The sequence below is a fragment of the Schistocerca serialis genome, chromosome 4 (assembly GCF_023864345.2).
Source record: "Schistocerca serialis cubense isolate TAMUIC-IGC-003099 chromosome 4, iqSchSeri2.2, whole genome shotgun sequence".
Taxonomy (NCBI): domain Eukaryota; kingdom Metazoa; phylum Arthropoda; class Insecta; order Orthoptera; family Acrididae; genus Schistocerca; species Schistocerca serialis.
In genome coordinates, this window is record NC_064641.1 from 526,694,392 (window position 1) to 526,838,570 (window position 144,179).

Here is a 144,179-nt window from a genome sequence, read left to right on the forward strand (position 1 = left end):
CACGGTGTCTCCACACTCGAATCCGACCATCGTGGTGCTGCAGACAGAAGCGTGCCTCGTCAGTAAAGACAACGTCATTCCATTCTGCCGTCCACATCCGTCTGTCATCACACCATTGGCGACGGAGACGTCTGCGGTTCTGCGTCAATGGTAGACGAAGAAATGGACGTCTTGAGGACAGACCACTCTGCTGTAAACGGCGTCGAATGGTAAGCGCAGACACTGGATGATGCGTTACAGACTAATGTGCTGTGCTATGGTTCGGGATGTCACTGAGCGATCCGTCACTGCCATGCGCACAATTTGCCTATCAGCACGTGCAGTGGTGCACCGAGGTGAATGCGATCGACCACGTCGGTCCGTCGTACCCTCCTGCATCCAACGGTCACATATCCGCATTACAGTTGTTTGGTTTCGTCCAACACGACTAGCGATTTCTCTGTATGATAATCCACAATCTCGGTAAGCCACTATCCTTCCTCTGTCGAACTCGGATACTTGATCAAACGATGTTCGCTGTTGTCTACGAGGCATAATTGATCGTCTTGTGAAACAACCACAAGGTAAATACACGTGCCGAACGTACACTCGTCGAAATCGCCAAGCCCTAAATGGCGCTATGAGGTGGCGCCACAGGCACGCGTGATGTGCGTCTGTGCTGAAATTCTAATCAGTTGCATATCTCATCGCTGCAAACCCATGGTGTAAATTTCACTTGATTCGGATGCTTCCTTCAGGGTGTTGCATTTACGGTGGCCAGCAGTGTATATGAAGGTAAAGAAAATTTTTTATTTTTTTATTTCAAATGTGCTAAATAACAATGCCTCTTGGTCACAGGTTCAGTCAACAAAGCATCTGGCTTCTGTTCATGTATTAGACTGTGATTCGGGTTTCTATGTGCAATTGTAGTATTTCAGTTTTATTTAATTAATTCAGTGTAAATGGTATTTAAAATACCTTGTCTTATTGAGGAAGAACCGTGCCAGATGTGTACGCTTAATCACACTTCCACACACAGAACAGTTACATTTGTGTTTTGTTGTTTCGTAGGTTTTATAGTTGCTGGGGACTTAATTAATTAATTGTGTTAAGGGAAGTTTTCTTTCATTCTTTGTTGTTATTCTATGCAGTCAGATTACGGAGTAATGCTAGTCAGGGCCCACCGGTTACGAGACTGCGTAACCGGACAGACAGCGAAAAAAAATTTAAATTATTTGCATTCTTTTTAATTAAGCCCCCATGCACGTGGCGACCGCTGCTTCGGATCGTCCTTTGGAAATCTTCTGATAGTAAAATGGCAGACAGTAGTATTGTTGTAGTAATTTGTAGTTTAGTAATTGTAGTCTATATTGCATGTGTAGATTTGGTAACTGAACATTTGTAGTTGTCATGTAATTCTTTTAATGGCATTTAGGCAGAATTTAATTTTTGAGGTCTTGTATACAGGTCTGACAATTTTGTGCAATTGTGAAGGTTTTAATTGTTCGTTAGACGTGTTTGTTGGGAAACGTTTCGTGTGAATGGTATTGTTGGAGATGAAGTGTCATTATGTGTAATTTTCGTATAGTGACGAGTTTTGTATGTTTTGTAAATGATTACGCGATCGATGAAAAAGGCAAAAATGATGGATAGTGAGAATGACGAAATTGTTATCATGGCGAACTCGCCAACACATGAGAATAGTATGATGAATAATGAAGTAAAAAACAATTTAATAAGTCGGGAAAGTAGTCCGGAACCAGTTCAAAATTTTTCACAATCAAAAAATTTTCAGAATTCCAGATTAACGACAGAAGATTCTGGAATAGTATCGAACACAGATAGCTTTACGGCTATGTCGAAGGAAGTTAGTTTTACGGGAAATGTTAGGGGCGAAAAGAATTTCGAAGCAGTTAATATGGAGCAGTTAATGAGTGCAATATTAAATTTGGGATCACAAATAGGAACAATTAAAACTGATATGGGAACAATGGAAACACGGTTAGACTCACGGGGATCACAGTTAGGATCTGAATTAAAAACAGCGATGGAAACTTTGGCAACACGGTTAGACTCACAAATAGGAACAACTAAAGCGGAGATGGAAACAATGGAAACACAGTTAGACTCACGAATAGGGACATGTTTTAAAAACATGAAAGATGAATTAAAGAAAGAAATTAGAGAAGAAGTACAACCGATTTTAAATGCTCACAATAATAGATTAATTTCAATAGGAATCAGACAAAAGGAACAGGATAGAGAACAGGAAGAAAGAGATCGCGTGATAGTACAAAAATTTTCAGAGTTAAATTTACAATGTGCACACGATAAGGAAGAAATACTTGAAAGAATCGAGGAATCCATACCAAATGACAGAGTAAATAACCTAACACAACAGTATGAACAGTTAACTACTACTGAAACCCAAGTCGCGACACTTACGGAAGACGTAAATAAACAGAAAGAACAAATAGGTAACTTATCGGAAAGAGTTGAGGAGATTGCAGATAAATTGACAAGTCTTAGTTTAAATGGGGACAGAGATTCAGATAATACAGCTCCATTGCCATTTGCAGAAACAGAAGAGTACCAGAACATAAATAAGCATGTTGAAAATCAGGGAAAATTTAATGAACGCGTTAAAAGGGAATTTGAGGCATTACGAAAGCAAGTAAATCAAATTGAAGGCGAAATCGTAGGAAAAGACAGCAGAATAAATTTAGAATCACAGATAGCAGAGGCGTTTGAAGAAAATAATTTGTTTCATTTACGAGATGCAACAAGAGAGCGCCAGGCGCGCGAACTTGACAATAATCGACATTGGGACTGGGACAGACGCGGTAGGTCTTTGTCGCCACGAGGAGAAAACTTTGACTATAAACACTTCTTAACTGTTCGGAAATTTAAGATCTTTCGCAATTCTAAGAATGACATACATCCATGTTCATGGTTAGATCAATTTATGTACGCACTTCCACCAAATTGGCCACTAAGTCACAAACTGGAATTTATGTGTGGATATTTAGAAAACGAACCGGCGACGCGCATGCACGCACTTATTAGAGATTGTAATAATCTAAATGATTTTTATCATGCATTTCCATCGGCATATTGGTCCGAAGACACGCAAGACAGAGTCAAACATAGTCTTATTATGCAGCGTAATTTTAAACAGTCTGAGTTCTGCATGCCGGCACAATACTTTGAAGATGTGATTCGAAGGAATGAATTTCTTTCCAACCCTTATAGCCCGACTGAATTAATTCGGATTTGTTTAATTAAGCTGCCACAATTGCTTTAGCCAGAAGATGTAAAAGTCCTCAGGGGATTCACTACACAAAGTTAATATGTGCCGTAGCGTGCACAGGGCCCCGAGCTCTAGTGGCACTATTTCCCTTTTAGTTTCCTGCACCGCTGCCTACTGTTTTACTATTCGTTGTATCTATCAAAACAATTCTTCAACTATCAATCTATCTAGAGAGTCGGTAAAGAATAACCAGATATGACTATTTTACTTTATCTTCTGCAGCATTCATTTGTAGTTTAAACGAAATTTTACCTGTTTATCTTCATGACAATATTACTTCTTATGTTGACGATATTCTTATTGCTAATCGTTCTTGGAGTGAGCACAACAAAATTTTGGATTCTTATTACGCATTTTTGCAAGGGTTGGCATTACAGTGAACTTGGAAAAATCTGAATTTGGTCGTTCTCAGGTGAAATTTCTTGGTCATATTATTTCTACAGAAGGTATTTTTCCTGATCCAGAGAAACTAGACGCTGTTCGTAATTATGTTGTTCCTACTACAAAATGTGATGTTCGTAGTTTCCTTTGTGTCTCTAATTTTCTTAGACGCTTTGTTAGATTGGACAATTTGGCCACACCTCGTTTTTGCGAACTATCTGGAAAGTTCTCTTTAAACGAAAATCGGTTGACAACTCTTTTTGGTTAGTTTGCATTCCTGATGAGTGGGTTAATAAATTGATTTGGTACACACATTTCAGTTATGCACACTTTGGTCCCAGAAAATGCTTTTATAAATTACAAGAAAATTGCTACTTCAGTAATATGGAAAAACGTATTCGATCTGTTCTTGCAAATGCAAATCATGTCAAAAGACTAAGCCACCAACTATTTCTCACAGAGCACCGTTGTTTCCTATCATTCCAGCGAAATTAAAGGAGATGGCTGCAGTCGATTTGTTCAGTCCAGTGGTCCGTTCTACTAATGGTTTTGCGTACATTTTAGTAGCAGTGGAATTGACATCAAAATATGTGTGTTTTACACCTTTACGCAAAGCAACAGCTCGTTCAGTATCTAATGCTTTCATCAAACATTTTCTTAAAGTAGTGGGTCATGTTGATAAAGTTATATCAGATAATGGATCACAGTATCGCTGTAAAATTTGACTTCGTACTCTACGGCGTCGTAAGATTAAACCAATTTTCTTATCACTTTTTCACCCTCAGTCTAACGCTTCAGAGAGATAGATGAAGGAAATCAACAAATTGTGTTGTCTTTTCTGTCATCAGAATCACAGAACGTGGGATCAGCATCTTCATATTTTTCAAAACATTCTGAATGAACTCCCTAATGATTCAAATTCTTTACCGCCTATATTGATATTAAAAAATAAAGCACCGACAAATCGCATTTCTGAAATCGTTCCTTTTCCACCTACACGGAAACTGCGGCATTCTGAAGTTGTGAACCTGGATCTACAAAATATTGCATCTGCGGCTGCTAGAAGAGAGAAATCAGCTAAGCGTCCTGCTCGTTTAAAAATCTTCTCAATTGGTCAAAAGGTGTTAATTAAGTCTCACCGTTTGTCTCACAAAGGAAAAGGCTTGTGTCGCAAATTTTTTCTGTTTTATAACGGTCCATATAGGGTTCGCAAAATTATTCATGATAACACTGTCGAAGTAGAAACTCTTAAATCTCGGCGCTCTAAGGGAATACATCATAAATCGAACGTTAAAATTTTTGTGGAATGACATACTTTAGAGAAACTAACAGTTACACGTAAACACACGGAGAGTACAAGGATACCGCGCCGTGTTCCGCGGCGGCACATACTCAAAGCAACAGTCAAGTCTGCGCGCCGCACAAGGCAGTCGTCGACCGCAAACAATTACTTCCTACGTCACGCGTACCTACAGCTGATCGAGCGCTCAGTGCGAATGCACTGACAGCCGTAAACAAATACACAGTTTAATTTCTCTGATTAAATTCAGTATAAAGCTATAGTGACTTGATAAATTATGTTATTAACGTTCAGTATTTTTCAGGATACGGTTGTATGAAATATTTAAGAACTTCAGGTAAATTCTGTGTGCGTCCGACGTTAAGAGGACTTGCTATCGAGAAAATTTCAGGAAGAATGTAATTTCGAAGGAGAAACTAATAAACTAAAAAGATAACTATTAATTGAGTTTATTTTTCGGGTAACATATTTCCCCTTAGGTACGTACTTTAGACGTAATTTGCTGCTCGCGATTACGTGATTTATACTTTGGGTTAACTGATTTTGACAATGATTGATTAATGAACAGGGTTGTTAATTATGTATATTATGCATCGCTTGGCTGCACTGCTTTTTCACTGATGTCATATTTTTCTATTATGTGCCTGCTGTGCTTATTTATTTAAATTATAATTGTCACCTGATTAATAGTGCTGATGTGGTTATGTATGTAGGTTACACTTTGTGATTTATCTGCTTGTGCATTCATGTCTACTTATTAAGATTACATATGAACATTTATTTGCTTATGCTGATGTGATACTAATGACCTGTTTATTATGTAAGATACATATTTGCTGCTTTGTGTATGGATTGCATATTTATACATTTCTGTTTGTTGTCATAACTACTCTTTATTTTGGTATATAGAAATGCTGATATACTGTGTACAAACCTAAAGTTTAGGTTACACTATGGTATTAATTATAGATTGTTTGCTTGGCAGAGCCTCGTTGTAGGGATTGTGCTACATCCACTTGTTGACATTCTGTTCTCTACTGGTACATTTACTCGCTATTGCATGTTTTGCTTACGCTCAGTGCTTTATATTTTAAGATAAGAAAATGAACTGCCATGAGCTGGAGGTTTTATGGAAGCTGTATAAATTTATGCTAATAGAAAGGAAGCTAACGACATGAAATACCAACACTAGGTTTAGACCATTGACAGTTATTACACTGCATTCTTCGTGAGCAACTGAAATAGTAAGTGACACTTGACACAAGAAATATTCCACATGTTTTCTTCTGTTTTGCCATTATTCTTGAAGTGGTGTACACACTGTGAAATATTACGATTTATTCATTCAAAGTCTTATATGATCTTTGATACTACGTACTCGCACCTAGTTACTGAAAGTTATTCAAACTGAAGGCTGTTAGAGGTCATGTATGCATTTCTTTTATTTAATGATGGACAAGACAACCAAAATGTATTTTATAATTCATAATGATTAGAAGATTTGGGTCAGATGGATTACACAGAGGTTGTCTGTGGACATTGTGTCTTCGGATTGTATGGGATGATGAATTGAAATTTGCACTAGGATTTTATCTGTACTTGTTCGAGGAGACTGACTAGAGGAAAGAGTTGTTATGGAAGTGAAATGATATTGGCGATAAGGTTAATATGTATCGACGTATTGAAGAGGTATTATTGAGGTACTGAGATTGTGTCAAGTTGATGATTATTGGAGTTTTGGTGGGCAAGAGGTAAGGTAAATGATATTGATGATATGGTTTATATGTATCGACATAAGAGGTATTATTGAAGTATGAAGATTATGTGATGATAATGATTATTGGAGTTTTGGTGGATAAGAGGTAAAGTAAGTGAGAAGCATATTTTTTTGTTGGTCTATATGGAACAAGGAGGATGAAGATGGCAGACTGGAACACTCAAGTGGAAGGAAGATTGTCTACACACACCCTTTGTTAAATCAATAAGCAGTATATTTTTTTTTTTTTTTTTGGAGAAAGGAAGCATTTGCATATCTTGGCACACTGACAGTTGTTCAGCAACCGTACATTTTGATTTGGATTGGCAAACATTGGTCTTGACATGATGACTACGAAGTTGACTAACTATTATTGTCTGTTATACATTGCTGCCACTACTACTTGACACACAAGTTGAACATAAAATTTTGGATAGAATTGCATTTACACAGTTAATACTATTCAATTACACAGTAGTACTTAATGTGGATGAAGGATGAGTGAGTGTGTTTTGTGTGTTTTCCTTACCTAATCCCAAATAATTGGTACCGACCTATCTCCTAAATATTATTTTACTTGTTTGTTGTGGCTTGCACTGACACCCATAAATATTATAGGTTTACTGATATTTGTGTATTTGTAATATTTAATATGACAATTATCTGATATCATTTGTGTGTTTATTATAATTTGTATGTTTAGTGTAAGATCATTGATGGAACTGCTTCTACTGAAATGTCACTTGTTGGTCCCTGCACCTGTTCAGCATTGCTGGGTGCCACTGATGGAACTGCTTCTACTGAAATGATGTCGTATACTCCTAGCTCACTCATTTGTTACATAGTTTAATTCTTAATTTCTTTGCGTGTTTTTGGTACTTGCATTGTTTAATTCATAAATTTCGGGCGTATTATAGTATTTGAGAGTTGTAGCATCGCGTTTTAGTACCTGAATAGTGTAAATTCGCGTAGTCTCCTTCCGCCGCCGAGCAGTGTCAGCAGTGCTCAAGTAGCAGCATTACTGCATTTACTAGGCAATCTTGTATTTTAATAACTGTTTAAATTTTGTCGATTTGTTTGCGCTCTCTGTAGATTAGTTCAGACGTTCTTTGCAAAACAGTTTTTAGCATGGATAGGGACTGCAGCTGCTGTGTTCGGAACCAGGCTGAGTTGGCATCCCTTCGCTCCCAGCTTCAGGCAGTGTTGGCTTCGGTCACACAGCTTGAGACTGTTTCCAATGGGCATCACTGAGGGGGTCCGGATGGGGGTTTGTCGGGGATGGCCAGCTCGTCCCACGCATCCCCCGATCGGACTACGACTGTGGTTGCCCAGGATACTGCCCACATTGAGGCTGATCCCTCACCTGTGGTAGAGTGGGAGGTCGTCTCAAGGTGTGGCAGGTGGCGAAAGACATTCCGGAGGGCTGAACGGAAGGCCTCTCCAGTTTGTCTGACGAACCGGTTTCAGGCTCTGTCTCAGGCTGATACTGATCTTCGGCCTGACATGGCTGCTTGTCCTGTTCCAGAGGTTGCCCCTCAGTCTGCAAGATCCGGGCGGTCGCAGAGGGTGGGCTTACTGGTAGTTGGGAGCTCCAACGTCGGGCGCGTAATGGGGCCCCTTAGGGAAATGGCAGCAAGAGAGGGGAAGAAAACCAATGTGCACTCCGTGTGCATACCGGGGGGAGTCATTCCAGATGTGGAAAGGGTCCTTCCGGATGCCATGAAGGGTACAGGGTGCACCCATCTGCAGGTGGTCGCCCATGTCGGCACCAATGATGTGTGTCGCTATGGATCCGAGGAAATCCTCTCTGGCTTCCGGCGCCTATCTGATTTGGTGAAGACTGCCAGTCTCGCTAGCGCGATGAAAGCAGAGCTCACCATCTGCAGCATTGTCGACAGGACTGATTGCGGACCTTTGGTACAGAACCGAGTGGAGGGTCTGAATCAGAGGCTGAGACGGTTCTGCGACCGTGTGGGCTGCAGATTCCTCGACTTGCGCCATAGGGTGGTGGGGTTTCGGGTTCTGCTGGATAGGTCAGGAGTCCACTACACGCAACTAGCGGCTACACGGGTAGCAGGGGTTGTGCGGCGTGGGCTGGGCGTTTTTTTTAGGTTAGATGGCCTTGGGCAAGTACAGAAAGGGCAACAGCCTCAACGGGTGCGGGGCAAAGTCAGGACATGCGGGGACCTAGCAGCAATCGATATTGTAATTGTCTACTGTCGAAGCTGCGTTGGTAAAGTACAAGAACATCAAGCGCTGATAGAAAGCACCGAAGCTGAAATCGTTATAGGTACAGAAAGCTGGCTTAAGCCAGAGATAAATTCTGCCGAAATTTTTACAAAGGTACAGACGGTGTTTAGAAAGGATAGATTGCATGCAACTAGTGGTGGAGTGTTCGTCGCTGTTAGTAGTAGTTTATCATGTAGTGAAGTAGAAGTGGATAGTTCCTGTGAATTATTATGGGTGGAGGTTACACTCAACAACCGAGCTAGGTTAATAATTGGCTACTTTTACCGACCTCCCGACTCAGCAGCATTAGTGGCAGACCAACCGAAAGAAAATTTGGAATACATTTCACATAAATTTTCTCAGCATGTTATAGTCTTAGGTGGAGATTTCAATTTACCAGATATAGACTGGGACACTCAGATGTTTAGGACGGGTGGTAGGGACAGAGCATCGAGTGACATTATACTGAGTGCACTATCCGAAAACTACCTCGAGCAATTAAACAGAGAACCGACTCGTGGAGATAAGATCTTGGACCTACTGATAACAAACAGACCCGAACTTTTCGACTGTTTAAGTGCAGAACAGGGAATCAGTGATCATAAGGACGTTGCAGCATCCCTGAATATGGAAGTTAATAGGAATATAAAAAAAGGGAGGAAGGTTTATCTGTTTAGCAAGAGTAATAGAAGGCAGATTTCAGACTACCTAACAGATCAAAACGAAAATTTCTGTTCCGACACTGACAATGTTGAGTGTTTATGGAAAAAGTTCAAGGTCATCGTAAAATGCGTATTAGACAGGTACGTGCCGAGTATAACTGTGAGGGACGGGAAAAACCGACCGTGGTACAACAACAAAGTTAGGAAACTACTGCGAAAGCAAAGACAGCTTCACTACAAGTTTAAACGCAGCCAAAACCTCTCAGACAAACAGAAGCTGAACGATGTCAAAGTTAGCGTAAGGAGGGCTATGCGTGAAGCGTTCAGTGAATTCGAAAGTAAAATTCTATGTACCGACTTGACAGAAAATCCTAGGAAGTTCTGGTCTTACGTTAAATCAGTAAGTGGCTCGAAAAAGCATATCCAGACACTCCGGCAACTGGAATCACTCAATAGAGGAAAGTCCACTGGACCTGACGGGATACCAATTCGATTCTACACAGAGTACGCGAAAGAACTTTCCCCCTTTCTAACAGCCGTGTACCGCAAGTCTCTAGAGGAACGGAGGGTTCCAAATGATTGGAAAAGAGCACAGGTAGTCCCAGTCTTCAAGAAGGGTCGTCGAGCAGATGCGCAAAACTATAGACCTATATCTCTGACGTCGATCTGTTGTAGAATTTTAGAACATGTTTTTTGCTCGAGTATCATGTCGTTTTTGGAAACCCAGAATCTACTATGTAGGAATCAACATGGATTCCGGAAACAGCGATCGTGTGAGACCCAACTCGCTTTATTTGTTCATGAGACCCAGAAAATATTAGATACAGGCTCCCAGGTAGATGCTATTTATCTTGACTTCCGGAAGGCGTTCGATACAGTTCCGCACTGTCGCCTGATGAACAAAGTAAGAGCCTACGGAATATCAGACCAGCTGTGTGGCTGGATTGAAGAGTTTTTAGCAAACAGAACACAGCATGTTGTTATCAATGGATAGACGTCTACAGACGTTAAAGTAACCTCTGGTGTGCCACAGGGGAGTGTTATGGGACCACTGCTTTTCACAATATATATAAATGACCTAGTAGATAGTGTCGGAAGTTCCATGCGGCTTTTCGCGGATGATGCTGTAGTGTACAGAGAAGTTGCAGCATTAGAAAATTGTAGCGAAATGCAGGAAGATCTGCAGCGGATAGGCACTTGGTACAGGGAGTGGCAACTGTCCCTTAACATAGACAAATGTAATGTATTGTGAATACATAGAAAGAAGGATCCTTTATTGTATGATTATATGATAGCGGAACAAACACTGGTAGCAGTTACTTCTGTAAAATATCTGGGAGTATGCGTGCGGAACGATTTGAAGTGGAATGATCATATAAAATTAATTGTTGGTAAGGCGGGTACCAGGTTGAGATTCATTGGGAGAGTGCTTAGAAAATATAGTCCATCAACAAAGGAGGTGGCTTACAAAACACTCGTTCGACCTATACTTGAGTATTGCTCATCAGTGTGGGATCCGTACCAGATCGGTTTGACGGAGGAGATAGGGAAGATCCAAAGAAGAGCGGCGCGTTTCGTCACAGGGTTATCTGGTAACCGTGATAGCGTTACGGAGATGTTTAATAAACTCAAGTGGCAGACTCTGCAAGAGAGGCGCTCTGCATCGCGGTGTAGATTGGTCGCCAGGTTTCGAGAGGGTGCGTTTCTGGATGAGGTATCGAATATATTGCTTCCCCCTACTTATACCTCCCGAGGAGATCACGAATGTAAAATTAGAGAGATTAGAGCGCGCATGGAGGCTTTCAGACAGTCGTTCTTCCCGCGAACCATACGCGACTGGAACAGGAAAGGGAGATAATGACAGTGGCACGTAAAGTGTCCTCCGCCACACACCGTTGGGTGGCTTGCGGAGTATAAATGTAGATGTAGATGTAGATGTTGGTGTCTGCACCTGTTCCACAATGCTGGGTGCCACTGATGGACTGATTCTACTGAAATGATGTCACTTGTTGGTGTCTGTACCTGCTCAACATTACTGGATGCCATTGATGGACTGCTTCTACTGAGATAATGTCACTTGTTGGTGTCTGCACCTGTTCAACATTGCTAGATGCCACTGATGGAACTGCTTCTAATGACATAATGTCACTTGTTGCTGTCTGCACCTGCTCTACATTGCTGGGTGCCACTGATGGAACTGCTTCTACTGACATAATGTCACTTTGTTGGTGTCTGCACCTGTTCAACATTGCTGGGTGCCACTGATGGAACTGCTTCTACTGAAATGATGTCACTTGTTGGTGTCTGCACCTGTTCAACATTGCTGGGTGCCACTGATGAAACTGCTTCTACTGACATAGTGTCACTTGTTGGTGTCTGTACCTGTTCAACATTGCTGGGTGCCACTAATGGAACTGCTTCTACTGAAATAATGTCACTTGTTGGTGTCTGCACCTGTTCAACATTACTGGGTGCCACTAATGGACTGGTTCTACTGAGATAATGTCACTTGTTGGTGTCTGCGCCTGCTCGCCATTTTTGGGTGCCACTGTTGAAGCTGTTTAAATACTGCTGATGAAATGTTTTCAGACTACTATTTGCACCTGTTGATCATTGCTGGTTGCTACTGTTGGAACTGTCAACTTCTCTGAGGAGTCCTACTTGTTTATTGAACTATTGAAAGGGTTTTATGTGAATATTTGTAAGAACAGATTTTTTGTGTGTTTACTGTTTATGAGAAGTCATGAGACTCTTAGCTGCACCTATTCGTCATTGCTGACGCTATTGATTGAATTGTTTAACCACATGATACTTGTGTAAACAATTATGTAAAATCATATGTATGCAAGCATTTGTATTCCTTACTGTATTTTATATATTAAGTTATTGAAGGGTCAGTGCAAAGCCTAAATTTATTTAGTTATGTGATATTTACTTATTAATATTATCTTTTATTTTTGTCTGTATCTTTTTGGACGAATTTGGTGGTATTTTCACCACCAATGCTGGCAAAAATACCATCAAATTCTAGCCCGTGGAGGAGGGGCATATGAAAGGTGGCCACACTGAGTCACAGCGCCAGAGACTGCGCCAAAGAGTATTGTTCAGAAGTGGTGGTGGTTAGTGCTTTGCTGAGAGGATGTTGATAGCTGTATTATTTGAAGCCATGTCGTGTGCATTTGTTTTGATGGGCTAGACACCAGATGTTGTCGGATTGGGGATGTAATGATCAGAGTGTACTTTTCGTCAATATACATGAAGGTAAAGAAAATCTTTTATTTTTTTATTTCAAATGTGCTAAATAACAATGCCTCTTGGTCACAGGTTCAGTCAACAAAGCATCTGGCTTCTGTTCATGTATTAGACTGTAATTCGGGTTTTTATGAGCAATTGTAGTATTTCAGTTTTATTTAATTAATTCAGTGTAAATGGTATTTAAAATACCTTGTCTTATTGAGGAAGAACCGTGCCAGATGTGTACGTTGAATCACACTTCCACACACAGAACAGTTACATTTGTGTTTTGTTGTTTCGTAGGTTTTATAGTTGCTGGGGACTTAATTAATTAATTGTGTTAAGGGAAGTTTTCTTTCATTTTTTGTTGTTATTCTATGCAGTCAGATTGCGGAGTAATACTAGTCAGGGCGAACCGGTTACGAGACTTCGTAACCGGACAGACACTGACTAAATTTAAAAAATATTTGCATTGTATTTAATTAAGCCCCCATGCAACATGTCCCTGCGATTTGCTTAATATTGTTAACAGATACTCGTATATGACACGTTAAGTACCCACCGCAGGCAGTGAAAAAGTAAAATCAAAGGTATGCAATGATCCAAGTTAAGTAAATCCCAGGTATACTATGAGCCAAGTTTGTAGAAATACGAGAATACAATTTTCCATTGGAACGAAAGTTTTGAAATACTCCTGAACAAAATAGTTCTTTCTGGTTTGAACACAAAACAGTACCTGAGACAGAGTGCCTATTAACTGTAAATGAGCAAAGAGTTCTAAACTGAGGTAAATCAATAAATACTTTCGGTGGCCGAAGGTCGATGATACGAAAGAATTAACATAAATATGATGGAAGGAACAATGCCTCTCCAACGATAGCAAACACTTTTATAAAATGTTCCTAACCAGTACGTACACGAAACACTTCGCTAGAGAAAGTTTTAAATCCCGACAGAAAATTCCAAAAATAAACAGTTGTGAACTCCGACTGCTTTAAAGGTAAAGCTTTCGAGGGACAGCCCACTGTTGAGGTTGCAGTGTCGGAAATAGTGAGGCCCGGCGTGTCACAAATGAAGACAAAGTCATAAATTCATACAAATCGACTCGCAGAAACACTAACACGAAGCCTTACGCCGACTTTGCGGCGGCTCCAAAGCGAATTCCTCATTGAAGAATTGCATAAGCATTTGGCGTGTGGCCTATGAATCTCACTCGGAGTGACCTGTCTACTCAGGGTCCACGTACCTGCTTAAGCATAGCTCTCGGCACCGGGGAGCAATCGGTCCTTCGTCCCCTCACTTGGGTGGCGTAGAAAAGAGGTCCGTGTGGACAGTATCTCAGCTGGCGCTTCAGTTGCTGTCTGGTGACCATGTGTTGCGTGGCAGCCATGAGCTGCCCGCACAACTTGGACGTACTGTGGGTTGCAGCACAAGTAGGCGTGAGCCCACGATACTGCAATAAGTACCAAGACAAATGTATCTAGATCAGAAAGTGACTGACATGGAAATAAAAGCGCAAATATAACCAAATTTTCATATATAAAACAGTTATTTGTATTCCACTATATATGTATCTATTTTGATACAATTGTTTCCAGTTTTTGATGTGAGGAGGATTAAATATTCTGAAATATTTCTTTTTGTGGCTACGATTCTTAGTCGTATAATTTTTTTAATGGACATAATAATCGCCTTTGACTCTTAAGATATTTGTTCATAAGAATCAATATTGCAATTTCAGCAGCGTGCAGTGTTGTGAAAATTATACCCCTGTACAAGTCAAATCTTCAAGGAATATCCATACGTATTCAATTGAATACCCAGAATAAAAACGTTATTTTGACGTCAGATATTTTTAAAAATCTTAACAATTGTTAAAACGAGTTTTTTACCGTACTCCACTTGATAAAGGTCACATGTTCGAAATAGAATTAGTCGATTTTGTGAATAACTTCGTTTATCGTCACTGGCGACCAGAATGGCCTGTAAAAATAACACCACGAAGTCACACTTTGTCATCACTATTTCCATCATCAGTTCTCCGACTGACACTCTGATGGTGTCAGTCATACTTTAAATGGGCACAAACGTACTTTTCCGAACACTATCGAGATAGCTGCGTGTTCTGAAGTTTATGGAAACGACTGAGCCTATTTTGTAACATTCCGTAGCCAAACATTATATGCTTGACTAATAATGTTCTTCTGACTTCGGAGATAATTGTATGAAGACGTTTCTGCTGATTTTGAAACTGTGTAGAGCTACCACAGTTGCCCTAAACTTAATTAGTGTAGGATTAGTGCGACTATTGCCTTGTGAAACGCCTATCAATGCACAAATAACATCAATTGTAGCTGACGCAACTTTACAATAATTTGGCAAATGAGAGTTTACCAGTTACTTAGTTTGCAACGGAAAATATTCACCGATTCCGGACGACAGGTAACTTACATTATTTCCTCCTCAATTCTATGATCCCAGTCTCTGAAAGGGTTACCTCACGCTTATGATTCATATCTCTGAAAGGATAACACTGCATGGTTACCACCCTTAACTTGTGACAGCATAGAAGACTGCTGCAGTAGTGGATGAGATTTCTAAGATTACATCGACATCTGTATTCTGTTCTAATTTGAGTACAAGTGTCTCTCGGCAGCTCGGCTCAAACCGTGAAGCAATTGTCGTCTTTGGCACACCCAGAAAAACCTTCGCTAGTTCTATCATTGTCTGATTCTGCCAGCTAACAGCAGAAGACCTTGCAAGTTCTGACCAATGGTAACTTTATGAAGATATGTAACAATTGCCCAGTATTGGGGATTTCGTCAAGGTTAATCAATCAAGTGTGACGTGGAGAAGAAAGCCAAAAATCTCTTCCACTACAGTACAGACTCTCAATCATGGCCAGTCAAAAATCCTGTATGTATGCATGCATAGGAACTCACCCCTTCTAACAAAACAATTATTATGAGAAAATATGAAAATCTTCCTTCGCCGATAACATTGTAATTCTGTCAGAGACAGCAAAGGACTTGGAAGAGCAGTTGAATGGAATGGATAGCGTCTTGAAAGGAGGATATAAGATGAAAATCAACAAAAGCAAAACGAGGATAATGGAATGTAGTCGAATTAAGCCGGGTGATGCCGAGGGAATTAGATTAGGAAATGAGACACTTAAAGTAGTAAAGGTGTTTTGCTATTTGGGGAACAAAATAGCTTATGATGGTCAAAGTAGAGAGGATATAAAATGTAGACTGGCAATGGGAAGGAAAGCGTTTCTGAAGAAGAGAAATTTGTTAACATCGAGTATAGATTTAAGTGTCGGGAAGTCATTTCTGAAAGTATTTGTATGGAGTGTAGCCATGTATGGAAGTGAAGCATGGACAATAAATAGTTTGGACAAGAGGAGAATAGAAGCTTTTGAAATGTGGTGCTACAGAAGAATGCTGAAGATTAGATGGGTAGATCACATAACTAATGAGGAAGTATTGAATAGGATTGGGGAGAAGAGAAGTTTGTGGCACAGCTTGACCAGAAGAAGGGATCCGTTGGTAGGACATGTTATGAGACATCAAGGGATCACTGATTTAGTATTGGACGGCAGCGTGGAGGCTAAAAATCGTAGAGGGAGACCAAGAGATGAATACACTAAGCAGATTCAGAAGGATGTAGGTTGCAGCAGGTACTGGGAGATGAAGAAGCTTGCACAGGATAGAGTAGCATGGACAGCTGCATCAAACCAGTCTCAGGACTGAAGACCACAACAACAACAACATGATAATCTGTTCATGGAATCTGAACAAACATTCCAGCAAGGCACAACAGTGCTTTTTGGCTGGTCCCACATTACGAAGTCTCATGTTTTCTCCTGGCCTTCAGATACCATCCCACGTTACCCAGACTCATGCTCGGCAGACACTGCTGGCTTTTTCTCCTAGTCTTTACCTACATAAACAATGGCTTCTAGCGCCAAAAAGCCTGCTAGAACACCCTCAAGGCAGAGGAAATAAATAGACACCCTTGCAGTAGCAATAGGAGAAGCTCAAAATAATTAGTAATGCAGTAAATCAGTAGTGCACTAATGCTGTATTTGGCAGTCATGAATACTGTTTGTAGTTTTCATGCAGCACAAACAATTTGACTTAACTGACTATTGGGATCCGCACATTCATTTATAAAACGCAATGTGTGAAGGTTTGAGTGTAAACTTCTATGTAACAGAGGCGGAGCATTTATCAAGTATTGCTAGATTTAAATAAGCGAGGAACACTAGGCTGAATGTAATGTGCCATGAGAACTTAAGGGATGCGCAGTAGCCCGACAGCTTAAAACAGGGAAGAGTAGAAGTGAGTAGGAGGAAAAATGCATGTATTTCTGTGCAAATTTAAGCGGTACTTAAGAAACAAGCCGAATCAGTGTAGAATGATAGCGCCAAAAACGCCATACTGCAGGAAGCTAAACAAGGCACTTGAAGCATTTTTTGGTTTTCATTACCGAAAATATAGCGTAGGATGTACAAGGAATTCTGAAAGACCTTGAATATGTCAGTAGACACTGTAGCATCATTATCCGAAATTGATCTGGTTACCAAAACACGGGGAAAGAGAGTGATACCAATATAGTCTTCATCTGTTTTGAAAGTGATCGTCTAGGCTGTAATTATTGCAACTACAGGAAACATCAATGATAAACACGTAAACAGTTTAGGCACACTTAAGAAACTTAAACAAGCTATTGACTACAGAAACAAGGAAGGCAGAGAGAGGGTTCACCCTACTCCTGCATTAAACAGAGTACGGGGTCATGTGGCCTCTGAACAATGCTCCCAGTGTGGGTAAACCTTTTTCTGACTGACTACATGAGAAGTCAATTGCGCAAGGCTTTATTAAGTTTGGAATCACAAGTTCAAATGGCTCTAAGCATTATGGGACTTAACATCTGAGGTCGTCAGTCCCTTAGACTTAAAACTACTTAAACCTAACTAACCTAAGGACATCACACGCAACCATTCCCGAGGCAGGATTCGAACCTGCGACGGTAGCAGCAGCGCGGTTCCGTACTGAAGCGCCTGGAACCGCTCGGCCACAACGGCCGTCGGATCACAAGTGTCATTGCACGAAGGAGCTTACGTGGTGAGGTAAAACTAAATCCAACACGCTGGGGGTTAAGCGGAATGTTTGTGGGTGATATTCATTGACTCGATTTGCAAATCCGAGATTCCGACTGGAGGAAAGTAGTATGAAGCAACTCTTGATTTACAGTTCCTGGCTGCACAACACTCCAATGTTGTCTACAAGAATGCATAGTGGAGCTACAAGCGAGTTGCCGAGTCGTTGTATTTGCCACACTCGTTGAGACTCCAAGGATCAACACTTGTACCTAAATTGTACAACAACGTTCACCCATCCAACTCCTACACACACACACACACACACACACACACACACACACACACACACACACTCACACTCACACACACACACACACACACACACACACACACATATATATATATATATATATATATATATATATATATATATACAGGGTGAGTCACCTAACATTACCGCTGGATATATTTCGAAAACCACATGAAATACTGACGAACCGATTCGACAGACCCAACGTGAGGAGAGGGGCTAGTGTAATTGGTTAATACAAACCATACAAAAATGCACGGAAGTATGTTTTTTAACACAAACCCACTTTTTTTTTTTAATGGAACCGCGTTAGTTTTGCTAGCACATCTGAACATATAAACAAATACGTAATCAGTGCCGTTTGTTGCATTGTAAGATGTTAATTACATCCGGAGATATTGTAACCTAAAGTTGACGCTTGAGTACCACTCCTCCGCTGTTCGATCGTGTGTATCGGAGAGCACCGAATTTCGTAGGGATCCAAAGGGAACGGTGATGGTCCTTAGGTACAGAAGAGACTGGAGCAGCACATTACGTCCACATGCTAACATCTTTTTATTGGTCTTTTTCACTGACGCACATGTACATTACCATGAGGGGTGAGGTACACGTACACACGTGGTTTCCGTATTCAATTACGGAGTGGAATGGAGTGTGTCCCGACATGTCTGGCCAATTGATGTTAAATGTGGTGGCCATCATTTGCTGCACACAATTGCAATCTCTGGCGTAATGAATGTCGTACACGCCGCAGTACATCTGGTGTAATGTCGCCGCAGGCTGCCACAATACGTTGTTTCATATCCTCTGGGGTTGTAGGCACATCACGGTACACATTCTCCTTTAACGTACCCCACAGAAAGAAGTCCAGAGGTGTAAGATCAGGAGAAAGGGCTGGCCAATTTATGCGTCCTCCACGTCCTATGAAACGCCCGTCGAACAACCTGTCAAGGGTCAGCCTAGTGTTAATTGCGGAATGTGCAGGTGCACCATCATGCTGATACCACATACGTCGACGCGTTTCCAGTGGGACATTTTCGAGCAACGTTGGCAGATAATTCTGTAGAAACGCGATTTATGTTGCAGCTGCTTAGGCCCCTGCAATGAAGTGAGGACCAATGAGGTGGTCGCCAATGATTCCGCACCATACATTTACAGTCCATGGTCGCTGTCGCGCTACCTGTCTGAGCCAGCGAGGATTGTCCACGGACCAGCAATGCATGTTCCGTAGATTCACTGCCCCGTGGTTTGTGAAACCCGCTTCATCGGTAAACAGGTAGAACAGCAACGCATTCTCTGTTAATGCCCATTGACAGAATTGCACTCGATGGTTAAAGTCATCACCATGTAATTGCTGATGTAGCGACACATGAAACGGGTGAAAGCGGTGACGATGCAGTATGCGCATGACACTACTTTGACTCAGTCCACCGGCTCTCGCAATGTCCGTGTAATCACGTGTAACCCACACGGCAACAGCAGCTAACACACCAACGGCACACGCTTCTCCTGTGGCGGGCTTGTTACGGACCCGTTTGCGTTCTACGACCATACCTGTTGCATACAGTAGGCGGTAGATGTTTTGCAATGTGCGTCACGCTGGATGCTCTCTGTCCGGGTACCGTTCTGCATACATCCTGCAGGCTTCAGCTGCATTTCGTCGACACTCGCCATAGATGAGTATCATCTCCAACTTTTCAGAGTTCGAATACACCATGGTCACAGTCTCTACAACACTACACTACCACAGACGTCTGGTAACACGATGCACTACAGTTGGTCTGCGTGCGGAGACGAATGCAGAGTAACAATAGCAGCAAGCGCTACATGCGGACACTGCGACAGCTAGACCAAACCACAACAGTGCGCTACAGCCACACTCGTAAATACGGTCGTCATCGTAAACATGTCCCTGCAGATGCTGCTCGCCGACCGTGGCCCGTGTTTGTTACAACACGCAACTGAACGTCGGAGGTTTCAAGCGTCAACTTTAGGTTACAATATCTCCGGACGTAATTAACATTTTACAATGCAACAAACGGAACTGATTACGTATTTGTTTATATGTTCAGATGTGCTAACAAAACTAACATGGTTCCATTTAAAAAAACGTAGGTTTGTGTTAAAAAATATACTTACGTGCATTTTTGTATGGTTTGTATTTAACAATTACACTAGCCCCTCTCCTCACGTTCGGTCTGTCGAATCGGTTCGTCAGTATTTGATGTGGTTTACGAAATATATCCAGCGGTAATGTTAGGTGACTCACCCTATATATATATATATATATATATATATATATATATATATATATATATATATATATATATATATATTACTTCAGAAGAAATTAAAAATTTAAGCTTGATGTCATAACGTAAGAGAAGTTAATAACTTTTAGATACGAAGGTTTCCTTTGTTTTCAATTTTGCTGTCAAGACACCAGGGGCTTTTGTACACCTTAACAGGTAACAAAATGTGACTTTTCATGCTTTCCCGACGGATCTGTCGCAAATACGGTTCTCGGGTTTGCCGCCGGATCGTATTGTGTACCTCTCACAATATTTCATCGATGTAACTGCTCGACATCATAATGTGTTGGTAGCTGCTGCTGTCACTGCGGCAAGGCGCGAGTGATGTGAAGACTTCTCCCACTCAAATGGTTCAAATGGCTCTGAGCACTATGGGACTTAACATGGGAGGTCATCACCCCCCTAGAACTTAGAACTAATTAAACCTAACTAACGTAAGGACATCACACACATCCATGCCCGAGGCAGGATTCGAACCTGCGACCATGTCGGTCACGCGGTTCCAGACTGAAGCGCCTTCAACCGCACGGCCACACCGGCCGGCTCTCCCACTCAAGCAGTACAGAGCAACATCGTACTGGACTTGTATTCACTTGATGGAGAGACAGTAGAGATGGTAAGGAGATTCAAGAAGTAGTGGTAAGTGGATCGAGGTAACTAATAGAATATATTTACTAGATTAAAATAGAGATGCGACTTGGTAGGCGAGTGGTCAGTGCGTTTGTCTCGTGGATGACAGTTAAATTCTGGATGCTACTAGGTATTTCTTCTAGACAGTGGTACTGGAACGAAATACACGCAGACACCTAATGCTCGTTACTGATCTACTTGGATGTGAATTTCTGACTGCAACACCTAGACAGCTACCTGTAACACCGGATGGGAGAGTAGTGTACTGGACTCATGCCGTTGTACGTCGCATCGAAATAACAGCATCACTAGAGGACGGCACCGCGGCCCATCATCATCACGTGGTCCTCTTGTTCACTTCGAGGGTCTAATTAGTTTACACGGAAATAAAACAAAACCGATAATTAAGCTTAAAAATTGTGTGAAATTTATGGTTTTTATGAGGAAACTATTTTCTAAATATTTCTATATATTAATATTTTATATACTAATAGTTACGTCGATATGGGGCAAATTCAAGTTGAAGACTAGGTAACGCATTTTTTACCACAAGTGTTGCAGACAAAATAGCACACTGTCGCTACTTGGTTCAAATGGCTCTGAGCACTATGTGACTTAACTTCTGAGGTCATCAGTCGCCTAGAACTTAGAACTAATTAAACCCAACTAACCTAAGGACATCACACACATCCATGCCCGAGGCAGGATTCGAACCTGCGACCGTAGCGGCCGCTCGGTTCCAGACTGTAGCGCCTAGAACCGGACAGCCACTCCGGCCGGCCACTGTCGCTACTGTTCCAAAACAGCTCACAGTCTGCTGCAGAGCGAAAGATTCCACAGGCTGTTCCTAAGCCATTTCTCCGCAATTCAGTTTCTTCCATAAGTGTTATTTCCAGATAGTGTACTGGAGACTTTCTGCGTGGTTTGGAATGTAGGAAATGAGACGCAGGCTAGAGTAAGGTTGTGAGGGCGGATACTGAGTAGTGCTTAGGTACTTCTCTCCGTAAACACAATTTTGGTCTGCTAGAAAGTTACATTATCACTTTTGTTTACTACTATATGGAAGAATAAGTTAATTGAAGTTACATAATATATCAAATGAAGATTAAGTGTGGAAAAGTACAATACACGAATGCAATGGGTGGGAGATAGTGCAAAACCTTCGGCAGAAATTATGAATCAAACCTGTTCAATGAACAGATGATAGCACAGGGAGTTGTCTCAGAGTAATCGAAGCAAGAGTTAAAAGTGAAGAAGAATAGCGGAGAAGGGAAGAATGATTTGTTTAACATAAAAACTGATATAGATTTACGAGTATATACTCAAAATATATTGATTACAGTGAAGTGCCCAGTTAGGAACAGGAAAGGAATTCGAAAGTAAATTTTGGAGACGATAAAAGAATTCCAGGTGGTAAACTATTTTTCGATAAATTATTTACGTGGATTTTAGGCATAGTGGGTATATGTATGTGAATATAGCGATATAGCATGAGAACAACGGGAGGATGTCAAATGAACTGGAACTCTAGTATCTTAGAAGAGAAGTTTGAGAAACGTATTCTTTCCATAGTCTTCTTAATTTCCTAACAGCACTCACATACATCCAGTTGGGCGTATATGTACACAATATTTAACATCAGATGGCATGTAAAATTTATGAATTTGGTATTGTAAATGGTGTGAAACACAACGCAAATGGAACCTGAAAGTAACACTTCGAAGTAACACATATGTTAAATGTTGCCAATATTCACCTAGTGAATCATATTGTATGTGGAGGTCTTTTTACGCCAGGAATATCAAAAGTGCAACTGAATATCTCCAATTAGTTTCAAATTACATAAAAGGTGCTTAAAAAGTGTCACATATTTCTACAGGAGGTAGTACCTATTCGTTCCTGTAATGTGGCATGGCCGGGAGGGTGTCCAATGGTTACCACAGTGGACTAGCTTTCAGGAGATAATGCGTCAAATCCACGCCAGGCCATCCAGATTTGGGCTCTTCGTGATACCCTTAAAACGCAACAGGCAAATGGCAGGATGGCTCCTATGAAAGTGCTTGAGCTTCGTCTCTAATCACCTCGAAGCCGACGAGAAGTTACCACAATCTAACTAACTTATAGTGGTATGTCGGGGAACCGGTACTAGTTGATATATGGGATAAGCTCATTCCCATCTTTGGGTAAGCTAGCGGCGGTGCTTAGACCTAGAGCTTCCTTTGCACCCCGCGAGAGGACGCCTCTTCGCATGTGCCGTCTTTAAAGAAGATGCGAAAGGGCGGTACTGGGGAATGGCATATGAGCAGTATATTGTACAGAGAGACTGAAAGCAGCCGCAAGGACAACTTGGGAGGGCGGCATCTTTTCAGTGTGGAAGTAGTTTCGTCATTCGCGGCCGCATGTAAAGTCGTCGATTCCTTCGTGGCATTTCCATTGCCGGTTTGGAGCATTTCCGCGTGGAGCTAAGCCACGTAGGTACTTCAATGAGGTATACCTAATGCGGGACCATCGTCGCAATTACTATCCAGTTAAGGGGAAGCCGATGGTCAACTGACGTCCGTTTTACTGTTTAATTGGCCCAAAGACGAGTGAACATAATACTGCTGTGCACTAATCTTAATAGTGCTCGTGGGAATTTCACTGCCCCATAATGTATGTGTTCCTTTACTTAAATCCCAATGGGAATGGTTGCACAAACCTGTGTATGTTGTGGCGTTTTAGATTTATCTCTAACTATTGCACCGCGTGGCTGAAAACTTGCTGTACATGGCTTTTGTGTTAATCTACCTGAGCTGAGACTCACAAGGGGACGAGCAGATCTGTTAATCAACAGTTTTTATGAGTCTTAGCTATATTCTAGAGGGATCTGTACTGTCTTTTCATACAATAGCCCGTGGTTTTCACGAAGATGGATGTTGTATACCTGAAATGTTAGTCATCTCTTCACAAAGCGATTGTAGCGTAGGGATTAAGGTACCCGGCTACCATGCTGGCGGTATGTGTTCATATCTTGACTGTGTACTTTTTTTTCAATTTCATCGTACTGATGTTATGCAAAATATTCTCAAGTATTCATTTTCGCTGTATCAATTTCATTAATCAATCATTACTGCAAACTGCTTCAAATGTGTATTTCGTTTGATACAGCAGTAGCACCATGCACATGCGATGGAAGCTGTCGCTTACCAGGCATACCACTTTTTCAGAAGCAATACTAGAAAACACAGTTTGTTTGGATTCAAAAAGTCTGGCCTTTATTCGATCAACTACGATTCGAACCACGCGTATTGGACCATTCCTGTGAAGCCAGGTGCACTAAATTGATGCGGAATTACGAAATGAATTTTTGCGGAATCTTCATCCGAAGCAGTTTCTGTATTAGTCTCCAGCTCGTCAGGAGCATTTTGCACTTCTTTCGTGAATATTTTAGCCTGTGATCAAAAATAAACACCACGGGGTTTTGAAAAGTGGGTTACATTTGACTGGGAAAATTTTCACTTTGGAGGTGCATAATTCTGTTTCTTCTTCAAAGATTTGATCGTAAAGTCTGATCAGCCTGCCCTCCCGACGAATCAATAATGTAAAGAAATTTTTCTTTCGCCGTACAGAAGAAAGACAGATTTTAGAATCTCTTTGTACACCACTTTCATGGATTTCTCTGATTTTGTGCAGTTCACAATTACATCTTTTAACTGACGAGTCAAATCGTCCACTCTTGTTTGAACAATGCGACCAATTTCTCGGATGTTTCCTGAATACATGTCTAAATGTAAGGGAACATTTTTCTTGGTGTAATCATAGTATAGTGCGCTGTGAAGGACTGACTAGTCTTGTTCCAACCGTTTTCCTGCATGGGGTCGGTTGCCATTCCTTTTTCAACAAGGGATCTAGATAGTTACTGGCAAGCGGATTGATAAGTATAAATTACGTAAACGAGGTTAAAATTAGGAATCACTACCTTCGTCTGTACCTGAAATCCTTCAGCAGCTGTTAATACTTCGTCCATCGTCGTGAACCCTTTGTAGCTCTACAAATATTTAAAATTTTAACCGTGAACTACAAACGAAAAACGCACTTGAAGGAAGGTGCTGTAATGATTGATTCGTTAATGAAATTACTACGAAGAAAATGACCATTTTGGGAATAATTTTGTATGATCTTACTGTTTAATTATATTCTGTACAATGAAATTGATGAAATAAAAAGTAGACAGGCGGGATATGCACCCTTACCGCCAGTGTGTAAGCCGTAACCATACCCACTGCTCTAAGATTACATGGATGAAACGTCGCTAATGTTACAGGTATACAAGGTACACAAAGAGCTTCAACGTCGTTTTTCTCGGAAAATGAGGTCTGTAGCATGAAAACCCTCTCATGGCTAGTTCCTCTACAGCATACCTAAGAATTAACCAAATCTGTGATTAACAGATCTGACTCCCCCCTTCTCAGTTTAAATGAGTGCACAGTGGACTATGTTCGGCAACATCGATTTTCGTGAATGCATTTGTGCTGTAAAAGTGTGGTAGCTTCTATTAAATTTTATGTAATTGTTTGTTTTCTGATATGGTGGTAATACTGTTCTTTTGTTTCGGAATTTTGAAACTTAATTGTCCTACAGCACCTTTAAATCTGCTAGGAAGGACTGTTCGGACGTAAGCCAGCTTCTGAACAGGATATTAGGATGAGGACTTTGTGTCCGTCGTCTGTTTCTGGTTGGCGGTATTGGTATAAATTACGGGTTGTGATTCTGTGTGTGTTACTACAGTTCTGTCTGTAGTGTTTGTTGTGTTCTTTTGCATCTGTAAACAATTTTGTTAACAGCGATTTCTCTTGCTGTTATTGGCGCTTTAAAAGGGTTTTGATATTTAATAATTGGGGCTTTTAAATAAATTTTGATGTTAAGTTGATGTTTAATTAGTGCCGCTCAAATATTTGTTTAGATATTACACTAGGAAACTCTGGCACATTCAAACATTTTCATATTTATATTTGTATTGTAGACAGTTTCATAATCATTACCAGCGCATAACGGAAGAATTAAAAGCTTCAGGTTAGCAGCTTGTGCCTTATTTAAACTGTTTTCAATAAACTCAGCGAACGTTTTCTGCCGAGAGTAGGTCAACCGGCTTACCAATCCTTCATCCCCGCATCCTTGAACTATTTCAGTATTGTTCGTGTACCTTCCTGGAACACATCCAGAGAGTGACATTAGTGTTTCTCTGAAAACGATGTTTCTCCACATTCTCTTCTTAGAGATTTTGCTCGTTTGTGAAGGTCATTTTGTGTTATCCTAGTGATATACATGAGACAAGTGGAAAACAATGTGATGTTCTAATAAACCTTGCTTAAGCGGAAAGTCCCTTGTTAAAAGCGCTGACATTAGTCCCATACAACGAGATGTGTAGGATGGGAATCGTGCATTACTTTTTATAGCAGTCCCGTTGAAACGGTTCCGCTGGAGTTGATATTTTAATCAGACTCCTAAATCAGAGGGAATCGTAATTACATTTATTTATGAGACGTGATTTTCGTACACAAACTTTTATACACCCTGAAAAAATGTAATGAGTGTGTGCGCTGGTTATTTTCATATGGTTGTGTGCAACGCAATTCATAAGACATTGTTCAGTAATTTTGCCAACGCATCGGAAAATATCGTTTTGCCCCCTCTTATTCATATCGCAGAGGTAACAGTGGATAAATGGAAACTTGTGAGCGATGTGCTTGAAGTATGTAAGTGAACAGGAAATTGGTTACTACGACGGTCATCAGTGCTTCGATTCTATTCGTGAGTTTATAAGAAATGCCTCAGCATACGGAATAACACAGCTGTTGAACACAAATTTATACGAGACCATCCCTCCACATTCAAGAATAACTAACGCTCGTAAATTGTTTCATGGACGAAAATTTAATTATTTTCGAAATTGACTTGATCACAGTAAAATAAACAGTTGGGTATCCAGTATCGTCTGTTAAGGAACCATCTTCAGATCATGGTTCCTAAAAACGGGTATCATAAAGGTCATTTTGACACTATTTATATCAGGATCTATGATCTACAAATTGTTGTCCAAGAACCAAAAGCAGTTATTTAACTGCTTCCCTATTCTGCGACTGCAACAATTTCGTAGTGAACTAATACGGATCGTGTATCTGACTGTCGGGTCGGTGTGTTACGTAATTTTGGAACTGATAAATCTTAAAACCAACAACTATCAGGCTTCCTTACCTTCTAGACTACTGTAACTGGAAGGATGTGCCCATTTTTTGATGACAAACTGGTCCATAATAGTCTACCGACAGTTCCACTGCGCTTTTTTAAATATGTGGTTATTTTCCATTAAGCGGGCGTACTCCGTGGCTTTTTGGCTTCTTGGTAAAAGTGCAGGATAGGTAATTCAAAGCTTTTGGGCTCGATCCTCAGCCATTCCTTTGATATTTATCTGTTTCTTATAACTTCTTGCACGTCTAGCTATGTTTGTCGATGTGAAATATGCGCTGTGCTTGGACATCAACGTTCAGATGTAGGTGTCCCTGTAACTGGATGGGTAAGTCAGTTCAGAGATCCGAGAAAGGCAACGGCGTACCATCTACAGCAGAACTTTCCATAGTAAAGAACTGTGGTGTTCAAAACAATCTTCGGATTGATGACAGCTTTGCTTACCAGGATAAACACTATATGCAATACAGAAACATTAAAATAAGTAACGCAAGAAATGAAGTACAGCATGAACTACCGAAGTCACCGCATGCACTACTAAAAGAAAATTCATCCTTACTCACGCTGTGTAGCATTCTTCCATAAAGGCCACTTTCCCTACCACTAGTGCTGCTCACGCTTCAGGTTGCAGGTCGACTACATCTAATTTTCAAAATTCTTTGGAGAAAATTGTAATTTATGAAGGGCGCTTCAAGAGAGAAGTAACAGGCAAGATCTGTAGAGTGCTCTGATTATAATTTTTCTTCCCGTAACTTGGTAATCTAGCAACATTTGTGGGTACTACAATACTACAATATTTAAGTAATAGTCACTCTATCTTTATACTGTGGTACTAGTCAGAGAAGAGGGTACCCATATCCTTCAATAGTCAGAGATTCGCCACATGTACAGATGAACCTATCTACGGGAAGATTTGAATCAGCAGCGCCGAACAGAATTGTCTTTTATATCGCCGCCAAAGTATTTATGCAGTAACGGAGCAAACGTTCCGAGCACCTACTATATACTGAAGAAAACAAAAGAAACAGCGATCAAGGCAGTGTTACCTCGAGGGACTGCGATGTTTTTGGGCACTGCGCTGAAGAGACGCACAACCTATAGCTAACGATTCAACTCAGATGGGAAACACGCGTAAATACCTGTATCTGCAAATTCATTGGCGATGAAATGAATTGTAGTGTTGCACCTACCTACTGACAAACAGACGGTTAATTCAGCAGTCACTGAAATATTTGAACAGAGTCACACGAATGTGGACGGAAGAATCTTCATCTACTCAGGGAAGTACTGTGAAACGCATAGCAAATAACGATGACAAGAAATTAAAGACACGGTTTTAAGCCTATGTATAAAGAGTTGTTTCATTTTAAGCCAGTGAAAACACATTTATAAATTAGGAAATTTTGCCTCAGTTGCGAATACTTTGGACATCGGCTGCATTAGGCTTAGAAATAACACCAACTGTTGAGACATGAAACTTTGTGGCGGACGAGGACTCGAGTCCGGACTTCCCACTTTTCATGAGCAGTTTCCTTAACCATCTCGACAATCCATACACGCTTCCAGGACCGATGTAAACCTTCGTATGTCATAGTGTCTACGCCCACAGTGCTCTCAGCTTACCTGGATTCCCCCATCAGGGTTAATGAGACTAACGCGGGTAACGTTAGTATAATCGCCGTCGTTTTGCCCGTCTGCCTGTTCCTTCAGACACGCTGCGTTCATACATTTTAGTACCAACGATTTCTAGAAGTCGATGGCTGTGTGGAGGACTCGAAAATTTCCAGTATCATTAATGACAAATGAATTGCACAATGATAGAGAGAAAGGTGAAAGAGAAATTTCTAAATAATAAATGGCTCCCATCCTACTGTGAAAGGATTCGGGACCATCGAAGATGTACTAAAACTTTTATCTTAAAGAAAGACGACTGGTCTTAACGAGACGTTCTTTTAAAAATGTGAACGCTCCAGTGCTAAGGATATGACCTTTGTCTCTACGGGGCAAAAAGTAGAGTATCTGTGTTAGTTAACGTAAGATACCACACTATACCGGTACACTTACCACCACCCACAAACAACTACTGCGGCTATTCATACGTTGTCTCTGAGTAGCGTTTGCTCAATTTATTTCCCTCCATAAGGTTCACATGATAGAGTCTTCGAGAGAGTTGTTCAGCTCACGTTCTTATCCCTTTCTCCTCCACAAGAATCTTTATGTCCAACATGCTGGCACATTGCAAGCACAGGCTCCTAAAGCGACTATTTGCGTCACACAGAGGGCGGTGCCCGTAGGAATGCTGCCAAAGTGAGTGCTACGCAGAGTAAAGTCGACGCTCCACAATCAGATGGCCGGAACATCGAATGAGCGTCCCGGACTGTGTGTGCCATATCACAAGCTTGCAGTATCTGTCCTACAGACATCAGAACAGGAATGAAACACCCTTTCTCTTAGGGGAAAGACGGAACATGTTTGTCATTGCGGAAGTTCAACTGTCTTACGGATAGTGAAGACAAAGCTTCAGCAGACAGTTATTCAGAGTAGAAATTGATTACACCAAGAGCTAGAGTTCGACATAACGTTTCACGATAGACCTAAAACAAGTAGATCTTACACTCTCGAGAAATGAGAAACCATATTATCGGAACGATTCGTTCACGGTTGCAAACCTCAGTGCCAAGACGAATCATACTGATGGCTATAAAGAGGCGTACTCCTTCTCTATGGTACGTCGACTCCCACGTTCGCCGCTAGTGAATACAGAAATTGAGAAAGAGGTGCGAATTTTAAAACAAATTGCTGCAGGAGAGATGGGTTTACATCCGAACATCGTAGGACGTATGTATAAGATACAGTAACACACAAAAGTACAAATGACAATCAAAATATAGTGATATGAAATATAGTGGAACAACAGCTGATAAAACCGAGCGAATATATACAAAAACTTTCTTTATAGTGGCGTTTAAAAAACAGAGAGGAATAATTTTTGTCTACGACACGATGTAACAACCATAAACAATAGATTTATGAGTTAAAGTGTAAACACAATTACGTTTGATGATGCTGAAAAGTTTAAGGAGGAGAACTTTCGTGAAGTGTTATAAAGAACGTACACTGCATGACAAAAATAAATGAAACACTCAAAAGGAGAAGAGGAAACGAAGTGAAATTCTACGGACGGAGTGCGTTTGTGATGTTATTTCAGTGATTAAATAATCTCCCCATATTGACACAGAACTTTGCGGTAGGAGTCCACTTATCAATGTCACATGACAAAAAGGTTTCATAAAGCTATTATATCCTCTCTTGAGGCTAGATGGTCTACACTTCTCGCAAGTCATGTATTCCGTCACTGGGACGTTGTTGATGTCAGAGATGGTTTCCCTAACGTTTTATTCGGGGCAGAGATCTTGCTGGCCACGAGAGTTCCTCAAAATTACGCAGACATTTCGTAGAGACATGTGATACATGTGGACGACCATAGTTGTGCGCAAACATCGCACCACGATACTGTTGCTTGAGAGGTGACGCATTAGGACGTCAAATGCCCGTGACGTACAGTTGTGCCGCCATCAGAATTCTCTCACTGTGATCCGATGTGATACCGGATGGCTCGGCACAGTACGACGCTAGAAGTAACAATGATGTGTGCCTCCAAAACGATATTGGATGGGGCCACTTCCCAGGTCTCCGCTATACGAACAGGTCAGTGCAGAATAACGTGATTCGTTGGTCAACACAGTGCTAGGTCATTCATTAACACTCCATGATTCACACTCCAGTTGCAGCCGTTTGCGTTGTGCGTTAACGAATCCCTAAGAATTATTCCGTAATTTTCGAATCGGGTTGCTGCTATTCTGCTACCGGTGGTATGCGGTGACAGATGTTGATCTCGCATGCCAAGCGCATATGTGAAGGGGTTAAGTTGTGCTTGGTATACAGTTCGGCGGTCATTCCGTGCTGTGAGTAGATATAGTCGAACGCAACGGTGACAACTAGTGTACCTGCGCTCACGTTCCCATACGATCCAACGTTGGGTCCCTGTCACATCGGAAAATACAAAATTCTTGATACTGTACGACTCGACCAGTCCTCTTAATGCTGAGCCACAATCAGACCGCTTCCAAAATGTGCTGCGTGCTGAAAACGCTGTCTCCTCACAAGCGTACACGGAATTTCCTTGTCCTTGACAATGATCACCTAGCGCCTGCATTGTTCAGGTACTTATATGCCTTACTAGGCCTGGTAACAGCACTTAACACGAACAACAACTAATGAAATCTGATGGCCAGTATTGTTTGCTTTTATGAAGTTAATTTGACATCCTTGCATGTCCTGAGAGTGTTTCACTTTTTTTGTCAGACAGCGTATATACGCCATTAACGAGACATCGTTAAGGTTATACTCACGATTCGAAAAACATGACCTTACAAAAATCGCTAAACTTCTTTTTTTAATGGCCAACAAGAGACACAGTCTGGACACATTGGAGGAGACCGAAATTTGTTCATCAAACTGTAAGAAACAGGATTAATTATTGAATGGTTGAAAGGAATCCAACGAGGACGCCTATGTAGACAATGATCCCGTGCTGTGAAAAGCTGCCCAACAAGAAGCACACACTTGTTGCTATATTTCGGTGCCTGTGTTATATTGAATATGACGCAAAGTTCCTTAGGACGTAGGTGCTTGTCCAAAGGAACTTCGGATCGTAATCAGAATTGCACACGCAGTGCAATATCGTATTTATCTGCCGATACCGGGCAAGTGACTTTCAAGTACAACGTCTGAGCTGTACAGTAATATGCATAATGGATGTACGAGAACGAGTCGTAAACACATGGTTGACGACATGTAGAAGTTTGGTTCTGGTCGTGAGTCGTGGACGGATAGCTAAACGGTTCACCGGCACGGTAGCTCAGCGTGATGGGCCAGAGGGCTGGCAGCTCTCTGTAATAAAAAACTAAGTGAAACACTAAACGATGAACGTGACGTTAGCCGCGACCAAATGTAACGAACGAAAACGCACAAAATGATCAATTTAACAAAAAAAATAGTATGGCGACCGCTCATGATAAGTGGTAAATCCGGATTCGAGTCCCGGTCCGGCACAAATTTACATTGTGGTCATTCAATTTTACAGTTGATAGTAGTCCTTATTCGCAATTGCTAATTCATTTGACATACTTGTTGATCCAGTGCGTTCCTGTCTCTTCTGAAGCCTATGAGATTTAACTAAGTACAATGTAAACAAACCAACAGTGGAAGAAGAACCATCATGAAGTCTAACTGGACAATTCTGGGTCAATATTTGCAAATTTCTACAGGTTTCGTTTTAAACAGAAAGAAAAATAGTGTGCTTGGAAGCAAAGCTATGTAATTTTTGATGGAATGTTAGTGTTCTTCATTTTACCAGAACTATTTAACACAAATTTCTCTATCGTTTTGAGACCATCACTATAATATGCCGATAGTGGATAGATTTTTAATTAACTTTTATTTTTCGATTCTACAAAGTGAACTGTTGCAGAATATCTTTCATTAATGATAAGACAAAGCATTCCTGTGCACTGACTGCGCACAGAGTATTATTGTCTATTTAATTTATAATAATAAGTGTTTTTTAATGTTACAACTTTATAGTATCAAGGCCTTAATCTTTATTTTTAGTTCTGAAGATGGCTTCCTGAGACATTCGAAATTGGTATTCTGAAAAAAATGCTGTGTTTGTGTAGGAAAATGAAAAGTAAAACATTTTATTTGTTGCATGGTTCAGTATGTCGGCCTTAATACCTGCTATTCTATTACGTATTAAGTTTGATATTATTGTATTGGAATGTCTTCCAGTCAAAATTAGCTTCCTGCATGTATCTTCTGTAGATATTCCTTCTATTAATTATATATGTAGGGAAGCGTATTTCTAGCAGAACAACAGGAATGAAAACACGTAGTATTTAAATACATATGGTGTTTATAGTACCTTACCACTGGTAGACAAGACATGACCTGAATTCTTAAGAAACGACCAAACATGAAAGAAACAGCCGCCATTATAACTCATCTAATCGGTAAAATGACTGGTATAAAACACTAACTGAAGTAATTGAAAGAAGAAATGACTAAGAGAAGGAAACAAAAACTTCAAAAATAGATACTTGTAACTCGTAATGTTTTCGCGTTCGCTTGTACAAATTGTAACCATTCAATTCGTAGCTGGGTGTCAGTATGTTCTGTAGATAACGCGTGCGCAGCTCCTAGTGTAGTGGCTAGCGTTGCTGCCTCTGGATCACGGGGTCCCGGGTGCGATTAACGGCAGGGTTAGGCATTTTCTCTGCACGGGGACTAGGTGTTTGTGGTGTCCTAATCATTTCGTCACGATCATCACCGTCGTCATTATCATCATTCGTGCCAGTGGCTAGATTGGGCTGTGTAAAGATTTTGAATTTGTACAGGTGCTGATGACCGCGCAGTTGAGCGCCCTATAAAGCAAACATCATCATCATCATCTGTATTTATGAGTCACAGATCATGCACTTTGATGACCGCGCTGTGCACTATTACGTGTGACACGTGACTTTTGTGAGGTTACACGAGGACGACATACCCTAAGTTGTTACAGATGCAAATGCCCTAAACTAGCAGGGCTGAATGAAGTAAAATTTTAAAATACAGCTTGGTGGTTTGATGTCATTTATCACTCTCAAGTATTTTTCCTGCCAATGTTCCGTTCGTATCAGACTACACAATAACCAATGAATTGGCCCTAAGATTGTCGTTATTCCCGTATTACACAAATATGTAAACTGCTTCAGAATACTTCTTGCGAAGAATAACTGGCACGATTTATCCGTAGTCAAATCGATAAATACTGCAGAATTAAAAGAAATTATAATATAGATACGTAGCTGTCTCGGAGAAGTTGTGAATTTTTGGTTTTCCACTCAGTTTGTAATAGTCTCATTAAACAAATCTGAGCTCGGCATCTGAAGATTACTGCTTGGCGAGAATTCGAAATGCTGTGTAAAGAAGAAACATCAGTTATGTATGCAAACCAAAAAAGTTGTAAACCAATTGTAATGAACGTTGATTGTACTCCTGCTGCTATGCTGTTTTAGTTGATATTTATTGCAGATACTACAGTCTGATACAAGTTTCATTATTAGTAAATGTACCTGATGTAAACTAGTGTTTTGTGAGCTCTTTCGATATGGAATCGAAACTCGACATAACCTGCTTTCCCGTAGCTAAGCAACCGACACTTTCACGTTCCAACACGGCTCTCGCTCTGCCGTACATTGCGTCAGAATCCAGAATAAAAGGCCATGAACAAAATATAAGTTCCGAGTGAAGAACTTTCGTTTAATAGTTTTTTTGAAGTAATGTTGGGACTCTTGAATCCCGGTCTTATAAGCGCCCAGCTGTTGCTTCCGAAGGTAGAATTTCGTTCGGTGAAATATTTTTGTTCGGAGAAATCAGACTGACATTTTTTTAATGGAGGATTTTCTAATAGGTACGTGCTTTATTATGAACACTTATTTCGTTATTTAAACTCTAATTAAATACTGGTTTTTGTTAATCAACACCTTGGCGGAATACAAGACAAAAATGGTTAAAGGCTAGCGAAAACAAAAGCGGAGTTTTGATTCTACGACATTCCGTCTTATTTTTAATTCCGGCTTTGAGTATGGTTTAGCATCTAGCGAATCAGCCTTAAAATACTGATACTACCCACATATCCTGCTATGAATGCATTTTTAAGCGACGGTTGCAAGATAACTTTATTTATACTGTGAAAACAAAATTGAAACTCTTAGTAAAACATCTGTGAGTAAAACATATATACACACATAATCATAGAATAATTATTTCTATAACGTTGCTAATAAGTTATTGTCGTTGTTGTTATGGTCTTCAGTCCTGAGACTGGTTTGATGCAGCTCTTCATGCTACTCTCGCCTGTGCAAGATTCTTCATCTCCCAGTACGTACTGCATCCTACATCCTTCTGAATCTGCTTAGTTTATTCATCTCTTGGTCTCCCTCTACGATTTTTACCCTCCACGGTGCCCTCCAATACTAAATTGGTGATGCCTCGATGTCTCAGAACATGTCCTACCAACCGATCCCTTCTTCTAGTCAAATTGCGCCACAAGCTCCTCTTCTCCGCAATTCTATTCAATACCCGCTCATTAGTTATGCGATCTACCCATCTAATCTTCAGCATTCTTCTGTAGCACCACATTTCGAAAGCTTCTATTCTCTTCTTGGCTAAACTATTTATTGTCCACGTTTCACTTCCATATATGGCTACGCTCCATAGAAATACTTTCAGAAACGACTTCCTGACATTTAAATCTATACTCGATGTTTCTTCTTCAGAAACACTTTCCTTGCCATTGCCAGTCTACATTTTATATCCTCTCTACTTCGACCATCATCAATTATTTTGTTCCCCAAATAGCAAAACTCCTTTACTACTTTAAGTGTCTCATTTCCTAACCTAATACCCTCAGCATCACCCGACGTAATTCGGCTACATTCCGTTTTCCTCGTTTTGCTTTTGAATATGTTCATCTTGTATCCTCCTTTCAAGACACTGTCCATTCCGTTCAACTGCTCTTCCAAGTCATTTCCTGTCTCTGACAGAATTACAATGTCATCGCCGAAGCTCAAAGTTTTTATTTCTTCTCCATGGATTTTAATACCTACTCCTAACTTTCCTTTTGTTTCCTTTATTGCTTGTTCAATATACAGATTGAATAACATCGGGGATAGGCTACAACCCTGTCTCACTCCCTTCCCAATTACTGCTTCCCTTTCATACCCATCGAAATATACTTACTCGTTATAAAAATGTAATTTAAAATACATTAAAAATATAAAAGTTTCTCTCTATAAAATAGTTAAAATATTGCATATTCATAAGCGTTTCCTTGCAAATTTAATTTAGTTACGTGACATTTTACTAGTATGCAGTTCATGTTTGTGGGAAAGATCTCTGAGGAATGTCAAAACTTTGTGTTTGGAAGCTGTTGCCGTCTTATTACTTGCTGCAGAGAATTATGAGGAATCACATACTGAGAATGATGAAGAGATTACAATTACGGTGAGGAGGTAGATGAAGAAAGACATAAAGGTCAAGAACAAGAAGCAGAAGAGGAAGAAGAAGACTCATAAAACTTTACTAATATTTATTTTTTGTAATAAATTCACTAAGATAGGATCATTTTGTAATAATAATTACCGTTAAAATTAAAAAAGTTCACCGAAAACTAGATTTTCCACTTCATTAACTTTTTCCTGGTTCTTTTCGGCATATTGCATTCTCTATTTTGAATTTGCAAATTTTGAAATAAAAATAGTTATCAGAAGGGTCAGGAACACCATTATAAATGTTTTTGGCCATATTACAACAGATTATGCAGTTTTGGACAGGTTTTTTGTATTCTGGGTCATTGTGTGCTTCACCAATTTAACAGCGATTCGCATCAGATCTCTTTCAGTCGTTGACTACAGACATCAGAAGAATGGCCCAGCAAAGATCAGGACCGAAGGTTAGTGAGACGTGGCATCTATGGGTAGTTACTGAAACTGAATATCGTTTTGAGAGAGTCTGTATTGCAATTCTGTCAGCTTATGTGAGTGGAGTGTTGGCTGTGGTCCGACCATACTCTTAGGATGTACAAAACCAAATTATGGTGCCCGTCAGAATGAGGAACGATCCCAAATGATCAAGCAAAAACAACGTCATTCAACGGAAAACGTCTTATTACATGGATATTAATAGGGGTGATCGAATCAAGCTTGAAATAAATGGGTAGCTTACACTCTCAATGAGAGGAAGGATTTTCTAGTGACGAATGGATATGACTGGACATTATAGCAAATAGATTTACTGTCTTTGAACATGAAAATTATCCACTAACGTCTCAGACAAGACTATCTCATTACTCTTCAGCCAATCGCTTCGAGGTGGTCAGCTAGAGCCAGGAGACATCCCCATGACGTGATTCTTGACTAATGAAATGCTGTGCATATCGGCATAGCACGAGGAAGTGGGCTCTCCCAAAGACATTCAGAATAACCCATTAAGACTGAGCCATTCTCAAAGATGAAACTGGACGTTACTCCAAGGCGTCCTAAGGAACTTTCGCACGTCTTGAGAGACGCCACACCTACCTAGAGATCTGTTATTTGGATGAAAGGGCTTCTGCGAAGAATTATATACTTCTTATGACGGAAGAACGTGTGTCCCTCAACCCTCCTGCAGCGTGAGTTAGGGAAACACCCAGGCCAGCCGCGCTGTCTTTGGACGATTGCTTCTCCAGAGTATAACAGTTTTATAGAGACAAAGTCCTTTCAAGAGGACACTTGTCTCATGCATCCAACTTATGAGCTTCCAGCTCTAGAAAACTTCGAACAACTACATAAGAAAAGCAGAAGAAAAAAAGACTGAAGAGAATCAGTCACCAGCAACGATAAACAAAATCTGCAATTAAAGAGCAGTATAATGAACAGCTACCTGATCATGGAATTTCCCTATCATCCACCGAAATTTGTTAGTGAACATTTTCAGAGAAAAATTTCCAAGAAGAATCTTGACCAGATTTGGTAGTGAGAGCCCTGAAACTTGGACTACAATTTTTGGGTACACATATCATGGGCAAAGAGAAATTACTGAGGCTTATTGAGTTTTTTTGTAGTAACTGAAGTCGTATTGTTTTTTGTTCGATTTACATGGTAGGAGAAGCACTTGACTACGTCAGGGTTTACATTATAGCATCATTTCCAGTTGCCACATCAAATTCAAATATTAAAAATTTATTGGTCATTCCTTGAATTTATACATGGTTGTTATTTCACATGTTAAAAGAAAAGTTTTACTCAGCTAGCTGAAATGTTTATTTTGTAAATGTGTTTCTTCTAGGTAAAGTGTTTCTCACGGCCTGGTACCTTAGCAGTCCCAGCTCCTTTCTTACTGTCTTATGTCTGTTAGCGGCTATAGCTGCATAGTACCAAAACGTATAATCATATATATTTCTGCAGGGGACATTTAAAGAGTTGTTGAGGCCATGTCACATCGAGTTTCTGCACTACGCAGGGCAAATGGAAGTCCGACACGACATGAGAATTGGTCACCTCAGTGTGTAGCTTACTTCAGATGTTTTTAACTGAATGTCTATTACCATGTTTTCTGTATTATATAAAACATATATGGAATACACAGCAGGACGTTAAAAATTCCGATATTGCTATGCAGTAATTGAGTAAAAGATATTTTTTTGACGATTCTCCTACCGCGCCACAATAGGTGTAGCCATCTGTGGATCAGTTTCGGAACTGGTCAAGGCAGTAAAGTAAAAACTTCCATAAAATTGTATCGTAATGGCTGCGTTCCCTTTCGACAACATTCAATTAACCAACTGCCAGAACTTTTCAGCATCTTACTTTACCGTTACAGGTTAGGTACTTGTGTTACGGACGGTGGCTACATGGCCTTACTGCGACGGCGGGCAGACGCGCAGCACTAGCGCTAATGAGAGGTCGCAGCGAGCAAAGCGCAGGGGCCAGCGGTGCGTGATAGCCGGGGCGGGCGTGCGCACCTGTGTGGCGCCGACACGCCGCGCCCCTCTGTGTGTGCGACGCCTGGACGCCTCTGCTGTGCCAAGCTAAGCGGCAGCTGCCGGCACGCGCAGCCGACTGCGTGACGCGTGCAGCTCGGTTCAAGCCCGTGTATGTCTACCTACTCTCTCGCTAGAGTGCCCTGATCGTGTCCCTGAATAATCATTTCATATTTGTTTTATAGCGAAAGGCAGTAACACAGGGTTCAATTTTGGCTTCATTCCAATTCCTTATGCAGGATATCTCTTCTGAGGGTCGTCAGGGGAATTTTCCCTGCTGTTTCGGCCGGCCGCGGTGGCCGAGCGGTTCTAGGCGCTTTAGTCCGGAACTACGCGGCTGCTACGGTCGCAATTTCGAATCCTGCCTCGGGCATGGATGTGTGTGATGGCCTTAGGTTAGTTAGGTTTAAGTAGTTCTAAGTTCTAGGGGACTGATGACATCAGATGTTAAGTCCCACAGTGCTTAGAGACATTTGAACCCTGCTGTTTCAGCAAATATCTGTAGTCTGGATTTTTGAGTTGTATAGCTGGAGCCAGCCGAAAGACTGATTATGCCTTTCAGCGTTCAGTCTAGAGCATAATCCCCCTTGTAAAATTACTCCATTATCCCCCATTCAGTGCTAACATTGCTGCCTCTTCTGATGTTGAGCCTATTACTTCAAAATCATTCTTAACCGAATCCAGGTACCCTGTCCTTAGTCTACTCCGACTCGTAGCCTTTACTGCTGAACCCATGAGTCTCTTGGGTAACCTTGCTTATCTCATGCGTGTAACAAGACCCCACCATCTAAGGCTGTTCACCCTGGCTGCTACATCTATAGAGTTCATTCCCAGTTTTTCTTTGATTTTCTCATTGTGGACACCCTCCTGCCATTATTCCCATCTACTAGTACCTGCAATCATCCTAGCTACTTTCACATCCGCAACCTCAACCTTATTGATAAGGTAAGCTGAATCCACCAAGCTTTCGCTCCCATACAACAAAGTTCGTCGAAAGATTGAACGGTGCACAGATAACTTAGTCTTGGTACTGACTTCCTTCTTGCAGAAGAGAGTAGATCGTTCACATTACAAACAAAATTATTTTGAAATCGGTATTTCATGTCCCCATTCGATCTAGCGACCCAAGAATAGTGTAGTCCTATATTCGACTAAGAGATGTGTATTAACAAGGACAGTAAAAAGAAAAAATATCCTTTGTTCCAGCTGTGACAGCACTGCCCTGGTCCGCCCTCATTGCTACTGTCAAGTATCGAGCGCTGCTGAATCGCTGCTCGTTTGCTGTTTGTTCTTCTTGCTTTGCTGTCCATGTTAATGGATATCGATGAAACGGATATCGAACCAGACTAATTTTGGGCTACGCTATCGAATGGTCACGTAAAATCCCGATTTTAAAATATTTTTGTTTGTTTTGAGAAACTAACTGGCGCTTTCTGTTGTGGCTGGGTGCGCATGAGAGTTACAGCGAGCAGTAATTGTCTGGACTGAATCCAGCTACGCAGTGCAAAAACTAAATTGCAAATAGCTGCCGAAACATCAGAGAAAATGCGCCGGACGACTCTTACGAGAGACACCCACTGCATGTGAATAGATTTATACTTAACATTCATCAAGCAACATTGGTACATTTGGAGATGATACTAATGTTATGATTATCGTTGGAGTAAAGGTAACGGAAGAAGTTGTTGATGACATTTCTGAGATAGCGAAGTTCCTCATGAAAATCTGCTCTACCTAATTTTCAGAAAAACTTTCTAGTCAGTTCTTTACAACAAGTAGACTTTCTCCCGACAGCTAATGAAGCATAGGAACCGGAGTTAGTAAACCGTGTTAACTTTTCCTAATTTTTTATAGAACATATGGAGGAAAATTTGAACTGCGAGGAACCATTTGCTCAGATGTTGAGACAATTAAACGAATTTTGCTCTTCATGTAATTGATAATCTTGGAAACTAACGAATTAACTTCCTATCCAATTTTGTATATTTACACTCCAAGTCTTGTGGAATAAGTCTCTCGGCTTAGCTAGGAAGAGAGCAGTAGGAACAATACGCGTTGTTCACCTCCAGTCATGCTGTATGTACTTCGTCAAGGAATTGTATATTTTAACTGTACAAAATTTATATTCACTAGTTATGTACCTCATAAATAATTCACAAGCGTTTGAGAAGAGCAGTAGTATCCATACTTACAACACTGGAAGAAAAGTGACACTTGTTACTAATAGGATTACTAACGACACTGAGGCCCATTTTATTTGCATTTGTTGCGAAGGTGACACCATCATCCTTATAGATGACTTCATCATCATTATGAATTGATATCCACGACTTCCCCCCTCCCCCTTTTTATCTCCAGCGAACCATAAGGCAGCATTAAAAATTCAAGACGTCGGAAATAGTCCAGTTGCGTTACATGAAAATTAGAAACCATGTCCTCGTCCTCCCAATCTCCAACGAATCATAGTGTAATGCTCCTAATCGTCAGCTGATCATATTGTGAATAACCATTGATGGTGGAAATAGCACGACTGTGTTACTGAAAAATTCAAAACTCCCCCCTCCTTATCTCCAGAGGAATGAAAAAGTTCAAGATGATGCAAACAGACCGATTGTGTACTCTTCCAAACCAGAGTGTAGTACACGATAATGTCACCAGGTATATAATAAAAATTAAGTAGCCTCTATTTCACAATCTCATTATTTCTTTAAAATTCAAAGATATTCCTTATTTTCAGCATAAAGGTGATGACAAGGTACATCATTAAAGTGCAGACGACTTCTACCATTCACACTTCGCCCTTTCTTCTTTTTCCAACCAATTACAATGAGGTATTAAAATAATGCACCAGATGTACAGTATAAAATTATGAAACCTCAACTTGAAAGTCTCATTATTTCCTTGAATATCAAATATATGCATTATTTTCAATTTAAATAGGTGTCTAATTATATTTTGCACGTAAAGAACAATTGTTTCCTTGATACACCCTCGCCTCTTTCTAACCAACATTAAAATAGCACCAGAACAGCAGAAAAAAGATTACATAACTCTCTGTTTAAAGTCAAAGATATAGCCATTGTTTCCGTGAAAGTCATATACCTCTGGCTAATGTTACAGTGAAGCCAAGGGAAAAGTTATACACATTCATACCTCTAGCGTAATATGAAAACGACTCCATGGTCAAAGACACGCATTATATAGGCAAAAATACTGTCTGTTTATGTCAAATTATTCTGTACACCTTGTGTTTTCTCTATGAACTACTGTGCTAATGAAGCACTCCTATGTACAAAGTGATCATTTTCTTTCTCTGTTACCTCTGACTTAAAATTAAAGTGAAACAAACAAATTTTGAAGGTTATTAATGTAAAGTTGCGTAATTCGATAACTTGTAGGTGTTCCTTCCGAAATGTCCGAAAAAAGACACATGTAATGTTATAGGTACGCCTCGCCTGCTATACGGCTATTATAATGCATATGCATACCATCGTTCGTCCCCTTGGGGGAATACAGTGGGTTTTCTAGCAGTGTCAGAAATGCACGGGTTCACACCAGTGGCAAGCAGCACTTGGAGTTTTCGGTCGGACGGGACGAGTGTTTGGGTGGTCGACGAAGGTAAGGAAACTGTTATAGAGAAGCGGAGCAACCGGGGCTGAGTCCCGGTCCGGCACAACTATTCAGTCTTAGTCCCTGCAAAACCGCAATGCCCCGTGCAGCTGGGAGTCATGACTTCTCACTTATCCTTTCCGTTTCTTCCACTTTCTGTATTTCATAAAAATGAGGCAGAGGCCACGTCATCCCGAGTGCTGTCTTTTCTGTCGGGCATGTCAAACAGAACAGAAAACACATACATTACTAATGTCTGATACATTTACCAGATACCCTTTGCGGAGGATGTTGTAAAACAACACATTTGCGTACTGAGGTGTTACACATCCCTACTGCAGTAAACAATCTGACCAATTACGATGGTAACCCCTTGATTACGAAACTATGTGAACAAAAGAGAACAGATGGCAATGACAAAGTTACATTAAATCCAAGATGTGTTTCTATTAAATAACCAACGAACATGGAAACGTATAGTCCCTTCACGAAGATGGTTCCATTAATGCATCAGGTGAAGAGATGCAACATAAATTTCCGATTTACAGATTCGTTATATTTTCTGTCGTGTTCCCTTGAAAAGTCTGCATCTTATCTGAAACAAGATGAACTGCAGGTAAAATGGCATATTTTGACGACTAACTTGACTTTAATTTAATTAACCAATAGGGAATTTTCCGATATGTCTGTGTAAGCAGTAAATCTGTTCTTCTGAAAGATCTCCTACCCTCATTCGAAAAGTTTAAAAGTCCGTTAACAGGCGGAACCGTAACAAAGACAGAGTATCGCATTCAAGAGCAAAACGCTCGGAAAATAATCCGATTTATATTTAAAAACTGATGTGCTGCTCCTTGCCGATGTGTTTCAAAACAATCGTAGTCTTTGCCGTAAGACGTATGAACAGAACCCTGCGCACTGTATTAGCGTGTCTGGTTTGGTGTGTCACTCTGTGGTGATGATAATCGAAGAGGAGTTGTACCTAATAAACGATGTCGAACAACTCCGTATTTTGAACGACGCATCAGAGGAGGAAGTGCTCATTGTTCTGCAGACTTGCGCTTCCCTAAAAATTTTCGTGTCCGATTATTATGAAAACATCAGTGACTCTTACATAATTTATCTGGATGCGTATTCCTTGTATGGCTGGACGATGTAGCAACGTCTTCCCGTACCCAGTTTAGAATGCCTTCACAGTATATCGAAAATTATGGTGGGTTTTAGGTACCAGACGATGCTAACACGGGTACAAAATAGAAGACGACCTTGAATACCCTTTAAATATTAACGATTTGCATACGTATTAACCATTAAGTCCTGAAAAATTGATTCCACCATCAGACAGTAAAAACCGAAGAAATTGTTGTCCTTCACTACAGATATATGAAACTCTATTTGAAAAATACATCGCTATCAAAAAAAATTCATCAAAACTTATCATTTAGGCAATCTCCGAGGATGAAGGCACACACAGAGATTAATGCACAAAACAGCATGAATGCACTGAAAGAGTGTGAAAAATAAATTCTTCAAATTCATAAACAGCGCTGGATTCGGTGAAACCAAGCAAACTGTGGGGAACGTGGAGGCATTAGTCTTGCGGCTTCATGGGGAGACAGGTTTAGGCTGATTGCATTAACCTCTAGACCTAATTTCCCAAAGAGAGTAATTTTTAACGAAAATCTTGTCACCACTGAGCTTTGTAGGCTACATATCGCCTTAGACGAACCAGTCGCAGTTGTATTGTCGATGTCAGGTATCCAAAAGGCTCCCATTTTCGAGATTGTGCCCAGGCTCATAGTACGCAGAGCATAAGGGTGTAAAACGGAAGACGTGCGGCAAGAAATTATTTTGGATATTTGAACAAATCTTGATTGATTAGTACACCAGAACATAAATCCATTTTTAAAACTGTTCTAGACTATTATCACTATTTTTAACTTGCTTTGTATATGGTTCACGAATAATTTATTGTTCTATATGAAGTACTATTTTACTTTGTCTTAAGCGCATGAGGAAGACTATAACAAGAACAAAGACAACGATGATGTCCACAAAGGTGACCTTTTTCTACTGATGCTTCTACTTTTCGATCTGGTTGAACACGGTTACAGAGTACAGACACTGTAACATTGAGAAAGAAATCATGCATGAGTAATCAGTTATATTGAAAATATTAAATTTTATATTAGATAAAAACATAGGAACATGCATGAGTTATTAGGAAGTTAATAATAAAGCGCACGAAATAAATGGCTGGAAGTACGTCATTAGTTGCGTTAGAAACTGTCTCCTTTGTTTCTTGGTGATGACTATCTTCGGACACCTACATTACATTTCAAAACTCTTTGGTTTTTATTCCTAGTAAGGACATGTAACGTTTTAGAGACTGGACATAAACTTTGTGTCAAGCGTAACAGTATAACTGCTGAGTGTAGCTCATGAAACTGTACTGTCTTTCGAGGTGATGTCATTTCATGACGTAGTGCATACCACTTTCGTATAATTCAACCCGCAAGAGACCAGTGAGTGGTATAGGTAAAAACTTCATTGACATTACAGTTTTTAAGTCTATATTAAGTTAATGAAAGGAAAATGAATGTGTTGTTTAGTTAGTAAACATTATGTGTTCGACGTGAACCGCTGTCAGCAGCTGCAGAATATTACCTGGTAGCCGCTGATGTCTCTGCACACTAGTTCTCCAATCCTTGTCATAGGTGGTCTATTTACTGTTACTGAATCGGCCATAGTGCGGCTTTGACCGTCACTGCAGGGGCATTTTTCATACATGCGCTTTCGCCTGTATTGTCACACTTACGATACGGTATGTAACTAGTAAAGCAATTCATAAAACTAAATTACCATGGTAAATTTAGTATCTTATCGCGTAATGTCAATGTTTTGCAAAATATGTACGCCACGTTTGTTAAGATAGTCATGCCAACTTTAATTTTCGTTGTACAACGGTTTGAAAATAGACATAGGTTTCCGAAACGACTCACAATCAAGAAATAAAAAAGATTCTTCTTAATGTAACTTATGACGGAAGTACAACGTATATTTCAATTATTAAGCAACTTACGGATCTATTTTTTACCTGTAGCATTCTGAAAGTTCGTAAGTAAAATGTATCTTCCAGACTTACATTTACTGTTGTACAGGAGCTAAAAGCATGATGATGATGACGGTGGTGGTGGTGACATTTACGACAGCTCAGCTTCAAACGCAGGCCTTATAGCGACTTTTTTTTCAGCTTTTGCCGCATGTCTCCCTGGTGAGTCAGCAGCATTTTCTTACCTCAAGTGGTGAGCCAGAGATTGCACAGTAACCATTGCATAGAGTCCTATTTCCCACAAACACAAAGCCTGAGGAAAAAGACAAATGTAAGACGTAAGCCAGCAGGGAGGCTTGTTTTTTCTGTGAAAGAAGAGATAGATCAGCTGAAACTCGCAAAGGCTTATCGAACTCAAATTTTCCTCCTGACTGCAAGGTTCTGTAGAACTATAGGAGACATACTACTTTGAAAAGCAATCGTGGCGTGAACCAAATCAATATTTATTTCTGTTGTCGTGAGAGGATTACCATGTAACGATTCAGTGCAGTACGTCATGCCTCAGCCATGGCAAGAGGGTACTGACATCTTTGCAAGTGGTAAGAGTATGTGTCTGAAGTTAACTGGAGAACACTTCATTTGGCTCCCTTGACGCTTCGTAGTCCTGACTCTATTACTTAAATTTTTCTGCGCTTGGACTGTTTCTGAATCTTGTCTTGAACTCTAGTACTCCTGTCTGCCACTGTAAAATTTCAGGCAAAAACCAACGCTATGCTGTGCTTCTTCTTTAATAGTTATTACTCCACAGCTATATGAATCACTGCCCACTGCCTTAGAAGCTGCCAGTCCGTGTGGCCGAGCGGTTCCAGGCGCTACTGTCTGGAACCGCGTGACCGCTACGGTCGCAGGTTCGAATCCTGCCTCGGGCATGGATGTGTGTGATGTCATTAGGTTAGTTAGGTTTAAGTAGTTCTGAGTTCTAGGGGAGTAACGACACCAGCAGTTAAGTCCCATAGTCCTCAGAGCCATTTTTTTGCTTTCGAAGCTATCAAGAATATCGATCGCTCCCACCTATTTGTCTAGATTATTCCAGTGAACGAAATCGGTATTTGCTGGTGATACAGTGATTTCTTACCCAATATCAGTCAGTGTATGTCATTATATCTCAGTACTGGCCCACCAATTTTGTTTAATGCAGGCCTAATGATTTGTGTGTGCTTAGTGCCCTGATTTGAATGTATGATTTGTGAGAGGAGTTGCTTCGCTAAGGCAACTGCTAGTCTTTGATATTTTGAATATGCCGTGCCGTGTAATTACTTTTAAGAGGTCAGGTTTTAAACAGCGAATTATGTAGACTTCCTGTTCCCGAGTGTCTTATATTATGAATTATTAAATAATTTCGTTTGACTGTCACTTGCGAATTATCAGTTATCCACAATTTTTATGTAGGATCAAATCTGATATACAGGGTGTCCCAGCTATCTTGTCCACCCAAAATATCTCTGGAACAATAACAGCTATTGGAAAACGACTTTCACTGGTATCAATGTAGGGCTGGGGCCCATGAATGTACATATTTGGAAACATTCTAAAACGAAACCGTATGTGTTTTTTAACACAAACTTATGTTTTTCTAAATGGACCTCCTATATTTTTTCTTGAGCAATCCATAGCATGACAAATCACATACACAATGGCGTTGATTGCATCGCAATATTCCCATTACATCACGAGATATTGAGACGCGAAGTTGACGCTTCAAACACCCGACATGCGCTTCTAGCGCACGTCCTAAGGCTCAGGCGTGAACCCCATGCTGCCGTAATCGCGATGTGATTGACATGTGTAGTCACACCTCCATACTTATCAAGAGGGACACTTACTTGTCAATCACATCGCGATTACGGGCAGTATGGGGTTCACGCCTGAGCCTCAGGACGTGCGCTAGCAGCGCATGTCGGGTGTTTCAAGAGTCAACTTCGCGTCTCAATATCTCGGGATGTAATGGGAATATTGCGATGCAATCAACACCATTGTGTATGCCCTTTGTAATGCTATGGATTGCTGAAGAAAAAATATAGGAGGTCCATTTAAAAGAAACATAAGTTTGTGTTAAAAAACACATATTCTTTCGTTTTAGAATGTTTCCAAATATGTACATTCATGGGTCCCAGCCCTATATTGATACCGGTGAAAGTCGTTTTCCAGTAGCTGTTATTGTTCCAGAGATGTTTTTGGTGGACAAGATAGCTGGGACACCCTGTAGTATACACTATCACGTGCTCTATCTATTGGGTTAAAAAAATTAAAATATTTTTAAAAAATTTTGCTGGTTTAACGTATTCTCCTTCGGCAAGGTAAGTCTCACTCTCCAGTTGGAATAAGTCACCCACTTTGATTGCTCTTTCCAATACAGAGTCAGGAGCTTCAGCTTGATTTTTTGAACAAGCCAGTTTCATGCACATATTTAAACATCTTACGCTTAAGACTACTCTTCCATCCAACGAAACAGAGAAATGCCCGATTGACAAGTGCAGTGCTCAATCAAAACAAAAAAAGGTCTCTATTTATACCATTTCTCATAGCTGTAGGTGTCAAGAGCTTATGCATCGTAAATTGTAGAAGTGAGGATGTCACTTCTACGGATATCGCTCCGTCTGCCGCCTCTAAGAGCCGTAATGGCGGAGAAAAGCTTGAAGAAGGTCTGAAAAAAGCGAAGAAACCGGTTGCTAACGAATAAAAATCTGAAAAAGCGATAGAGACTGTTTTCATTAGATTAATAACATTTTATGCCGATCGCTGCTTCTCTCCAATTAGAGAATACTTTCTAAAATTTTAAGTTGTCTGTATTATTGTATATCAGGAGAAAACGCTCATGGCTGAAGTAAAGTGCTGAGCAGGAAAGGCGTTAACTCGAGCCCTAGTCACAGCAATGTGACCACCTATCAAACATCTGAATACAGCCTTTTGCAGAACGGACGAGTCACTGAGGGTCTGGAAGGTATCGTCGAATATGTAAAGCCACACTGACTCCAGTGCCGCGGGCAGCTGCATTAAGTTTCTCGGCTTAGGATCCATGATGTTGATAGCCCGACTAAGATGGCCCAGCAGATTCTGGTATGGGCTTAAATCTGAGAAGTTTGGTGGCAAGCGGAGTATAGTAAAATCATGCTGGTGCTCTTCGAACCAGGCACGTATGCTGTTAACTGTGTAACGCATTGCATAGTACTGCTGGTAGATGTCACTGTGACGAGGAAAAAACAGACAGCATGTACCGATGCACATGTGCGCTAAGGATAGATGCATACTTGTGGTGATCTATGGTGCCTTCAAGAAAATGAGATCACCTAGGCTATGCCATGACAATACATTCAGACACCATTCTTCGGCCAGAACTCTGCTGACAATTATTGTAGTACCATACAAGCCAACGACACCTGTCCGGTAGAGCATAAAACTTGAAGCATTGTCATTCTTTCGATCTCCAGTTTCCCTTTTGGGATGAAATTCCAGCTTCTACCATCAATGATCGCCAGTCAACATGAGTGCATGATCCAGGCGCCTACCGTGAAGGCCCATACGCAGCAACATTCACAAAACGGTCGTTGAGGAGACACTGGTGGTAGCTCCTTGGTTCATCTGGGCTGTCAGCTGCTTAACTGTTGCAAGTCTGTTTGCCCGCAAACATTTCCGCAGCCGTGGGTTCACCACTGTCTTACTGAAGACGTGGTGCACCACAGTTAGCGCAGGTACTGTTTTGGATAGCGCAGTCTTGCTAAGCACCATAAAATTAAACTGAGGTGGCACACGAACAGATTACAAACCTGGCTGTTTCGAAAATGCTTCCACCCTTCGCCCGAAAGACAAGGATCATTCCCTTTCTGATATCAAATAAATCGCTTCTTTTTCCGTATTACGGCAACGACTGCGCTGTACTCTGTGGCCACTCAAAACGATTTATGAGCTATCCACCGCTATGCTGCCACCTTCAGTCTGTGAGTGGTAATTGCAAGATTTTAGACAACGCCATTTTGTTATGCAGGGTATAACTTAACTACGGTGACATGCGAACAGCTCAGAAACAGCCATTTCGGAAATGCATCCACCCACAAACTGAAAGTCAGTGCTCATGCCCTTTTGGACGCGAGATAAATAGCTCCGTTTCCTCATTACAACAACGACTACACTGCTTTTTGTGTCCCTCACCCTCCCCCCCACCACTACACTATGTTTACAGTAAATTCCAGTTCTATTGCTGACTCCTGCTGTCAGTGTGTTGCCATTACATACTGACGTTTGAGATATGCGGTGATCACATAAATGTAACTGGCCCGTGTATTTGATAGTCCCTCTTGGGGCTAAAAGACTCCGTATTAATGGTGGTACAAAATGATTTGACCAATCAACATTTTATGGAGGAAAAAAATAATACACCTCCTACACTATAAAAATGTAATTCCCCCTATTGACAGATTAATACTACGTTTTATTATGTTTGATCTTAGGTTTCTTTGATGTATAACAGTGAGCATACGAGGAAGGCTGCCTCGTTTACCGATTAGAACTACTGCACCAAGGCTCTCCAAAAATTTTCATATACTACCATCTTTCCTCTCTATAAATAACAACTATTTAAATTCAGGATGTATAGCATGTCAACGATGTCACATTTTCTTACGCTTTAGCACAATAAACTCTAATAAAAATGATGAGTTTTGGAGAAGTATTTATCGCGGTGCGTCTTTTACATTGTATATTTTCGTAATACGCTAATATAGCTGCGAAAAGCGTGAAATGCGATAAGTTAGCTCGATAAACATTTATATTGCACCTCCCCAGTTTGTTTCTGTGAAGGGAAATGATGGGGAACGTTTCACACACAAGAAAGTTTGACCACTGATTGCAAACGAAAATTTGAGCACTGCTCCAGGATGAAGTAGCACTTAAAACTGCAGTATTCATCATACACAGGAAGATTTATTCTATAACTGTAAAACAACTGGTGAGAACCACATATTGGTACTAGTGATTTAAATTACTAGTCAACGTATATTTGCATGCAATAGTTCAGTCTTTGTAACTTTGTTGTTGTTGTTGTTGTTGTTGTTGTCTTCAGTCCTGAGACTGGTTTGATGCAGCTCTCCATGCTACTCTATCCTGTGCAAGCTTCTTCATCTCCCAATACTTACTGCAGCCTACATCCTTGTGAATCTGCTTAGTGTATTCATCTCTTGGTCTCCCTCTACTATTTTTACCCTCCACACTGACCCTCCACGCTGCCCTCCAATGCTAAATTTGTCATCCCTTGATGCCTCAGAACATGTCCTACCAACCAGTCCCTTCTTCTTGTCAAGTTGTGGAACAAACTCCTCTTCTCCCCAATTATATTCAATACCCCCTCGTTAGTTATGTGATCTACCCATCTAATCTTGAGCATTCTTCTGTAGCACCACATTTCGAAAGCTTCTATTCTCTTCTTGTCCAAATTATTTATCGTCCATGTTTCACTTCCATACATAGCTACACTCCATATAAATATTTTCAGAAACGACTTCCTGACACTTAAATCTATACTCGATGTTAGCAAATTTGTCTTCTTCAGAAACGCTTTTCTTGCCATTGCCAATCTACATTTTAGGTCCTCTCTACTTCGACCATCATCAGTTACTTTGCTCCCCAAATAGCAAACCTCCTTTACGACTATAAGTGTCTCATTTCCTAATCTAATTCCCTCGGCATCACCCGACTTAATTCGACTAAATTCCATTATCTTCGTTTTGCTTTTGATGATGTTCATCTTATATCCTCCTTTCAAGACACTGTCCATTTCGTGTAACTGCTCTTCCAAGTCCTTTGCTGTCTCTGACAGAATTACAATATCATCGGTGAACCTCAATGTTTTTATTTCTTCTCCAAGGATTTTAATACCTACTCCGGATTTTTCTTTTGTTTCCTTTACTGCTTGCTCCATATACAGATTGAATAACATCAGGGAGAGGCTACAACCCTGTCTCACTCCTTTCCCAACCACTGCTTCCCTTTCATGCCCCTCGACTCGTATAAATGCCATCTGGTTTCTGTACAAATTGTAAATAGCAATTCGCTCCCTGTATTTTACCCCTGCCACCCCCCAGAATTTGAAAGAGAGTATTCCAGTCAACATTGTCAGAAGCTTTCTCTATGTCTACAAATGCTAGAAACATAGGTTTGCCTTTCCTTAATCTTTCTTCTAAGATAAGTCGTAAGGTCAGTATTGCCTCACGTGTTCGAACATTTCTACGGTACCAAACTGATCTTCCCCGAGGCCGGCTTCTACCAGTTGTTCCATTCGTCTGTAATGAATTCGCGTTAGTATTTTGCAGCTGTGACTTATTAAACTGATAGTTCGGCAATTTTCACATCTGTCAACATCTGCTTTCTTTGGGATCGGAATTATTATATTCTTCTTGAAATCATAGGGTATTTCGCCTGTGTCATTCATCTTGCTTACCAGATGGTAGAGGTTTGTCATGAGTGGCTCTCCCAAGGCTGTCAGTAGTTCTAATGGAATGTTGTCTACTCCCGGGGCCTTGTTTCGACTCAGGTCTTTCAGTGCTCTGTCAAACTCTTCACGTAGTATCATATCTCCCATTTTATCTTCATCTACATCCTCTTCAATTTCCATAATATTGTCCTCAAGTACATCGCCCTTGTATAGACCCTCTATATACTCCTTGCACCGTTCTGCTTTCCCTTCTTTGCTTAGACCTGGGTTTCCATCAGAGCTCTTGATATTCATACAAGTGGTTCTCATTTCTCCAATGGTCTCTTTAATTTTCCTGTAGGCAGTATCTATCTTACCCCTAGTGAGATAAGCCTCTACATCCTTACATTTGTCCTCTAACCATCCCTGTTTAGCCATTTTGCACTTCCTATCGATCTCATTTTTGAGACGTTTGTATTCCTTTTTGCCTGCTTCATTTACTGCATTTTTATGTTTTCTCCTCTCATCAACTAAATTCAATATTTCTTCTGTTACCCAAGGGTTTCTACTAGCCCTCGTCTTTTTACCTACTTGATCCTCTGCTGCCTTCACTACTTCATCCCTCAGAGCTACCCATTCTTCTTCTACTGTATTTCTTTCCGCCATTCCTGTCAATTGTTCCCTTATGCTCTCCCTGAAACTCTGTACAACCTCTGGTTTAGTCAGTTTATCCAGGTTCCATCTCCTCAAAATCCCACCTTTTTGCAGTTTCTTCAGTTTTAATATACAGTTCATAACCAATAGATTGTGATCAGAGTCCACATCTGCCCCTGGAAATGTCTTACAATTTAAAACCTGGTTCCTAAATCTCTGTCTTACCATTATATAATATATCTAATTCCTTCTAGTATCTCCAGGATTCTTCCATGTATACAACCTTCATTCATGATTCTTGAACCAAGTGTTAGCTATGATTAAGTTATGTTCTGTGCAAAATTCTACCCAACAGCTTCCTCTTTCATTTCTTACCCCCAATCCATATTCAGCTACTATGTTTCTTTCTCTTCCTTTTCCTACTCTCGAATTCCAGTCACTCATGACTATTACATTTTCGTCTCCCATCACTACCTGAATAATTTCATTTATCTCATCATACAGTTCATCAATTTCTTCATCATCTCCAGAGCTAGTTGGCATATAAACTTGGACTACTGTAGTAGGCGTGGGCTATGTGTGTATCTTGGCCACAATAATTCGTTCACTATGCTGTTTGTAGTAGCTTACCCACACTCCTATTTTTTTTATTCATTATTAAACCTACTCCTGCATTACCCCTATTTGATTTTGTATTTATAACCCTGTATTCGCCTGACCAAAAGTCTTGTTCCTCTTGCCACCGAACTTCACTAACTCCCACTATATCTAACTTGAACCTATTCGTTTCCCTTTTTAAATTTTCTAACCTACCTGCCCGATTAAGGAATCTGACATTCCACGCTCCGATTCGTAGAACGCCAGTTTTCTTTCTCCTGATAATGATGTCCTCTTGAGTTGTCCCCGCCCGGAGATCCAAATGGGGGACTATTTTACCTCCGGAATATTTTACCCAAGAGGACGCCATCATCATTTAACCATAACTTACATCACTGAAACAAAAGGTTGTCTGTATTACTTACCAAACTACGAGATAATTTCATCTATAGCCGTACATTACACGCATGGCTCACTTATTCGGTCTGCTGATCTCGAAGGTTAAAGTGCATTTGTCAAAAACAATACTTTGAGCCGTAACAAATTTTAGAGGTAAATAATATGGCTTGTATTATTTATTAGAATATGAAAATATGTGGAGTTTTAATCTTCAGCAGTACATAAGACAAGTGGAGAGCTTATTGGTACTTCTGAACTAACTTATAGGTTAAGATACTCACTGTAGTGACTGAATGCCTAATGCTTTCACAGGTGGAAACTACTTGAATCTTCATGAAAAAGCGTTAAAGCCTGAAAGCAGGGTCGCTATGCTTCCAGATCCTCTTTCTTATTTTGTGGCGGTTGTTTCCGTTGAATCGACATAAATGCATCTACAAGTCAGTCCCTGCAGGACATTGTTAAACAGGTATGGGATGTGGCCGAAAGAAGCAATGTACCCAACAGACTTACACTATCAAAATTACCAAAATTACTCTTTTTGTTGCAGTTAATGTGTTGTATGTATCCAGTAGGAAACTTTTTTCTGTTTCTGGAATCCTGATGCTGAGTTCAGTATTGGAAATCGATTCCAAGTACCTATGCAGGGGCACCACGTCCAGTAATCAACTTCACCCCAAGAACAGACAATGAGTCATCTTCTTGTCTGTAGCCTATGCTCAACGTCATGCACGCCACAGAATGTCATCGATGCCACCAAGGAAGTATGCGAGGTTGCTACATCCTGGTCACGCCACATTTAATTATAATTGTAATGCTTATAGATCCATTTTTTGGAACATTTTGTATAACTTGTAAGCTATAGTTTGTGATTCTGACAAGATTAAATAAAAAAAGTAGGAAACTAGAAATGGAATGTATCTAAGTCGAAAAACGTTAACTGGTGTATTTCACGAACATAGTTCCAACGACGGAAAACTGGGTAGCTGAAACCATAGAAACCATCGTTTCTCACCTATATGCAGGTATTAAAACCAATGTTATGTTCTTCCACCAGCCACGTTCCCGTTGTCGGACAGTCATGACAAAGCGTATTTTAATCTGCTAATTTGATCAGTAGTACCAATAAACATGCGTTTTGCACTGTTGCAGAGTAAATGTATTATCTGTTAATAAGATTACATCCGAGAAATAAAGCAAGAACATCAACCTCGGAAAGACACACTGCGACCTTCTAAAGAAAATAGCTCAGTACAATGTAAGATTCGTTTGAAAAACAAAATTCTAGAAATAGTAAACATAATCACATATTTTGGCTGTAAATTATCCTTTCTGGAAGAAACGGACCTAGATGAAAAGTCACCGGGTAGACATAAACAATGAGAGTCACTAATAAAGTAAGGAGGCCATTCAAAATCCTACAGCACAACTACAAAATGCCTTTACAAGCCATGAGCATAGCCTGTGCTTTGGCAGCACGGCCTGTGCAACGTAGGTAAGAGATGCGGAAAGACTAATAGCCTCTGAAATTAAATTCATGAGACAAACAGCTGGTTACACCAGATGGGATCGCGGAAGTAATGAAGATATGTTTAAGGAACTTAAAATATAATCCATCGCCCATTATACTCAAAATTACCCTAAAAAATGGAGAAAATTTTAACAACAACGAGCGCAAATGAGATCCGAAAATCTGTGCTACACTACCACCCCACCGGTGTATGGTCACTAGGTCGACCATTGAAAAGACCGCATGAATACTTCTTGACATGAACTGGTCAAGAGGTCTAATATTTGGAAGGTAGGCCATCATGATAGCTGAAATCATTACATATTTTTATGATTAATTCTGACCATGCTTGATTCTTTATGGTGTAGTACTAATATCGATATCTTGTTGTCGACAAGTGCACTTTAACTTTTGATTAAGTGCATTAATGGCCATAAGAGGACCATGTTTGTTTTGTACGGTTACAGAACAAATTTTAGCGTATTTTGATAAACAATATAGACAATTGGTTTAAGCTGTGATACGAAAATCGAGTTATTGTTGATCTGCGCACTTTAGCGTGCCTGTGCATTAGAGCAATACCGTCAGCAAGTGACAAACATCTGTTTTGTACTGCCATAGAAGAAATTTTTAATATTTTATAGGTTATACAGACAATTTAGAGTGTAGTTTTGTTTTGGTACACACGTGGAATCCTCGTTCACTATTAGAGATCAAACATTTTTTTCATAGAAGCAAACCAATTAGCCGCAATGTTAATGTGTTTACTAAGCTAACGTATCATACACGGTGATTTTTGTAATTACATTTCCATACAACGAAAGTATGTAGTTTAACTTACATACTGCAATTAATACCTCTCCAAAGCAAGTCATTCTTACTATAATTTATTGTCCTAAAGTTTTAGAAAATGTGATGACTTTGGATAAACGTGCCACAGATCTTCGTTTTATTTGGTAGGTCATTATGTAAAGGTAAGGTAATAGCACGGAAACGCTGCAAGGGAGCTTTACTGCGATAGTTATGAACTGTAAATGTTGCAGCCTTCTTCGAAAGTTCGTTTTTATCCACCAGTGGAACATAATATCACAGGTAACAAATATCTGCATTTTTCTAGTCCAGAATAATTTATTCTAGTGTAGAATATGAAGAGTTATCTTCCTACGCTTCTCCTTCCTCTTCTTCCTCAAATGATGCTGAGTCTGGTGATGAATGTACGTTTTTGTACAAAATTCACTTGTCATAGGCAAGACATGTTCAGGTCTGGCGAAAGTGTTTAACACAAATTTTTTTTGGAAAACCAGTAAAAGGTTTCGCAGTAGTTTCCCGTTTGTTTCTTATTGATAGTGACAGTAAATAATCATTAAAGCTTATTTCAATGGTACTGAAGTGGCTCCGGGGTTATTTAGGCTATCATGCGATTAATCACTCCGTATATTAATTCAGTAATCGTTCTAGGCTATTCTACAAATGTCAATTGCTCACTGCAACACTGACAGCTGTATGTCAACAATGGCCCAAGAGCACAGATGGTAGGAAGAAGCTGCTTGAAGTGGGGTCCGATAAGATGCGATTCGGCCTGTTTCTAAACGATGTAAGGACGCAGAGGCACCGGAGACCACGACCCAGTGGGTGAGCAGACAGTGCTTTCTAGGCCGGAGATCGGCCTGTGATGTTTTGCGGGTATCTCTGGTAAAATAACTTGGACCCCCTCATTCAGGTTACAATGAATGTGCAAGTTTGACATTCTTGGGATTTGACACCCTTAGGACGTAGTGTCGCCATGTAAGTCTCATGTTCATAACGAATATGCTGTGGACGCAGCCAGCTTCCCATATGACAACCGCCGTTTTCACAAGACAGCACGCAGTCGTTCCTGGTTTGACGAACAGTCAGGCACCCTAACGCAGTTTTATTGGGCCTCTAAATAACTTGATCTTAGTCCTATACAAAGTGTCTGGGAGTAGCCAGAACAGCGGGCGAAATGTAGCAATTAAGCTTCATGTAATCCTGATTTCGCCGATTCTGCAGAGAACCTCTTCATTCTCTTTATCATTTCACCTAATTTTCTGCATACTGTGCCACCTGCTTTCTTAAATTTAAGAGTTTTTACGTACTTCGTATAGTTTCTTAGTTGTTTATAAGTAATAATAGTTAATGTACAAGCACTGCGGCAGGGTTACTCAAGACTAAAGGGAAACTAAATTGTTTCTTACACAGTTGATATATAAGTGACGAAACAACGTAGACTCTTGCATTAGCATTTGCATTCTCATCGCATTCGCCTCGCATTCCTTCGCTGATTTAAATACTGATTCTGTTTGCAGTTAATTGCTGTATTAATGTAAATTCATGACGAAAATATACTTTGAAAGTAATGTATTATTCAAAGTCATGTGTATTACTTATGCAATGTTAATCACAAAGTAATTTCAAAAATATTGTGAGACAAGAGGAAAATGTTGAAGAAAAGGGTTTTTTGGAAAAGTTTTCAGTCTGCTTCAGCGACATTTAACCATACTGTATATCCGAAAAAGCAATTTCCGACACTGCGTTCCAGAAATCCGATGATTTTCCTGGTAGACGGCGTAGTCAAATACTTTCACTGAGCTTATTCACATCCTAGAAGCCGAAATCATAGAGATATTTGGCTAGGAGTCGACCTATTTTATGAAAAACATTTATGAACATAAATTATGTTGTCGCAGTGCTCATCTCATTAGCATTTCACACAAAAGAAAATTATCTTGGTAACAATCTATGAACCAATGATATAGCTAGAACCCATTCCCGCTTCGTTTAGATTTTCACTGCTATAGCTAAACAAAATTAATCATAATCTCCCAGCACTTACAATATTTGAGCTTGAATGGTAAAATTTAAGAAATATTTTTTTTATTTGGTATGAATAATTCTGTGTCACGATATCACAGACGCTTCGATAGTCTTCTTTTGCTCTTGTTCCACAGTCCTTGGTTCACTTCCATACAATTTTGTGCTCGAAATGTACATTCAGTACATTCTTGTACAATGTGTAAAATATTCAAGACGAAAAAATAAGAAATATAGGAACAAAGACAGGGATGTACAGTTTCGTCCGTATTTTTTGTGATTTGAAGAAGCAATAACAGAAATAAAGGAAAGGTACAACGTCGGAACATCGTTACGTCGCGAGTCAATACGCAATAGCATTTTATTACAGTAAGCTATTTTGCAGTACGGCTTGTAGCTTTGGAGCCGTTGGGGGTGATAGAAGCAGCCGCTCGTATCTTAGCGTGACTCATTCGTACCTGTCGCTAGCCTAGCCGTGGAAAGCGGTACCTGTGTCAATTCGAGCGACAGAATATTCAAGCCCCTAAGAATCTAAATAAACTGTATTAAATGTTATTCAATTTAGTTAAACGTCAATACACTCCCCTTTGTTATTAAAAAGAAGATTGTATAAAAATCTCAGCTTTCTAGCTGGCATACTTTCAGAATTAGAGAAAATTACTTAAAACGTCCCAACCCCACACATGTAGAATTAAAGTCAGGTAGGATTTATGGCAGCTTGTCTTTTAGTATCATTTGGAATCATTACTGAAGTTCACAAAATGGCAGAGTAATTTATTTAGATTTTCATAATTAAAAAACGTTTTCTATTTTACAGTTTTCGTAACATAAAATTCAGAAAAGATTATTATTTAGTAAATATGCTGTTGTGTGAGTGAATGAGATTAAGTGAGAGTGTGTATGTGGGACACACGTAAAAATTCAATAATATTTGATGTACAGCATTACTTAACTGTGTAGTGGGAAAGCTGTGTTTTCCTCACCTTGCTGATGACGTATGTCCAAGGGTACTTGCTTTTGTAAGAAGGCTGCCAGAATAGCCTTTTGCAGAATAATAGTTTTCTAAAGTCATTTCAAGATTAGTTTTCTTTTCATTTGGTTTTGTTGGCATTTTATTAATATTTGCATGATGAAGTGACGTAAATGCAACTGGGAATAGTGATGGGCGTAGGACAGTTTTGGCACGAGAATGACCTCAAACGATTCTGCTGATTGGCTGGTCATTTTTATCAACCAGTCAGAGTTTAGCAGATCCCACGCACGGACTGGTAATTATAGGCTGTGGAAGGAGCAGCATTCAGTCAGTCGCTGGCTATCTATCGGACGTGCAGGTCGTGTTGGACGTGTTCGTCTACATTATGAGTAAAATGAAGAAGTTACTGGTTTTTCGCGTCCGGATTCTATTGCCATGAAAACTGTTTCATTTACGGCTAGATTATGAAAATTTGAGCTTTCTTCAAGTGTTTTTAGAAAGATAAATGCGTGTGAAATTTCGGGCTTTGTAAAATTCCGTGTGGCATGTTTCCTATTCGTCTATGTAATATTTGGTGAGCAATTTTCTTATTATATATCCACTGAAAAAGAACGGAATGTGAAACTCGTGAATTGTAGCAGAATAAGCACTGTAAATCGCGGAATAATTCGGGGCGGGCTTTGGTACATCTCTGGGTACCTTACGTATGTACCGAGTTTGTCTGAAATGTGAGTTGAGTACAGTGATATTATTCGCTAATTAAATGGGGGCTGATAGCAAGTGTTTATTTTGAACCTAAAAAAAACTCGATTGGAGAATTTTGACGTTTTTCTAAAGAGATGAAGCAATCGCCCTGCATCCGAAATTTATTATACGGTATTAAAGGATAGTTTGCTACCAGAGTTTACGCTGACTTTTCAAACGTAAATATTGACGGTGGTTTTCTTCAACGCTGCTTTTAACATCGTCTGAACAGTGTCTACGTATGCAGAGAAAAAGGCTGGTGATCTGACGCCGTACTGAGGTACGTGGAACTTTTGTATTGAACAGTACGCCGAAGGTAAGTGAACAAACATTTACGCCACATTTCTAACCCGCCGCAAAATATCAACCAAAAGACTCGCTGATGACATCATTGTCATCTGCGAAAGGAGGAATTGCATGATATAGTGAATACAAATAAAAGTTTACTGAGCGACGAATATGGATTCAGTGTAAACTGATGGAAAACGAAAATAATCAAGACCACGAGTTAGAGGAAGTAAAAGAATTCTGCCTACTTGGAAGAAAAGTATCAAAGGAAGGAAGACGTAAAAAGAAGGTAATTACAGGCAAAGAAGGCATTCTTGACCAAAGCAAGTCTCCTATTATCAAACATCTAGCTCAATTTAAGAGGATAGCACTGAATGTATGAGAATCTCCACAGAATTTCGCCCAATGGAGGTCGTTATCAAGACTAGGATTAGTATTAAACGATTTCTGTGTGACGTCTCCGGAGGTTGATTCAACTTTGGTACGATACGTTTATTCCTTCGTCAGCAAGTGCACAAAAAGGCTTCAAATATATAGCTTTCTTTACCGAGGTACAGTAGGTAGCGTGAACTATCTTCACCGAGCCGAGCGGCAGACCTTACGTGTTACGTTGGACAGCCTGAAGTATATGCGGGTCACGCCTCCAGGGGTGTCGGGGATTTGGGGTCACGTGGGGCGATTCGCTGGACTCCCACGTCGGTGCTGGGAGACGGAAGAACAGGGGGTAGTGGCCCGGAGCTGCAGCGGGTTGGGGACGAGCAGCAGTCCCGAAATTAAATTCCAGCCCGCGACGCTCCCCGGCTGCCCGTGAAATACGGCTCCGGTCGCACCCAGGTCCCGGGTCCCGGGTCCCTGTCCCCGCCGCCTCCGACGCCGTCACCAGCTCCTCCTCAGCCGCTGCCGCTGCCGCCGCCACCGCCACCGCCACCCCTGCCGAGATTCAGCGACCTCCCTGACCCTGCCCAGGGCCGCCCTAGTCCTGCACGAGATATTGCCACCCATACTGCTACACGGACTCCATGCACTGTCTCGCACATCTTCTTGACTCGAAACAAGTTCCCACAATTTTCCTCCACGTTGACTGAACGTCTCAGGTCGGATAGAATCAGATGAAGTGGGAGTTCATGACCAATAATTGAATCTGAGATTTATAATTAACTAGTAACATAAAAAATTTGCTGAAATTGTAGCGCGAAAAAAAGCGCGAAATTAGCGGGTTTTGGCAAAATAACAGGAAGCCGTCGATTTCTACAAGGTATCACGGAATTTGTTACTTTGTCATATAAAAATGTTTATAAATTAACTAAAATTTGAAAACGATGATTATGAATATTCAAAGTGCATTTTGACTTTAATCTCCACAAGGGTGAGGTTCATGTATTCTTGTAAAATGACAGTTCATTTCCCACATAAGGAACTTCGATGTGAAGACGAAAATAGTACCTAAATTGGTAAAAAAAACAGCAAATTTGGCGAAAGAAACCCAGAAAATGCAAAAAATTAAAAATTTGACCAAAAACACCGATTTTGGCAGTAAAATAACATTGAATTTGGTAAACAGACACCGAAAACAGCAAAAAATAACGCTTGAATCTTGAGAAAGTAGCACCAAATTTGACAAAAGACAATCAACTTCTGAAAAAAGAACATCAAAATTGTCAAAAAATTTACATTGATTTTAGAGAAAAAGCACCGACTTTAGCCAATAAATTACAACGCTTGTGACAAAAGGTAACACTGAACTTAGCAAAACAATAATGGATTTTGAAAAAATTCTCACTGATTTGGAGAGAATAACAATAATTCTGCAAAGAAGACATTGAATTGGCCTACAAATAATGCGGAATTTGTCAGAAATAATGGCGAATTTGGTAAAAATAATGCCAAATTTGGCAAAAATAATGCAATATTGGAAAAAAAACCAAACGATTCTTCCGTTTGTACTGATAGCGTAGCACTTTGGCTTCGGCATCGGTGCAGGCGCGCAACTCTCCAGTGCCGCCCGGTAACGTGCGATTGCGGGCCGGTAACGCTCTGAAACGGCAGGTACCGCTCGCAGCCGACGCTCCTAAGCACACCTGAGCTACAGGCTGATGTCAAGACCTTGTAAGATCTAACTTAATGATGACACCTTAGATGCATTACTTCACATAAGCTTCGACTGTATTGTGGTAATGTTTTAAAGTCTGTTTGCTGTCTGACACCTATAGGGGTCACAGGCGTCATTCAAATGTTCGTGATTTGTTGATGATGTAACAAAAAATACAGTCCAAACAAGCAACAAATCCACTGCATTTAGGAAAAATTTGGTTTACAAAACGCAAATTCTTAAGAAGAAAAAAAAAGGCAAAAGGAAACTCGATTCAAAAAATGGTTCAAATGGCTCTGAGCACTATAAAACTTAACTGCTGTGGTCATCAGTGCCCTAGAACTTAGAACTACTTAAACCTAACTAACCTAAGGACATTACACACATCCATGCCCGAGGCAGGATTCGAACCTGCGACCGTAGCCGTCGCGCGGTTCCAGACTGTAGCGCCTAGAGCTGCTCGGCCACTTCGGCCGGCTGAAACTGGATTCATTTCAAATTATATTTACTTGAGATGCGCAATTTTAAGATTGACTCTGATAGAGATCGTCAATTTAGTATCATGTCTGCGAAACACACCCTATGTACTCCACCACTTCATATGCGGTGCTATTAAAACAAATTTAGCACAACAAATTCTTTTGCAAAACCCTGAAGTGAACGCTTTACAACGCAATGAGAAATAAGTCGACTTAACACAAAATAAAACCTCATCTTCTGAGTACTCGTGAAAAAAAGTTCTAACGTTTTACGTCATGAAAGGAAACCATGCAAAGTCAAAAGAAATAAAAGAAGTTGTCTTTGATAATCGGAATCTCCCCGATTTTATCGCGTTTTTGCTACTTCTGGGAAATTATACAGCAGTTCAAGCAGTATCCAGGTTTGTCTGGTCTAGTTGTACACTCGTATGGTGTATAAGTGTGCTTGCCTTGTTCCGCGCACTTCTTACACTGCTTCCTCATAACTTGCTTCTTCCCTGCAGTAGCTTTCCGCTTTTTTACAATGTGTGTTTGTTTGTGATGTTTCTTGCTCACATTTCGTGTAACGTCCATTGGAGGAAGGAAGCCCTTTATAATGTTCATTCTGTAATCGTACATCATCATTTTATTTCCTGAGTATTTGTTGTACAGATATGGAGAATTGAAAACTAGCATGTCAATGACATGAAAGAATTGATTTTTCGACCAGCGGATTGTCTTTCGCTCACATAAATAATACGATAAGATCTGATCTTGTTTATCAGTCCCAGACATACATTGTGCCTAATAATAGTCAAAGGTTTCGTGACTATTTGCTGGCGCGCATTCGTCAATTGCTGCATAACATTTAGATGTTCTGTGGAAATGTAGGAAACTTTCGTCGATCCTTCCATTTTTCAATCATAACTCCATTAGAATACCGCGCAATTGTCACTCCTCTCCTAAGTTTTGCCGATACAACGTCTTCGTGGGTATATTTCCTATTTAATTTCTGAGTACCTGTGGAAAGTGTTTTTAGGTTCAACAGGGTTGTAGCCAAATGGAAACTTATAATAATTGTCCAAGTAAATGTGATGACCAACATGCAGCTTTTCTGGCATCAAATGCAAAACGACCTTTTCAGCGTGACCTTTTGCCCCCATACCTCCACTACTTCCCGTGTACCCAACGCACTTATTTATGAAACCGTTTGGATTGTTGATCGTGTACATCTTAATGCCATATTTATTATGGTGCTTTTTATGTATTGTCTAAATGACAGTCTTCCCCTCCAAAGAATCATTGACTCATCTATTGATAAATCTCTTCCCGCGTAATACACTTCGGACATTCTCCCGTTAAAATAATCCAATATAGGTCGTATCTTATATAAACGATCGTCTGTTTTCAGGTTACCTAGAAGTGGATTTTTTGCAAAGTGCAGAGAGCGTAGTATGTTCAAATACCGGACTCTGCTTATACTCATCGCTATTCCTTTATTCTCAAACAGCGGTTCTTTCTTCTAGTAATCTTGTAATCGCGGATATTTAACGTTACCCATATGAAAGGAAACACCCAGGAAAACTAGTAATTCGCCTATACTTAGAGGTTTCAATTTACAGATCCCAGATCCTTTTTTTGGATTTTCGCTCAGCAATATGTTGACTGCGTTATCGTTCGTTGCTTCAGCTACTAGTTGCGACAATTCGTCTGTTACCAATAATCTGAAGAAATCCATAGGAGAATTGCCAGCAGGATAAATTTGCAAAACTTCTTCCTTCGTAAATGGGTGATACTGCATATTATGTGGTTCTTTACGCCAGGAATCACCTGGATGATTTCCGTGTGACAGGTCGGGCTCATTTTCGTTGTCGATTTCCACACAATCATCGTGATCCGTATCGTCACATTCGGAACTGTCACGAAACAGATTCGAAAGCTGTGCTTCCACGCTGTCATCACTCTGCAATTCTTTTGCAGCCTCTAAATGACAATCTCCGTGTTATGCCTCGTCCTCACTACAAAGTAAATCCCTGTCGTCTAGTACACTAAGTAACTGTTCCTCTGTCAATTTAACACTTTTCCTGCTCCTTTTCACATTGGAAAGTCCAGGTGTCGGTTCATTAGTCGCCATTACGAACAATATACGTTCGATGACTGACGACACAAAACAAAAGCTTACACGCTTTGATGCTACCTTAGACGCTGCAACTAGACTGAGAAATCCGACAGTGAGCGCGGACGCTTATAAGCGTCAGCCTGTAACGCCGGAAATGCATATCCTCCTATTTCCATCTATTGTACTATAATTTTTTTCCCTATTTTGTTACTTGAAGATATGATATTTCTGTGTCTTTATATATTGTAATTGTTTTACTATATATATAACTGGTTTGTTTTGTAAATATTATTTGGATTTTTACGCTGAGTCTGGCCCAGGGAAGTCCATGCTATCGAACGATTACATCGATAGGTCGTGTAGAGAACCAAAGTGTTTAGGATCTTTGGTAGCGTTAACTCTGCCGCATGGAGCGCGGGCAGGGGAGTCTGGCTGGAGTAGGGTGGTGGAGCAGGTGTGCTGTGTGACGCTCCCGCGAGTTGCCGCGCTGTCGGGATTTGGCAGCGTGTAATTGAGCTCGACTTGCTATGATAGTTTCTGACACGGTGTCGCGGACGGGAAGCATTAGCTGGGGCACATCAAGAACCCATTTCGCCTGGTGACCGTGTCGAGAAGAAGGCGCGCCAACATCCAGCTTCTGCAAAAGCGACGGCCGACAATGAGTGACTGTCGCCACCTCCCCGATCGACGACTGCAAACCTTCAATCAACCAACAAAGAAGACTAAAAGCACGTAAAGTTTTAGAACTGTATGGCAGACCTCAGCTTTTCGAACTGTTGCATCACAAAAATACAACAACTTAGCATGAACCCTTGTTGCTCATTGTCCCAATTGCATTACCAAGCAGGGTCCCTTCCTTTTCGGGAATGAACCCGAGTGTCGTTGAAATTCATACGCCAGCATTAAAGTAATATCATTCCATTTCACCACTTTAATTTCAAAGTTCAGTTAAAGTATTCATAGGTGGGTACAATATTTAGATTTCACAAGCAGAAATTAAGAGTGCGCGTTTTGTTACCATATTTTAGCTTACCTGTGACTGCGGCTCAGCTTGGTACGTACTAAATTTGACTATTGTTAACTGTTCAGAATCATTTAATTCAAGTTCAAAGTTAAATCTCTTATTTCCAAATTGCGTAGATTGAAGTAGCTTTTGAAATGATTGTTGAGGTAGCCCAAGACTAACCTTATTTAATTGAGTGTCGCAGTGCTTCAGAAACAAAGTTCGCTATTAACTTCAATCACTAAATTTATTTTCAATTTTCCGGTTTTATTTATTATTTTGCTAAATTAAGTCAGAGTGTAGAGAAATTTATTACTTCTGACAAACATTCAGTTTTCACACAGCACGTGTCAACCTTCAGTTGCCACGCTTTTAGTGCTAATTACATGTGCATTAATCTTTCATTTTCAGTTATTATAGTAGTTGTCCATAGGACTGGCGACGATAATTTCCCCCAAATCTCAAATATCTAATTAACGCCAATTAATTGTTAACGTAACGACCTCACATTTACTTTCTTTATTAATTTTACCCTTTTCTCAAAATTAGTTTTCACCAATTTCATTTGCACTTTTCCTTTCATTTAGATGTAACCCTTTCCTCCCTCTTTACTGACAGCTTAACTTCGGTGACGATTGCTTTTCCCAAATTTCCATTAGATGCATGCGGTTTATTTTTCACTGTCATTAAAGTCGATAAGTGAGGGGGAGGTTACAAGCCGCACTGGCTCGTGGCTTCTCGTGACGCTAATAAGCGTCAGCCACAGCGAAAGTGTTGATATGCTACTCATCCAAACGGAAAATGTAAGTCCTTCGAACTAAATTCTAAAATTTACTAAGAGGCACTCGATTTCTCGGCAAGCTGTTCATTACATCCATTAATTAAACAAAATATAATTAACAATGATGTTATTAACACAAATGTAATTGAGTCCTGAAATCTGAAGTACGGTGGAATGGGCCTTTGAGTGTCTCCATTTAGTAATTATAGGTTATTTGTATTTTCCAAAATATGAGCTACAATTAGTGGTGTAGAATCTCAGATCCATAACTCCCTGTAGGACATGAGTTCTGGACATGAGTTCCTATTCAAAACTTATTTAATCATCCCCCCTCCCCCTACATGCCTGTAAGTTTGTCACGGGAATTCCCTAATACGTTCTATATAGACAACCTGGATTGAAAACTCGAACATTATTCAGCCACTAATTCTATCTCTACATCTACATCTACATGGATACTGTGCAAATCACATTTAGGTGCCTGGCAGAGGGTTCATCGAACCACTTTCACAATCCTCTATTATTCCAATCTCGTATAGCGTGCGGAAAGAATGAACACCTATATCTTTCCGTACGAGCTCTGAGTTCCCTTATTTTATCGTGGTGATCGTTCCGCCCTATGTACCCTATGTATGTCGTTATCAACAAAATATTTTCGCATTCGGAGGAGAAAGTTGGTGATTGGAATTTCCTGAGAAATTTCCGTCGCAACGAAAAACGCCTTTCTTTTAGTGATTTCCAGCCCAAATCCCGTATCATTTCCGTGACACTCTCTCCCATATTTCGTGATAATACAAAACGTGCTGCCTTTCTTTGAACATTTTCGATGTACTCCGGCAGTCCTATCTGGTAAGGATCCCACAACGCGCAGCAATATTCTAAAAGAGGACGGACAAGCGTAGTGTAGGCAGTCTCCTTAGTAGGTCTGTTACATTTTCTAAGTTTCCTGCTAATAAAACGCAGCCACTGGTTAGCCTTCCCCACAACATTTTCAATGTGTTCTTTCCAATTTAAGTTTTTCGTAATTGTAATACCTAGGAATTAGTTGAACTTACGGCTTTTAGATTAGACTGACTTATCGTGTAACGGAAGTTTAACGAGTTCCCTTTGGTACTAATGTGGATCACCTCACACATTTCGTTATTTATGGTCAACTGCCACCTTTGCCGGCCGCGGTGGTCTCGCGGTTAAGGCGCTCGGTCCGGAACCGCGCGACTGCTACGGTCACAGGTTCGCATCATGCCTCGGGCATGGATGTGTGTGATGTCCTTAGGTTAGTTAGGTTTAAGTAGTTCTAAGTTCTAGGGGACTGATGACCACAGATGATAAGTCCCATAGTGCTCAGAGCCATTTGAACCATTTTTTTGCCACCTTTCGCACCATTCAGTTATCTTTTCTAAATCATTTTGGAATTTGTTTTGATATTCTTTTCACTTTATTAGTGCCTGCCCGTCAAACTCCTCCATGAAGAAATTCGCAACTGCCAGAGACATTAGTGACACTATCGCTGTTAAAAATGTTCCAATGTGTGTGAAATCTTATGGCACTTAACCGCTAAGGTCATCAGTCCCTAAGATTACACACTAATTAACCTTAATTTTCCTAAGGACAAACACACACACCCATGCCCGAGAGAGGACTAGAACCTCCGCCGGACCAGCCGCACAGTCCGTGACTGCAGCGCCCTAGACCACTCGGCTAATCCTGCGCGGCGAATCGTTTTGCAGTTTTTCATCTTCTGATGACTTTATTAATCGATAAACGACAGTGTCATGTGCAAACAACCGAAAATGACTGCTCAGATTGTCTCCCAAATCGTTTATATAGATAAGGAACAGAAAAGGGCCTATAACACTACCTTGCGGAACGCCTGAATTCACTTCTGTTTTACTCGATGACTTTCCGTCAGTCACTACGAACTGTGACCTCTCTGACAGGAAATCGAAAACCCAGTCACATAACTGACACGATATTCCATAAGCACGCAATTTTACTACGAGCCGCTTCTGTGGTGCAGTGTCAAAAGCCTTCCTGAAATCCATGAATACGGAATCGATCTGAAATCCCTTGTCAATAGAACTCAGCACTTCACGAAAATAAAGAGCTAGTTGAGTTTCACAGGAACGATGTTTTCTAAATCCATGTTGACTGTGTGTCAATAGACCGTTTCCATCGAGGTAATTCATAATGTTTGAACACAATATATGTTCTAAAATCCTGCTGCATACCGACGTTAACGATATGGGACTGTAATTTATTGGATTACTCCTAGTAACTTCCTTGAATATTGGTGTGACCTATGCAACTTTCCCGTCTTTGGGCCCGGATCTTTCGTCGACCGAACGGTTGTATATGATTGTTAAGTATGGAGCTAATGCATCAGTATACTCCGAAACGAACATAATTGGTTTATAGTCTGGATCAGAAGACTTCCTTTTATTAAGTGATTTGAGTTGCTTCACTACTCCGAGGATATTTACTTCTACGTTACTCACGTTGGTAGCTGTTATCGGTTCAAATTCTGGAATATTTACTTCGTCTTCTTTTGTGAAGGCATTTCGAAAGCCTGTGTTTAGTAAATCTGCTTTGGCAGCACTGTCTTCGATAGTATCTCCATTATTATCGCTCAGAGAAGACAATAGATTGTCTCTTGCCGCTAACGTACTTCACGTACGACCAGAATCTCTTTGGATTTTCTGCCAGGTTTCGAGACAAAGTTTCGTTGTGGAAACTGTTATAGGCATCTCGCATTGAACTCCGCGCTGAGTTTCGAGCTTCTGAAAATGATCGCCAATCTTGGGGATTTTTCGTCTGTTTAAATTTGGCATGTTTATTTAGTTGTTTCTGTAACAGTGTTCTAACCCGTTTTGTGTACCAAGGAGGATCAGCTCCGTCGTTTGTTAGTTTATTTGGTATAAATCTCTCAATTGCTGCCGATACTATTTCTTTGAATTTAAGCCACATCTGGTCTACACTTACACTGCTGGCCACCGTAAATGCAACACCCTAAAGGAAGCATCCGAATCAAGTGACATTTACACCATGCGTTTGCAGCGATGAGATATGCAACTGATTAGAATTTCAGCGCAGACGCACATCACGCGCGCCTGTGGCGCCACCTGATAGCGCCATTTAAGGCTTGGCGATTTCGACGAGTGTACGTTCGGCACGTGTGTTTACCTTGTGGTTGTTTCACAAGACGATCAGTTATGCCTCGTAGACAACAGCGAACATCTTTTGATCAAGTATCCGAGTTCGACAGAGGAAGGATAGTGGCTTACCGAGATTGTGGATTATCATACAGAGAAATCGCTAGTCGTGTTGGACAAAACCAAACAACTGTAATGCGGATATGTGGCCGTTGGATGCAGGAGGGTACGACGCACCGACGTGGTCGATCGCATTCACCTCGGTGCACCACTGCACGTGCTGATAGGCAAATTGTGCGCATGGCAGTGACGGATCGCTCAGTCACATCCCGAACCATAGCACAGCACATTGCGTCTGTAACGCATCATCCAGTGTCTGCGCGTACCATTCGACGCCGTTTACAGCAGAGTGGTCTGTCCGCAAGACGTCCATTGCTTCGTCTACCATTGACGCAGAACCACAGACGTCTCCGTCGCCAATGGTGTGATGACAGACGGATGTGGACGGCAGAATGGAATGACGTTGTCTTTACTGACGAGGCACGCTTCTGTCTGCAGCACCACGATGGTCGGATTCGAGTGTGGAGACACCGTGGAGAGAGGATGCTGGACAGCTGCATTATGCACCGCCACACTGGTCTTGCACCGGGTATTATGGTATGGGGCGGTATTGAATATTACTCTCGCACGCCTCTAGTACGCATTGCCGGTACTTTAAATAGCCGGCGCTACATATCCGAGGTGCTGGAGCCAGTTGTCCTTATTTACCTTCAGGGATCGGCCACAGCCATATTTCAACAGGATAATCCGCGACCACACGTGACACGCATTGTCCAAAGGTTCTTCGTCAATAACCAGATTGAATTGCTTCCCTGGCCGGCTCGCTCTCCGGATCTTTCGCCGATAGAAAACATGTGGTCCATGGTTGTTCAACGAGTGACCCAGATTACATCCCCAGCTGCCACACCAGATGATCTTTGGCAACGTGTGGAAGCTACTTGGGCTGCTGTACCCCAGGAACACATCCAACGTCTCTTTGACTCAATGCCGAGACGTGTGGCAGCGGTGATCTCCAACAATGGCGGCTACACTGGCTACTGATTATGGCAGGAACCACATGTCACAGACATCTGTACACGTAATCATTTGATACTTGGTCAACATGTTATCTACAAAATAAATTTTGTTGTGCTACCTCTTGTCTTTCTTGGTGTTGCATTAACGGTGGCCAGCAGTGTATATTACTAATTTGAAATCAGTGGAGATTGTCTCTCAGGAAGGTGTCAAGCGAATTTTTATCTGCTTTTTTGGATAGGTGTAGTTTTCGCTAATTTTTCGAGGATTTGGAGATTACAATATTCATTCTCGCTACGACAACCCTATGTTCAATAATCCCTATATCGCTTTTGATGCTTGTTATTAGAATTATATGTTGCTAAGAGGTCAAGTGTGTTTTCACAACCGTTTACTATTCGCGTGGGCTCATGAACTATCTGCTCGAAATAATTGTAGAGAATGCGTTTAGCACAATTTTGGATGATGTTTTGTGAGTACCTCCGGACTTAAACATATATTTTCGCTAACATATCGAGGGTAAATTAGGGTCACCACCAACTATTATCGTATGAGTCGGGTACGTGTTTGAAATCAAACTCAAGTTTTCTTTGAACCTTTCAGCAACTGTATCATCTGAACTGGGAGGTCGGTAAAAGGAACGACTTATTATTTTATTCCGGTTGCCAACAATGACCTATGCCCATACTAACTCACAGGAAGTATGTACTTCAATTTCGCGAGAAGTTAAACTACTTCTAACAGCAACAAACACGCCACTGCCAACCGTGTTTAGCCTATCTTTTCGGAACACCTTTAGGTTCTTCGCCAAAATTTCGGCTTAGCTTATATCCGGCTTTAGCCAGCTTTCAGTGCCTATAACGATTTGAACATCAGTGCTTTCTAGTAGCTCTTGGACCTCTGGTACTTTCCCAACACAGCTACGACAATTTAAAACTGTTATACAAGTGGTTCCTGTATCTATGTTCTTCCTGAGTTCAGCATACATCCTTTGTGACTGAAGCCCATCTTGTGTTTTCCCGAGACCCTCTAACCTAAAATACCGCCCAGTTCACACTACACAGCCCCTGCCACGCGTGTAGCCGACTTCTGCGTATAGTGGACACTTGACCCATTCAGCGGAACCAGAAACCCAACCACTCTTTGGCGCAAGTCGAGGAATGTGCAGCCTATACGGTCGCAGAACCGTCTGAGCCTCTGATGCAGACCCTCCACTCGGCTCTGTACCAGAGGTCCGCAATCGGTCCTGTCGACTGTGCTGCAAGTGGTCAGCTCTGCTTTCATCATGCAAGCAAGACTGGCACCCTTTACCACTTCTGTTAGCCGCTCGAAACCAGAGAGAATCTCTTCCAATCCAAAGCGACACTCATCATTGGTACCGACGTGAGCAACAACCTGCAGTTGGCTGCACCCTGTACTCTTCATGGCATCTGGGAGGACCCTTTCCACACCTGGAATGACTCCAACCGGTATGCACACGGAGTGCACATTGGTTTTCTTGCCCTCCTTGTCAGCGAAGTCCGTAAGGGGCCCCATAATGGGCATAACGTTAGAGCTCCCAACTACCAACTGACACACACTCTACGATTGCCCGGATGTTGCAGGCTGAGTGGTTTTTCTCTGAAACGGGACAGGCGACAGCATCCGGCTCAGTGACAGTGTCAGCCACAGACAGCACCTGGAATCTGTTTGTCAGACAAACGGGGAAGGCCTTACGTGCGGCCGCCTGGGAAGTCTTTCGCCACCTGCTTCGCCTCGGGGCGACCTCCCACTCGACCACAGGTGGGGGGTCAGCCTCAGTGCGAGCAGTAACTGGGTTGGCCACCCGTGAGGACCGATCGGAGGACTCTGACGCGCTGGATGTCCGTTGGAACGCCACGGCCGGCCCACAACAGTGGCGCCCATCCACTGCAGCCTCAAGCTGTGTAACCTAAGTTCTCACAGCCTGAAGCTGAGAGCGAAGTGTCACCAACTCGGCTCGCATCCGCATACAACAATCCCAGTCCCTGTCCATACCAAAGACCGTAGAAAACTGAATTATGCAGACAAATGGACGATCGGCACGTGCTACGCAAGTCTGATGTAGACCCTGACGAAACCGCACGAAGTTTGTCTAGTAATACGCAGATATTCAAGAGACTAACTACCGAAACACTCAGGTGAAACTAAATAATTTGCCCCTGATAAGGAACTTGTAATATATCACAAAATAGGTTTACATTCTGACACAAACGAGAATGCGAGAACTGTGGCTATTAGATTTTAAATTTACGAGCAGAAACTCACGAAACTAAACTATTAAAGCACACAGATGACACAATAAAATTCTCTCTTGCTTAGGCTCGTAAATGTTACCAAAGCGGTTTACTTATCTGTTGCTGCGTCTGTCGCGGCTACTACTGCCTGACTCCTTCCCTTAGTTTAGGTGCTAATCGGATAGATGAGCTGGATGACTTAATTATTAGTTTTAATCTCTGAGCACCCACTTTGACCAAGATTTTTAAATAGGTGCATTGTCGTCATGTAACATCCATGTGACCGTTGTTGGAATGGGTATTTGTAACGTATGTTTGCAAATAATAACTGACAACTTTCATGGATTTCGTTAGCTATTGGCGTATCATTTGAACACTAATTAGTAAAGTTACATTTTTGTCCCAGAAAATGCTGCTCATTCTTTTTCGTGAAGTGCGCCCGACCACATCGTTTTTTTTTATAAAGGTGTTCTTTTAACATGTTGAGGCCGGGCGTTGTGGCCGAGCCGTTCTAGGCGCTTTTGCGGAACTGTGTTGCTGCTACGGTCGCAGGTTCCAATCCTGCCTCGGACATGGATGTGTGTGATGTCCTTAGGTTAGTTAGCTTTAAGTAGTTCTAAGTTATAGGGGACTGATGACCTCAAATGTTAAGTCCCATAGTGCTTACAGCCGTTTGAACCATTCACATCTTGAACTTGTGCACTCGAACCCCATACACAGTGCCATATACAGGCATATAATAATGTGAATACTATATAAAATAGACGAACCATCTTCAACTTGATGAGGGTTTTAGCAGTAATAAGTTATTAATAAAACACAATTGCTGCTAACGTAATGTCTTCATTTTAAAGTGTTCTTAAGTAAATTTAGGTGACCGGGTGATGACTGCGTAATTGTGACAGTTACAAACTATATTTCCGGCACAATAACTTAGTGAATGTCTTCTAAATACCTCGTGTTCATGCTTTTACAACACGATAGTATATGCACTAATTACTTTATAGATCCTTACACGTTTTTAAACGTGGCCCGAGACATCTGCTGCTATATTTGTGAAATAAATTTAACAATAAAAGTCTTGATCATAGTCGAATAAGGTTTCAACAGTTAGTTGACGTTGTATTAATTTCGGTATTCGTCGTGTTCCGCTAAATTTGATATAACTTTTGCATTTTATAATCTTTGTATAAGAATAAAAGGGACTTAGCAAGACGTTAACAGGCGCAAGGCTTTTTAAATTTGTAACAAGTATAAATGTTAAAGGAATTTCAGTTTGTCTACGAGTTACAACTGTTTCTTGAAACAAGTACAGTTACCAAATCTACTTCCATCAAGAAAGTGGAATGAGCTCTACGATTGTTATATAATTTGCAAAATGGCAAAGCGTGGCAATCTGTCGTTGTTATAGTAGATCCAGATTTCGGCTAGTAAGCAGCCAATATCAATACCAAAAACGCAAAATGTACATAGTCATAGCGTAGTATACAACAATTTCAACTAATTACATAACCAGTATTTCGAGCTGCAATTTTTTTATATATTTTTTTATATAATGCTCTGACTATGTACGTTTTGTATTCATATTATTGATAATGGGAACACACAAGATGAAAGTTCTTTTTTTTTTTTTTTTTTTTTGAGTCATCAGTCTTCTCACTGGTTGATGCGGCCCGTCTAAAATTCCTCTCCTGTGCCAAACTCTTCATCCCACCTAAGCAATTTCAACCTCTGTCCTCAATAGTTTGCTGGATGTATTCCAATCTCCATTATAGTTTTTGTCCTCTACTGCCTACTCTAGTACTATGGATGTCATTGCCTGTCCCTTCTCTTGCCAGTGATTTCTACATATTACTTTCCTGTCCGATTCTGTGCAGAACCTCCTCATTCCTTAATTAAATGTTCGAACTAATTTTCAACATTCGTCTGTAGCACCACATCTCAACTGCTTCGATTCTCTTCCGTCCCGGTTCTCCAACAGTCTATATTTCCCCACCATTCAATGCTGTGCTCCAAACGTGCAGAAATTCGTTCCTCAAATTGAGGGCTATGTTTGATAGTAGTAGACTTCTCTTGGGCAGGAATGCCCTTTTTGTCAGAATAGTCTGCTTCTGATGTCCTCCTGTCCTCCTTGCTTCGTCGGTCATGAGTTATTTTGCTGCTTACGTACTGGGATTCCATAATTTCATCTACTTCGTAACCATCAATCCTAATGTCCAGTTTTTCTCTGTCCTCATTTCTGGTACTTCGTATTACTTTATCTTCGATTTACTCTCAGCCCGTATCAGTACTCATTACATTGTTGATTCCATTCAGCTGAACATGTAATTGTTCTTCACTTCCACTCAGGATAACAATGTCATCAGCGAATCGCATAATTGATATCCACTGACCTTGAATTTTAATTCCACTAATGATCCTTTCATCTATTTCCATCATTGCTTCTTCGATGTACAGATGTACAGATGAACAGAAGAAGCGAAAGACTACATCCCTGTCTTACACATTTTTTAGTCCGAGCACTTCGTTCTTGGTCTTCCACTCTTGTTATTCGTTCTTCGCTCTTGTACATATTGTATGTTACCCGTCTCTCGCTATAGCTTACCCCTATTTTCCGCAGAATTTCGAACTTCCTGCACCACTGTACTTTGCCGGACACTTTTCCAGGTCGACAAATCCTATGAACATGTCTTAATTTTTCTGTTGTCTTGAATGCATTATTACATGCTACGTCAAATTTCGTCTCTGGTAAGTTTTTCTTTTCTAAAGCCAAACTGATCGTCGTCTAACATATCATCAGTTTTATTCCCGTTCTTCTGTATATCATTCTTTGAAGCAACTTGATTGTGCGATAATTCTCGCACTTCCCAGCTCTTACAGTCTCCAGAATTGTTTGGAAGATATTCTCCAGAAAGTCAGACAGTATGTGGCCGGACTCATACATTGTACACACGAACGTGAATAGTCATTTTGTTGCCGCATACCCCAATGATTTTAGAAATTTTGATGGAATGTAACCTTTTCCTTCTGCCTTATTTGATCTTAGATCCTCCAATTCTGATTCTAATGCTGGCTCTAATATCTCTTCTAAATCGACTCATGTTTATTCTTCTGTCACACGAGACAAATCTTCGTCCTCAGAGAGGCCTTCAGTGTACTCTTTCCACCTATTTGCTCTCGCCTTTGCATTTAACAGTGGATGCCCATTATACTCTTAACGTTACCACCCTTGCTTTTAACTTCACTGAAGGTTAATTTGTCTTACCCAGGTACTGAGTCAGTCCTCCCGACAACCATTTCTCGTTCGATTTCTTTTCATTTTTTACGCAACCATTTCATCTTAACTTCCCTACAAAAAATGGTTCAAATGGCTCTGAGCACCATGGGACATAACATCTGAGGTCATCAGTCCCCTAGAAATTAGAACTACTTAAACCTAACTAACCTAAGGACATCACACACATCTATGCCCAAGGCAGGATTCGAACCTGCGACCGTAGCGGTCGCGTGGTTCCAGACAAGCGCCTATCTTCCCTACACTTCCTATTTATTTCAGTTCTCAGCGTCTTGTATTTATGTATTCCAAAATTTTCCTGAACATTTTTATACTTCCTTCTTTCATCTATCAGCTGAACTACTTCTTCTGCTACCCACGTTTTCTTCACACATATGTCAATTCCTCTTCAACTGTGCTGCCTCATCAGCTACTCCTTATTGTTTTATTAATAGTCTTAGAGAACTTCAAGGTTGTCTCTTCATTCCTTAGTATTTCCTTAGGAGAGGTCAAGTCACTCTCTCACCTATTCTTCGCATACGGAAAATTATTAGAGATTGTGTTGGGTTGGCAGAAGAGCCAACACCGTGTTACGAGAGGAGGCCGAAATGCACGCGTTTAGCTCACGCAGGCTGGCGTCAGGAGGGAAGGACTATACTGACGTGACGTCTGGAATATGACAAGGAATTAGAATTCAGAAAGCGAACGTGGTTAGTTTGATACCTAACTTTAATCCATTAATGATGAACGTCGCTCTTGACGGTACATGATTCACAATATTATCTGTTCAGGACACATAATAACTGAATATGGCGCCTTGCTAGGTCGTAGCAAATGACGTAGCTGAAGGATATGCTAAACTGTCGTCTCAGCAAATAAGAGCGTATGTAGGCAGTGAACCATCGCTAGAAAGTCGGCTGTACAACTGGGGCGAGTGCTAGGGAGTCTCTCTAGACTAGACCTGCCATGTGGCGGCGCTCGGTCTGCAATCATTGATAGTGGCGACACGCGGGTCCGACGTATACTAACGGACCGCGGCCGGTTTAAAGGCTACCACCTAGCAAGTGTTGTCTGGCGGTGACACCACAGATTGTATTACAACCTGATGCACCTTGAGCAAGACTCTTTAGAAAGACGCTAAAAGCATGAGGTATTTTTATGATACTTAGCTCATAGAAACGGCTTGTTGGGAGCTGAAAGCAACTGGCGGTAAGCCGATCCCTTAGTAAATCTTGCCGGACAGGCCCACAGACGTACAGGACAGACAGAGCAGCCCTTCGTCGAGACAGGGCTCCAGCAGAACAATACCACATATCAGCCACCGTGCCAGCAGAAGCCTGGGCTGGGGCAACGGTCTTAAGGAAAGCATCTACACAGTGGAGTCGTAAACTGGGCTCTGTGTGCACAGCTACACATAAAAATTCACATGTTTTTATGTTAAAAAAAATGGTTCAAATGGCTCTAAACACTATGGGACTTAACAGCTGAGGTCATCAGTCCCCTAGAACTTAGAACTTAGAACTACACACATCCATGCCCGAGGCAGGATTCGAACCTGCGACCGTAGTGGTCGCGCGGTTCCAGACTGTAGCACCTAGAACCGCTCGGCTACACCAGCCTGCTTTTCGTGTTCTCCGATAGCGCAAGTAGGCCAGTAAACGACTTCCCTCAGCCTCAGTTGCATAAGAAAACGCCGGCGTCTGAGAAACGTTTAGTTATAGGATCTTTATTAGCTACACCTCATAGCTAGGACTAACAAGCTCCAAGGAACAGGCGATTTAGATAAAGACCTTTGAGATTGTGTCTGTTGTTGCTGTGGGAAGTGACACGAGTTTGGAAAAAAATAGTCTCTTCCCCTCTGCGAAAACTTAAAAAAGCCAGCAATTGGCGGTTTCTTTTTCTTTTTTTTTCTTTTCTTTTTTTTTTTTTCCTTGAGAGAGACAGATTTCTTAACTCTTGCGCTAGTTCTACGTGAGTTTGTGAAGTCGTGTGGGAGGGGAAATTTAGCGGCTCTAGAGCCTTTTGAATGGCTCTAGATGGGGTGGAGGTGTGGTATCGTTCGTGCTTCACTTGCGAGTTGTTTAGACTAGGGAGCCTGTGGTGAAGTTCGTACTGTACCGATAGTGTGACTTCAAACATCTCGGACTACTCATTTGCCGAGGACACACTTATTCGTCTTTTGGTTTACCAGTCTTGAAGTTTGGAATCCTTGTGCGCTCTGTCATACACTCTTGGAAATGGAAAAAGAAGACATTGACACCGGTGTGTCAGACCCACCATACTTGCTCCGGACACTGCGAGAGGGCTGTACAAGCAATGATCACACGCACGGCACAGCGGACACACCAGGAACCGCGGTGTTGGCCGTCGAATGGCGCTAGCTGCGCAGCATTTGTGCACCGCCGCCGTCAGTGTCAGCCAGTTTGCCGTGGCATACGGAGCTCCATCGCAGTCTTTAACACTGGTAGCATGCTGCGGCAGCGTGGATGTGAACCGTGTGTGCAGTTGACGGACTTTGAGCGAGGGCGTATAGTGGGCATGCGGGAGGCCGGGTGGACGTACCGCCGAATTGCTCAACACGTGGGTCGTGAGGTCTCCACAGTACATCGATGTTGTCACCAGTGGTCGGCGGAAGGTGCACGTGCCCGTCGACCTGGGACCGGACCGCAGCGACGCACGGATGCACGCCAAGACCGTAGGATCCTATGCAGTGCCGTAGGGGACCGCACCGCCACTTCCCAGCAAATTAAGGACACTGTTGCTCCTGGGGTATCGGCGAGGACCATTCGCAACCGTCTCCATGAAGCTGGGCTACAGTCCCGCACACCGTTAGGCCGTCTTCCGCTCACGCCCCAACATCGTGCAGCCCGCCTCCAGTGGTGTCGCGACAGGCGTGATTGGAGGGACGAATGGAGACGTGTCGTCTTCAGCGACGAGAGTCGCTTCTGCCTTGGTGCCAATGATGGTCGTATGCGTGTTTGGCGCCGTGCAGGTGAGCGCCACAATCAGGACTGCATACGACCGAGGCACACAGGGCCAACACCCGGCATCATGGTGTGGGGAGCGATCTCCTACACTGGCCGTACACCACTGGTGATCGTCGAGGGGACACTGAATAGTGCACGGTACATCCAAACCCTCATCGAACCCATCGTTCTAACATTCCTAGACCGGCAAGGGAACTTGCTGTTCCAACAGGACAATGCACGTCCGCATGTATCCCGTGCCACCCAACGTGCTCTAGAAGGTGTAGGTCAACTACCCTGGCCAGCAAGATCTCCGGATATGTCCCACATTGAGCATGTTTGGGACTGGATGAAGCGTCGTCTCACGCGGTCTGCACGTCCAGCACGAATGCTGGTCCAACTGAGGCGCCAGGTGGAAATGGCATGGCAAGCCGTTCCACAGGACTACATCCAGCATCTCTACGATCGTCTCCATGGGAGAATAGCAGCCTGCATTGCTGCGAAAGGTGGATATACACTGTACTAGTGCTGACATTGTGCATGCTCTGTTGCCTGTGTCTATGTGCCTGTGGTTCTGTCAGTGTGATCATGGGATGTATCTGACCCCAGGAATGTGTCAATAAAGTTTCCCCTTCCTGGGACAATGAATTCACGGTGTTCTTATTTCAATTTCCAGGAGTGTATAAGTGAGCCAAATTGGTCCTTGGTACGACCACCGAACGGGTGTGTCACACATTGAAATCTACCGTGACTTCAGGGCTCTGGTAGAGAGTAAATTGCGATCCGTCTGCCTGATCGCTAGACGGTGAGATTTTTGCATTTCTTTGGTGGCTGCGATCCAATCACAGGTGCCGCCTCTACGTCGCACCTCCCCCACCGCACACATCTCGTCAGCTGCTGGTCACTTGGCTGCACTAAGTAAACAGGGTAACGTATTGCCGCTCCGGCTTTGTCAGGTCTTACAGATCTCAATCGCCACTTGCTCTCAGCTGCACCTATGTAGAGAAACTTCATTATATTTAATCAATCAAAGTCTGCTCACCGTCAGATTAATTCAGCTTGCGTTATCCACATCTTTAGGGCCAGAGTACTTGAGTGAAACTGTCTTAGCCAATAAGGATCCATCCAGTTTGGAATTAAATCACCGTAATGTTGTTAGTACACAAAATTTTGCCAACATTCACAATCATTTAAATAGTCCCACCAGAGTTATCTGTCATCCTTATCACACTTCTTTCCGTATTCATCCTTTCTCATTAATCTCTCGAACTTCAGCATACTCTTCATCACTACTACATTCTGAGCTGAGTCTATATCTGCTCGTGAGTACACCTTATAATACAATATCAGACTTAGGAATCTGTGTCTGACGATGACGCAATATAACTGAAATCTTCCTGTATCACCTGACCTTTTCCAAATATACCTCCTCCTCTTGTGATTCTGGAGCAGGGTATTTGCTACATGTCACGGACTGCGCGGCCCCTCCCGTCGGAGTTTCGAGTCCTCCCTCGGGCATGTGTGTGTATGTTGTTCTTAGCATGAGCTAGTTTAAGATAGTTTACATAGTGTGCAAGTCCAGGGACCGATGACCTATGCAGTTTGGTCCCTTAATAATTCACACACTTTTGAATATTTGAATATTTAATATTAAGGATTGAAATTTTATTACAGAACTCAATTAGTCTCTGTCCTCTCTCACTCCTTGTCCAAGCCCATATTCTCCCGTAATACTTTCTTCTACTTCTTCCCGTACAACTGCATTCCAGTCCCGCATGACTTTTAGATTTTCATCTCCCTTTATATACTTTATTAGCCTTTCAATATCCTCCTACACTTTCTCTATCTCTTCATCTTCAGCTTGCGATGTCGGCATGTGTATCTGAACTATCGTTGTTGGTGTTGGTTTGCTGTCGATTCTGATAAGAACAGTCCTGTCACCGAACTGTTCACTGTAACACACTCTTTGCCCTGTATTTCTACGAGTATTCATAACGAATTCTACTCCCGTTATATCATTTCCTGCTGCTGTTGATATTCCTCTATATTCATCTGACCAGAAATCCTTGTCTTCTTTCCATTTCACTTCACTGACCCCTACTGTATCGAGATTGAGCCTCTGATTCCCCTTTCCAAATCTTCTGGTTTCCCTACCACGTCCAAGCTTTTGACATTTCATGCCTCGGCTCGTAGAACATTATCCTTTGTTGTTCATTCAATCGGTTTTTTCATTGACACACTTCCTTTGGCACTCCCCTTCCGGAGATCCGAATGGGGGACTTTCCGGAATGTTTTGGCAACGGAGACATCATCATAACACTTTTTTTCTAATTACAGGATTTATTTCTTAAGGATACACGTTATGCGTCTTTAATGCAGCGGTTTCCATTGCCTTTTGCATCCTCATGACGTTGACGTTTTTGGATCTGCGACAATAATGCTAGAGTAGAAACAGCGACTGATTGCTGCTCTTTACTATGTTCAAACACAGTTACTTTTGGAGAGATTTCTACCGTATTGAACGATCATACGTTATCTGAATATGAAAACAAATGGAAGAAAAAATAAATTACGTAGGTAGTGTATACATTTCTGTATGTTGCAGACTTTATTTTGTGTTCTGAAGCAGTAAAATCCATATATAAATTTTCTGATTTGTGGGCTTATCTGTGTCGCTGGCTTAAGAAGGTGGCATACTGAACTTCATGTCGCAGAAGTTAAAGAATATAAATAAAATCTATTAATGGTTGCAGAGCGATAGACAGAAAAAATTATGCTGTGCATGTTAATATACCCATTATGTATTATATGTAACATGATCGCAGAAAGCATTAATATGAAAAAATTATTATATGTGGCATGCGCTTGCACTAACCTTAACATTACCACCGGAAGGGTCGCGGTATGGGGGAGACTTGGTAGGTCCACTGACTCAATACTTGTGTGTTGTATCCACTCTTTTGACACACGTACTTTAAATCAAAGCTAATTGTTTATTACTTCTTATATAACTTGGTGATTACAAAATTAATTAATTAAAACTGATTAAAATTCATTTATTGATTTTATTCTCCATCGGCCTTGGAGCGTAATACTAACCAATAATTTCATGTGGATGAGACTTAGATTTTAAATATTTAAAAGAATATGAACTTTTGCATTGTTGTCTTCGAAAATACTTTTATGAAGTCGACCTTTTTATTTTCATTGTTTCTGCTGCTGTTGAACAAGTAACATGAATAAACAACGTTTACGTAAAGTTCTATTGAAAGAGTGCTTCAATTAGTGTTGAATGAAACACATTTAGATTAAAGTGAAGTGGATGATGATGTGGATGAAATTGGAAGTGATTCACTGTGCGAGAATGAAGATGAGATTCATCCCAACCCCCTAGATACTAGTGATACCTAGTATGATAAATTCATTGCCAAATGTGGACACGAATATGTGGAGGGGCCATCTCTAGAAATTAGGCGTTCTGTACAAAATATTGTCCGGGAATGGATACTGTATAGAGACTGAGAAAACCCATTGAGAAATCACGCCGCATTGCTACCACAGATCGATACTACACTTCAGCGGATTTTGCTAAGACTCCATGGAACGATATTCACCTCACACTTGTTGGCGCACTGCGGTCGAACAGACGACACATATCTGAAGAGCTGGCAACGACAACTGGCCGCAGAGTACGCTCATCCATCTTTGCATATACTGACCCTCGGGCATAAAGACCACCAGTTACTCTCGCATCAACTGTAGCCCGCGAGAAACCAAAGCGACTGCCGTTGATGCTTTCGACTTATCATTCATAACGGATAATTAGTGAAGACTCAAAGAAGAGTGACATACATCTTTTTGATAATTCTACAAATCTGGGCTTGGACACCATATGCCATTCGGCAAGACATTACAGCACATAGAGAGTAACAAGGAGATGGCTTCAGTCCCCCTTCTACACACTCGTTCATGTAGCAGCAACAAATGCATATTCACTCTTCCTGCTCAACTTTCCAAAGGGGAAAATAATGTCCTAAATCTCAGAACAGTTTTTCTCGCTAAATTAGGTCTTGATTTAATAATACCTGCTGTAGATAAATGGGCCCGAAATTTGTAAGGGCTTCAGAAGCCAGTAATAACGGCAATGGAAAGCATTACAGAACGGAAGATTAGCTGCACTATCGAACTTCCACCTAACAGCAGAGGCAGGAACACGTAAACGGTGGTACCTATGCTGCCAAGAAGCTGCGTCTAAAAAGATCAAGTACAACAAGTTCGGAAAATCAATTGTTACCTGCTTTCAGTGCTGCAAACACTTTTGTGGAAAACACAGCAAGAAGAGAGAGTTGTGTGAAAAATGTGTTTCAGAAAGAGACAGTAAATTTTGTATCTCCATCTAATGGTCTGAAATTAAAACTTTGTTTTACTGGAAAAAACTTATAAAAAGTGACTTTTATGATTGTCGATTTTGTTCCTATTATAATTTAATTTTTTGTAATCCAGTATACAACAGCAAAGCTTACATTGCTCTGAGGCTTCTCAGTGGTATTAGAAGTAAATAAACAAGAATTATGATAAATTAAATAGTCACTTGCTTTCTGGGCCCCTGGCCCTCCCGTTGGCATTACATGTAACGGAAGTTACCTTGGTAATGCTAGGGTTAAGAAGCACAAGTGACATCAAATGTGTATTTAAAATCTTACATGTCAGACACAAGTAAAGGACACAAATACGATAGTAATACAACAGCATTCGTTTTGCACTTGCGTGCATTAATGATTATATAAAATTTAACATAAAGCAAACAGAGGATGGTAGGTGGTCACCATCAAGAAACTAGAAATATCCACAAGAAAGATGTTGGAAGTAATATCATTAATTCAAAGATAAAATAAAATTGTTACGGACACCTACTTAGTTTATGCGATTACCTTCTGATTCAGACAGTTGTCCAGTACGCTAGGTGTACTAAATGACACACCACTTTAGAATAGGCACTAGGCCCCGTATGTTGCTAGGCAGATTACTTTGAAATTAGGAATAAATAGTCTTAGATGTAACATTCAGACGATACAAGGTCAAGGTAGACGAATGTGTATGACACACACGTTATAAACTATTTGCTTTTTACAAGTGTAATAAGCCAATGCTTGTAACATGGAAGTTGACTGAGTTTCTTGAAAATCAACATTAAGTCGTCTAACGACGTTTAATTCCATAGGAACTGTTGTGCACAGCGACAGTAGTATAATTCAAAAAAGGAAACTAACTTAAACAATCAGTCACAAAACCCATCTGTATTTTTATTGCAGATTCAGATTTCAGATACTGGAGAGGTATCTGCAATGGGTTTAAATCGGATGTTATGGAATCGTTAACCTTTTGACAACACCTGTTGTTACACGACTCAGAACATGGCCACGTAAGCCTTTTTTTTTTATTGCTTGGTGCGGCCCGACACGAAATTCTCTCCTGTGCCAACCTCTTCATCTCAGAGTAGCACTTGCAACCTACGTCCTCATTATTTCCTGGATGTATTCCCATCTCTGTCTTCCTCTGCAGGTTTTGCCCCCTACAGTTCCCTCTAGCACCATGGAAGTCATTCCTTAATTCCTTAACAGATGTCCCATCATCATGGCCCTTCTCCTTATCACTGTTTTCAACATATTCCTTTCCTCTCCGATTCTGCGCAGAACCTCCTCATTCCTTACCCTGTCAATCCACCTAATTTTCAACATTCGTCTGTAGCACCACATCTCAAATGCTTCGATTCTCTTCAGTTCCCGTTTTCCCACAGTCCATGTTTCAATACCATACTCCAGACGTACGCTCGGAGAAATTTATTCCTCAAATTAAGAAATATGTTTGATCTTAGGACTTCTCTTGGCCTGGAATGCCTTTTTGCCATTGGTACAATGCCTTTGATGTCCTCCTTGCTCCATCCGTCACTCGCTATTTTACTGTCTAGGTAGCCGGATTCCTTAACTTCATCTACTTCGTCACCATCGATACTGATATTAAGTTTCTCGCTATTCTCATTTCCACTACTTCTCATTACTTTCGCCTTTCATCCATTTACTCTCAATCCTTATTCTGTACTCATTAGATTGTTCATTTCGTTCAGCTGACCATGTAATTCTACTTCACTTTCACTCAGGACAGCAATGACATCAGCGAATCGTATCTTTGAAATCCTTTCACCTTGAATTTTAATTCGACCCCTGAACCTTTCTTTTATTTCCATCATTGCATCTTTGATGTACTCATTGAACAGTAGGAGCGCAAAACCACATCCCTGTCTTACACCCATTTAAATCCGAGCACTTCGTTCTGGGTCGTTCACTCTTATTACTCCTTCTTGGCTATTGTTCATATTGTATATTACCCGTTGCTCCGTATAGCTTACCCCTATTTCGAACATCTTACCCCATTTTACGTTGTCGAAGGCTTTTTCCAGGTCGACAAATCCTATGAACGGGTTGTTTTTCTTTAGTCTTGCTCCCATTATCAACCACAACGTCAGAATTGCCTCTCTCGTGCCTTTACCTTTTCTAAAGCCAAACTGATAGTCATCTAGCATATCCTCAATTTTCTTTTCCATTCTTCTGTACATTATTCTTATCAGCACCTTGGATGCATGAGCTGTTAAGCTGATTGTGTAATAACTCTCGCACTTGTCAGCCCTTGAGATTTTCGGAATTGTGTGGATGATATCTTTCCGAAAGTCGGATGGTATGTGGCCAGACTCGTACGTTCTACCCACCAACGCGAATAGTTGTTTCGTTGCCACTTCTCCCAGTAATTTTCGAAATTCTGAGGGAATGTTATCGATCGCTTCTGCCTAATTTGATCTTAAGTTTTCCAAAGCTCTTCTGATTCTAATACTGGATCCCCTATCTTCCCTAAATCGATTCCTGTTTCCTCCTCTATCACATCCTACAAATTTTCTGCCTCAAATAGGCTTTCAATGTATTCTTTCCACCTACCCGCTCTCTCCTCAGCATTTAGCACTGCAATTCCCGTTGTACTCTTAATGTTACCACTCTTGCTTTTAATGTCACCGTAGACTGTTTTGACTTTCCTGTGTGCTGAGTCTGTCCTGACAATCATTTTTTTCGACTGCTTCACATTTATCATGCAAACATTTCGTCTTAGTTTCCACGTACTTCCTATTTATTTCATTACTCAGCGACTTGTATTTCTGTATTCCTGAGGTTCCCGGAACATATTCGCAACTGAGAATACATTTCATGTATTTCATAACAGCTGTAGTGGCATACATTTCCAAAGGGAAACTGCATCGTAATTCGGAACAAGAGAGGCACTGCCATATCGTATCGTGTCGTATCAAGCATGAACGGATGCAGGTGGTTCGCAATAGTTTTTACACTGTGTAAAGCTGAGATGATGTCTCTGATTAGCATCCCAGGTCCCATAAAAGCACAAATGAATCTCCACATATCGTAATTTTGCCTGCTGCTGTGACGCAGAGTATCTTTCGAGTAATCTTTTGCCTGGATGACGACGTAGGCGAACAAGACCCCTGATTTGATGTGAGAAGCAATGTAGTTAATCCAAAAAGGTGACACGGTCTAGGCTCGACGATCCCACAGCAACTGTCACTGACGAAATCCTTGTGTCTAAATGGGGACACGAAGAGCTTGTATGGTATGCAGTGTCATGTTCAATGAAGTGCCTTAAAAGGGCTGCTGTGAAACAGCGCTCCTCTTTGTCATTATATCTGCCACATATCGCCGCCTGTTCTACAGAGCAACCAAGCCAACTACGTGCACCATCGTTGATGACAGTGGACGTTTAAGACCTTGCCGTCTATCGTGGTTTCACCATACTTCAGCCACTCTTCACAGTCGATCACTGCAGTATCCCCGAACATCTACCTGGCATCGTCATTTTCTATATGCTTCTTACTAGAAATCAAACCATGGTAATCTGTCCTTAGCGAACATCTCTTATGTCAGTGAATATCCTCATTCTTGGATTACATTTCACCTACTGTTTTACCCCTGCAGTTATTCTTCCGAGCCTTGTTGGGGTTAAGTAGCGCTTCTGATTTATCTACTTGCTGATCCAGTTTTTCGGTGATTTCCGGTGCTAATTGGAGTTGCCAGGTGACACGTCCGGCCTTATAGTTGACGTTCAGAAATGTAATTTGATCCAAGCACCTATATGTTCAGGTTTTGAGAAGATTCCTGTAGAAAGATCGCTCAGCCTCGCGGAAGTACCATGAAGACATCTAACTCCGCTAATCTGGAGTACGATCTGTGACGCGAGACCGCACTCCACAGGTAGTGTCATCAGAAGTCAAAAGCCTACGATTATGAATGGTTTTGAGAGTTTTTACAAGATTTACAGTGGCACTGCCCAGTAGTATCGCAGCAGAGCCTAGTACAGAGACGGGCAGCGCCATTCGTGGTAATAACAATTACACCTATGTCTCTGCTCCGCTTGTACCGGTGTAAAAGCTTAAGAACGAAAGTAACTTTCGCGTGATGAGTCACTCTAAGGTAACAACGCTTGATGAAACTTGGACCATACATAGAAAGAACTGCTGCAGTACAAAACAAGGACTGAAAGAAATGCGCAATGAGAGGAAAGGAAACGACTCTTTTACTCATGAAAATAATTGCACTGAAGACACTACTACTTAATATGGTCTCCTGGACATTACAGAAAGTGAGACACTATTCTTAACAGAGTCTGTAATCGCCATGGACAGCAATGCATGCGCTATAATGTGCTTCCATGCTGTTGTAGTTCTCTCGGTTCCCCCATCAGTCGGACTGACAACTGATGGATGGTCGTTGGTGGTTCACTTTGCCCGACGCATACCCCATGTGATCGACGCTATTTAACTCAGAGCGACGGGCAGGCCAGTATATTGGCAGAGTTTCCTTTAGATCCAAGAGCTCCTCCTACTGCTGTGTTCGAAGAGATTGTTCATTGTCATCCGTAAAAAGGAAGCCAGGATCGAATGGACACCTGAAAAAGTGAATAAGGGGAAGGAGTACAGTGTCACAGAAATGTTGATCCATGAGTTTACAGTGTTCAAATACTTGGAGGTCAGTAATCTCATGAAACATAATGCCTACCCTTACCGTAATATTTGGACCACTAGGACGATCATGTTCAACAATGCTTCTGGGTGCATTTTGTGTGGTAAGAGGTGAAAATACATGTCTCTTCAGATGTGCATTCAGAACAGCTTTTGCACAACTGCATCGACCAGGTCAGGTGGAGGAGTGCTTTGACCGAAAGGATATATGGCCAATGGACTTCCTGCCCATTCACTCAATTAAAATCCCATAGACAGGATATGGGATGTGTTGGGGACATGTGTTGAAGCACGTCCACATATACCAACACTCACCCAGGTGTTGTTAACTACGCTGATGGACGAAGGGATAGCCCTACTGTTACATGACAGTTTATGCCCAGACTGTCATGTAAACTATTTTCTAACTTAAAATGCAGATCCCAATAGGCAGCATAATCAATTCCTTGACACTGTATGAAAACTGAAAACCGTATTCGGTATAGCCAATGACTACACTGCTAATTACTTCATCATCCCTTTTCCTCTAAATAAAATGCACCCATTATTACTGCATCCTTTGGGACATTTTAGCTGGTCCGTGAATAGGATTTGCATTATGTTGTTTGTTGCTGAAAGCTGTCTTCAGGCGGGTACAGGAAAGGGCTTGTAGTCAGCAATATCCACTCAGCATGAGCATCACAGAAGCCAGGCTGCATACCACAATGGGCGTTGTGTGAGAAGCGCAAACGAATCCTTGCAGCTGGATAAAGTCTGCAGACCACGTGAAAACACAGATACTTCACATCTTCATATCTTAGTGAGGGGTACTGTGGTAGCTCACAGTAATTATATTGGTTCAAGGAAGTAGTTTCCAACCTTGAATGCAAGCAAGGCTTGTGGTTGGCCTTAGCTGGAGATCTGTCATTTAGTTGCAGACTTTTTCAGTCTTGTTGTCCATGCCGTACCCCACTGGTTAACTGCAACAAAATCTGTGACTTTAAGAAATTGCTAAATTTGTTTATAAAATTTATATTGGTCGAAATTCAAAGCACTCCTTCATAAGGGACGAGAGATTCTGCCCCTGGGAGAACCAACTAATTTTCAAAGAATAAAGTCAGAACAGACTTGCCACAGAGAGACTGATGAAGACACTGTCTCCAAGTGTTTGCACAGAGCAGATGAGAGTGAGGTCTCCGACACATTCAGAGGGTGAACTGAATACTTCATTTTCAGCCATTAGTGCTGCTGCGTTCTTCACTGGTACAGCTTAATGGACTCCACATTCGTCCAAATAGTGAAATTTCCGTTCTTGATTTTTCATTGATTTAATGTATAGAATTTCCCGTTTCCAATTACATGTAATATAAATATATTGCGGCCCCATTTCTGGTTTATTAATTCATTTAAACCTTGCGTACCGAGGAGGGAGGCATACTTTAGGAATTTTTTGAAAATATTGTATTCCAGCAAGTTACTTAATATTCCAACCAGATTTTGTAAATGTTATAAAATTTTCAGTTGAACTTAACTGTTTTAGTCTCAATAGTAAATGTTTCATTCAACAATGAAATGACACAATGGATGTTTTTCGGTTCAGGACTTTAGTTGATATCAGTATCTTTTAAAAAGTATGTTGTGAGTAAAAAGTCTGCACCAGTGAATTGAATTTACATTCTGAAAAATTTTTGTCTTTGTCATTAAGTACCCCATATTGGTAGTACACACGAATATTGCTAATAGTGTGCTAAAAGATATGCCGGCCGGTGTGGCCGAGCGGTTCTAGGCGCTATAGTCTGGAACCGGCGACCGCTCCGGTCGCAGGTTCGAATCCTGCCTCGGGCATGGGTGTGTGTGATAGGTTAGTTAGGTTTAAGTAGTTCTATGTTCTAGGGTACTGATGACCTCAGAAGTTAAGACCCATAGTGCTCAGAGCCATTTGAACCATTTTGCTAAAAGATATTTTCAAGTTCTGAGCCATACTTGCACATCACTTCTCTTGAAAAGGTATGTTGTTAATGTAAGTCAACAACAATTATTGAATTATGTTTTTTATAGCTTGCTTTTGGGTAAAGATGAGGTAACCCACCCCCCCCCCCACCCCCCACCCCCTGATTGTAATGCAAGTTACAGAAAATACGTGGTTTCTGCTAGGGATAAACATAACACTGACCTGTCGTGACTATGAACATTTGACAGTTCTCTGACCGAAATCTGATTCTTTGAATCACCTGCCTCTGTTTAAAAATTTCTGGAACATCGACATTTTTGCGTTGACTGCACTTCACAGATGTCTCTGTAAGGGCACTATCACTCTCTGGTCCTCAGTGTAGCAGTCCTCATAAAATATTAAAGGACTTACAGCAATATTAAACCTTTGAAGAAGAGCATAGTGAAAATAATGTAAATGAAATAATTAATTTGGATATTTTGTTGTTGTTCTGGTCTTCAGTCCTGTGACTGGTTTCATGCAACGCTTCATGCTACTCTATCCCGTGCAAGCTTCTTCATCTCACAGTACCTACTGCAGCCTACATCCTTCTGAATCTGCTTAGTGTATTCATCTCTTGGTCTCCCTCTACGATTTTTACCGTCCACGCTGCCCTCCAGTGCTAAATTTGTAATCCCCTGATGCCTCAGAACATGTCCTACCAACCGGTCCCTTCTTCTTATCAGTTTGTGCCACAAACTCCTCTTCTCCCCAATTCTATTCAATACCTCCTCATTAGTTATGTGATCTACCCATCTAATCTTCAACATTCTTCTGTAGCACCACATTTCGAAAGCTTCTATTCTCTTCTTGTCCAAACTATTTATCGTCCCTGTTTCACTTCCATCCATGGCTACAATCCATACAAATACTTTAAGAAACGACTTCCTGACACTTAAATCTATACTCGATGTTAATAAATTTATCTTATTCAGAAACAGTTTCCTTGCCATTACCAGTCTACATTTTATATCCTCTCTACTTCGAAAAATCATGTTATTTTGCTCCCCAAATAGCAAACCTCCTTTACTACTTTAAGTGTCTCATTTCCTAATCTAATTCCCTCAGGATCACCCGACTTAATTCGACTACATTCCATTATCCTCGTTTTGCTTTTGTTGATGTTCATCTTATATCCTCGTTTCAAGACACTGTCATTTCCGTTCAACCGCTCTTCCAAGCCCTTTGCTGTCTTTGACAGAATTACAATGTCATTGGCGAACCTCAAAGTTTTTATTTCTTCTCCATGGATTTTAATACCTACTCCAAATTTTTCTTTTGTTTCCTTTACTGCTTGCTCAATATACAGACTGAATAACATCGGGGAAAGGCTACAAACCTGTCTCAGTCCCTTTCCAACAACTGCTTCCCTTTCATGCCCCTCGACTCTTATAACTGCCATCTGGTTTCTGTACAAATTGTAAATAGCCTTTCGCTCCCTATATTTTACCCCTGTCACCTTTAGAATTTGAAAGAGAGTATTCCTTCCATGTATCCTAGCAAAAATAAGTGATATACTGTTTCGAACGGAGAATAAACATGTACAGGTGATTCATGTGGTGCTGTCATGGGTAAACACGGCAGATGTGAAAATAAAAATAGGAAAAGAACATGCGCCAGTGGAGGCATTGAGGTGACACTGGCTCTCAAGTTATTCCAAGAATCTGAACAACTGAACAAGGTAAGACTCGTCATTTATTTAGGAGATGGAGATTCAAAAGCTTTGAAAGCAACTGAGGATAAGAAGCCTTATTAGATAAACGCTGCGACTACTCGAAACTACATGCAAGGGAAGAAACTGGAAGATGTCAGTGGATTAGATAATAGTAATAGACTCATAGAGTCACAAATACAATTCGAGATTTTTATGGCATGGCCATGAGGCAAAACGTTAGTACCGTCGAAGATACGAAAGAATCTGTATTGCCAGTTTTGTTTCGCCTCTCTTCAAAAGACGATAAATATATTAATGGCCTGTGTCCTTCAGGAAGTGCTTAATGATGCAAATTGCAAATTCAACAGAGCAAAGCGAAACGCTGAGAAATTTATTCACTAGCCAGCAATACATTTTCCCATAAAGGAGGTCTTGAAATAAACTTTCTAAGTCTTGTCAGATGTAAGACATTTGAAGAAATATTACTATGACCGACCCTTAATCCTCACATGGGCATGAAAAGCGTAATCTGGACCACAATTCACAAGACAGTTTGTGTGTCAGTTGGTTCACTGCATCGTTGTCGCTTTTTTTAATGTGGCTACGTCCGACGAAGGAAATGTTGCAAGGTGTATAGTCCTGCTACCCACCATTGGTCGTTTCACAGTGAAGTAAATGTCAAAATTTAGATTAAGATAGGTCATCAGGAAGTGCTGTTAAAGATCTTGAAATTAGAGCAAGACAGCACCAACGAGCAGGGAAGAGGAAATTGCAAGATGGAAGAGCATGCAGACAACTTACCATATTAAGCTCAACGGCTGTTTACCGTAATTTGTATTTCTTACGAATAAAGCTAACGTTCTGTTCTTCTACTTGCTAGAATTTTTTTAAAACGATACGGTGTACTCATAGGATTATTGCGTATATTCTATTACATGGGTTATTTTATTTTGTAAATCTCAAAGGAATTAGAACTTTACATGCAGAAGAAAATGTAGATGTTCGCTTTTTACAAAAATCATTTTTATCTAAAACCAATCAATCCTTTTAGAAATCCCGCTGTTAAAGACGTTACAAATGTGTAACCCACAAGCCATTTTCTTCTGACGTTTGTTCCCAATAGCTCCTGAGAAAATTTACCTTCAATATGAATAAATTCTTGTTTAAGGTAGGAATGTTCCACCCAATTTGGAGACCTTTAATGGTGTTAGGCTGCAATGGGGGGAACGGGAAGACTTCGCACACCTAATATTCAAAGACAACTACTTGGTCCCATCTGCCCTCTGGTTAAAGTATTGGTACTCATTCTTGCTTTTCCGTGAAACTTTATTCAAATTACTAACCATTTTCGCAGTCACTGGCCGTATCAGCGATATAGTTGCGTATTGTGACCTCATGATTCCACTTAACTGCATCAAGGTTATTGTCCGTATATTCATCCTCTTGTACATGTAGTAAATAAATGCTTGATTCAGTGGGTAAATCAGTTAACATGATATCTTGCGACAATATACCAAACTGTTACAGTTAGTGCGTAGTCTGATGGTTCCCTTAAGTAATACATCTGTGTGGATTGTGGTAGCCACACTTTCACGTTTAAATGGGTCACCCCTAGGAAGGTGAAGTTATCCATAGCGCGAGACTGTTCCCTTTAAATTTGCTTGGTGTTATAAGGGATGTCCCTCTCCTTTTGGTTACCTAGGATCGTATCAGTATCAGCTTAGGGTTATGCTAAACAACTCACATGATGTCTCCCACTATCCAAAGATTCCTTACCAACCCTGCGGCCAGCGTGGGAGTTCGTTGCCGTCAGTATCGATTGCAAACCTTATTGACAACGATGTCCCTCATTTTCTAATGTCCAGGGGACCATTACGAATAGCGGTGACATCAATGTAATTAATTTCTTTGAATGCAAGTGTCGCTCCCGTTCCTCTCATTGCGTATTTCTTTCAGGTACCTTCTGTACGATACTGAAGTAGTTCTTTCTATGTATGGTCCAACTTTCATCGAGCTATGTTATTCTGCATTGACACATCACACGAAGGATAGTATCGTCCTCAGGTTTTGCACACCTCTGCACTTTACTTACCGCGTCACATACCCGCAAAGCCAAATTCATTCAGTGTTGTGGCGAGCATGGGGATAGTATTTCGGTTCATAAGTGTAGGTAATTTATTTATAAATTATACAGAGTGTGTCGTCCTTTTTTATATCTAACTCATTTGTTACTACTCGTCTGATATGAAAGAGTGAGACTGATTTTGTTAGAAAATAAGTGAAATTATAAAAGTGGTGTACCATCAGGAGTTATTCACACGATTTGGCTTTGTGCGTTACAAAATTGCGCTATAAAATTTGAATCCTTAGATTTTCTAGTGGAACATTTCTGCTGTAGTCCTACCTTTCGATACTATGTCTCATATTCCTGGTATTTCAAAATTCTAAGTTGCAATTTAAATAGGCTATCTCTATTACAACAGCACATTTATTACAGTTGTTTGTGACAGAGCGGCTGTTAGAGCAGATTCATCCGACTAACACGCACTTCCGGCTCTCGTCCCTCTTTTGCACGAATGGAAACGCATTTCCAATGACGTGATTTAAATGTGTGGAAGATAAACAGCCGCTACGTTAACAAGTTGCGAGATACCCTATCTCATTTGCTGCTATTGGCTGTCTGTGATTCAGGGGTGGCATAACACGTTGAGAAGATTGATTGTCGTTCCAACAGTTGACGGTAAGTGACACATTGTAGGTGTAATGAACCAGACGCAGTGCAATATATACGAGAAACGACGCAGGCTGAACCATGAAGCAGTGTATCACACACGACGTCGCTATGGGGTCACGTCAAGAGGACAGATTCCACGAGTCACCACGCTGTCTGCGCCATCTCTCTCTCTCTCTCTCTCTCTCTCTATCTATCTATCTATTTGTAAAACGTACCCATGATCTCAAACTCTTTTTTACTTTCCATTGGATTGGTCAAATTACCGTCAAATCGGAGTGAAGTACATAAAATACGACACAATCATCAACCAACGCCATTTAGACCATATAGTACATAGTGGAACATGCCTGCTTTCTTTTGCATAAGGTTTTTCTGTTCTTCTCAGTAGCTGCACTGGCAACAAAAACGGCTGAAACGTTTTAGTTCTACAAACAGTCCATAGCAGTATTGTGGTCGACACTAGAGTAATATTTAAAACACTTAAATTACACATTCGGTATAAAGTATTCACTTATATGGCGAGTATTGGGTTTCACTTACACTTCGAATTAAAGCAAAGCAAATTGTTACCGACTACATTAGTTCATAGATTGTTAAATTGTGCAAGTGCAATATTCACGCAACACACACAGTCCAGTGGTTGAAAACGATCCACATGTGGCAAAGATCTAACGCATAAGTTCACTGTATCACTGTCCTCAAACACATTTAAGAAACTCAAAATAATTAAGATAGTTTACAAAAATAATCAGTAAGTTCGTCAACAATGCCCTGAAAAATGCCCTGCTAACCACATTTTGTTCACAGGAGTCAATAATCACTATATTCCTCCTGTAAATTCTCACTCGGAAGCCATGAATGAATCCTACGAGTGAAGATCTCGTTATCTCGAAGAAAGGTACTAACCCGCAATTCTGAGCTGAGAAACGAGGGTTTTTGAGAATATAATTTCGAAGTGAATGGTCAATTATGTAATAGATAAAGGCTACTTATTTAGAAAAGATCAATGGATTAAATTTATCGCTTCGAGAGAAACAAATAAATTTTTATATTGCTCACGAAACAAATGGTTACCTAAAAGCAATAAATGGCTTTTTAGAAGCAGAAAGACAGGAGACATTTATCGACGAAATTATTCGGCTAGAGAAAGGTTAGAATTAAGCGTTGAACCATATTCTATAAATTAACAGTAGATTAAATACCAAAATTAATTGTTATTGAAACTTTCATTTACTGTCAATAGACGAACTTCGGTAGTGTCACCAGAAGGAAAAAAAACTTTTCTTTAGTTGATATCTGATTCGTCATTGGAAAAAAAAGTTTAAATTAAAGCAGTTGACAGAAATCTGATGCAGTTTAAAAATAAATATCCTCCTTCGTCGCAAAGACGGTGAAAGTAAGAACTAATACCACATATATCATTAAATTTAAAATTGGAAAGTTCAGTTTCATTGTGTTAGATTGTATTTCATTTACTTTAAGAACTTCTTCACTTACTTATTGTTTATTTAATGTGACCAGATCAGGGCGCTAAAGACTCTCTCCTAGATCTGAACACGAACAAGATATTTGAAAATATTACAGAAGTCACAATAATAACAATTTGCATTGTTAATAAAAGTGATTATAGGAAGTTATAATAATAGTAATTCTAAGAATAATAAAATAATAGAGAAACTGAGAATGAAATTAAATAGTTATTAAACATCATAATTTAATAGTTATTAAAGTATTATTTGACAATAATAATAATAGTAGTAGTAACACTAATAATAACAATAATATAATAAAGGAGGCATTAATAACGGTACCGATTCCTTTTGAACTTTTGAAGCCCAGCTTTATGCTATAAGAAACGGAAGGGATAGTGAAAACGAAGAAAAGTGAAACGAAAGTGAGAATGGGTGTTAGGGAGGAATGGCGTTTCAAAAAAAACTCTGTGGACAGTGGGACGAAAAATTGACTGAGAAGGGAAGGTTGACGAGAGTGACCTGCAGACAAGTATATGGGACAGAGCGCTATTGTGATAGAAGGGTATCCATTAACTGTTCGAAACGATTTTAATGTCTCAAACACTTTGATGAAGATTATTCCAAAGTCGGGTATCGGATACATAAAATAATTTAAATAAAATTGCAGCGTTGTGAAGCGGTACAGAGAGGATTTTTCCGCGGTGAGTACGAGTGCTTCTGCTGTGTTGTTCAGATAGCAGTGTAAGGGCTGAAGATAAGTAAGAAGGAGTGAAAAGATTCGTAAGCCGAAAGAGCAAAAAGAAAAAAAAAGTTCAAATGTGTGTGAAATCTTATGGGACATAACTGCTTACACACTACTTATCTTAAACTATACTAAGGACAAATACACACACCCATGCCCGATGGAGGACTCGAACCTCCGCCGGGACCAGCCGCATAGGACAGAGCAAATATACAGTAGTCTCAACATTTATAGGAACACGACTATGGTAATTTTTAGCACGCAGGATGATATGGTCGAAATAGTGTCCATCACAAATGTGTGACATAAAAGCCTTCATTGACAGTTAGGTGGCGTGAGCTCTCATACGAAAATCCTTCGAGAATGGGATCACCATAATCAATAATGGTGAGTTTTAGTGACCCTATGAATTTTTCTTTCATGCTCTAGAGCACATACTGTTTTATGTTACTATAGTGAATAAAGTGATGCTAACATCAATTCACAGACTGCAATAGTGTATTCAGTCCAGTATAAGTAATGGTCAGGAATTATCCCCAAGTTCATTGCAGAAAAGGAAAACGTTATTTCTGTACTGTTCAGGATAAAGGATTGAAGAGATTCTGTTAGTTCACTGTTAATATGTCTTACGTAGACGAGTAGGATCGTTTGCATTTTAGATGAGTTTAGTTTCAAACCCACATTCTGCGCCCACTCTGGTCAATGAAGTAAGTCAACATTTATGTGATGAAATGCTTGGTGATGGTTTTTTGGGTTCCCACTTTTGTGTATCTGAAGGTCGTTACGATGTAAATCTTATTTGCAAAGGAAAATAATAGTCGATAGACCATTGATATATAATGAGAAAGGTAATGGACGCAATACTCATCCTTGTGCGGCCACAAACACTACATTCCTCCACTGTGACCACTTCGTTTCGATTATTACACACTGCTGGCAAGATATAATACATGACTGGAACCACAGTACAGCGTTTGAAGAAATCTTTTGACTCTCGTGTCTAGCAAATAGAATATCAGAGTGGACAGTGTCGAAAGATTCGCAGAAATCCAAAACTACCAATAGTCGCCACTTCTTTGTCAATAGCTCATTTCAGTTTGTCATTCACTTTTACAAGAGCAGTGATCGTGCTGAGATTTTTCAGGAAAGCAGACTGGTATTCATTCAGAGGGCTATTTGGTGTTAACTAACGTGTAAGCTAGAATGAAATTTTCACTCTACAGCGGAGTGTGCGTTGATATGAAACTTTCTGGCAGATTAAAACTGTGTGCCGGACCGAGACTCGAACTCGGGACCTGTGCGTTGATATGAAACTTTCTGGCAGATTAAAACTGTGTGCCGGACCGAGACTCGAACTCGGGACCTTTGCCTTTCGCGGCCAAGTGCTCTACCAACTGAGCTACCCAAGCACGACTCACGCCCCGTCCTCACAGTTTCACTTCTGCCAGTAAAGGTAGGAGACGAGTCTCGGTCCGGCACACAGTTTTAATCTGCCAGGAAGTTTCAACTTGTAAGCTGATCGTCAACTGCATTTTCTGAGGCCTCAGATAATACTAGTAGAATGCAAATGGGCTTGTAGTCAGAGGTGGGGTTTCTTTAGCATATTCCTTACAGCGCGCAGATTTATGGGTCCCTGGTTTAAGGCTGTTTGGAAGACGTTGGAAGTCCCTGAACTGTCGAGATTTAGAGAAATTTGTGATTTTTCATAAAGCGTGAGCTGATGAAAATACACATGCGGTGGTAGAAATAGAGCACCTTATCGCCTTTCACCATTCTAACTCGTCCATAGCAGCAGACACATTTTCTCCCTAATCCTATGCCTTTTCTCCTCATAGACACAGACTAACTCTGATATAGTGCCAGCAATAATATTACATTTATTCTCAAGCTCAGCACGTACCTCGGAGCGGACCAGTTCTGCAATACCATTCGCCAAGGCTCCACCTTCCATCACTAAGCGGGCCACCGCAGTTGCTGCTGCCACGCTTCTGGATGCGCTGTTGTTTCGTTTCCTGTTTACCATTTTTTCCAATACAGGTATTGATAGAGCACGAGAAACCAGCACTAATACAAAGGGCATTGCAGTTAACACGGGTTCCACTTGTACTGAATAACAACACCCGTGAGAAGACTTTTGATTTCATCAAAATGGGAAACTAAACTTAACACAAGTCACACTGGAGCCGCCATCTTGATTTACTCCTTACTTTTTGGTTAACGTTGAAATTTCTTTTCGAAGAAAATAATTAATATTTGAAATAAGTTATTTTTATAGTAAATAATTTATTTACAGAAACGAATATGCTATACGTAGAAAAAGAAACTAGTTAGGGATTCTACGAGAAATGTGGACATTAAAAAGAATTCCAGTTATTGAGAAGATTAAGATATGCTAGTTTTTGGGTTTGGGGTCAGCATGAGTTGCACACACTCTTTGCTGAAAAGATGTCTGGTGCGCCATGCTACATGAACCCCATGTGTAGCTTTTCCTTACGTAGCTCAGCGTCCAGTATTGTAAGGTAAACACTATGATAATGAGAATATTCTGATAAATCCTATTTAGTCTCGGTAGTATTACGTTTATTAATCTAACGTCATTGATACCAACCCGCATGTTGACTGAGAAGCGATAAGGTGCTCTATTTCTACCACCGCGTGCGTATTTTCATCAGCTCACACTTTATGAAAAGTCACAAATATCTCTAAATCTCCACAGTTCATTGAATAGTAGAAGTAAGCAACAGTAGATGCAAGCAGTGAATCTGCACCACACTTCTGGAAGAGCCAGTAACAGAAAGGCTATCTGCCGCCGAATTCACGTCGCGTTAGACTCTTAAAATCGTAAAATGATACCGGCACAGTAATTACACGTGAAAATTAATTCGTAATTAAATGTAATTCTTTTCTCCAGGGAAGATCTGCTGCTCTAACTGCAAGGATTCATTAGTTTCAGGTACTTTGGAACATGTACCGGTTCTGACACATTGGTCTAACAGTTTTTCTTTGTCTACTATGGTGCTACATTGAATTTAGAATACGAAGAAGGACACCAACCTGTCTTTTACGTAGCAACCCAAGGCATAGAATGTCGAGCGTCCTTAAGACTGGACAAGAAGCCTATAACTGCTGGGTACCAGGATAGGCAGTTTCGAAGAGCATCTCTTCATGTTATTTTACAAACTCGTGAACTGTTAAATTCATGACTAAACAAGAATGTAATATTCTACATTAACCACAGAATATACATACTAAATTTCTATGATTTACTGAGCAACGTGAGACTGCATAAATATTACGTAAATAAATACAGGCGCCCGAGTGGTTCTAGGCGCTACAGTCTGGAACCGCACGACCGCTCCGGTCGCAGGTTGGAATCCTGCCTCGGGCATGGATGTGTTTGATGTCCTTAGGTTAGTTGGGTTTAAGTAGTTCTAAGTTATAGGGGACTGACGACCTCTCAAGTCCCATAGTACTCAGAGCCATTTGAACCATAAATAAATACAGTTTGTCGAAAACCACCCAATGAGAGTCCTTCTTGGTGGGCTCAATATTGTTGGAAGAGACGCGGCAAAACGTCATATTCGACTTGAAGCGGGGAGAAGGTGGTCAGAGATGTAAGCACGAAGCTGTGACTGTTGTGCGATGGCCGATGCAGCCATCAGGGGCGTGCGAGAGGGGCGCACATCGTCGTTCGATGGTCGACTACGTACAACGTGGGATCCACATTACATCACCATCGTAACTCTGGCTTTCGCTGCCAGTTTCGAGACTAGCAATGACTAAATTGCAAGGGTGCTAGTCTTAAACGAAAAGATGGGCGTCTCAGGAGTGATCGCTAGAAATGTGGGGAGTGCCCTGTAAATTCATTGACATGCTGAAGAACCGTTTAGTTAAAGTGCAGTACTCAGTATGGGCGTGCTGCAAGTGCAAGATGACAAAACAAAATATTCGGGTCTGGGTTATGACATACACTCCTGGAAATTGAAATAAGAACACCGTGAATTCATTGTCCCAGGAAGGGGAAACTTTATTGACACATTCCTGGGGTCAGATACATCACATGATCACACTGACAGAACCACAGGCACATAGACACAGGCAACAGAGCATGCACAATGTCGGCACTAGTACAGTGTATATCCACATTTCGCAGCAATGCAGGCTGCTATTCTCCCATGGAGACGATCGTAGAGATGCTGGATGTAGTCCTGTGGAACGGCTTGCCATGCCATTTCCACTTTGCGCCTCAGTTGGACCAGCATTCGTGCTGGACGTGCAGACCGCGTGAGACGACGCTTCATCCAGTCCCAAACATGCTCAATGGGGGACAGATCCGGAGATCTTGCTGGCCAGGATAGTTGACTTACACCTTCTAGAGCACGCTGGGTGGCACGGGATACATGCGGACGTGCATTGTCCTGTTGGAACAGCAAGTTCCCTTGCCGGTCTAGGAATGGTAGAACGATGGGTTCGATGACGGTTTGGATGTATCGTGCACTATTCAGTGTCCCCTCGACGATCACCAGTGGTGTACGGCCAGTGTAGGAGATCGCTCCCCACACCATGATGCCGGGTGTTGGCCCTGTGTGCCTCGGTCGTATGCAGTCCTGATTGTGGCGCTCACCTGCACGGCGCCAAACACGCATACGACCATCATTGGCACCAAGGCAGAAGCGACTCTCATCGCTGAAGACGACACGTCTCCATTCGTCCCTCCATTCACGCCTGTCGCGACACCACTGGAGGCGGGCTGCACGATGTTGGGGCGTGAGCAGAAGACGGCCTAACGGTGTGCGGGACCGTAGCCCAGCTTCATGGAGACGGTTGCGAATGGTCCTCGCCGATACCCCAGGAGCAACAGTGTCCCTAATTTGCTGGGAAGTGGCGGTGCGGTCCCCTACGGCACTGCGTAGGATCCTACGGTCTTGGCGTGCATCCGTGCGTCGCTGCGGTCCGGTCTCAGGTCGATGGGCACGTGCACCTTCCGCTGACCACTGGCGACAACATCGATGTACTGTGGAGACCTCACGACCCACGTGTTGAGCAATTCGGCGGTACGTCCACCCGGCCTCCAGCATGCCCACTATACGCCCTCGCTCAAAGTCCGTCAACTGCACACACGGTTCACATCCACGCTGCCGCAGCATGCTACCAGTGTTAAAGACTGCGATGGAGCTCCGTATGCCACGGCAAACTGGCTGACACTGACGGCGGCGGTGCACAAATGCTGCGCAGCTAGCGCCATTCGACGGCCAACACCGCGGTTCCTGGTGTGTCCGCTGTGCCGTGCGTGTAATCATTGCTTGTACAGCCCTCTCGCAGTGTCCGAAGCAAGTATGGTGGGTCTGACACACCGGTGTCAATGTCTTCTTTTTTCCATTTCCAGGAGTGTATTTAACATGCCTACCACCATTGGCGATGACGTGGCGCAGACGAATAGCGAAATTCTGCATGACTCGTTTAAGTGTTGCAATATCGATGTTGTCGATGTCCTCTTGAATGGCTGTTTTCAGTTCGGCAGTTGTTTTGGGGTTGTTGCTGTACACCTTGTCTTTAATATAGTTCCACGAAAAGGGGTCGCATGTGTTCCGATCCGGAGAATATGGCGGACAATAGAGGCTCATGACAGTGGTCACTGGTACCCCAGAGCCAGAATGCGGTCCCCAGCGTGCTGCTCCAGAACATCAAACAACTCTCGTGCTTCCTGCTTCCATGAGGTCGATCTCCCCTTGTATGAAACATATCTTGTCGAAGCCAGGGTCACTTTCGGTAATGGGGATGAAATCATGTTCCAAAACCTTCACGTACCGTTAGTTAATTACCGTGTCATCAAGGAATATCACACCGATTATACCGTGACTGAACATTGCACTCCCTACAGTCACCGGTTGAGGGTAAAGAGACTTCTCGATCGCGCAATGTGGGTTCTCAGTCCCCCTAATGCGCCAGTTGTTCTTATTGACGAACCCATCTAAATGAAATGACCGACAACAAAAAGCCGCGTGCGCATGCGCATACTAAATACCATCATGCCCCGTGCCAATCATGCAGTTTGAACGTCCTAACGCAAACCAACTTTTCTGACGTTAGGACGGTTTTATTTCACATCGTTCAATAACTGTCACCCTGTAAGTGGACTTTACAGCTACACAGACTTGTTCCCATACCAATAGCACACAACAGACTTTCAGTTTATTAATTATGTCAGAGTTGTGGCTTACTGCTGGCGGTGTAAATGATAGATTCTTTCAGTAGTTATTTAATCAGTTTTATTTTCAGAAACTTTCGCTGTTTTTCTTACTGATTCTTGTATATGTGTTCCCAAATTATTTTCAGGAAGTTAGAGTTAGCTATCAGCGTGAATTTTGTTCAGTCCTCAGGCTGATATGGAGTGGTGGTTTTAACGTATCTGCTTTTATTGTATGGTGAGTCGGCAACGAACCAGTGTGCAGCACAACAGGAGAGATCTGCTATACAAGACTATTTCGTGATGATGGGGAAGGGTAAATGAATCGATGCAAGAGACCCTCTACAGGAAACGATTAAGTGGAAATTTATGAGCGAAAATCGTTTTGATACCTCTGAGGTTGGACCTCTTACACTAAAAGTACTTCGTATGCTTTGGGAGGAGGTAGCACGGACCAAAACAGGAGAAAAAAGTCCAGTAAACATAGATCACAAAGCTGACACCTTAAGAGTTATGAGCACTAGTTCACGTTCACTGCAGTGAAAAGTAACTTTTATACTGAAAAAGTCGTCATAGCCCTCAAGGTGTGCATTTTTTAACCCACGTTTACTTGAAAAATTTTCCTTTACTTGGCCCATCCTATGTCCTTCCAAGATATGGAAAGTGAAGAGCTTGCAGTACAGTAAGTCCACTGTCAGACGTATCAGAATAAATTGCAATCCGGTCGTTACCGGAACAGACTGCCTTCCCACAAACTGATGTGCTTACCCTTGTCCATGATCCCTGAAAGTTAGTAAAATTCTCACGGATACACCCTGTGGAAAGGGAAATATGCCAGGGGTAGCGCTATAGCGTCTTGCCAGTGACGGAGATCTTTTTGAGGCCACGTTTAGGGCTATTGGACGCAACAGGGAAAGCGTTTAACACCTGCCCTTTTTAACACGCGCTTTTCTGTAGTCGATACATTTTGGTCGGATTTTGAACATATATGAATAATGAATCTGAGTAATACGGTCAGTTTAAACAAATCTTACGATAATGAAAACAGTGAATACCGCAGAAAAACAGAAGGCAGTATCGTGAAAACTAATACTTAGTGGTTAATAGGGTCCCAGTTAACATATTCCAAAAGCTATGATGCTTTATAAACGCAAATACCTTAAATCTGCTATAATAGTTGTAGCAGCAACTAATGATGGTAGGGGAAAACAGTTGTTTGAACAAATGCTTTCCTATGAACATATTGTATACACATAACTTTTGCATCAACCCGATGTGTTGTGCAGATTTCTTACTGTTGTGACTGCTACTGTACCAATCGGAAGGTCGCCACAGACCATTGTCTGTTAACTTACAGTAACTATAAAAAGTAAAGTCGTATGGCATGAAAGGCTGGGAAACCAAGATGGGTAGGTTCATACTTCAAGTTGGAAAGGAATTCCGTTCAAATGGCTCTGAGCACTATGGGAGTTAACATCTGACTCATCAGTGTCCTAGACTTAGAACTACTTAAACCTAACTAACCTAAGGACATCACACACATCCATGCTCGGGGCAAGATTCGAACCTGCGACCGGAGCAGGGGCGGGGTTCCGGACTGAAGCGCCTAGAATCGTTTAACCACAGCGGCCGCCGGTTTCTGTATCTATTGCGATAGCAAGCACCTTTCCAGTCATGAAGTACGAACTGTGTACGTATGTGTATCTGTTAAATCTAAGTGGGTGAGTGTGGAGTGTAGTGTCATTTTCGTTTTGCAGATGACAGTACAAGAGACAAGTTGAAACCCAGCGCCGGCACATGGCCTACTCCGCTCGAAAAGCACCAAGGGGACCGCTGAACTTAAAGTTCCCATCCGACGCACACATCACGCTCAACATTGTCACGTGCCCTCACTTCATGAAACACTGTGGAAAGATTTGGAATGCAACCCGGATAGTAATGTGAAGTCTGGCGATCAGGAAGTTTACGTCACCATCTCACCTCATCTTGCCAGCCAAACACCGGCAGTGAGAATTTCATGCACCCCCAGGATTCGAACCGGCTTACCTCCTAGTCGTTCGCCACTTCACAGATAGTGACCACCGTTACAGCGACCACCCCACAGATAGCGACCGGGACTACAGTGATGGGTAGAGCTACTATGAGCCCTGCTTACGAGCAAAACTAAGCACTCGCAAGAAATGCACCGTTTCAGTTGAAATGTTGTATCAGTAGGGGGGCATTAGAGACTTCTGTGGAACAGAAGAGTGAAAATACATCATGCCGCGAGTAAAAGTGGTGACCAACGATTATCACGTTGATTGCAGAGAGCTTGTAAATCAAGGATGTTGCTTGACTTGTGCACGGACTCAAATTGTGGCTTACGGACATGGAATAGGTTAGAATTGGCAGGTAGTGTTGAGGACTTAAGCCTCGCAGGCCAACTGACGTTCGGCAGGTGCACAGTTGATCGATATCTACGAAATCAAAGGCAAAGTAACAATGGGCCAGTTACCCCAGAACGAATTAAGCGTTAGAAGTGGCTAAGAAACATCATGTATCGCTTCAAACTTCTAATAGACGTTTGCATGATGCTAGTCTCAATTCCCGATGACCATGGCGACCACTGCTTTGTACACCACAACGCCATGACTCCATTACAGATGGACAAGAAATCACACGTCGTCTGTTGTTTACCGACGAAACTCGCCTCTGCCGGTACCCTGATAATCATAAACAGAGGGTTCGGAGAAAACCCTGCAGTATCGAAAGCCTCCAACAACGTGCCCCACAAGTACAACGAAGTACTGGCGGGGAACGTTCTGGAGCGGCATTACATGTGGACATCGTACATCCTCGTGGTCAATGAGGACAGTTTCACAGCTCTAGGGTAAAGGGGCGATATCTTGCAAACAGTACTGGGACCGTATCGCCAACATTTTAGTGACGATTTCATTTTGATGGATGACAGCTCGGATAGCCGTCGTCCTGTTCACATGAACACGTTCCTTCAGCATAGGATAGCTAGAATGGAGTGACCTGTTGTGGGAAGGCGGGTGGAATAATTGTTAATGTTCCTATTATTTATTTAATGTTGTTGTTTGCCCTTCTCAGCACTGGCTCTCTAACTACAATATTGGCAACCGGAAAGTGATTAGCAAAACGTGAAGCCTGTAATTAGAATTTCTAGTGCCCACTTCATCTGAGAAATACATTTATAGCTACAGCTTATAGCTCTGAGGAATTAGGAGATTGTCTGGGACTCATAATCAAAAACCATTCTCTCTAAAATGTTCACTATATTCTGAAAGTCACAGACCAAAAAGAATCCACACAATCCAACTACCAGGGCTGTTCAGAGTCTAATGCGCTGATGCAACTATAACTGTTCAAATTAAATGTATAAGTGAATGCTCGCCATAATTTAATGATAATGTTCATCAAACACCATGCTAAATAATGGTAGAATGTCTGTTCTGCGGCGGCACGTGAAAATACGACATACGCAGACTGAAAATAGATCATTAAAGTCATCCCAGAATTAACACTTCACTCGAAAACGATTTCATGGTTACTCGTATCCCGAGTAACTTATTACGGCATCCGAGGCTGTTTATAGAAATGTTACCGACGCTACGCGACGCGACTCCAGGCACAGGTGGTGCGATAATCAACAGCTGGAGAGAACTGGGGCCTTCTTCTCTCGCGCAGCGTTCTTACATACAAAGCCGCGGTACGGACGGTTAAGGGAACGCCTGATCAAATGTGCTCTCCCGACTAGCCGCTGAGCTAGTAATCCACCACTTTCAGTTATCGAATAAATCATTGCTTCCTTTGCTGATGGCCGATGAAGCTTTCAATTTAATTGTGCAATCAGCACACAAGCAAGTAATCATAATAAAAGTCTGACGTGGCTAAGTCAAATATTTTGGGCAAGAGAATTAATTTAATTACGCTACATGCAGTAGACGAGCACTGAACTTACTCTTTGGAGATACGCTATAGCTATAGTTTTGTAGTTATTCTGTTAAAACTTCTCACATTTTTATGATAATAGCGGATCTCCCTTCTACTTAAATTTAAACATCCTAGCTTTATTTATTCGCCTACTTAATCTATCTTGCTTCCTTAATTTCTAAGACAAAAACCAGAAAATCATGAATTTCAACTAAAATTTTAATTTGTGATATCCAGAATACTGTCTCTACTAAATTATTACGCAAAAGGAATCTAAATTTAAATTTTCAAATTTCTAGCTCTTTTCTGTTGTGCCAATGATTTTTACAGAAAAACGTCCAAATTTCGAAAATGGTTAAAGGTATTGAACTGATATTCAACACAAATTGATTTAGTATTACTCCTGACATGTTAGAAACGTTCCAGGCTATTTACATGATTTTTAAAGTATTGTGCAACATTTATGACGTCAGAGCTAGTTACAGCGGACTGGGCTGGCACACAATGGAAAGGCTGATGTGAATTTTATAAGGCGTGAGTATGCTGCTTCCCTACATCACCCTCTACTTAATTTTTTCGATGTAAATGAAAAAAAAAACTTAATTACAAAAAGGGAAGCTAGAGTACAGCTCCACTCCCTATCAAAATTAAAATTGAAATATAAACATACAGAAATATTAAAAGAAAACTTATTACCTACTTCAATTATTTAAATTGCTGGCATGTTCACTGCCTCTTAAGCAACATTATCACTTAAAATTTAAGCAAAATCATTGAAACACTTTGTCATACATATTGCCTTACACAGACAAACACATAAAAATATGTAAAATTATGAAAATCTGAAATCCATTAAATTGTCTGTAAATATTTTTACATACACAAATTCAAAGAAAATAACACAGTTATTCATGATACATAAACAGATAATTATATCTTAGCAGTATTTTCTAAACCTGAAAGAAAATTTCACAAAGCATGACAATTTCATTTTTACACACGTGGTTGTAGCCGCTTTGGCTGGCGCTCTACACTTCCATTCACAAGGGTAGTGGAGGGGAAGTGGCTATGGTGTGCGTCCTTCACGTTCACCCTAAATTACATGGGGAAAGGGGAGGGGTCACTGTGAGTTGTGTTCAAGTCATTCCATGCTTTCACGCAGCTACCAGGCTGCCATTATCTGGTTTGTCCTGTAGAACAAACAAAAAGAGTGCCTCAGACTCTGTTCACTTAATATCTAATTGTGGGTCACAATGAAATGGGGATATATATACATTTTATCTTTCAATATGTTACTGGAACAAAGTTAACTGAACTTTCTCAATTTTACTCTCGCGGTTACTTAACTGCCATAAAATCGGTAAACAAATGGCTCAAAACGCCGTTAGTCACGTACTAGAGAAAATTTATGCTCAAGGCATACAATCATAAATCCTGTTTAATCTCAATTTACTATTTCTGTGTCGGAACACTGAACCAATGCTCGGTACATTCCTGACAAATCTGTATTTTATATATTTGATTAGCAGTTGTCTTCTCAGCCTCTTTGTACATGTGAGTAACTTGTGGTAATAGTACAGTTCAGAGTTTTCAAAACACAATACGTTTAGTTGACTACTAAATCCACTTATTGGTCCTCTGCAGCTGTGTCAGTTCCACATCTGCAATTATGTACTTACCTTATTGAAGTGTATTTATACTGATCTATAAATAATGTTCCAAGTCTGCCATTATGTTACTCAATTATGTTGCTAGTGTATGTACTTATTTAACACTTACTGTATTAACATTTAACGCATAGGATAGCACATTTATTTCATATCTATAGTGTATTGCAGCTGATCAGTTTGCTCACGTTGCAATCCATTTGCACTTGATTGGATGCTGAAACCACAGGTAGTCTCTCTCGACCTACCACTGAAGTGCATTAAGCAATTATGGCCGAGCGTAATCCTAAATTCCTTAAACCAATTGGACACCATGAGCTGCCATGTCTCATCTAACATAAGGGTACCTATGGTCGCATTCACGCCTCCAACTCATAACCTCAGTACGTGTAGGTGTGTCCTGTCACACACTACATCAAATAACGGCCAGCTCCAACCTTATAAATGTTTCAAGGACGTGTAATTCACGTCTCAACCACAAACATCTAAACATTCTGCGTGGTGTCTGTTTGTTCTATATCGTGTCTCCCTACCACTTTCGCGCAACGACGCTCTGAGCGTGTTTTTAGGGAATTGACTAGTTTGAACCTGGGACCTGTTGCTGGTAAGGAGACGTCAGACCACACATGACATGTAGAATTCAGAAGCGTTCAGTGAGACTAGCGATGATATAACCAAATACTTAATGATTTCAGCGTCAGCTCCACTGCACTCCCTGTAAAGGAATCTTAATACTAACTATATTTAGTGGAAGGGGTTCAAGGCTTTCCTATTTTTAGTTAGCTGGTAAAATATCGTCGACAAAGCAGTTAAGTTTACCATTGGAAATTTTATTCTACTCGCAAAACATCGTTTATAAATTGCACTATTGATAAAAGGAAATGTTTTAATACAGGATGGTAAAAACCAACTGCGTTCAACAAAAATGTGAACGAATACTCCCTGAATGGGTTTCCAAGTTCTACAATGGATCTAAGGATGACCTATGCCATATCACATCTATAATCTAGGTTTCAATTAAGTTTCACAAGAGAGATCTATCAAAATGGTCTACAGTGACCCTCAATTATCTTTCATTACTTATCTAACTTGTCGTAAATTACTGTGGCTGATGTAGCTTCTCAATAACTATACAACAGAAAAATCATCGCGTTTCAGATTTTTACTTCAAATGGCAAATGTGACACCATGAGCTTTAATTGACGATCGACACTAGTATTACGCAAAAAGGGGATGTAACAGATGAGACTTCTGCAGTTCTGGGATAAGCTTTATGTGCTGTTATGTGGCATCACGTGCGTTCATTACCTTGTCGGTGTTCATCAGGGGGCGGCGGACAGCACAGCTCTGCTCACCTCGCCATCTCGGCAGTAACTCTCTCCTAACTTCTGCTTATTACAATTTACCGAAGTTGGTTTAAAAAAAATCTATCTGGCTGTGTTTTCATCTGACCAATCAGGATCTCAACGTTAACCTTAAGCTCCGCCTACAAAAATTCTGTCTATCCAATGAGAAATGTTATACTTTTCGTGGCGGGGCAATGTTTTTATAGTTTGCAACATAACAGAGAAGCGAAAAAGTCTCATGCTAAAACTTGCGGGTGGTGTGGCCCTTTTTGTGTTATCATAAGATCTATACTGTTCTTCTGGAGGGCTCTAGTTTTTAACATAGGCTGGGGGGTGGTCCTAACGTAACAGAGACGCGAAAAAGTCTCACGCTAAAATTTACTGGTGGTGTAGCTGAGCTGAGCTGAGCTCTGTGCACTATAGGACCTAACAGCTATGGTCATCAGTCCCCTAGAACTCAGAACTACTTAAACCTAACTAACCTAAGGACAGCACACAACACACAGCCATCACGAGGTGGAGAAAATCCGTGACCCCGCCGGGAATCGAACCCGGGAACCCGGGCGTATGAAGCGAGAACGCTACCGCAAGACCACGAGATGCGGGCTGGTGTAGCCCTTTTTGTGTTATCGTAAGATCAATACTGTTCTTCTGTAGGGCTTTAGCTTTTAACATGGGCTGGGGGGTAGTCCTAACGTGACAGAGACGCGAAAAAGTCTCACGCTAAAAACTTGCGGGTGGTGTTGTCCTAGCGGTTAGCTGGTGACGTGGGTGTCCATCCGTCCCTTATCGTAGGACCTTCTCGCTTAACACGGTTATGCTCTTAGCTTCTGTTCTCGTTTCTCCCCTTGGAACTGCGTCTGTCCCACAGTGGGAAGGCATGACATGCATTTAGGCATTCTTGTGTTAGTTTGTGGTATTCCATTTACTCGTATTACTTTGGTTAATTTAATGTCACGATTTATTCAGAGATATGTGATATACTACTGGATTTGCTTATCATGTCAGGGTTTTCATGGAAGGTGTTGGATTTGCCTGACACCTTACATATCACCACCCTTCGAACTTAATATTTGTACTGAAGTTAGGCAATGATTGAATCGTTGTCTAAGTCAGTCAAAAATTATTCAGTTGTCTAAATTTTGTTGCCTACTGTTCAGCCACGTTATTCTGTTCTATGCTAGTTTGTATTAATAATTTATATTTTTATATTCTTCCACATTATAATTAAAAATGACAAGAGAAGAATATTTTTATGCTATTATTAATTTTTAATTATTTTCTTTCTTTATTTAAGTGTGAAGTTTGTTTTTTAAGAAGTTTGTTATCAAAAGTGAGGAGTCTTTCACATCGATTTGTTTAGAAATATTGTTTTTATAAATGCAGTAATTAAGTAAAATCTAATACTAACACATGTTCTAAATACCATGTACAAGTAAAATGTTTTTGCTTCTAGACACTCATTTCAACATTGTTACACTAACAAATAAGAATTATTTCCAAGAATTGCTTTGACAAAGAAATATACATACACAAGTATTGAGATATTATCCTACAAATGGTACAAATATTTAAAAAAAGGGAAACATCCTACAAGATAATTTTTTATTCTTTGTTTTTATAAGGAGATAATAAGTAAAATATAATTATTCTATTATTTTTTATGAGGAGAAAATAAGTGGCATATAGTTTTAGTGTTTATTATGTCATACTTTTGTTCTTCATATACCGTCCATTTCAGAACTAATGACTTATTTTTATCGGTAGTCTATTTTTTGTTTAAGTCCATAGTCAATGACTGTTATTTTGTAGTTTATTAGCTGTCTGGTGTGCTTAACTTATTTAGTTTTTCACACGTTTCTTTTGCACAATTCCTACATCACTTAATTTGATTTCACACATTCACACAATCCTATGAATGTTTAAGCATGAGGTTGGCGAATGTATTTGCACGAAGGTGATGGACTTGAGCGAGATGGATGTGGGCAAGTATTTGATGTACAGCTTCGTTCGTCGTTCCTTGTTGACTTTGCAAGTGTGTGTTGCTGTTGTGGAGGTCCCATAATGGAATGGAGCTGTGAGTGCAGAATCTCTTGGTTTACTGGCTTTGTATACGTGAAAGTCATAGTTATGTATCGCTGAAAGCGGTCGTTTTTTGCTGTAATACTTCGCAGACGACTAGTTTACAATAGGATATGGATTTGGGAAGGTATGTCGTCTATTCCTCACCCATCTTCTTTCTTGGTCTCAATTTTGCGAATCTTCAACTTCTGTTCTTCCTGCTATTTCTCTGGTTCTTACCTGATTCTTGGTTCTTCTCTGGGCAGGATATGGAAATATTTATTGATAACTAGTCGCTTTGAAGTTCTTCTCTTAGTAACAGTTTGATAAATTGTTTGGACATGTCATTTCTACTTTGTGGACGTTTTCTTCAGTTTCGTGCATCAGCGTGCTGTTTAATAGCGGTAGTGTGACTTTTACACATATTTCTTGCCAGTGGTGGCTTGCCCAAGCGGTCTTCTCGTCGGGCCAGTTTTTGCTCGCTCCGCTGAGTGGGAGCGCTCGGAGACGCTTCTGGCGTTTGACGCCCCGTCGCATCCCTGCAGGGTTCTGTGTTCTGTCCCAGCTGATATACAGCCCACTTCAGCAACAAGGGCCTTCTGTTGGTATCGCTGTCCTTTCCCTTCTCTCGATGCTTCTGCCTTGTAGGAATCGTGTCTTGCTAATTACGTCCATTTCTTTCTTGATACTTCTCGCGTTGCAGCTTGTGGGTCGTTGCATCTCGTCCTTGCTGGAGTTTTTACAATGGTTCTTACAAAAAGTTTTACTTATATTAATCCAACATATGTCTAGTACCTACATTATTTTGCGCCTTTTTAAAAGCTTTACAAATTTCGGCGCCCTTTCCATGTTACAATTCTAAGATATTTTGAACCTTAACTTCTACAAAAATCCTCAAATTCGTTTCATTTTTATTTTTTGTGTAGTGTTGTGGTGTATAGCATTTTAGTATTTCATGCTGTTAGACTATCTACACTTTATCCCTTCACCTTAATCTGTGGTACTATTGGTGTTATTTTTGTTTTTGTTTTTATTGAAACTACTTTCTTTTTCCCACCTTCCTCTCTCTTTATTCTTCTTTCTCCTGAGGACCTTATCTGCAACATAATCTTGAAATATTGTGCTGATTATTTACCAGTAATAAAATTAATCTTCAAACTTGTACTTAAAGTGTTTAATTCTGCCAGTCTTAGGTAAAAATACCTCTGCTTTATCTCGTAAAATACCCTCTAATTCTCTTTTACTGTGTTCCGAAATACCTTGAACTTCCTGCAATTTTTCGTCCATTTCATTATGGACTTCTAACATGAGTTGAGGCGATTCCCCCTTTTGTACATGCCATTCTAATTCTTCATCCTCTTTATCTCGCATCATTCTTAATTGTTTGTTTATAACTGGTATTTCTTCTAATTCTAGCTTTTGCTCAAAGAGAAGTGTGACATTCCCAAATGTTATGCTACCTTTCCCCATATCTATTATCGCTCGTCTCTCATCTAAAAAATCTGCAAACCTATAATCAAATCTACAGTTAGTTGAGGTATAATCACGAAGTTGGCTTCGAACTTTTGACCTTGGCATGAAAGAGTTAACCTTATTTGTCTCGTAACTTCCGCAACATTGTTTCTAATAGGACCTCTTACTTTAATCTTACGTGTTTTCAGAACTGGCAATTCCTCATTGGCATTACATTGCATGAATAAATTTTCTGAGATTGCAGTCAGTTCACTTCCACTATCAATTACAATATTGACTGGGATATGCTTTACCATGGCCTTCACAATTGGTTGAATTTGAAAGGGTTGGTTCTGTTCTTCTTCTTCTTGCATCAACGAATCCTCCACTGAATCATATATGAGTCTTTTTAGGAATTTCCCTTGTGAATTCGAACTTTCTGTAGGATAAGCTTCGACTGCTACTTCTCTCTCTTTTATTTCCTCTTCTCTATTTCTTCCTTCATTTACGCTTTCTTCAACATCCTCTAATTTTTCCTCATCCTCCCTATCTTCTCCTTCTTTGTCGCTACTTCCAAATAATCGCATCTAAATGCTCTAATTATCACTTCATAACTTCCTTCATTATATACGTTTCGTTGTGTGCCTACTCATAACTTATTTTCAACTTCTGTCGACTGTGCATTATCTTCATTGAATTCGCTTTCCCTGTTTTCCATCTCAAATAGCTCCGCAATACTCATTACTTCGTCCTTTCCTCCTACATTCGTTGTGCATGCCTCTGGTAATTCATCTTCCTCGTCAGTATTCTGCCAATTAATTTCGTCCCAACTAGATATTGTTATTTTCTTGTCTTCGCTTTCATCTGGTCTCTGCGGATTTGTTTCTTCCTTCTTCTCTTCTCGTGATAAGATTTTTACTTCTCTGTTCAAGGTGCTGCAATTGTCCTGGGTCGGTGCGTCATTCTCTTTGGCATGGGCGCTTAGCTGTCAGTTCGAACGTTTATCGGGGTTTGGTGGTCTTACCTCCACCTCTTCTATGTGTATTCTCTTTTCTTGTTCAGCTTGTTGATAGTGGTTTCTTTGTTGATAATTTGTCGGTCTATTGGTTCTCCAGTACCCGTTCCGGTTGTCATTATTCCCTCTGTAATAGTTGTTGCCATTCCTGGGTGAATTATGGTTATTGCCATATTCTCTTCTAAATCCGTAACTGGTTCTTGGTTGAAATCTATTGTCGTTTCTTGGTGCGAAGTTATCGCATGGTTCGTAATTATAGTTTCTTCGTACTGTGTCTTGTGGATTCCACTGCTTTTTACTTTCGTGTTCACGAGCGCTTCGTCTTTTCCTTGCGTCATCTTCCGAAAATATGAACTCTAGTTCCCTTAGAATACCTTTAAATGCTTCGACGTCATTGCCTCCACGACCTACTGATGATAGCTGGTATTTCAATGGTAGCTTCATCGTGCATAATTTAATCAACTCTCCGTCACTGTATGGTACATCTAAGCACTGATTTTTCTTTGCCATTAATTCGAAAAATTTCACGGGACTCTTCTCTCCTGAATTTTCAAAATATGGGTTCTGTAATAATTCGTACTTCACTCTGTTCTGTGCTTCGCTGGACCAATATCGTGAGAGAAACTTCTCTCTTAAATCTTCGTACGATCGGCATGTCGCGGCAACATTCTGCGTGGTTTCTGCGACTGTTCCTGACATGTATGCGCATATAAAGTCTAATTTGTGTGCTAGCGTCCAGTGTTCTGGTAATCCTACTCGGAACTGATCAATAAAAGTTCGTGGATGTAATGAGTTTCCTTCTCGAAAGTGTTGAAATTTTCTGACTGTGAGGAAATGATCGTTGTCGTACTTCGTCATAGTTCCATAAGAAATTCGCGATTCTTCGCCACTTTTGTTTCTGATCATTTCTCCCGTCGTTCTTTCCGGTTGTGGTAGATCCATTGGATATTGTCCACTGTAACTTTCGCCTACCCTTGCGTAGTATCGTTGGAGTGGTACGCAATAATTTTCTTCCATCGGTTGTGAGCGTGTAGCTGAATGCATTGCACTGTACTCTTCGCGACCTGGGTTTCCATTATCAGGTATTGGTTCGGTATCTTGTCTGGCTAACCTTGCCGCTTCATTGCACCATCCAAACTGTCTTGAAACATACATTTGTGGTTCCGCATGTGTTTGTGATGACGTTTGTTCATGAAGAATTTCGAAACATGTTTGTTGCTGTGCAGGCTGTCTGATTTCACGTATGTTACTTTCCTCCTGTGATTGGAATCGCAAATGTGTAATATCTTCGTTAATTGCTTGTTTTTCCGGTGCTGTTACAGATACGGATGTGGTTGCAGACTCTGTACTTGTTCGATCCTTTTCACTACGCTCTTGAATGGTTTGCAACAACTCTGTTCGCAATTTCCGAAATTGTCGCTTCGTTTGCGCTTCTATTTCGACTATGCGGTTATCATATCTTTTCAGCGCTGATTTCGTGATACGTTTGTGTAACACAATGTTTTCGACAAATTCACGCGCTGTACCTGCTGCTTGTCTAGTAATTTCGTTTATCTGTTTCTCTAGTTTCTTGACTTCTCCCTAGGTGTTGTTACGTAATGTTTTGATCTCGTCCTGAGTGTCATTACGCAATGTCTGTACGTCCGCTTGTACCTTGTCAATGTCTGTTCTCAATTGATTGACCTGTTATTAAGTTTCCTATCACTTCTCGAGATTCTTTTGCCTCGTCTTCAATATGACTTAGGTGTAACTGAATTTTTTTGTTTTGTTCTTTAATCTTACGCATTTGTCTCGTTTTTTCTGTAATTTGTTTCGTCGTTTCTGCATTTTGTTTCGTCATTTCTGCATTCTGAATTTTAATTTGTTTCGCAATTTCTTTATTTTGTCTTGTCATGGTTTCCGTCATTAATTGTAATAATTCTGCCAGATTGGTGGGTCCTATTGCGTTTGCTTCCGACGTCCTACGCTCTGTGTTTTCGCCCAAGTGTTGGTTCGCAACCGATTGCATTGAACTGTGCTGTGACACGTTTCTGTTCGCATTCCTTGTACTATGTGGTGAGGGAGCTCTGATTACTTGTACTATGGGTTCTACGTATTCAAGACGCAAGTTAGAATCCTCATCGACTGTCTCTCTACTTTCCTGCTCCTCTGTCGTATGCTGACCTAGGTTTTCTGTGCCTTGACGTACATTATCCTCGTTGTGGTGCGTTATTTGTCCTATTTCTCGCGATACTGCATCGTCTGTTGTACTGTCCTCTATTCTCTGTTCATTTTCATGCTGGGTCTCTACCTCAATTCGGTCAAGGTCTCGATCTGCCATTGCTAATCTTTCCGAATCCCTTATTTTCTGTTTTAAAAGCAATTCACGCGCCCTACTTCGCATCAACATGCGCTCATACGATCTCACGCGTTTCATAAACTTTTTGTTCACAAGACTTGACAAACCATTCACTTACTTGTTAGGTCAGAACCAACTTGTCAACGATGTATCCGCCACCTGTGCCCTTGCATTGAGGAGAAAACTCAATTCTAACAATATTTAAAATTCATGACTTAATTATGCTATTGTCTCTGCCAGACTCACTTTCTCTTGAATACTTTTACTATCTATCGCTGCAGCTACTGTTTTCGACTATGTATAACTTTAGGAAAAAAAAATTGTACTACGAAAATTTTTCAGCAGGATATTTTTCTGACCTAGTTAGGCATGTGGTCGACCTTGAATGATGGTATTTTACCATCCTGGCAGGGTCGCCATTTTCTAAACATTCTGCATGGTGTCTGTTTGTTCTATATCGTGTCTCCCTACCACTTTCGCGCAACGACGCTCTGAGCGTGTTTTTTAGGGAATTGACTAGTTTGAAACTGGGACCTGTTGCTGGTAAGGAGACGTCAGACCACACATGACATGTAGAATTCAGAAGAGTTCAGTGAGACTAACGATGATATAACCAAATGCTTAATTATTTCAGCGTCAGCTCCACTGCACTCCCTGTAAAGGAATCTTAATACTAACTAAATTTAGTGGAAGCGGTTCAAGGCTTTCCTATTTTTAGTTAGCTGGAAAAATAACGTCGAAAAAGCAGTTAAGTTTACCATTGGAAATTTTATTCTACTCACAAAACATCGTTTATAAATTGCACTATTGATAAAAGGAAATGTTTTAATACAGGATGGTAAAAATCAACTGCGTTCAACAAAAATGTGAACGAATATTTCCTAAATGGGTTTCCAAGTTCTACAATGGATCGAAGGATGACCTATGCCATATCACATCTATAATCTAGGATTAAATTAAGTTTCACAAGAGAGAAAACTATCAAAATGGTCTACAGTGACCCTCAACTATCTTTAATTACTTACCTAACTTGTCGTAAATTACAGTGGCTGATGTGGCTTCTCAATAACTATAGAACAGAAAAATCATCGCGTTTCAGATTTTTACTTCAAGTGGCAAATGCGAACACCATGAGCTTTAATTGACAATCGACACTAGTATTACACAAAAAGGGGATGTAACAGATGAGACTTCTGCAGTTCTGAGAGAAGCTTTATATGCTGTTATGCGGCATCGCGTGCGTTCATTACCTTGTCGGTGATCGTCAGGGGGCGGCGGGCAGCACAGCTCCACTCACCTCGCCGTCTCGGAAGTAACTCTCTCCTAACTTCCCCTTATTACAATTTACCGAAGTTAGTTTAAAAAAAACTATCTGGCTGTGTTTTCATCTGACCAATCAGGGTCTCAATGTTAACCTTAAGCTCCGCCTACAAAAATTCTGTCCATCCAATGAGAAACGTTATACTTCTCGTGGTGGGACAATGTTTTTAAAGTTCGCAACGTAACAGAGAAGCGAAGAAGTCTCACGCTAAAACTTGCAACTGGTGTGGTCCTTTTAGCGTTATTGTAAGATCTATACTGTTCTTCTGGAGGGCTCTATCTTTTCAAATGGGCTGGGGGTGGTCCTAATGTAACAGAGACGCGAAAAAGTCTCATGCTAAAACCTGCGCGTGGTGTAGCCATTTTTGTGTTATCGTAAGATCTATACTGTTCTTCTGGAGGGCTCCAGCTTTTGACATGGCTGGGGGGGTGGTCCTAACGTAACAGAGACGCGAAATAGTCTCACGCTAAAACTTGTGGGTGGTGTAGCCCTTTTTCTGCTATCGTAAGATCTATACTGTTCTTCTGGAGGGCTCTAGCTTTTAACATGGGCTGGGGGGTGATCCTAACGTGACAGAGACGCGAAAAAGTCTCACGCTAAAAACTTGCGGGTGGTGCCGTCCTAGCGGTTAGCTGGGAACGTGGGTGTCCGTCCGTCCCTTATCGTAGGGCGTTCTCGCTTAACACGGTTCTGCTCTCGGTTTCTGTTCTCGTTTCTCCCTTGGGAACTGCATCATTCCCACGTTGGGAAGGCATGACATGCATTTAGGCATTCTTGTGTTAGTCTGTGGTATTCCATTTGCTCACTCGTTACTCGTATTACATGGTTAATTTAATGTCACGTTTTATTTGAGCTATGTGAGATACTACTGAATTTGCTTATCATGTCAGGGTTTTCATGGAAGGTGTTGGATTTGCCTGACACCTTACAAACACTGTTCAATTCCATTACACTGTCATTCCTTGCTACACAAGGTGAGTTCATTCTTACAACCTATCTGCATATTTTTCATAACACTAAGCAATCTCTGTTACAATTAATTAGTTAGCTCTACAGCATACAATAGGTTTCACTGCCACTTCAGATCTTGCATGTAAACAAACTTGTATATCTTTTTTAAATATTATTGTGGGTCCACTTCCAATAAAACAACACTTTTTACTTACAACATTACCAGGGTTCTATACATACTTGTTACTCAAATACAATTGTATCTTAAATACGTCATACTTCTCTATTGTTTATGTCACTGTTAGGTTTGTCACATTAGGTATTTTCTTCACAAATCGGTGGATAGAATGGTTACAGAACTCATGGCTTGATAGCCATGACAGAAAATTATAGCATTGCAAAGAAGGAGTCCAAACTTTGGTAGATAGGAAAGATGCAGACTGAGTGAGACCTGAAATTGAAAGAAGATCTCACACAGCTGGGACTGCACAGCTGCACACTGTGTAGAGGTTCAGAACAATCTCCTCCATACAGAATTCATTAGTTTATTATTGGCTTGATAACCGTAACGGAATATTTAATGTGTTGGAAAGAAGGGGTCGAAATTTTAGGTGGATAGAAAAGATGAAGAGAAATCTGAAATGGGAAAGAAGATCTCACACAGCTGGGACTGCACTGCTGCCACACTGCGTAGAGGCTACAGAACAACCCCCTCCCTACAGAATTCATTAGTTTATTATTGGCTTGATAACCATACCGGAAAATTTTGTGTTGGAAAGAAGAGGTCGAAATTTTATGTGGATAGGAAAGATGAAGAATGAGTGAGACCTAAAAAGGAAAGAAGATCTCACACAGCTGGGACTGCACAGCTGCCACACCATGTAGAGGTTACAGAACAACCTCCTCCCTACAGAATTCACTCACCACCTATGAACTTCTTTGGGTCGATCACGTTACTGAGACCTAATAGCTTTTTACTCTTAGGGTACTCTAGCCTATATGCACTGGCATGTGGTTTTCCTATGATACTGAAAGGTCCTTGGTATACGAACATGAATTTCTTTGTTTCTGCATTTATTTTCTTTGATTTTTCGTTGGTTTTGACAAGGACTAACTGACCTATTTCAAAACTGGTGGGTACAGCTTTTGCGTCATGACGCTTCTTCCTTTCCAATGCTCTTTTTCTTATATTTGCCCTAGCCGTTAACTTCTTCTCGTCTGTGGATATTTGCGTTAGAATAGGGAATTCTACCATATCTGCAATCACATTGTGCGGTTCTTGGCCAAACATCAATTCGCAAGGCGCAAAACCAGTTTCATCATGCCTTACGTTGTTAATTACATTCTCAAAATACTTCATGTACTCTGCCCAACTTGAGTGTTTCCGAGCACAATAAGTCCTGCAAAGCGTATTCAATTCTCTCATAATACGTTCACTCATATTTCCTTGGGGGAAATACGCAGATATTTTCAGATGTTTCATTCCGGCCTTATCCAGACATTCTTTAAATGTGTCAGAAGTAAATTGAGGCCCATTGTCTGACAGCAAACTCTTCGGAACGCCAACGTTCATGAAGAAATCTTTTTCCAACTTTTCTACCAACGTTGTTGCATTTGCTCTTTTAATTGGGTATAGCTTAACATATTTACTAAATCCATCCACAACAACAAAAACATGGGTGCACCCACCTCTCGAAGCAGGAAGAGGGCCAAACAAATCACAAGCCAGTAATTCTAGGTTTTCAGTTGGCTCTACTGAATGCATATCCCCTTGTATTCTGGTGTTAGCAGCACAGACTTTCGGGCACACTACACAAGATGCTAGACGCTTGGAAACATGGCGGTACATGTTGTCAAACACAACTTTCTCTTTTAATTTTGCAATGCACTTCTTTGCACCATAGTGCCCATAACTCAGGTGTACGTAGTCGATTAGTAAGTCTACATGTTGTGAGGATAAGCACAGCTTCCACTCAGAAACACCTACCTTTTTCCTCCTAAACAGAGTACCTTTATGCAGACAGTAGTATTACGAAACCTTATGATAGTTCGCAGCTCCCAAATAGCTCTTTACTAATTTCAGCTGGTCATCTGCCATTCTGCTCACGTCTCAAGTTCTTAATCACCCTCTTTAATGCACTTTCTTCCTTTACTTCGTGCAACTCAAACATTCGTACTTCACTTAAGTCTGTTGCTGTAATTCCCGCGTCATCACAGAGCTCCGCACTTCTAGATAACCCAACAGCTACCAAATTATCATTCCCTCGAATATATCTAACCTCAAGGTCAAACTGCCGGAGATACAATGACCATCTTACCGAACGAGCATTCCTCAACTTACAGGTCTTTAAAAAGGTCAACGCCTTATGGTCACTGTAAACAATTATCTTGTGACCTAATAGATACTGCTCTAATTTCTGTACCCCAAATACAACTGCCAATGCTTCCAGTTCTGAGATGCCATAATTTCACTCTACTGCCTGTAAAGATCGACTTGCGAAAGCTATAGTCTTGTGCACTTCTTGTTCATTCTTTATTTCTACTTGGAATATCTCCACAGCTATACCATAGCCTCTAGCATTAACAGACATACAGAATGGTTTTTCAAAATCAGGATGATGTAAAATATGACTATTAATTAAAGATTGTTTAAGCACCTCGAACGTCTGTTGGCATTCTGCTGTCCAAACCCAAGGGGTATTCTTTTTCAGCAGGAGGTGAAGACAGGGCGCATTTAAAGCCTGATCACTAACAAAACGCCTATAGAAGCCGAAAAGACCGAACATCGATCTCAACTGCTTCTTGTTCCTGGGAGCCTCAAATTTTTCAATGACTGCTAGCTTGCCTGGGTCCGGCGGAATACCTTCTCCACTTATCGTATATCCCAAGAAACCTATTTCCTCTGTAACGAACTCTGTCTTTTCAATCTTTAGTTTCATGCCACCTCTCTCAATAGCCTCTAACACTTCCTCTAACAAAACTATGTGTTCTTCCCAAGTAGGAGTTGCTATTAACAGATCATCTACGTAGACTGTGATTTTATTAATTAAGGCCGGTCCTAAAACATGGCACATCACACGTACGAAGGCACAAACAGAGATATTAAGCCCGAAAGGTACCACACGGTATCGGTAACAAACTCCTTCGTACAAGAAAGCTGTGTACTTCCTTGAACTTTCCGCCAGTGGCAAATTCCAATATCCACACGTGATGTCCACATAAGTTAAGAATTTTACTCCCCGGAACTTTTGCAATAACTCGTCCATGTTCTGCGGTCTATCACTTTCCCTAACCACTATTTCATTCAACCAACGAGCGTCCAAGACCAATCTGACACTCCCGTCTCTTTTGGTGCAACAACAAGAGGATTATTGTACTCACTGACCGCTTTTTCAATCAGACCCCACTCTAGCATTCTCTGTATCTCCTTTCGAACCGCCTCCTTCCTAGCTACATGTATTTGGTATGGCTTCCTGAAAAACACTTGGCCAGGTTTCACCTTTAATTGACATTCATAACCTTTGACCACGCCCGGTCGATTTGAAAATACCTTATGATGCCTTTTTAAAACCTGTCTCAGTTCTTCCTTCTGATTAGCTGAAATTTTATCGATGTCCTGCAATTTAGCTTCTATCTTGTCCAAAATAATTGCTTTTTCTTCTGTGTTTAGCTTACTTTTACTAAGATTAACACCTTCGTCCCAATATCTCGTTTTTTTCAGAACTCGTATAGGCAGCTCCCAAGTTTCATCATTAGTTACTACATGTTTATGAATAAAAGGTACCGTAATTACTCCGGTTATCGGCAAGACCATTTTTAACTGGCTTCTTTCAAAGTCAACAACACTCTGATATTTTGACAAGAAATCTATGCCAATTAAAACCTCAATACTGAGATTATTTACAATTAAGCAAGGATGATCAATTAAATGGCCATTAATGTTAAAGGGCAGCAAAGCTTCTTGTTTTACCGTTTTTGACACCTTGCCGGTAGCACCAATTATTCTTAGTCCTGATACCCTCATTACGGTAAGCTTGTACTTTACTAGGTAATTCATCAAAGAAGGACAGAGATATCGCACTCACCTCACTTCCATTGTCTAAGAGACAACGTACATTGATACCCAACTAATTCGCTATTATTATAGGGTGGCTTATTCTAGGTTGTACAGGTGGTTCCTCAAACTCATCCAATGGTTCCTTTTGGATTTGTCTCCAACTATAGTGATCGACATCTGTCTTCATTACATTTAGGTCAAAGTGTGAAGGGGTTTCCTGAATTACATTTTCAGCTGCCTTTTCCAGTCAGTCTATTAATTTTGATAGGAACACCGCACGACTTCATTACATTTAGTTTGCTGAACATGACCCAAATTACTGTAGTCTGAGCGATTCTGCGCCTCCAGACAGGGCATAACACTAGTTACAGCTAAACCACACTCACTATTATCGTCGGGTTCCTTCTCAAGTAACAACTGGTCACAGCTACTGGGTTCATCGACCCACAACAGGCTATCCTCTACGTTCTCACTCACCTCCTGTCCTAAATCAATTAGTACAGTATCAACATCCTGCACAGGCACTTTAGATAAGAGCACATCATCCTTATCGTAAATATATGAATTTCTTCTGCTTCTTCACCTGACAATTCAGTATTTTGTAGCTCTTCCCTACCGTTACACTGCTGCGCCTTCACTTTCTCTTCCCACTTAGAAAGCGTCTCTAACATGGTATATATTAAATACTGTGAGTGATCTAATATTTCTGCTGTATCTTTAGATGCTATCGACACCTCATCCACATGTTCAGTCTGAGTATTCTGATCTGTCTTACCAATTACTGTAATTACTGGCTTAGGAAAAGTAATCGCCTGGTAAGTGCCAGTGTCATCATAGACGGGAACTAGTTTTCCTGCCTCGGCCTATTACTGTTTCCTTTATTTTCGTTATAGTTAACTGGCACAGCTTTGCTTTTCGCACTGTTGTTTACCTGCATAATTTTGTTTGGAACAAAATTAGTATCATTTGGATGCCATTGTTGGATCTGATAATTATTTCTCCAATTCCTACCTCTCTTAGGATGACGAACAACTACTGTTTTGATGTTTACATTGCCATTCTGCTCGTTCTTAAAATTACTACTAGTGTTATTACCATTTCTGTTATTACGTGCTTGCTCCTCATTGGCAGCAGCACGCTCTAAACGTTCCAAATGCTCAATGAAACGATGAAGATTGTCTCTAGGGGGAGATATAATTCTAGTTTGCCACTACCATGGCAGTTTGCCTTCAAGACCTAGTATTATCATTTCAGGTTTCAGCTTTTCCGCCATATGTGACAAACGTGAAATCCATGACCTAGCAAACTCTTTCATAGATTCCTTGCCTACATTGAAGCGTTTTCCACTCCAAAATTCTCTCAACACTTCATTTTGCTTATTGCTAGACCAATACTCGTTAATGAAAGCTGTTTTAAATTACGCTAATGTTTTTCACTTCAACGTAACATCAGTTGACCAACGCATGGCGTCACCTGCTAAATGGCTTCTAATAAATGAGATTTTCTCTCGTTCAGACCAAGTTGGTGGAATCACATCTTCAAAATCGTTCCAGAAATCTAGCGGGTGGATATTTTTATCTGGATCGAGCCGCAAGAACTGCCGACATCCGATAAATGCGGCGTTTGCAGCTACAACTTGTTGTATACTACCATTACCAAAAGTTACTGAAGCTACTTTACTCTCAATGTTAGTACTAATATTTTCTACTCTCATTTCAACATTATCTACTCTTTGCACAATATGTGTAGTATCAGTTTTGATTGCATCTACTTCTGCTTGACATATGTTTACTTTTATATTAACATCGTTAAACCTATCTGAGCACAGTTCAGATTCCGCCTCGATCTTTTCTATTAACTTGTGCTCCAGCTTCGCATCTTACATTTGGAAGTCTTTGCGAACCTCAGCAACTTCAGATTTTACTGTTTTATACATTTCAGAAAATTGTTGAGCAACCTTTTTCTTAATATCCTCATGATTGTAATCAATTTTATAATTCAAACTGTCCAGATTCTCTTTCAACTTATTGCAACCAGCCTTGAAGGTATTGTCCCCTACCTCAAATCGTTTATTAAAATTTGTTTGGCTGGCCACAATCTCATACTTTAATTCAGCATTACTGCTTTTGACCTCAGTTATTTCAGACTTTAATTCAGCTGTCATTTTAGCATTACTGGTAGCTATTGCTTGTAATACAACATTTAAATCAATAGCCCCAGTATCTTTGGGTTGCTCACTAACTGGTTTTTTATCACACTCAGGTGACGAAAAACTAGCTCCAATACCAGAATCATCAAAACGAAATGAAACATCTGATTTATCAGTCATACCTAACTTATCCTTTTTAAACACTACCACCTCTGATGACTGTTTCGTTTTTAACTCATCAGATAAACTATCATCCAATAAATTAACAATTTCTGATTTCTGCTTTGCTACAGGGGTCTCTATTATTTAATCATTGCCCCTTTTCACACTACTGTCAGGAGACAATACTTCATATTTCACTTTCACATTACTATTTTCATGCATATTTACACTTGAACCGTTGTCCGGATTTACAGTTCCCTCAACAGACATAGGTTCTGATTTAAGTTTAACCTCAGTTTCTTCTGGCGGTTCCATCGCCGACAGTCTTTTAGTGCAGGTTAGTAAAAATTTTAACAACTTTTCACTTAACTTAGTTCCTTCTGCACGACATATGGCGTTGCCAGCGCGGCGTACCAGGATTACTGATGCGACGCGGCGCGTTGAACTGCAGACGGCACTTCGACGGCTACTGTGTGTTTGCGTGGCCCGCAACTGCAGGCGCGGCTCCGGTTGTTCCGGTGGACGACTGCAGTGAGGCGAAACTGGCTTCTTCCGATGCCGGCAGCGCCGCTACACTCAGTGCCTGCTCTGTCAATCCAGATGCGTTGTTAATTCGTCTACATCCACATGTAACACTATCACTGTTAGTTGCGTGACGCATTTCACTCCCGAATCCGAATATTTACAAATCACTTTCACTTTTACTCAGTTTCTTTCCCGGCCGATGCACCAAATGTGGGGCGGCAGGTGGAATAATTGATAATGTTCCTATTATTTATTTAATGCTGTTGTTCGCCGTTCTCAACACTGCTTCTCTAACTACAATATTGGCAACCGGAAAGTGATCAGCAAAACGTCAAGCGTGTAATTAGAATTCCTAGTGCCCACTTCATCTGGGAAATACATTTATAGCTACAGCTTATAGCTCTGAGGAATTAGGAGATTGTCTGGGATTCATAATCAAAAACCATTCTCTCTAATATGTTCACTATATTCTGAAAGTCACAGACCAAAAAGAATCCACACAATCCAACTACCATGACTGTTCAGAGTCTAATGCACTGATGCAACTATAATTGTTCAAATTAAATGTATAAGTGAATGCTCGCCATAATTTGATGATAATGTTCATCAAACACCATGCTAAATAATGGTAGAATGTCTGTTCTGCAGCGGCACGTGAAAATACGACATACGTAAACTGAAGATAGATCATTAAAGTCATCCCACAATTAACACTTCACTCGAAAACGATTTCTTGGTTACGCGTATCCCGAGTAACTTATTACGGCATCCGAGGCTGTTTATAGCAATGATACCGAAGCTACGCGACGCGACTCCCGGCATAGGTGGTGCGCTAATCAACGTCTGGAGAGAACTGGGGCCTTCTTCTCTCGCGCAGCGTTCTTACATACAAAGCCGCGGTACGGACGGTTAAGGGAACGCCTGATCAAATGTGCTCTCCCGACTAGCCGCTGAGCTAGTAATCCACCACTTTTAGTTATCGAATGAATCATTGCTTCCTTTGCTGATGGCCGATGAAGCTTTCAATTAAATTGTGCAATCAGCACACAAGCAAGTAATCATAATAAAAGTCTGACGTGGCTAAGTCAAATATTTTGGGCGAGAGAATTAATTTAATTACACTACACGCAGTAGACGAGCTCTCAACTTGCTCTTTGGAGATACGCTATAGCTATAGTTTTATAATTATTCTGTTGAAACTTCTCACATTTTTATGATTATAGCGGATCTCCCTTATACTTAAATTTAAACATCCTAGCTTTATTTATTCGCCTACTTAATCTATCTTGCTTCCTTAACTTCTAAGACAAAAACCAGAAAATCATGAATTTCAACTAAAATTTTAATTTGTGATATCCAAAATACTGTCTCTACTAAATTATTATGCAAAAGGAATCTAAACATAAATTTTTAAGTTTCTAGCTCTTTTCGGTTGCGCCAATGATTTTTACAGAAAAACGTCCAAATTTCGAAAATGGTTAAAGTTATTGAACTGATATTCAACACATATTTTTTAGTATTACTCCTGACATGCTAGAAACGTTTCAGGTTATTTACTTGATTTTTAAAGTATTGCGCAACATTTATGACGTCAGAGCTAGTTACAGCGGACTAGGCTGGCACACAATCGAAAGACTGATGTGAATTTTATAAGGCGTGAGTATGCTGCTTCCCTACACTGTCTGTTTCACAAAACATGAACCCAGTCGAACATGTGTGGCATCAATTAAAACGAACTGTTGGTCGACGTCGACGGCGACTAAGTACTGCGCGCGACATCGGCAGAACCACCATCGAAACGGGGGACAATTTGAATCATGACTGGCTTGATGATCTCATCGAGGGTACACCACGGTTGATTGAAGCCTGCATACGAGCAACGTACTGACGTTGCTCTGGAGTGCTATACAAAACTGCCATTAGAAACAGACGATATTTCGTCCACAAACGATTTTAATTTTTATTTATTTGCTTTTTATATGTGGTGATAAGGACACATTGCAAATGAACATGTACGCAAGTATGAGAGCGAATGTTCGATTCCTGTAGAATCATTTTCGAAATAAGAGGGCGATGCATGCCTTTTGTTTACGTCTATAATTAAACAACAAACTTGTAAGAGGATAATTTCAGAACTACCTCAAGGAATTACGGTAGGGCTATAACCGTTTACAGTTTGTTTTAATGACTTGGAGGATAAAGTCGGAATTCCACACAATATAACATGATATGTATGAACTCGAATATCAGACGTTTACAAGAACATCAGGGGCCTGATTATCAGTTCATCTATTACGAATGTTTGCATCAACTATGGTAGCCACACTTTCCAATTTCATTTTAGTGGTCGATAAGGTTTTGGTGTTCAAAATCAAAAGTCATTCAAAATATATTTCGTTGAGATTTGAAACGACTTCTAAACTCTCTTCTTTAAAAATGTTATTCTCGAACATTCAATGATTCCATTTTGGGAAATCAAAGCGTCGTAAGGGACTGTAATATCAAAGTTTCAACGGTTTCTAGTCCGTGGAGAAGTGATCAGATAACTCTTGATTAGAATAACGTAGTGGATTCAATTCTTCAGTAAATCGATTCCTGGGAAATATCGTCTGATCACCCTACTCAATCGGTTTGACGAGGAAAAAAGCGAGCGCAATGTTTGTCCCTCACAACTTCACTACCGAATTAAAACAGCGACACGTGTGGGCCCCTATGCAACTTGATACAAATGCAAAACGCGAACAATCATTTTCCGGACCAAATCATCACGTGTGACGAGATTTATCGTTATCAATGTTAACGTGTCACAAAACGACAATATGGAGAACAACATAACCGACAGTAAAGTCAATGTGACCTGCAAGTTGAACCACCTCCAAAAGAAGGATTTTCTGACACTTTCACCTTGACCTATGAAGCGGGAGGGGAGAATATGTAGAAAATCTGAAGCACCAAACACCATCTAAAAGTTTCTGTTTTTTTTTTTATACTTCAGTCTCCAAACATTTCGATCAGACTCTGTTTATCTGCTTGCATGAACAAACAGGAGAATTGCGGTAACTTCTAAGCCTTTGACTCAGCTTTTCAGCAGATTTCTAAGCCAGTTTGCTTTATCTTCCCCTGTCTATTCGTGCCAACAATTTTCTGTTCCTTCGTTACTGCTTGCTTTTCGCTTGCCTATTCCTCACTCAGTTTTTCCTATCTCCTCTCCTCGTCTGAGCCGTTCTACTGAATGTGTTTGCAGGGTAATACTCCACAGCTGCTGGATATTGAGCTGAAGCGTAAGTTCATAGCGTTTTTCCGTAAGTTAATTTGACGCAACAGATACATGTAACAAAAACTTCAGTCATCAATAATATATTCTCCTTCAGTGTTTACGACAGTCTGCCAATGCTTGGGTAGCTTTCCGATTCCGTGACTGTAGAAATCACGTAGTTTTGAGACGAGGAACTTATCGAGCCATGTTCTGAGAGGAATTTCATCCGGAAACGAAGTTCCTTGAATGCTATTCGATACACAGCGGAAAAGGTTAATTCTGAGGGCGCAAGTTCAGGTATTTAAGGTGGGTGTGGAATGACTTCTCAATCCATGTATAATTTTTCTTGTCAGCGTAGCAGTATGCGGGCGGACGCTATCATTGAGTAGCATCACTTCATGCAGTCATCGTTGTTTTTCGATTGCGTCTGCAAGACATCTCAGTCGTTAATAGTAAATGTCAGATATGATAGTTACCCTCCGGCAAGTGATTCGTAGTAGACCATACCATCACCGTTCTATCTTTAGTTGATGCGGGCAGGTCTTTGTAAGTTCCAGCCTTTTTTGGACTCAATCATTCCTTTTGTTTCATTATGTTTCCTTATTTCTCGCCACCAGTAACGATACACGATAGGAATGGTCAGTTTTTTTCACGAGCGAATTGATGACTAATAAGCAGACATGGACATACTGCCAGCCTCTGATTTTCGTGATTTTGCTTAGAGCATGCGGTACCCATTCACCCGTTTTTGGAACTTTGCCCATAGCTGGCAAATGTCGCACTATAGGCAAATAATTGCAGCTCATAACGTCAGGCAGTTCTGGTGTACGCTGATGTGGATCATTGTAGATCAATGAGTTCAAATGAACTTCAACAAACCCCGACGGTCTTCCTGAAAGTGGAGATCCTCATTAAAAGGAAAAAAAAAAGTTTTCTTTCCTTGCTCTGTCCAATGGAATTATCCCCACACACGGCGTGAACGTTTCTGGCTGTCTGTGCTACTTTCACGCATCTTCTGAACTCAGCCAGAAGAATTTATCGAAAATATTCTCATTTCCCCACTTGTCACTTCATTTTCTAGCATCCACAGCTTCACTTGCTATTTCGAAATGACAAACTGCAATATGGAAACTCAAATAGCCACAGTGAGCTACTAATGATAAATGACAATCGATAAATAAACCAGTAGCAACTGGAATACTACACATAAAACAAAAACGCTACGAACTTATGGATCAACATAGTAATTCGTTAAACGCATATATGTCGAACTGCACATTCAGGTGTTGTCAAAAGCTTTGTTGTTATTAATGTCGGTGATATGCAGGGTGATTATAATTAAAGTTAAAACTTTCGAAACGTTGTAGAAATAACACCACTGGTCAGAATGACGTCAAATTGCAACGGAATATTATCGGAGAAGGGAGAAAACATGTGGCAGAAGAAAAAAAGAATAGTGTGAAAATTGATCAATAGATGGCGCTATATGTGTCAAAATACCTTAATGGACACACCTGTCACCCGCACGACCCAATGAAGTGGGTATAAACACGGCGGGTACCCTGCTTCTCCTCCTTTTGCGTCTGCGACGTTCGCCATGACTATTTCAACGCACGATCGCGCTTTCCTTGTAAAGCTGTATTGCAAGAATGATGACTGTGCACTGAACGGTTCGAAAAAAGGCGTTGGTCGGATGGCTGAGGTGGGTCTGGAGAAAATGATTCGGAATTTCGAAGAGACCGGTTCTTGTGATGTGCAACGTGGTAGAGGCAGGAAACGAATTGATTCGACGTCGGTGGAAGTAATGGCCACAGCAATGCAGAAGGGGACGAATGGTGGTGTGCAAACGTGTAGCACATGGAGAATTGCCAGAACATTGGACATACCCTTGAGCACGGTGCGTAAAATCCTACGAAGCTTCCTTCATTGCTATCGAATGAAAATTACCCTTGAGTTGCTTTCTGTTGACCAGCCAGCAAGACAGACCTTTGCTTTGGAATTTCTTGCTCTCATGAAAGTGGACATGATTGACGGTGGAAGATTTTGTAGAAAGACGAAGCGCACTTCCATCTGACAGGATACGTTAACAAGCAGAATTGTCGGATATTGGCGGAAAATCAACACGCAAATCAACCAGTACCACTTCATCTTGGTCACTGTGTGGTGCGGGTTTACCGCGTCATTTATCATTGGCCATATTTTTTCGAAGAGACAGGTGCTTCCGGTCATGTTACCTTTAACGTCACTCTAAGTGCTATGAGTCTCTTTTGCGCAACCACGTCATTCCAGCTCTTCCACTGCGGGAACGTGTGGATGAGATCATTTTTACGCTAGATGGCTCACCTCCGCACACTCGTAGTCCAATTAAGCAGCTGCTGAAGCCCCATTTCGTAAATGCTAGAATTTACAGCCGCCATTTCCATACAGTCTGGCCCTCCCGATCCCATGATCTTAATCCGTGTGACATCTGGCTGCGGGGCTATCTGAAAGATGCTGTGTTCAGTGTCCGATTCCAAATTTAACAGCATTGAAGGCTCGCATAGCGCAACACATTCTGAACATGACACCAGAAAGACTTTGATCAGTTGTTGAACATGCTGTTTCTAGATATTAAACATGTTTTGCGCTAGTCACAAGGAAATTAATAATACGATTTGATTTTGATTGATGTTTCTTATGCAGTTTTTGGCCTCAGGAAAATTGAAAACCAACTTCTCCCTTTCGATGTGATACGACCTTGCCGTGGTGGCTGAGCTTACGTAACTAACAGTATCAGACCTATACACCCATGCACACTGAGTAGTACAGATTGTTTAACGTCATACGTACACTTTAGGCATTGATGTATGATTCATTTGTCGTTTGTATTCGACCACTATTAAATTATGATGCTTACAGAGCCATCTATTGCTACATTTTGTAACAATTTTTTTTTCTTCTGCCATACGTTTGCCCTCTTCTCCGATAATATTCTGTTGCAATATGACTTCATTCTGACCAGTAGTATTATTTTTACAGCCGTTTAAAAGTTTAAAATTTATTACAATCACCCTGTACATAGACAATCATTTGTCGATGGTCAGATATTTCTTTCACCGTTTTGGTTTCTTATGCGTTATATACTGTTGCCTTAACATCTAGTGAAACAGCAAGCATCAGTAGTTACATGTCATTAATATGTTTTTGCTATTTCGATATCTGTGTGCTGTCCTTTCAAAATGTTACCTTTATTCTACTATTTTTACCCAAACATCAAAGTATACAATTTACTGTCCTTAACTAGTTTGCGTTTAGAATCTTGAAGCTCTCGCAAGTTTTCCACATGGTGTTTAGAGTTCCCCTACTATTTCCTGTGATATCCAGTCGTTAAGACATCGGCACGTCGAGCGTGCATTCGAATGTTGTGCCCAGCGCGTGCCGAGTTTCTGACCTCATAGCGTCGAGAGAGCAGATTAGGGTGTCTTACGTAACGCGCGGAGCAATATCTGGCATGACAGTTATTCTGAACATGCGTCTGAACGTAGGCTATTGAGATGGAAGAACGCCACCTACGACTCACGCACGCCCTGTCTCTTCAGTACTGATGAATCTGATTTGCTGATTAATGATGCTTTCAGTTGAAACTCAAAATGGTTCAAATGGCTCTGAGCACTATGGGACTTAACATCTGAGGTCATCAGTCCCCTAGAACTTAGAACTACTTAAACATAAGTAACCTAAGAACATGACACACATCCATGCCTGAGGCAGGATTCGAACCTGCGACCGTAGCGGTCGTGCGGTTCCAGACTGAAGCGCCTAGAACCGCTCGGCCAACGCGGCCGGCTCAGTTGAAGCCCCAAGCTTCTAATCAACGGCAAACTGAGAATTTAGAAAAGCCGTCGGCCTTGTATGAGTCGTAATAAAATGACGGGACGGGAAACTTCAAATTGCTACTTCAAGCATTATTGTAACTTCTCTGTTATGAAAGTATGCCTGAGGATCCATAGGAAATGCAATGTTCTCGGTACAATTTGCTACAATTAAATGTCAGTTAATACTGGATCTACGATTAAAGCTTTCAGGAGATGGTAAGATGCAAAGTATGGTCAATACCCCTCGTTTTTGCTGTAGCGCAACGTGTTAAGTAGCAGAACAGTAAAGCACTGAGGCGTTGTGGGTAGTTTGCATCTCCCAACAACCAAAACCTTTTCTTACTAGCATTCATATATTCTAATACGATACGAAACTTCGTTATTAGTTTAATGAAAGTATATTCATAGTAATATTGGGTGGTATGTAACTAAAGGTGCGCTCTTTCTGAGGAATGAATTTGTTCGATTGGTTTAATCAACAGAACAGCTTGCACTGTTTGCAGTAAAATCTTTTGCACTTTATTGTTCCTTGTATTTCCCACGTTGTGAAGATACTGCTGGTAAACGGGAACAATGATGAAGTTCGAATTGTCTTAGAATTTTACTAAAAAAGAGAGAATGACGAAATAATTTTTATTTTACGTGGAGAGTTACTGTAAATCTAAATTGCGTTATATGTACTGGGAATTGTATAAACCCATGTCCTTATTGGTTGGATATAGCACTGTCGTCCTTGCTTTATAGTGTGTCCATGGATATTGAAGTTTTGTTTGTATATACTACAGACAGAAAAATTTTAATCGAATGTGGAAAAGGGAACAAACGTGAGTTTTAACAAATGGTTCAAATGGCTCTGAGCACTATGCGACTTAACTTGTGAGGTCATCAGTCGCCTAGAACTTAGAAGTAATTAAACCTAACTAACCTAAGGACATCACACACATCCACACCCGAGGCAGGATTCGAACCTGTGACCATAGCGGTCGCTCGGCTCCAGACTGTAGCGCGTAGAACCGCACGGCCGCTCCGGCCGGCGAGTTTTAACACAGCTAACGGAGGAATCTTACGCCCACCCATTTCATAAACACTGAGATGTGTGAGACGCGTACAGTCGAAAACTGCCGATGAGTGAACCAGAAATAGCCGGCAACTGGCGCTGGAGCTCGCTAGAATCGCGTGTACCGCACTGAGAACGTGTGCACAAGTCGCACAGTCTGTGTGCCAACGGCTTCACTCGGTAACTGCAGGAGGCAACAAATTGGCGTTGCAAAGTGCTTTATTACACGGTTTACAATCAATTTATTGTAGCCCTTGAACTGTACTTAATGGGAACTTTATGAAACTATTTTGTCTTTTGGGTTCTGTTTGGTTACGCAAGGTTCAAATGGCGCTGAGCACTATTGGACTTAACTGCAGTGGTCATCAGTCCCCTAGAACTTAGAACTACTATTTTAAGGACATCACACACATCCATGCCCTAGGCAGGATTCGAACCTGCGACCGTAGCGGACGCGCGGTTCCAGACTGTAGCGCCTAGAACCGCTCGGCCACTCCGGCCGGCGTTACGCAAGGCCAGGGTCTGCGAACGAAGTGTGTAGCTCTACAGAATAGAAGACCTGTTAGAGGCAGGTCGAAAGTTGCGGATGTTGTGACGATATTTCGAGCACTGGGCATCAGTATTCCCTACTGATTAGGGCCTACTACTAAACGATGCTGTGGGGAGCGTCCGTCCGGTGGTAACCGCAAACGCCAAATGACAGCTTCAGCTGTAACGAGGCGATCGGAGACCGGCGCGACACGGCGCAGCCAGGTACCGACCTGGTCGTTAATCCTGGCGACTTTCCGCGCCAGTGGTGGAACCTGTGGGCCATCCGCGGTCGCCCTCCGCAATTAGACCGGGAAACGCCGCACTGGCGCGAGCGCCGCAGACCGGCTAATTAGCACAACTCTGGCGCCAGGTGCGCTCGCCCGTTTGTTACGCGCAGCCTAGCCGGAGCCTCCCGTTTCATCACGTGACGTGAGGGACCTGCTTCTCACTGTGTACACGCCCGTGTGTGCGCGTGCCGCGCCAATGTAAGTGTGTACGTGTGTGCGTGTGTGTGTGCAGGGAAACACAAAGCCACCGCAGGGCTCTCCAACCTCACCTGCGCATTAGCTGATGGGCTGCTAACGAAATTAGCGGTCCCCTCCAAACGACACTGTACTCGCCTCTTGCCTCCAATAACGTGACCCTCGCGCTCCTTTGGCAGCGGTTTTGTAGTGATCAAAGACGACACCGAGGAGGGGCACTTTTCAGTCTCATGCACATCTTACAGTTAATAATTCATATTATTATAATGTGGTTCATGGTATGACGTGCAGAATACAGTGGGAACATACATTGGTGGAAAAGAAACATTAGTACACTCTGAAAGATGGCGATTTTTATCCCATGACGGCACATGCCGGGGAATAATACATATTCTGATAATGATTTCAACGTCGTTCGTCAACAGATAGCGTAGTGGCACAGCTACTGAAGCACCATCTGTGTCTGCCCTTTAATAGGGAATACTCAAAGCCAGAAGGCTGAGTGCAGTGCAGACGTCTGAAGCACGAAGGCAACATTGACACATACGTACAGCCAACTCAGCAAATTTGAAAGGAGTCAAACTGTGGCCCTCCGAGTGGTGGGATGGTACTTTCGGAGAACTGCCAGACAAGTCTGACGTGATACATCAATTGTACAATGACATTGGCATCAGTGGTCATGTGAAAGTTCCCACTCCTGTAGATGAGATTCTGGACGTCCATGCAGCATATACCCCCCGCGAGGATTGTCGTAAGGGCATCAACGACAGATCACACTGATACCACAGCGCAGATAAGAGGGCTTGTGATACCACACATGTCAACACTAGCTGTTGCGACCTGTTATTAGTAGTGGAATTACGGGCATGCGCACTTCTGGCGCGACTGGTGCTGTCAGATCACCTGGAAACTAAAATGGCGCCCTGTGGTCTTAAGCGATGACAGCAAAATCTGTCTTCATGCAATTGATAATCATGTGGGTATGACGTAGACCTGTGGCCGCTGTCTTGTAGAGTGCATTCATCCAAGATACACTGGCCGCACACCAGGCCTTATGGTCTAGGGTGCGTTCGGTTACAACAATCAGTCACCTGTGGTGCTTCTGGAGTAGATGCTAGCCCTCGTTCGGTATGTGCAGAATGTTGTTAGACTCGTTCTTTTACCATTCTTGCAACAAGAAGGTGATGCGTTGTTCCAACAAGACAATGCTCGCCCACACACTGACCGTTAAACTCAATGTGCTCTACAAGAAGTCGCTTAACGGAGCTCTACAGAACTACGTTAGTTGTATAAATAAAAAATTAATATCAATGATAGATTTTAAATTCACAAATATTTTAGTTAGTTAAACCTTTAAACACTTAACACAAATTTACAGGAATGTTGCAGGCATACAGATCTATCACAATTCACAAACACACACACACACACACACACACACACACACACACACACACACACACACATACACACACTTACGCACAGTGTTGGAGTGGTTTGGTAAGGACAAAGACTGAATGAAATTCCTCATTTACTTCAATTCAGTTCCTGTATTGTTTCAGTTTAATGTTTGGCTATTTCACATTTATTTCTATGAGTTCATCATCAAAAATCAAAGAAGAAATATATTCTACCTTATGATCAAACATAAAAGACCAAATACATTCGACCTTAGGACCATCCTCTAAAGTTTAAGCAGCCCTTGTTTAATCCCAAATCGCGAAATTATTTTATCACGAGAGAGTCGTCTAGCTTTACTTGGCTGTTTTGATTCCTAATACTCGTAAAATCCGTTTTCCCTTTGTAAACAAAAGGAAGTTTAATTCGTTGCTTGCTTAGTCATCTGTTCAAGGGAATACTATTTGAGACAGGAATGCCTCTATAGATCCACCCATTCTCTTTGTCAGTGTTTTCATCAGAGAAATTGAAGGATCATAGAAAATAAATCCTCTACATCCATTTATTCTCTGTCTACTCCTTCCTGCATCCTAGGAAGTTTATCTTCAAAATTTGAATAATATCCTCTCAGCACTGCTGTTCGTCTTCCTATTCGTGACGTATGTAGAACCTGATCCATTTTCTGTTTCCTTTTGCATCTGTATGATATATTAATGGAATGTCTATAAGGAAAGACAGTTCACTGCGTCCCGTTCTGCTCAACAGGAATAAAAGAGCTGGTTTCGGAAATGCATGTCTAATAGGCATGGAACAAACCTGAAAATATTTCTTTCACAGACTCCAACATATTTAAAAAAAATAGCTATTACTTCATGTGTAACCGTCACCATCAACACTGACTCTCACCATAAGACTGACAAAGAGAATGGGTGGATCTATAGAGGCATTCCTACCTCTGTCTCAAATAGTATTCTCAATCTGACGAAAATACATGCATGAGTGTCACATACATACCTCTTTTTAAGGCTGAAGTACAGTTCCTGTTGCTGTTAATGCTGACTGTACGCACAATGCTTCTCCAGTCTTCTGAAAAACATCCATCTGTAGCAGCGATAAGATCTTGATTGACTTCATAGATTTTCGTCAAAAAATTTCTTCACTCATGAGAACGTGGGGTGGTAACAACAAATCACATTTTGCGAAAGCAATGAAAGATTCAGTAACCTGTACCACGAATTTAGTTTCTTTATAAATACTTCGTACAAATAATGTCACACAACGATAGATATTCGTGAGAAGTCATACTTTAGAAATTCCAAGATCTGCTCGTGAAATAAATCCTCATTTCGATAGTTTAATTATATTCAGGTATCAGTAAGCTATTTACAGCAGCCTATATGGCAATATGAGGAAGGATGGGTTTTATATTATTAGGCGACACAGGAAGACTTTCCCATTTTATGCCACAGAAAGGTGACTTGTAGTTATTAATGGCGTCTTTCATCAACACCTCTTGGCAAGCATGAAATATCGCTCTCATATTTCAGGATAGCTTCATTCACATGAACGTTTTCTAACGTTTTTTTACGCGCTGTGGTACGTAATACCTAGTAATTTATCTTCTGGAACACAGTAGTAGTAGTATTTTAACAGTAGATGAAATTCTCTTCTCTTTCGATCTCTTTTCTTTTCTGCTCTCTTTCTCATCTTGATAGTTGTAACCTAACTCGCTGATTCCATGTGTGACCAATTCGCCTTTGTGTTTTAAATGTCCGAATCACGTGTAGTGGAACCTCTTTTTGTAACGTAACATAGCAGAGAATGGAATGCTTTTGAACTACACTCCTGGAAATTGAAATAAGAACACCGTGAATTCATTGTCCCAGGAAGGGGAAACTTTATTAACACATTCCTGGGGTCAGATACATCACATGATCACACTGACAGAACCACAGGCACATAGACACAGGCAACAGAGCATGCACTATGTCGGCACTAGTACAGTGTATATCCACCTTTCCCAGTAATGCAGGCTGCTATTCTCCCATGGAGACGATCGTAGAGATGCTGGATGTAGTCCTGTGGAACGGCTTGCCATGCCATTTCCACCAGGCGCCTCAGTTGGACCAGCGTTCGTGCTGGACGTGCAGACCGCGTGAGACGACGCTTCATCCAGTCCCAAACATGCTCAATGGGGGACAGATCCGGAGATCTTGCTGGCCAGGGTAGTTGACTTATACCTTCTAGAGCTCGTTGGGTGGCACGGGATACATGCGGACGTGCATTGTCCTGTTGGAACAGCAAGTTCCCTTGCCGGTCTAGGAATGGTAGAACGATGGGTTCGATGACGGTTTGGATGTACCGTGCACTATTCAGTGTCCCCTCGACGATCACCAGTGGTGTACGGCCAGTGTAGGAGATCGCTCCCCACACCATGATGCCGGGTGTTGGCCCTGTGTGCCTCGGTCGTATGCAGTCCTGATTGTGGCGCTCACCTGCACGGCGCCAAACACGCATACGACCATCATTGGTACCAAGGCAGAAGCGACTCTCATCGCTGAAGACGACACGTCTCCATTCGTCCCTCCATTCACGCCTGTCGCGACACAACTGGAGGCGGGCTGCACGATGTTGGGGCGTGAGCGGAAGACGGCCTAACGGTGTGCGGGACCGTAGCCCAGCTTCATGGAGACGGTTGCGAATGGTCCTCGCCGATACCCCAGGAGCAACAGTGTCCCTAATTTGCTGGGAAGTGGCGGTGCGGTCCCCTACGGCACTGCGTAGGATCCTACGGTCTTGGCGTGCATCCGTGCGTCGCTGTGGTCCGGTCCCAGGTCGACGGGCACGTGCACCTTCCGCCGACCACTGGCGACAACATCGATGTACTGTGGAGACCTCACGCCCCACGTGTTGAGCAATTCGGCGGTACGTCCACCCGGCCTCCCGCATGCCCACTATACGCCCTCGCTCAAAGTCCGTCAACTGCACATACGGTTCACGTCCACGCTGTCGCGGCATGCTACCAGTGTTAAAGACTGCGATGGAGCTCCGTATGCCACGGCAAACTGGCTGACACTGACGGCGGCGGTGCACAAATGCTGCGCAGCTAGCGCCATTCGACGGCCAACACCGCGGTTCCTGGTGTGTCCGCTGTGCCGTGCGTGTGATCATTGCTTGTACAGACCTCTCGCAGTGTCCTGAGCAAGTATGGTGGGTCTGACACACCGGTGTCAATGTGTTCTTTTTTCCATTTCCAGGAGTGTATAAACTTGACAATATTTAACCGTATTAGCCGCTAATATTGCTTAAAATGGAAATAACAATGCACACTCCAGAAGTGAAAATACGTCGTTGACGCACAGTGGAAAGTGAACCTGGTTGGCGATCGGATTTACGATACCACATGAGTGTACTGCTAGCCGCTGGGACTGCCCAAAAAAAGAAAAAAAAAACTTTGTTCCATCCTGCGCTGCCTAGGTGCTGCTTCATATAAAAATACAGGGTTTAGATCTCCTAGTACAGAATTTACATTAAAATTGCACTACATTACACTGTCTTTACCAACATTCTCTAACAATCTGTAACGAAAAATTTTGGCACATGTTAGCTAACAGAGTACTATTATTAGCAAGTACATGTTTATGATTGAAACTTCGCCCCAAAGTGAGGTGTGGGTAATGGGCGCAAACCCATAGCAAACAGCTTACTGCTTCGTAGCCTTATCTTACGACAGACGCACTGAAAGAAACATTATATATACGAAGACTGTTTTGGCCGCCAGCTCCCAGGGAACAATTTAAATACTTTCTTTCAGTTCACGTTTTTGAATGTGCCACAAGTAAGTTTAACTTAATGACTTTTGTGGCAACGTTGTACTCTGAAACAAGGTGCAGGTAGGCTGAGATATACTTATGCAATTTAGTGGCTACCTTTTTTATTTTGAATAATTATGTAAAGCTGATATTCTGGTAAAGCAAATTTTAAGTTAAGAAGTGCCATAAAATTGAATTCTGCAGTGGCATATCAAAGCGACCAAACTTATTGTCTCTTGAAAATGAAACTAAACGATTACTGTCCGAAATTAGTTGTATATGACACTGAAAGCCTTTCATGACACCAAAATACATGAATTACGATCTTTTGACTATACAGCGTGACACAAAATTTACATTTAACAAAACTGGCAGGGAACTTTGGGTCGATATAACATAGGGACAACGATTCTAACAAATACATTTAACAAAACTGTATTAAAACTATGACAAACTATGGGGTTGACTGTAACATACTGATACACTGCTGAATATGGTTAATATCGAAATGTCTTACATTGTTGGTTTCCGTCCTACCGATATTGAAATTATTACTTGCTGAATGTAAATATGGATACGCTTTGCACGTCTCCAGTGACAGAATTAATGTAAAACTACCAAGCACATGCTGATGCCACTTTTAATTGCTGTTGGCTCCATATTCCATGACATTGTCTCAGTCGGACATAAAATGAGCTGGAGACGACACCAGGAACTACAAGCCACTGCCATACCAACTACTAAGCACTTCCATACCAAATACGTACTGTTTAAGCCTCACATCGCCAGACACAGCACCCCACAATACGTACACTGCCAAGGCTCGAATGCAACTCCTCTGGTTTTCTGGTCACTTCCTCCCTAGCGCTGCTTCCGACAAGGTCATCCAAAAGACTGGCATTCGAAAACCCATAGTGGATTTCCTACCTTTATTATGTCTGTTTGTTTAAGCGAATTACGTGTTCTAATACCCTTAGAATATTACTGTCATCACATTTATAAATTATATTCATTTCCATACTTTATTTTCCATAAAATTATTGATGTTTTCACCAAATACACACTCCTCCCAATGCATGTTTATCACAGAAATAACACTTCTACATTTTCACATAGTTATAAAGGCTTCCTTTGTGGTATCAACATTCGATACCGCGAGTCACGACCAGCAACGCTAACTCCGCTCCGCGCCTAGTATGAAGTTTCTAGCGAGCGCTCGTCCACTCTTGCTCAGGACGTCAAGTGGTGAAGTATCATAGCCTTCAGCTGATAGGAAGCAACCTCTAACAAGGCGCTCAGTAACGTATCGCCCAAGTGAGGCCTCAATAGCTATCTGTTTATAATTATATTCGTTGCAGATGCAGACCATGCAGCCAGCACCTTACCGACGTTACTGACAAACCTGCTGTGATTTATATGTTTCTATTTAGCATTGGCCACCAGTCAACATTGGCGACGAAACGTTCGTCGTCATGATAACAACCTTAATAATAGCCTTTGGTACAAGATCGATAAGTTCACTGAAAAGATTTTCATTCGATACAGTTTAAACAAAATATTGAATCATTTCAGTTTGAATTTAACTGTAGCATCACACAGTGAAGGATTAAGTTATCGTCTCGTCTGCAGATACCTATAGGCAGATTAATTTTTAAGTATTGTTGATATTGCAGGAAAGCTCATATTGTGTTTCACTTTATTCATCATTCAAGAAGCGTCTGACCGATGTCCACTGTATCCTTTCATTTTGTATTTCTCAATTGGAAAGGTATTTCACTCCCCTATAACTCTAAATGTCCAATAACAAACGGATCCCTTTCTCGATGTTTTTGTCTTAGTTAGCCAGTTTTTCACTTCAAACGCATGAAGAGCTTTCCGATCACATTTAAATTCTGTGGTCCATTTTTAACTGTTTGAAATGTGAGCGGAGCCGTTGCAACACCCCTCTCAGGCCCAGGTACTGATGTTACTAATTAGAAACAGACGTTTCGCCAATAAGCACTGAACCTGATGGTGTAGGTATACAAGAGAGAAAATCATTTCACCTAGAAGACAAAATTAGGTACTCGGTCTCCAAATTATCTTCTTGAATAAGCATTTAGACTTTCTCGTACCCAGTCGGTGTTATAGTTCTCCATTGGTGTCCCTCACAGTCAGTGGCACAAATGTGCTCTAAACTGATAGGAACCTACTACTAATAAATGAAAAACAGGGGAGCCACCACAGTGAATGTATTGCAAATATACTTCCGATATTAATCAACACAAGTAACTTGAAAATGGGAAGCATTAACTAAAAGATTACACCAAAACCTCATATGGACCATGTGTAACGCCATGTTTATACTGCAGTCCTGCATGGCTCTAAACGTGCTGTAGCTGATTGCTTGAAGATCACTCACCGTTTCACACTAATGATAGCAATGTTGACAACGAACCACCAGCCATGTGCTATTGAGGAAGTTCCAGCATAGTCATAGCTTAAGTTGCCGTTTTCTGTGAGATGATGCATATGATGTACTACACGACGTGGCGCACAATACGAAGCAGAACCAACATCAATTTGTAGAGTGCATATGAACGGCAGTATCGTAGGATATGTGGGAAGAGGATTTTATAAACAAATTTCGTTTCATCTTATGTCCCTTGAAAAAAGTTGGTTTATGTAAATGAAGCAAAACTAAATCTTTCTCCATACTATCCGTGAAAAGAAAAATATAACAGTTCTCAGTTTCACTTGTGTTCTTGAACATGCTGTCTTCCTCATTCGACTCTATTCGCTAAAAGAATAATTTATTTGTTATTTATTTATTTGTTATAATTTATTAACGATTTTTTTTGCATCTTGTTGACTTGCCTTTCAGCATGATGATGAAATAAAGCAAACCACCATGCATGTTTTGTAAACATTTAAGGTAAAAAATGTAATCTAAGACCAGTTTACATTTCGTCCATTTTAGTCCACATATTCAGCATATGAAATGTAGCTGAGACACCGAAATTGTTTTAAACGGTGGAAGGAGAGCCATACCTCTTTCCACTCTCGAGTAAATAGATGATGTTTATTGAACAATGTCTGCGACGAAGTTGGCAACTACTGGCCAGTTCTGAAGCTTTTTCCGTAAACAGGGGCTCTTGACTCGTGTTCCTTTATGTAGTTGCCGCCGATACAAGTCGAAGTGATAGTTACATGTGCTTTCAAACTCTAAAACTGCCTGCAGCTCTGCGTATTTCACCACACACCATCAGTGGCAACGGATCTCACTTCCAATCCAGCAACGTTTCTTTGAATACATCACAAATTGAATCTCATACTATTTTGCTAAATAGTTGAGGAAAGACTAGAGTAGCTTTATTAACTTGAAACCATTAGCTATACATTTATCTCACTGAAATAGGTGTTCTCATTAATAACAAACTTTTCATACTCGCATTTTCAGCCTCACTAAAACACCTGTCCAGTTTAACTCATTGCAGTGAGTAGCTCCTCAGCAGGAGAAATGATCAAATATTTGTGTCTTGCCTTGACAGAGAAGCTGATTCTGATTGACCCTAACCTGAAAAATGTCTGGAATCGTTCGGCAGAATTTGTAAAAGTTCTGTTCATGTTGAAAGAGCTTGTATGAACCCGTAGTCGA